We start from the raw sequence: 144,179 nt of genomic DNA, 5'->3' as shown, positions 1-144,179 counted from the left end.
AAGACACCAGTTGGGAGAAAGAAGAAGAGCTGGCGAAAGATTATCCCCACTTTGCGAGATGAGGACATCTCACGTTTTTCAAGTGAGAGAGAGGATGTAAGATTCCTCCTCAACCTGAATAATAAATAAGCTTTACTTCAATCACCTGTAATCATTGCCTATTTTTGAATACAAGAAAATATTATTTTTTCTTGTTTTTGCCTAGAGAGATAAAAAATTCTAGAGAGAGGTAATTCAATATTGAGATATTTTTGGATAAACAAATTCTCGTATTATCAAAAATATGTTTCCCTAAAACACAAGTTCAAAATAAATTCTCCAAGGTGCATTAGGAATCAATCAATTAAAAAAGATTTAAAAGACCTTAGCCTAAGGGTCAAGATTTTTTGAAAATTTTGGATTATGGTCCAATTAAGGTTCCTATGGGCCAATAAGATTAATCCAAGTGTTGAGATGAGATACATCCAATGAATAAAAGAAAATACCCAAAAAGCGGTGATACCCAAAAACCTGGGCAACCCTAATTCAGTAAAAAACAATGCGAATTGCATTAAAATGGAAAAAGTTAAATTCTTGTCATATACTTGCGCATAGAACCTCTGTTTTGCATTTAAAGGACTATTTTACGCCAGAATGTTGGAGGAAGCATTTGGCATGTGTTTTACTAAGAGGAGGTTCATTGCAACAGCAGCTGGCGGGGAGTCATCGAAGGGACGTCGCTCGAGCGACAAAGCCTACCCCTAGGTCTTGAGACCAGCCTCCGTACGGTTAAAATGGTGCGCTTTCGGTACGATGGGTGAGGACCGACAAAGCAATCCTCCCTGAGTGAAGTGCCAGGACACCTAAGTAGGATCCTAGAGGGTTCTGACCAGGTGATGCACGGGCTCGCGGTTGCTAGGACACCCATGCGTGCATTGAGGAAGATTCGGATGGACTAAGAAGAATAATTTTTGTGAATCAAATTTTGATATTGGATCTCATTGGTTGGCCAGCTGGTCTTCAACGGAGAGTCTAGATGACATATTTTGTAATAAAATGGGCTCGAATGTATGTGATAAGATGTGTATGGGATGTGATAATATGTAAATGGGATGCGATAAGATGTGTATGGGATGTGATAGGATGAGAACAGAGGCGATAAGATGAGTATGGGATGTGATTGGATGTGAATGCGGATGTATATGTGAAAGAAAGGTATGCATGTGTATGAGAATGAATAAATGTGAGTATGGATGTAGATGTGTATGTGAATGTATGGATGTGGATATGGATGTGGATGGATATGGATGTAGATGTATGGATGTGGATATGGATATAGATGTATGGATGTAGATGTATGGATGTGGATATGGATATAGATGTATGGATGTAGATGTATGGATGTGGATGTGTATGTGGATATGGATGTAGATGTGTGGATGTGGATGTATAGATGTGGATGTGGATGTGGATGTGGATGTATGGATGTGGATGTGGATGTGGATGTGGATGTGGATATGGATGTAGATGTGTGGATGTGGATGTATGGATGTAGATGTGTGGATGTGTATGTGGATATGGATGTAGATGTATAGATGTGGATGTGTAGGTGGATATGGATGTAGATGTATGGATGTGGATGTATGGATGTATGGATGTGGATGTATGGATGTGGATGTGTAGGTGGATATGGATGTAGATGTATGGATGTGGATGTATGGATGTAGATATATGGATGTGGATGTATGGATGTATGGATATGGATGTATGGATGTATAGATGTGGATGTAGGTGGATATGGATGTAGATGTATGGATGTGGATGTATGGAATAGGGTATCAACCTTACATGCACAAAATTAGAAATAGTTCACGTCGTGAAATGCCTTAGTCCTTCACGCCATGAAATGATTAGAAATGGTTCACATCGTGAGACCCTTAGCACTTCACATCATGAACTGGTCCGAAATGGTTCACGTCATGAACCGCCGCCTTACTCCTTCATGGCGTGAAACGGTCACATTCCCTTTGCCAATCATAGAATGCCACATGGCATACTTCATTAAGATAGCCGCCAAGGCCGATGGCCACTTAATAAAATCGAATTTTCCCTCTTTTGTACATTCCTCTTGTGCAATTTCTTCAATGAGTGCATTGCTCGTCGCGAATTTCAGCTCATCATTCTGGGATTTCCAAGTGCTCTTCTACCCCACATTGACTGCAACTTTGGTTTGAGATGTCGACATCCGAAACCCCTGAACCAGAAGTTGCAAAAACTCTGGCGGTCACATAGGCAAGTGCCTCAGGGTCACCAATGGACAGAAAAAAGAGACCATCACGTGGTCCAAAGCTTAGCTACTTGGGACAGTATGCGTAGATGCTTCATGGATCCATAATTACCAAGGATTTCCAAACTGTATATAGGAAGATAGCCATGCAATACCATAGTCCATGTAAGATTCCTCCCTACAACTTTTGATGATGTAAAGATGTAAGAACCTCCCCTTCAGTCTCTTGTAATCATCCCCCCTTTCAAAATGGAAAAAGATCTTGTTTGACCCTATTTTGGTCTAGAGAGAGATAATACAATTTTGAAATATTTTTGGATAAGTATTTTCTTCGAGCCAATAGGAAGTGATCCCCTGAAACAGAATTTTAATTAGAAATTCCTAAGTTGCATTAGATTTGGACGGTGGGTGAACCAAGGAGTCTCCTAGCAAAGTTCTAAGCCTTATTAAATTCTTTTGCATTTAAAAATGTGATATCCTTATCCATTAAGGTTGGAAAATAATAATTAAAGAAAAATGAAAATTTTTAGAATTATCCATAAAAAAATAATAAAGAAAGGCTCACATAAGGTGAATGTTACATAATCATGAGTTTCAAATATTTAAAGGAGACTTTTGGGAGGCCTTGTGACACCTGAGGAGAGAGAAAACCCCTCATCAAGGAGGCACCTAGAAATCACATCAAAGGGGCATTTATTATTTTTAAAAAAAATCATAAAGTAGCTAGATATTTTATCTCTCATCTCTCCTCTTCCAAACTAGATCAAAAAGTGGACCTAACTAGTCTAAAACTTGTCCAAATTGGATATCCTCCAGATCCCAGTTGGGCTTGGTTGGTGGCCTCCCTCACCTATAAATAGAGCCCCATTCCTTTTTATTTTCATCTTAGATTAATTCCATGCTAGTGTAATTTCCATTTTAGTGTAATTCCATTACCCCTCTACCTTGCCTCTCCATTGTGAAGCTTTGGTATTTCTCTAAACCTCTTCTTCTCCTGGAGACTACACTCTTTTCTTGGTGGCCAAGCCTCTTCCTTGACAGCTACACATCTCTTTGCATGGTAAAGAATCAAGCACACCAAAGGTAAGCCTAACAATGATTTTTATTCTCTTTTTTTATATCAAACTTCTTCCCAACCTCTCTACATGCTTGGGAAGCATTTTATTTCATGGTTTCCTTTTAAAACCATGCCTTTCTTGATTTATATTGTTGTTTAAATGAAGTAATGTTTATGTTTATGCATAAACTAATTTTTATATTAAAAGTGGAATTTTAAGCATTCTCATTTTATAGAAAATGTGGGGAAGCTATGGCAAAATTTATATCATTAGAAAATGAATTTATGCATAATAAATTTTATGCTAAAAGTAGAATTTTAAGCATTCTCATTTCATAGTAAATGTGGGGAAGCTATGGCAAAAGTTTATCATTAAAAAATGAAGGTTTATTCATAAATTAAATTTTATGTTAAAAGAGGAATTTTGAGTATTCTCATTTTATAGAAAATATGGGAAAGCTATGGCAAAATTTATACCATTAGAAAATGAATTTATGCATAATCTAATTTTTAGATTAAAAGTGGAACTTTGAGCATTCTCATTTCATAGTAAATGTGGGGAAGCTATGGCAAAATTTTTATCATTAGAAAATGAATTTATGTATAATAAATTTTATACTAAAAGTGGAGTTTTGAGCATTATTCATTTGCCAAAAAAATAAAGGAGGTTATGCACAAATTTTCTAGATTCATTCAATAAGAATTATGAAAAGGGTTATGAATATAATTCATTTAGATAAAAATGAATTAGTATGTGTGCATAAATGTTTTATGCGTTGAAAGAGGAATTATGGGTATAATTAATTTTGTAAATCCTATAAGGATGTGTGCATAAATCTTTTATTCAAAAAGAGGCATATTGAGCATATTTTATTTTGGGTAAATTGAGAAAATAATGTTAAAATATTCATAGGAATGTGTTCAAAAAACATGGATAAATTTTTAATGAGAAAGAGGAATCACGAACATAATTAACTTTTGGAATTATGAAGTATACGTCTAGATTCTTGAAAAATAGAATCTTAAGTACACTCTGAACGAGAAAAGGATTTCCCAAAAAAAGACTAGAAACGTGCTTAGTTGGATGAATGCAAATACTTGTGTGACTGCCTTATTCCTAGATTCCCTGGGGAAAGGAATTTGGAATTCTTGAAAGGATCGAGGATCCAAAAGTGAACGAAAACTTAGACTTAATTGAATTGAGTCGAGAAAAAGTTACCTTTAACTAAGTCAAGTAATGGCCGAGACTTAGAAAGTTCTGTCAGTATGAAAAGTAGAGTAACTATATTCTTAAACTCGTTGATTGTGGAACAAAAATTTTGATAATTAGATCAAGGAAAGTTGATAATCAAACCTGATTCACGCTCAAGCGAAAAGAGACCTTCTTGTTTGTAGAAATCTGATTGATGTGGTTGATGTGGATCGCTGTATGGAAAGATGTGGAATGATGTGGAATGATGTAGATTGATGAGGATTGATGTGGATTGATGTGGTTGATGTGGATTGATGTGGTTGATGTGGATTGATATGGAGTGATGTGGATTGATGAGGATTGATGTGGATTGATGTGGTTGATGTGGGCTGATTAATGTGGTTGATGTGGATTGCTGTATGGAAAGATGTGGATTGATGTGGAATGATGTGGAATGATGTAGATTGATGAGGATTGATGTGGATTGATGTGGTTGATGTGGATTGATATGTGGATTGATGTGGAGTGATGTGGATTGATGAGGATTGATGTGGATTGATGTGATTGATGTGGATTGATGTGTGGATTGATGTGGAATGATCTGGATTGATGTGGAATGATGTGGATTGATGAGAATTGATGTGGATTGATGTGTGGATTGATGTGGATGACGTGAAATGATGTGGAAAATGGGATGATTCGCCCTGGCATATCGTTAAAAGAGCATCCAAGAGAAATGATGAGGAATGATATGGAAAGATAGGAATTTTGTTTGGAAACTGTAATTGCATGTGAAACTTGTTTTTTACATCAAGAATGCTAGGGAAGCATTTTGACTATCTTATGGAATGAGGTCGTGGGGACCTAAGTGGAAAATGTTGCAAACAGCTGACAAAGAGTTAAAGAAGGATGTCTCGCGTGGCAAGGTCGACCGAGGTCTTGTTGACCGACCTTGATTCGATTAAAATGGTGAGCTTTCGGTACGGTGGATGAGGGACCAAGGAAGCGGCCTATGAGTGAAGCGCTAGGTCACCTCCAAAGGATCCTAGAGGGTGCTGACCATACACCCAGTATACCCACGCGTGCATCGAGGAAGAAAATGAGATGGAGTTATTTTCTGAACACCACGGACATGGATCTGGTTGATTGGCCTTGCTGGTCTTGAACGGATGAGTTCATGGCTCTTTTTGATAAATGGATCTTGTTGGTTGATCTAGCTGATCTTCAATGGAGAGTCCATATGGATTTTATGAAAAAATCTTGATTATACTTCTGGGTACTATGCGCTAGGGACTATTGAAAAGGCCCCTGAGTGAAGTACTAGGTGAGACTAGAGCGTTCTGGTTCCGATGATGCCATAGGTACACCAAGGAAGGGATGAATGGAATTGGATTTTATGGTTGGAAAGTGGAAAAGTTGGAAATTGGACCCTGGAAATGGAATACTAAGGATTATGATGGAAACACTGTGGTTTTATTGCAATGGTATTTTGGAAATAGTTGAATCTAAGAAAATGAAATTTCATATTGGGTGTGTAAGTGGTGTGTCTATTTAATTTTTGCATGAGTGTCGTCTAGGGGGCCTGGGAACTCTTTTTTCCCTGGTACCCGGGACAAAACATAACCAAATTTTTATAATGGATCCTATTAATATAGTGGTTGGCTAACCCATGGGATTGGATGGGGTTAGGTTGGATCGATGGATTCCCATAATAAAATTCAATTCTGTTCAAGTTACGATAGTTGAAGTAAGTCACGATATAATTCTTGTTCTATGGAAAAGAATCAACGGCTATGCCTCTTTGACGGGGAAAAAAGCATTGGTCTCTATGACTCTTTGACGGCGGGGAAAAAAGCATTGGTCTCTATGAACCAAGTGCAAGATCCTCCTTTGATCCGGCCATGTGACCCACGGGTTCGGTCGGGATACAAAGGATAGTTAAGGCTCTTGACTATGTTAGAAGATTTTTCTTGGAGGAATCGCCTAAGGAAAGTTTTTTTGGGTTCGATTTTGGAAGAGCCATCGAACTAGTCCCTTTCCCGGACATTCATGGTTGAGGCTCGAGTGGGAAGATCCGCCATACACAAGAGGTTGCTACTTCCGCTCCTAGCTCTCCAGAATTTGATGCGCAGAGAGGGCAGGGATCTCATAGCGTAGAGAGGGCAAGGATCTCATAGCGCAGAATGCTTGCAGATTCTAGAAGATGCAGAAGTCAAGGCAAAGCTAGAGAAGGTGGGGCTAGGACAAATGGCTGCATGCCTTCCCTGCACAATGAACACAGAGTTGTGTGTACTGAATATTTAAAGACTTATGAGCCAATAAGCGGGGACAGTTCACCAAGGCAGATGGTACAATTGAACAGGTCCTCATCTCTGAAGATTTGATCCGTCGTAAGGCCTTGCAGCTGCCACCGCCAATGAAGATCCATTCTCATCACTTCGAGAAAATGCCATTGGATGCCACCGCCAATGAAGATCCATTCTCATAACTTTGAGAAAATGCCCTTGGATGCCGTGCTCAAGAAAATCTCATACAATTCAAACGGGGCTGAATATGATAATATATAGGATGAGGTGATAGAGAAAGCCTGTCGTGCCATGTCTCTCATTATGTAGGTAAAACCCGTGGACAAATACAACATGATCTCTCTTAACAGGATTGCTAAGGTGCATGAGGAGAAAGAGGAATATTGGGCATGGTACATCCACAGGGAAATGAAGAACTACCTGAAGGCCCACCAGTCCAAAGTTTGCAGCCCCTACTTGCTTATAAAGGTGCTAAGTCACCCTGCAGAGCTTCTCATTCTAGAATTAGTGCCAGAGGAACAAGTACAACAAGAAACATAGGTAGAGCAGCCAATACTTAGCTCTGGTGAGCTACAAGAAGGGCAAGCACTGCTAAAGGACACAAAAGAGATAATGAAGGAACTAAAGAAGAGTAGAAGAAAGAAGACTGACAAGAAAATGAGGGGTATCATACCTGGAGTCACTGAGGAGTCAACACGCCTGGAGGCAGAACTGGCCAAGGAAATAACTTCTTATTAGGAGTGGTGGAGCAAAAGGAATCCATGGGAATACATTTATCAAAAATTCCAGTACACACAACATCTGAAATACCTCAACAAACACCTCCTCCTAGCCCAGCTCAGATCATTTTCAGAAACCTCTCATCACTTCGTAATTCCATTATATCAGATCAGAATACATCAGTAGAGATTAGTGCAGAGAAGGCCCAAGGAAAAGAGGTGTTGCAAGAGGAGGAGCACCAAAAACCTGAAGAGGCAACTTCAGCACCTATGGAGGTCCCTGACGAAAGATAGGAAGCAAACAAAAGCAAGAGAACTGAGGAAGCAACCAGCCCAAGCAAACAAAAGCAAGAGAACTGAGGAAGCAACCAGCCCAAGCAAACAACAAAGGTTTGATGATGCAGACAGAATCGTGGCCATTTCTTTCTTACATAATCTGGATTACGAGCACCTCCTTAAAGAGACTGTGGAGGGCTTGGACAGTTTGTTACAATTACCACACTATGAATTAGAAGGAGTAGCTGCAACAAGTGTCTCCATTTGGGAACAGGAATAGAGGGTGTGGTAATGCCACCTATTAACCACTCACATGCTTAGTGACAGAAATGTTGCATTGTGGAGGCAAGTCCATGAGGCAATTGACCAAGTGCAAATGCTCCAAGAACAAATGGCAGTAGCTGCATCTACACAGTGCAAATATGTCATCCTCAAAGGATTAAAGGCTGCATAAGAGCAAGAAGCAAGGTACAGAGCAACAATCAATTCCTCAGCCAAACAATTGTACAAACGATTAAGAAAAATACATAACCAAAAGGTGCAAGTGGAGCAAGCCAAAGAACAAATTCAAAAAGAAGTTGTACACACAAAGGAACAAGCACAACAACATGCCCAACATCTTCAAGAAGCTAACAAAAGGGCAGAGGATTTCACCAAGACCATAGCTACACTAAATGAAGTCCTCGCATCTACTGACCAAAAGATACCTCATCTTCAGGCTGAAAGGGAACAAGCAAACAAATCACATGCAGAAAAAGGAAGAACATTAAATGAGATGCTCAATGCTAAGTCCCTGGAAATGGAACAGATGTCCAAGAGCCATAAACAGGAAACGGACCAACTCACTTAGCAACTTAAGGATAGCCAAGCATTGGCAGGACAAAGGCTTAAGAGGATTGAAGAGGCTCAAGGGTTGGAAGCATCCACCAAGAAGAGCACAGGAGGCAGCCACACATAGGTTTGAGGACTTGGATGCAGCTGGAATGGTTCGAGAAACGACAATATCCGATCTTCTCTCAACCAAAGGAACAAGTATACAAGAATTGGAGCACTAGTAGTTAGAGAAAGAAGCGAAAGACAAGAGCTAACATATGAATTGCAACTACTTCTTGAGCGAGCCTCGTGTTGCTGGTCTCGGGCCCCTCCTCAAACTCTAACTTTGTTTTTATCTACACTAACCCTCTCATTACTTCAATATGAAATCAACTTGTCTGAAGACTTAAGCCTAGGAGATTTAACACTAATTAGGCAAAATACAGAAAGAGATGCTAACCCAACCATTATTACGGGTATTTTTCAGGGGGACATGGAACTAACTAACCCCAAAGATACCTTCTTCTACCCATTGCATCCCATTGTGCTCAATCTACGTAGTTGGTGTAGGGTGTTTCAAAATTCAGACATCTTGGACAACAGTGTTGATAAACTTGACCTGTATGATATCCCAAATACACCAACCAACTACGAGGTTGTAGCAAGAAGTTTCCAATGGATAACTAGTCATGGATGGCTAGAAGTTTATCACACACACGAACACTTAAGTATTAGTGAATCTACCCTTTATCATCCTATGGCATTCTCAAACTTTATCGTTATATACATAAACATCTAGAAGCCATGATGACTACAGTAACCTATAACTTTGATAAAGTGCACATCAAATATCCTGATATAACTAATGAAGATATCATAGAACTCCAAGAGTTCATGAAAGTTAACAAGCCCTCCCACCCACCCCCTAGCTCTGGAGAGGGTCAAGAGGAAACACCAAGTTCTTCAAATCTCACCACTTACCCTATGTTTTCCTCTGTAGCTAGTAAACTACTACATGCATACCCTAGTGTTACTCCTACTAACAAGCCTAAGGTAGATTGTATATTCTCTTGTCTTCCTTCTATCCCTTTAGAATTTCCTACTGACACTCTTGTCCCCAAGGAGTTGCCGGCACCCCACCGATCTCCACCACAACCAACTCAAGAGATACGTCACATTCAACCACAAGATAACATTCAACCTTTTACTAATGACACTGTGCTTGAGTCTTTGTCTGGTGCAGAATATGAAGGATTAATCAGAACAGTAAATCCCTTGTTAAAGCCAAAATTGATGCTCAAGGTGCTGATGAAAATCACACCATTTGAACCAACCAAATGAATACTGCCAGAAGCATACTCCAAATTCACGTCTACAAAGTAGCCATATTATGTACCGTATCCTCTTCGCGTACCAATGCCAGAAGAGGAATTATTACCACTAGAGCGGGAGAAGGAACTTTGTGGGCAAATGTGGCAACGCACACCAAACTGGCCAACCCTCGTTTGGTAGATCTACTTGAGATCCGAATTGTTACTTTTATGATCAGCTATTGTTTCTGCCGATGGAGAAAAGCTGATCATGTCCATACAAGAGGGGGCTACACCACAATAGTCATAGATGATGCAAGTCCCAAAATAGAATATTTTGGTATACAACCAGCATGGCGGAAGGAATACTTAACCATTCCAAAGTATAGTCAACAATACTAGTGTGCCCCGCCCACACAAAGAGTGGACCCACTGTACACGCCAGTAAAAAGAAGGATGATGCTCTTGGAATTCCATAATGCAAATCAACGTGACTCATATCTGTGCTACAACTTTCCATTGTTTGTCCCAGTAGCTTTTGCGACAATAGCATAATAACGACAGCAAATGCTAACATGGATACGCGCATGACACCATATTCTCGATCCAACAATTGTGGTGGGGCAAGCGTCCGATTCTTAAAGCTGATCGTGGTGCTTATTTATTGTAAGATTCCTCCTCATCCTGAATAATGAATAAGCCTTTACCTCAATACCCTGTAATCATTCTCTATTTCTGAATACAAGAAAATATTATTTTTCCTTGTTTTGTCTAATGAGATAAAATTTCTAGAGAGTGGTAAATCAATATTGAGATATTTTTGGATAAATAAATTCTCCTAATATCAAAAATATGTTTCCCTAAAACAAAAAATCAAAATAAATTTTTCAAGGTGCAATTGGAATTAATTAAAAATGATTCAAAAGACCTTAGCCTAAGGGTCAAGATTTTCTGAAAATTTTGGATTATGGTCCAATTAAGGTTCCTATGGACCAATAAGATTAATCCAAGTGTTGGGATGAGATAAATCCAATGAATAAAAGAAAATATCCAAAAATGAGTAAATGCCCACATAAGATGAAGAGTTGACTGAGTACAGGATTTATTAGTTAAAAATTATAAAATATTACTAAAAATGAGATATTTTAGAGTAATCATACCATTTCGACACCTTGGTAAGGAAAGGGGGAGCCTTCAAGGAGGTGCCTATTTCACATGTGTGGAGGAGTTTTAAACTAAAAAATAATAAGATATTTTTATCTCTCCTCTCTCCTAGATCAAACCAAATAAAAAAGGAAGCCAAACTGGTCCAAATCTTGTCTAAATTCAACCAAACTAAAGCTGGAAAATTCTAGAACTTAGTTGGACTCAGTTAGTGGCCTCCCTCACCTATAAATAGACCCTCATTCTTTTGTATTCTCATCTGTGAACTAGACCATGCTAGTATTACTCTAAAATAAGCATATTTTCTGTTATCCTCTAAAAATCCTCTACAAATTGGAGAGATTGGAGCTTCTCTCTCTCTTCAACCTTCCTTGGAGTCTTCATCAACATACTAAACCAATTGATTGGTTGGGGGCCTCTCCTTAGACTAAAGAATCAAGTAAAATAATAGGTAAAGTGTGACTTTATGGTCTTTTTCTTAATCTCTAAATATTTTTCACTTCTCAACCCCTCTCAAGCTTGAGAAGTATTCAATTGAATGATTCTTTAATGAAAATAAAGCTCTCTAATGAATTTTAGTGATAAATCACATAAAGTTTTTATTTATGCTTAAATTAAAATATTTTTTAAAGCATATCCCTCTCTCCCCCAAAGAATGGTCATTCCTATGACCAATTCTAAATTCAAATGATGCTTCTCATGGAGCAATTCTTAATTTTAAAAGTAAACTCTATGCTTGTCAAATTAGAGGCCAAAGAAGTGGCTTTTTAATGCTTTTATATTACTTAAATTATGATAAACTTAGGAATCAAGTCTATAATTAGATATTGATCCAAATGATAGTTATTCTATCATATTGTATTACTAAACCTTATGCTTGAATTATCAGTAATAGTAGCGAAGCTATGGTAAATTTTTTAGAAAATTAACACATAAATCATTTTTATACATAAAAAATATGAAAAGAGGACTTCCTACCATATTCTAGGATTAGTCATCCTAGGTTAATTGAATAATTCTCATCATAACCATGGAAAAATTGATTTTTAATGTTTATGCATAAATAGTTAATTAGGAAAAAGAGGAATTTCTATTAATTCATCAATAAAAGTGAAATTCCCATGACAATGGAAGTCCATGTATTCCAATGGAGAAAAATAAAAATTGGAATACCAAAATAATGGATATTTTATTAAAGAAGAATTTTAGTTAAATTTATTTTTATGCATAAATGAATTTAAATGATGAAAGAGGAATTCCCACCATATTTGGAATTCAATCATTTAAATGAGAAAAGTGGAATTTCTAGTATAATGAAATTAATGGAGATTTTTTATTTAATTTTTAAGAGAAAATTTAGTTAAATTTATTTTTTATGCATGTATAAATTTAAATGATGAAAGAGAAATTCCCACCATATTTGGAATTCAATCATTTAAATGAGAAAAGTGGAATTTCTAGCATAATGGAATTAATGGATATTTTTATGTAAGTGTTAAGAGAAATTTCATTTAAAATTATTTTATGCATGTATAAATTTAAATGATGAAAGAGGAATTCCCATCATATTTGGAATTCAATCATTTAAATGAAAAAAGAAGAATTCTTGGTATATTTGGAATAATGAATATTTTTATAGATTTATTTTATGATAAAAGAGGAATTCCCATGACATTGGAATGCAAATAATTAAATGCAAAAAGAGGAATTCCCATGATATTTGAGGTCCAAGAAATTAAATGGAAAAAAGAGAAATTTTTAGTGTAATTCAATTTATGATCAAAAGTGAAAATATGGGTAGAATTGATTTTTGTAAATCCCATGAATTCTTTTATTCAAAAGAGGAATATTGAATATAATTCATTTGAGAAATTGAGAAAGAATATGGAAATAGTCATCGAGAAAACGAACCTTTATCTAGGCCAAGCAATTGGCAGAAATTTAGAAAAAGTCCCATTATCAGTTATTATCGAAGTAGAAAAAGCTACTAAATGGGATGTGATAGGATGTGAATGGATGTGATAAGATGTAAATGGGATGCGATAGGATGTGAATGGATGTGATAAGATATAAATGGGATGCGATAGGATGTAAATAAGATGTAAATGGGATGCGATAGGATGTGAATGGATGTGATAAGATGTAAATGGGATGTGAAAGGAAGTGAATGGATGTGAGAATGTAAATGGGATGCGATAGGATGTGAATGGATGTAAATGGGATGTGATAAGATGTAAATGGGATGTGATAGGATGTGGTGTAATGAAAATGAATGTGAATGAGATGTGAAGTAAACAGATGTGGATGTGTATGTGAAATAATGGATGTGGATATGTATGTGAAAGAATAGATGTGGATGTGTATGTGAAAGAATGGATGTGGATATGTATGTGAAAGAATGGATGTGGATGTGTATGTGAAAGAATGGATGTGGATGTGTATGTGAATGAATGTGATGTGATGTAAAGGGATGTGGATGTGAATGTGATGTAGATGTGGATGAGATGTGGTATAATGTAAAGAGATGTGGATGTGAATGTGATGTAGATGTGGATGATCATTGACCAACCTAAAGAAAGATATGATGGCTTTGAGGTAGATCAGTTATTCTTCGACATAAACCACGGCCCCAATGAGCATGGCATGATATTGTACTACCACTGCCTTAAATGTCTACCAACTTACATGCATGTTACATTTCAAGACATGGTAGACACCAGGTTCTAGACTTCACATTCTGCATTCAGAAGAACCCTAAAAAAACTTCAGTCCCACCACAACTTTTATCATCATGAGTTCGATGACCAGGTCTTTCAACCTCAGTGAGACAGGTTCTGAGGATAGAACCTACATCAGGTAGGGAGGGGATGTTAATCCCATCTTGGATTAACAAGTATGCTCCTCCATTTGAGGACATTAATAAGTGTCATGCAAAGGCACTAAACATTATGAGACACTGGCCACCCAAGGCCTTAGTTAGTAAGTTTTGGGCACCCAAGTGTGAATAAGGGACAATTGTATATAAGTCACTTTCTCATAATGAATGGAAAATCCCCCTTTGTGCTGTGAGAGCTCTTGCCTTGTCTTGAGAGAGAGTGTGAGAGTGTACTCTAGTACATGCGCCTTCTCTATGCTTGTATGATTGTGTAGAGAAGTGAGAGAGAGAGAGAGAGAGAGAGATTGCCTTGTGTGGTGGTGTGAGCGACTCTACGGTGACAGCTCGGAGGATTGGAGTTTCTCAAAGTGAGCTTGAAGACCTCAAGGGACACGAGCTCGAAGCATTGGTAAATTCCCTATGATGGTTATTATCTATTGCTTCTTCTAATGATGAATGTTTAGAGTTCTTTCTTGGGAGGTGTGGTAGCCCATAACAAGGATTTTTGGCAGGCCTAATGGATTTTTAAGTGGTAAGGGATAGCAGTCACCAACTACATGCACAATGTCCGAGAGAGTCTTGGATGTCTATTTCAATATGGCTTCTTGCCTCAACCTCGACAACTCATCTTGAAGTAGTGTAAACAACTATGGTTGTGGACCCCCTTCATGGCCTTCATGGCTCCCTCATGATCCTATAAACTCACCTCATGCCCATTTGAATCAATCACAAGGCACACAAGTGGGTGTATGCTAGTGTAAGAAACAAGAAACATGTATGGCACGTGTAAGAAACAAGAAACACGTACTACACAAGGAAGGAAAACAAGAAAGAAATAATCTTAATTAAAATGATACAAATACACAAAAGAACAATCTCAATAAAAATCATTGGAGGCCCTTATTACATCTCTCCACAATAGTAGCCTTGAGAAGTTTAGGGATGTAGATGATGGCTAGAGACACTTTACTTATGTTATTTCTCATATAGCATGTTGTACCATGATGTATTATCAGATGTAGAGCACTAGAGGTTTTTGGATTTCTTGTAGGTGTTCAATCTTCATTCACTCACATTTGCATCAAAAAACATTGCACTCACCTATGCATGGCAACATGCATAATATATGATATGTTGCTACATATGGTCAGCTAACTTACCATAGAGATATCCCATTACACTTCACAAATGAAATTAACAAAAGAGTTTACTTATGGACAATGGTTAGATTACACCGATGCTCAACCTAGTTGTGGTGGTGGTAGTAGGGGCCATATGTAGGATCATGCTAAGAGACCTCCACCCATCGATACATGATTGAGGAGATGCTACCTTTGTCCCACTATGATTGTTGATGGACACTTGGTTAGGAGATTGTGGTGGACATGAGATCGGCACTGAGACCTTACAACAATTAGTGTCCCGTATCTCTTAGATTAGGACTCATCCTAGTGAGGTATCTCTTTTTCTTTTTGTCTCTTATCATTGTGTAATACGTCCATGCCCTCACTTCTTTATTTCCATTTGTATAGACCTATATCAATTCCTATGAGTGAGAGCCCCTTACACCTTGGGCTACAATGTATGCAGTAGTAGTAGTAGTAGTAGAGGAGTCTACTATAGAGATTGAGCACTTAAGAGTCGAGAGCTACAAGAATTGAGAGGAGTCGTGTATATACCATGCAAGCATAACTCGGCATAGCAGAGGAGGTGAGATCTTGCAATGCCATGGTAGGTCTATTATCTAGTATTTTGTTAGTCTTTACATTAGTACTTTTAGCACCATGGATATTGTTGCCTATTTGTTGAGAGGCCATAAATGAGGCATCTATCCTACCACTTGTCTTCTCAAGCAATGATTTTTCCTTTATTACCAATTAATGTAACTTAACATTCTTAAATATATGCATGGGATCTAGTAGATTATTTTTTAATAAATCTCCCCAATAAGGTAGACAATGAAAGATAGCCATTGCATCCCAAAACGAGGTCTCTCATCACTATCCACTATCCATATTTCTCTCTAATATGGGGCTTTCACTGATGCTGGCTTCATGTGAATGAGACCTTCATGTAGAGGATGATCATGGGGTCTCATCCTTGACACTCACACACACATTCTTGTGGGTAGCTTTGAGTATAGTGCCTTAAGATGAGGTCCACAAATGGTGCAATGATAAAATCCACTTGTAGACCTACATGGCATGATTAAACAAATAGAAATTGAGAGGGATTTATGAAAGTTTTGTTTCTGAAGAATGATCAATTTCTTCAAGCTCTAGTGTAACCCTCCGTTTTACTTTTTTTCTCCTCTACGATGCCTGTTCGATGTTATGGTTGACCATATCTTCATTGAACTCCGCTCCTTGATTGTACTCCATCCCCAAGTTGGTAGCACAAAAGGCACCACATCACGCCACGAGCTTGACGGGGTGATGTGGGCCACAACCAAATGGGTGCTGAGCTCTGTAGGCATCATCCAAAATGAAGAGCCAGGCTATAAACTTGACGAGGGGTTTCATGCAGCTACTCTTAGCATTGGCTCATGTGATGTAGGCTAGCAGTAGCCAGACATCTGACTTGAGCAAGATGTCGGCCGCATATACGACCATCTCCGATTTGGCAGACCACAAAAGTGGGACAAGAGCCAAGAGTCAATCATCACCTTCAAGAGTTGGCTGTTGGATGTGTATTCCAAGCTCCCATTTGGCAGGTCGCACAGAAGCGGCACAAGAGGCAGGAGACCATCATCACCTTCAATAGTTGGCTACTGTGGTGCATATTCCAAGTGCATGGGCACTCAATCATTTGACAAGCACTCAATCATTTGATAGGCACTCAATCATTTGATGATTGCCATGGCTTTATGAGCTATGTCATTGTATATGTGGCCTTACTCAAGGCTTGTAATAAGAACAAAGGCATACTCTAAGTGATGAACAAGCAATCATTTGGTGATTTCCATGGTTTATAAAGCCATGGCATTCAATCGTGGCTCAACGTGATTGAAAGCCATGGCTTTATAAGCCATGGATTTGTATTTGTGGGCCTTACTCAAGGCTTATAAAAATAAGAATAAAGGCATAATCCAAGTGAACGGGCACTTAATCATTTGGTGATGACATGGCTTTATAAGCCATGGCATTTGTTTCGTGGGCTTACTCAAGATTGTAATAAGAAACAAAGGATTCTTTAGAGGCACTAGAATACACATTGAAAAGTGCATTGCTCAATAAGTGCTCGAACGCTTTAAAGACCATGTATGTTGCTATGTGGTGGTTTTCATGGCTTATAAAGTCATGGTATGTAGTAGGTAGCATGCATGTGATTAATTCCATGGGTATGTAGCAGGTAATGAAAATATGCAGGGGAGAAGAGAGCTTGAGCTCTTGCAAGCACACACACACACACACACACTCACACAAACCCTAGAAGAGAACACACAAGGTGAGAGGCTGAAAATTCTTCTTCTTCTTCACACAAAAAAAGAGGTCTACAAAGAAGATAAAATGACTAACACACATAATAGAGTATATACAAGCGGTCTATAATGTGAACACGCTAAGTGGAGTGGGTAGGTGTGGACTAGTTGGTGTAGTCTAGTTGTAGAATCTCTGGCGATGATATATCGGTGCCAGCTACCAAACCCACCAGTGATGTAAATGTCGAACGGTCATGCAGGTGCCTCATGAGTGTCAGCTCATGTTGAGCTTGACATCTCAACACTCCCCCTCAAGTTCAACTCCAGCTCATGAACTCCAAGCATATCTCAAAATTTGCGGAGCTTCTCAGCTCCCAAGTCCTTCGTGATGAAGATGTTAGCGACCTGATCCTGTGTGCTGACATAGGCCAAGTTGATTTCGCCTGCCAAGAATCTCCCTGATGAAGTGGTAATGTACCTCAATGTGTTTCGTCCACGCATGGAAGACTAGGTTCCTATAGCCAACTATATTCTGCTAAGATTGTCACAATATGTGACAACCTTTCTCTCCAAATATAATCCCAAACCAACAAGTAGCTTGCGTAACCAAGCTACCTCACACGCTGCCACCGCAGCTCCTCTGTACTCTGCCTCTATACTTGACAAGGCAACTTTGGGCTGCTTCTTGCTACTCCACGTCACAACAGCACTCCCCAATGAAAACATAAATCCAATGGTAGATCTCATGTCTGAGGTGCTACCTACCCAATCTCCATCTGTGTACCCATATAGCTCCAATGGTACACCTGCTGCATAAAACAATGCATAATCAATAGTGGCCCTCAAATACCAAAGTGTGCGTCGCACACTTTCAAGATGTGGTTTGCGCGAAACCTACATAAACTGGCTCTCTAAGGCAATAGTGTGTAACTCAAATCTGGCCTACTGATCGTGACATATATCAAACTCGCCACAATCTTCCTGTACATATTGGGATCCTCCACCAACACATAACTTGCATCCTCACTAATCTTGCCATTTTGATCTAATGGTACTGAGATTGACTTACAATCAGCCATCCCATACTTGGACATGTCCAAGTATGGGATGGTACCGAGATTGACTTATAATCAGTCATCCCATACTTGGACATGTCCAATACATACTGTCTCTATAACAGTCAAATACCATCAGGTGTGCGAATGACCTCAATTTCCAAAAAGTAGTGTAGATCTCCCAAATCCTTCATCTTAAACTTCCTTTTGAGAAGACTTTTCACATGCTCAATCTCATCCAAGTTGTCACCCCCAACAATAAGATCATCTACATAGATGGTGATGACCACAATGCCCTTATCACTCTTGCGCACATACAAAGAGTGGTCTGCATCTACCATATGAAAACCAATAGTGACAAGATACTCAACAATCTTATCATGCCATGATTGTGGAGCTTGCTTCAGCCCATACAAGGCCTTACGAAGCTTACATACATACTTTGGGTGACCTGTATCCTCAAAAACTTGTTGTTGATCCATAAACACCTCTTCGTGCAAGTCGCCATGCAAGAACATATTTTTTACATCCATCTGATTTAAAAACCAACCTTTAGCTACAGCCATCGCAATCACAACTCTCACAATTGCCATCTTTGCAACCGGGGAAAATGTCTCCTCACAATCAATCCCATGTATCTGTGCATATCCTTTGGCTACCAATCTAGCCTTGTACCTACTTATGCTACCATCACTATTATGTTTCACCTTATACACCCACTTACAACCAATAGCTTTATTACCTTCAAAAGCAATGGCACCAAATCCCAAGTCTCATTTCCATACAATGCATCCATCTCCTCATCCATCTCCTCATCCATAGCTTTCTCCCAACATACATTTCCAATAGCCTCATCAAAACATGTGGGTTCGACAACCTGCACAACTTTTGCCATATAAGCATAGTGATGTGCCGCATAACCATCATAAGTCAACCTCTACATAGGGTTTTTGACTCTTCCAAATCTTTGTAACTTTGCATTCATGGCTTCCATAGCCTTCTTCACACCAGGTGTCCTCATTGTTGGAATCCCAAGCTCCTTCATCAAGGCTCATCTCTAAGTCACTAGACTCTCCATCAACAAGAGAATGCCCTATAAAAATATCAGACATACCAAGGGGCTCAACCACTTTCTCTTTGCCTTTATGTGATGTACCAACAACATTTCCAAGACTGGTATTATGACATAGCCTACTACTCCATGGTCTATCAATAGAACCGTTGGATGAGGGCTCTCCTGGTCTACTTAATGACTGTGATTTGCTGACTTGCGTTCTGTACAACCACGTTTCCACCAACAGCATCTTTTTCAGCAGCATACCAGCTACTCATCTCATCAAATACAACATCCCTCCTTACCCTCAATTCACGTGTAGTAGGATTATAGCATCTATATTTCTTTTGCTCAAGGGAATACCCAATAAACACACATTTTTCTACCTTTGGATCTAGCTTGGTACGCAACTCATCTGGCACATGCACATATGCAATACATCCAAAAACTTTCAAGTGAGACAAATTAGGTTTCCTGTCAGTAAACTTCTCCTCTAGCATTACATCATGTATGGTTGCAGTAGGAGTCATGTTCATGATATAAATTGTTGTAGGCACAGCCTCAGCCCAATAACTATGCGGTATATTCTTCTCTGTCATCAATGCTTGTGCTATCTGCAATGTACCTGTTTTTTCGCTCAGTAACTCCATTTTGTTGCGGAGTGTATCTACATGTAAATTGTCGCTGAATGCCATTCTTTCGTAAGAATTCAGAGAACTCATTAGAGAAGTATTCTCCCCCTCCATCTAACCTTAGGCACTTCACATGCTTTTTTTGTCTGTTTTTTAGCCATCACTCTGAAATTTTAAAAATGAGTGAAAACTTCACTCTTCTTCTTCATGAAATACACCCACACTTTTCTCATGTGGTCATCTCAAAATGAATGTTACATAGTACCTATAGCCACCCATAGACATAGTCTTCGCAGGACCCCATACATACATCTGAATGCATAACATCTGGTACATTTCTGATCACATTTCTATCATGTGGAAATGCATGCTTTGTTTGCTTTTCAAATTGACATGATTCACATACTTTCGGCATATCTTCAACCTTAAACTTAGGTAGCCCTGTCACAATTCCTTTGGTCTGCATATACTTCATTCTTTGTACATTTACATGCGCAATTCTCTTATGCCAAATATATGTATCTGCAACAACTCATGAACCATTTGCAAACATTACAGCACTCACTTCAAGCATATTTACATTCAATGTAAACATTCTGCCCACTCTGTTGCCTTTTGCAACCAACCTGCACTTATCTTTAAAGTCTTCTACATAACATCCATCAAACCTACAAACCCTACTCAATCATCTAGCCAACTCAAACCAAATTCTTTGTAATATTCGAAACATGAAGCACATCTGCAAGGTACTTCACCTTGCCATCCTGCATAGACAATGGCACATCTCCAACATGGGCAATTGGATGAGCAGTGTCATCCCCTATTTCAACAAAACCTGGTCTTTCAAGACTCTTCATTTCCTTGAATCACTCACCATGACTTGTCATGTGGTTCGAAGCACCTGAATCAACATACCATACATCATCCTTACATGCTGCTACTTTATTTCCAGACATAGCATTAACATGTTGCATAATAAACAACCTCTCAATATCCTCATTATTTATGCTAAAGGACGCATAGTTATTTTGCTGCAGTTTTCCATTTCACATGTCACTCTGCTTCTTATAGCAATCTGCCTGCACATGTCTAAGCTTACCACAGTAAAAACATCCTCGTGTATCATTATGTTACCTTTGCCAATTACCACAACCTCTTTGACTCCCCCTGCCTCTAAACTGGCCTCTTCCACCGTGTGTTGTTGTTGTGAATCCTGGGGAATGTTGTTGTTTTTGCTTACCATAATTTTGATTACCTATTCGGCCCCACCCCACCTTGGCCACGTCCATGACCTATACCTCTTCTTCTACCTGCACTTGTGTAGAAGGCCTACTACTCTAAATTGTTTTTGTTTTGTGTGACGACTGTTGATCTTCACCCAAATTCTTCTCTTCAATGATCAGCATTGACACCAAATCTGTGAAGTTGGGCGAGTCTAAATAGACATCTTGAACTCCTTGTATTATGGCTCGAGACCATGTAGACACACTTCCATCTTATCATCATCTCATACAGAAACACCATTTGATGCAAGCATTCCACATTGCCCTTGATCTTCAAGGCATAATCATTCACAGACATATTTTTCTTCTCCACAGTATGAAGCTCATTCTTTAACTGAATCTTTTGTGCCTTGGTGTTGGTTTCATACAGCTTCACCAAGGTGTCCCATGACTCCTTAAGTGATTTGGCATCCTATATATGCCCAATCATAGTGTCATGTATATTAATAGAAAGCTAATACATGACTTTCCTTGCTTCTTGATTACAATCCTTGAATTCTTTTACATCTGCAGCATTTGGATTAATTTCTGGTATTTATGGCGCCTCCTCATGTTCACCTTCAATGTAGTCCCAAACCTTTTCCCATCAAGAAATTTGTCAATCTAAACCTCCAAGCATGGAAGTTATTCTTGTCAAGCTTCTCTGCAACAATCTGATTTATTCCATCATTCGACATCTTGTCTGTAACACAAATTTACCAAAAACAGCACTCTTGTTTGACCTGTACAAACTTTTGTATTCTCTGCAAAAAGCGATACTATATTGAACCCAAACTGTCAGAACCAATGACCTCAATTTGCATACATATACCCAATGGAAACTTTAAGACCTCTTTGCAGTACACACAGTGTCTGCACAACCAATTGCCCTTCTTGCATTTCCAAAAACAGAGTTCTGCAGAGAATCAAAACTTACTCGCAGTGCCCGTGAACGCCTACGAACTGAAAAATGGAGGTCCAGACGCACCCGAAACACGTTTTTGGCCCAAGAAATATATTGTCCAATGGAGAGTATAGTTGCCCTATAGCTCTGATCCCGCGAAGAAACCTCCTCAATCATCGGAGTTTGTTTGCCGGTGCCTCTCGAAGAGCTCCCGATAAGGGTGTAGTAGCCAACAAAAAGGGGGAAGAGTAGATGAAGCTCTTACCCTTGTACCACTTCATGTGCTTCTCTTGCTTGTCGCTCAGCCCTTAGCATGAACCAGGCTTTGATACCATGACAAGGTGTAGGGGAGAAGAGAGCTTGAGCTTTTGCAATCACACACACACACTCACACAAACCCTAGAAAGAGAACACACAAGGTGAGAGGTTGAAAATTCTTCTTCTTCTTCACACAACAAAAGAGGTCTACAAAGAAGATAAAATGACTAACACGCATAATAGAGTATATACAAGCGGTCCATAATGTGAACATACTAAGTGGAGTGGGTAGATGTGGACTAGTCAGAGTAGTCCAGCTGTAGAATCTCTGTCAAAGATATGTCGGTGCCAGCTACAAAACCTGCCCAGTGATGTAAATGTCGAATGGTCATGCAGGCGCCTCTCGTGAGTGTCAGCTCATGTTGAGCTTGACATCTCAACAGGTAGCATGCATGTGAAAAACCCTACATGAGCTCATTTTTGCAATAAAAACAAAGTACATCTTACCATACCCAAAGCTACCAATTCAGTAACCTTAGACATGTAAGATTCCTCTCTCCAGCTTTTTAGGAGTAAAGGTATAAGAACCTCCCCTTCTGTTCTTATAATTATTTCCCTCTCTGAAATAGAAGAAAGATCTTGTTCTACCCTGTTTTGGCCTACAGAGAGAATATGTCTAGAGAGAGATAATCCAAAATTGAGATATCTTTAGATATAAAAATCCTCCTAGTGTCTAAAATGGATTCCCCTATTCAACAAAAGTTCAAAATGAACTTTCTAATGTGCATTAGGAATTAATTGAAAATGGTATAAGAAACCCTAGCCTAAGGGTCTACATTTTCAGAAATTTTTGGATTATGGTCCAATTAAGGTTCCAATGGGCCAATTGGATTAATCCAAGTGTTGGGATGAGATAAATCCAAAAGAATAAAAGAAAACACCCAAAAAAGAGTAAATGCTCACATAAGATGAAGAGTTGACTGAGTACAAGGTTTATTAGTTAAAAATTATGAGATATTACTAAAAAATGAGATATTTTAGAATAATGATGCATTTTTGACACCTTGGTAAGGAAAGGGGGACTCTTGAGGTAGGTACCTTTTTCACATGTGTGGAAGGGTTTTTAATTCAAAAAAATTGTGATATTTTTATCTCTCCTCTCTCCTGGATCAAACCAAATAAAAAAGGGAGCCAAACTGGTCCAAATCTTCTCCAAATTGAATCAAATTGAACTTTGAAAATTTTAGAGCCTAGTTGGACTTGGTTAGTGCCTCCCTCACCTATAAATAGACCCTCATTCCTTTGTATTTTCATATTGGAGCTATACCATGCCAGTATTATATTAAATTTTCTCTCTCTTGGGATCTTGGACCTTCTCTCTCTCTACAACAACTCTTTGAGTTGCCCTTCTCCTCTTGGTGGACCAATTGATTGGTCGAATCAAGCCAAACTTGGAGGTAAAATCGATTTTTTATGGTTTTTTCTAATTTTCTCAATAACTTTCTTCTTCTCAACCCTTCTCAAGCCTGAGAAGCTTTCAAAATGATTGTTTTAATTCAAATCAAGTTTTTTCTAAAAACCTTAATGTTTAAAGTTAATCTTTATGCTTAATTGTAATGCTTTCTTTTTAAGTAAATCTCTCTCTCTAAAAGAATAGCCATCTTTATCGGCTAAATCCCTTGGAAAAGGATGCTTCTCAATGATAGTCTCTTAATTCAAAGCTAAACTCTAGGCTTGATAAGCTAGAGATTAAGAAAATGATATTTTCATGATTTTGTGCTATTAAAATAATGGTAAATTCTTTTAGATTGTTTGAGTAGTTAAAAACTACTCTAATTCATTCTAAATGAGAAATGGATTATCCTAACAATTTGGGAAAAGAGGAATGTTGAAATTAGCTTAATCTAGTGGGATAATCATAGTTATGTTTATAATTATGATTTAAATTCATAGTTTGATTTTAAGTATAAAAGAGGAACTACTATCATATTTTCATTACAAGCTTTTACTCTTTTAGAAAAAATTGAGAATTATCAGTAATAGCAGAGCGAAGCTATGGTAAAAATTTTAGAAAATAATACATATCTTATTTTTATGCATAATGCTAAAAGAAGACTTCCTACCATATTTTAGGATTGGACATCTTATGCAAAAAGAATGATTTTCATCATATTCATGGGAAATAAATTTTTTGTAATTATGCATAATTAATTGATTATGAGAAAAGAGTAATTTTTGGTAAATTTATTTTTATACAAAAAGAGAAAATCCCATGATATTTGAGATCCAAGTAATTAAATGGTAAAAGAGAAATTTTTGGTAAATTTATTTTTATACAAAAAGAGAAAATCCCATGATATTTGAGATCCAAGTAATTAAATGGTAAAAGAGAAATTTTTGGTAAATTTATTTTTATACAAAAAGAGAAATTTTCATGATATTTAAGATCCAAGTAATTAAATGATAAAAGAGAAATTTTTGGTAAATTTATTTTTATGCAAAAAGAGGAATTTTCATGATATTTGAGATCCAAGTAATTAAATGATAAAAGATGAATTTTTGGCGTAAATTCAAATTATGAGTATTTATCAAAGTGAAATTTTGAGTATTATTATTTTATTAGAAAATATGGGTAGAATTGATTTTTGTAAATCCCATGAATCTTTTACTCCAAAAGAAGAATATTGAATATATCTTACTTGAGAAATTTGAGAAAGAATATGAAAATCTCCATCGAGAAAACTTTGATAATTCTTATTCATAAAAGAGAATTTGGAATCCCTGGGAGGATCGAGGATCTAATGAGTAAATGGAAGTTTAGATTTAGTTCTCATTAATGAAGCTTAAGGAATGAAAATACAATATGTAAATGCTCTTTCTGAGTTTTTACTATTCAATTCCGATAAGGTTTATTTTCCCTTTTTAAACCTTCAACAACACTCTGATACGTAGATTGAATGGGATCGAGAAAAAGTACCTTTAACTAGGCCAAGCAATTGGCAGAAACTTAGAAAAGTCCTATCGGTATCGAAAGTAAAAAACGGTACTAAAAGTGGATGTGATAAGATGTGATGTGGAGCTGAATGAATGTAAATGGATGCGATGTGATTAGATGCGATGTGAATGTGATAAGAGGAGATGTGAATGCGATGTGATAAGATGTGAATGCGATGTGATAAGATGTGAATGTGATGTGAGGAGATGTGAGTGGATGTGATGTGATGTGATGTAAATAGATGTCGATGTGAAAGTGATGAGATGTGAATGAGATGTGATGATATGTGAATGGGTGTAATGTGATGTAAATGGATGAGAATGAGTTGTGAAGTGATAGTTATGCATGTGAATGAATGGATGGATGTGGATGGAATGAATGTGATGTGATATGGATGGAATGAAGGTGATGTGATATGGATAGATGTGGATGGAATGTATGTGATGTGATGTGGATGCAATGAATGTGATGGATGTGAATGGGTGTGATGAGATGTGAGTGGATGTGATGAGATGTGAATGGATGCGATGAGATGTGAATGGATGTGAATGTGATGTGATGATATCTGAATGGATGTGGTGAGATGCGATGAGATGTGAATGTGACGTAATGAGATGGGAAAGGATGTGATGTGATGTGAATGGATGTCATGTGGATCTGGGTAGATGTGAATGGATGTGATGTGATGTGAATGTGATATGATGAGATGTAAATGGATGTGAATGTGATGTGATGAGATGTGAATGGATGAGATGTGATGTGGATGGATGTGATGTGATGTGGATGGATGTGATGTGATGAGATGTGGATTTGAATGAATATAAATGGATGTGATGTAATGTGAATGGATGGATGAGATGTAAGGTGGACGAATGTGAAGAGATGTGGACCTTGATAGATGTGAATTGATGAGATGTGATGTGGATAGATGTGATGTGATGTGATGTGGATCTAGGTAGATGTGAATGGATGAGATGTGATGTGAATGGATGTGATGTGATGTGATGTGATGTGGATCGGTGTAGATGTGAATGGATGAGATGTGATGTGAATGGATGTGATGTGGATATGGGTAGATGTGAATGGATGAGATGTGATGAGGATGGATGTGACGTGATGTGAGGAGGATCTGAATAGATGTAAATGGATGTGATTGGATGAGAATGGATGAAGGATCTGAATAGATGTAAATGGATGTGATTGGATGAGAATGGATGAAGGATGATGGGAATAGATATGATTGGATGTGGAATAAGCAAAGTGAATTGATTTAGAAGAATTTGGAATAACAAGAAATGATGTGGAATAATGTGGAAAGATGAGAGTTCGTTAGAAACTATATTTATGACCTATTTTTAAATGACTGTTTTATGTTAAGAATGCTGGGGAAGCATTTTGACCATCTTGTGAATGAGGTCGTGGTGGAGACCTAAGTGATAAAGTTGCAATACTGATGGAGAGTCAATGGAGGACGTCTCGTGTAGCAAGGTCGGCCGAGGTCTTCACTAGCCTCGGTTCGATTTAAATGGTGAGCTTCCGGTGTACGGTGGATGAGGGACCAAGGAAGCGGCCTATGAGTGAAGCGCTAGGTGACTTGTGAAGGAGCCTAGAGGGTGCTGGCCATACGGTGCTCGGGCTCTGGGTTGCCGAAGATACCGTCGGGGAAGAAAATAGAACAAGGAGTTAGAGTTGTTTTCTAAACTCGGGCATGGAGCCGGTTGATTGGCCTTGCTGGTCCTCAACGGATGAGTCCATGGCTCTTTTATATGGATCTGTTGGTTGATCTTGCTGATCTTCAATGGAGAGTCCATCTGGATTTTCTTATGTTATATTTTCGGGTACTATGAGCTAGGAACTATTGAAAAGGCCCCTCAGCGAACACGTGGTGAGCGTTCTGGTTGCCAATGATGCCATGGGTACATTGATGAAGGAATGATTGGAAATTAGAATTCAAGCTAGATATTTTGGAGGATTATGATCAGTGATACTATGGTTTCATTAGAAGATTGTTTTAAAGACAGCTGAATCTGTGAAACAGGTAATTTCATATTGGGTGTGTAAGTGGTGTGACTATCTTGAAGTTTGCTTGAAGCGCCAGCTAGGGAGCCTGGGAACTCTTTTCCCTGGTACTCCGGGCAAAACATAACCAAATTCCTAAATGGATCCTATCACTACAATGGTTGGGCAGTTGGCTAACCCATGGGATTGGATGGGGTTAGGCTGGACTGATGGATCCCTAAAATGAGACTCAATTCTGTTAAGTTACCATAGTTAAAGTAAATCCCGGACAACCCTTGTTCTATGGAAAAGAATTAACGGTTGTGCCTCTTGATGAGGATCCAAGTGCAAGTCTCTTCCTTGATCTAACCACCATGAGACTTACGGGTTTGGTCGGATCAGTGATGACCTTGACTATGTTAGAATAAAATATCATGGAGGAATCGCCTATGTCTACTGGGCGAGGGAAGTTTTTTGGGTTCGGTTTTGGAAGAACCGAGGGATTAGCCTCTTGTCCGGATATCTCTTGTTTGGATATCCATGGGCGAGGCCCCGAGTGAGAGGCTCTGCCCTGCGCAAAAAGTGCTACTTCCGCTGCTAGCACCCCATAATTCGTTGCGCGGAGGGGGCAGGGATCTTTCAGGACACTTTAGTGATGGATATGTGGTGAACTTTGCAGTAGTAAAAGCATTACTTGACATGCATAAGAGCAAGGATGAATCTCTTGGATTGCACGAATAATAGGATATGCCCAAGAGCAGAAAAGCCATGATGCTTTGAACTATTATGAGAATGCATATAGCGTGAGGGCATCCCTCTAACTATTATGAGAATGCATGTAACATGAGGGAATCCCTCTAATTGTGGTTACCTATGCCTACATCTTGGCACTATAGGAGCCGATCACAAGGGAACACAAATTCATGACAAAATTGTAAGGCAAGTTGGGAAGTGCTCTTGTGGACATGTATGCCAAGTGATGTGCTTTGGCAAAAGCACAGCATATAGCTGAGGAGCTCCCTTCTTGGAATGATGCCTCCTGGAATGCATTGATCGAGGATTAAGGAGTGAGAAGAGGGCACAACTACTAAAGAAAGAAGAGAGGAGATGAGGGGTAGGATTAGCAATGATCCACCCTAGCCCCCTTCATATACTCTAATGAGTTTGCACTCTCGTCGTTCTAAGGAGCTTGCATAGTAGAGTTCATAACCACCCTGCTCTACATCACCATAGCCAATTAAGATTAATCCAAAGGCTCACCTACTTAATGTATCCATTGCTAAACACGGTCAAAGGGTAGTAGATATTTTACATGGTCTTGTTGCTTTGAACCCGTATGTTCATGTGATAACATGGAGGTTGCTTCTCCTAGATCTAACCATAAGCACAAAAATATTGTGCAAGTAAGAGTGTTTGTGTAAAAGGTTCTTATCTAGTTGGTCAAGGTTTATTTGGACTTAAGGAAGAAAACATAGACATTGAAGAGTAGCTTCTTTTGTTGAAAGGGAAAAAGGGGAAGGATATTATGGAGCCAATAACTTGTATTTTTTAATTACAGATTACATTTATTATCTATTTGCTTTCATTCTAATTCTTGTCCACTATGTTTTCTATCAAGGGATGAAATGGAACAAAAAGTGGATGACAAAGGGCATGGATAATGCGGCTAGACAAAAGGTCATAAGAGAGGTAGAGTTGTTATATAGAGAAAAAACATGGAATTAGGCAAGGCTCACAGATCCTCAAAATGGTAAGTGTTATTGGCATGCTTTGCTCTCTCTACCATGGTATGAGCCAATCAACCACATGGCCACATAGGAGAAATGGATTATTATTGGTGTGCAACATGTATTAAATATGAATATAGGGCCTTTCGTGGTGGGGATGCTCAACAATTCTCAATCTCTTATACGTACCTTGTAGTACTTACCTAATAACAAAAGGAAGATACGAGATTGGCTACACATGTTTTTTTTGGCTTCAAATCTCTCAATTGGGAGTTAGATTATTGTATGACATGCGTCATGTATATAGAGTGATGCTTCCTAATGACAATGTGTACATGAAGGATGCCATTGACCAATAACAAAAGGAATATAAGATATTAGCTACACTTTTTTTATTAGCTTCAAATCTCTCAAATGGGGGGTCTAATTATTGTACGACATACGTAATGCAGATAGAGAGATGCTTCCTAATGACAATGTGTACATAGAGTATGTCATCGTGTAATCAAAGAAAGAATTTTTGAAATGCTTTCAAGACTCATCAAGGAAGCATAAGATTCAACAATGACATTAAGCATAAGCCCGGTCTTCACAAGTCTACACAACATGTTATATATAGGTTACCTTCTTTCTATTTGCTTCTTGACTTATTAAATTTATCATTATAGACTCATTTCAAAATCAACTTATGTAATAAGCAGGTGGCTTCTAAAGCTTATGAGCATGGGTTCACTTCAGAGTGTGCCTTCTCTTGTAACCATATGGACTTGTAGTGACACACCCTCATATATGTATAAAGACTTGGAGTTGGGAAGAGTAACTGTGTGACCTTCGAGTTCTTATTATACCAGAGTCTACTATTTATTTGTTAAGTCTATGTACATGCTATTTATTTCTAGTATTAAGAAGGATCATTGCCCATTGTCGTTGGACATGGAAAAAAAATAGCTCGAAAAAATGAAGAGATGGATCTTTATCAAAGACATAAGTCTGTATTAATTATACGAGCAAAATGTGAGATTGCAGATGAGGAAAGTGAGCGTCAATAATCTTTCATGAGTTTTATTATAATATGTTTGGTAATCATAAGCCTTTCAAGGCCTCATGTCCCTTTGCCATGTCTAGCCACCAAGGACAATTTTCCATTTCCCACTTTGTGAGATTTTCCATCTCTTGAAGGTACATACAAGTAGCCTCCTCTGCAGCATCTGTCCACTTCCTAACCATCATTGGGATTGATGGGATCAATGCAATATATCCTATCTCCTTCAAAGTGGAAAAATACCTAGAGGAAAGAGCACACATATAACATTCGCATGCACAATAGTTCAGTACATTGAAGGACTAGTGTCTAAATAGTCAAGAATTGAAGTTACCTAGATACCGATCTCTGAGCGGCCAACTACACTAATTTCTTGTTCTTCCTAGCCTTGTCGGTTACTCCCTTCTCCTTTTTCTCCATGCGTGTTCCTAGAGGAAACATGGCCTTTCTCCTCTCCAATTTGATTTACTCATAGCATTCCAACAAGGATAAATCTACAGGTAAGACCAAGCCCCCCAAGATGTCTCTTACCAAATGTAAGATATTCTCGAGCAAGACTTCCTTGCGCATCCAACTACATGAGAACGAAAAATTAGCACATTATCCACAATGATCGATTCATACAAGAAACAAGTTTAGGACAAAAGCACTCACTGTCTATACACATGATCACCACGGGCAAGGTGGTGCATGGCTTTAGTAGCCCTACTTGTGCCTCTAATAGAGTGACAACCATAACAACTTTGATTCCACAAGGGCTTCACATATTACGAGGAGATTTAATTTCTCCAATCATTGCAAAGCTCTTGCAATACCATTTTAATGATAATACTTTGTTGCGCCATGCATCCCCAAGTCAAGGATCAATGATATTGAGAATTTTTTGGATAGTTCCAACGAATATGAGGGTTAGTTTCGATAAACTGTACACAACAAAATACATCACTAGCCAAAGAATAGCCTTACCTTGCCTATCCGGTCACCATAACATGATGCAAGGGACTCTACCTTCTTCTTCTCCACCTTTTGCGACTCTTCTTTGCCATGGCTCCCTCTTCATGGCCAACCACAAAAATTTAAAAAAAGGCCATATGGGCATGCCGGCATCCACAGGCCCTTTTTTTTTTGAAAGCCCTCAAGCTTTCCATGGCCACAAAAATTTAAAAAACGCCCGGTGGGGACAGCGCACCGACGCGGCCTGCCCCACAAGGCATTTTTTTTAAGTTTTGTGAAATCCTTTAAAGCCCTCAAACTCTAAAGCTATCCATGGCCACAAAAATACATATAGAATGCCCTGTCGTGAAGCTTGCCCATGGGGCTTTTTTTGTGAAAGCCTTCAAAGCCCTCAAGCTCTCCACGGCTCTCTCCATGGCCACAAATTTTTTTTAAAATGCCATGTAGTCATGAAAAAAGGTGTTTTTTTTTTAATTTTTGCGGCCATGAAGAGATCCATGGAGAGCTTGAGAGCTTAAGAAAAATGTCTCCCCTCAGCCCCTCCACGGTGCTCACCATGGCCATCATCATCATTATTTCATCATTACCATCGTCATCACCATTTCAGCATCATTATCATTTTATTATCATTACCACCATCATCACCATTTCAGGAAGGTAGGACCATCCACCAGTGCAAGGATTTCAACCTTGTGATCACAAAGCATTGCCATGTTTTTAAAAAAACTACCAAGCCCCATCGACGTGGCCTCCTTTGAGGTAGTTTTTTTTTAACATGGCAGCACTAATTCATTGGTTACCTTGATTATCCGGCCAGTGCTCACTACTAAAGCAAGATGCCAAAGTTCTCTTTCTTTCAAAGCCATCCAAGGAGGGGAGGAGGGGCCACTGCTGCTGCTGCAGAGGGATGATCCACTAGTGCAGGCCATCATTCCTTGGTGTGGGGGCCTTCCTTTGGCCCTGTCTATGTATGGCTCCTACTTTCGGGATGGGAAGAGATGAAAATTGGGCACCTAGAGGATGGTGCTCAACCGGTTGGAATGAGTAGAAGACCTACCCTCTAGAGTTTATTTAGTGTTCCAAAAACTCAAGGGAAGTGTCTCCTTCCAATCCCATAGGCTTCAAGATGCATTTGTTGATGTCGCCATGTTCTCTGGTAGTGATTTCTTTGATTACCTCACTCACTATCTTGAGTTCATGATGGAGGAGAAGGATGACCTTGATGAGCCAGTGAACCTATCGCTCATCACTTGAAGGGGATATTGGTGACTAGAGATTCATGATCTATTGAAAGGTAATCTTTCCAATCGCTACTACCCTCAAGCATGTTGTCCAAAATTCACATGTAATAGGATTCGCCTTCACAGTAACAGCAAGGGTGGTTAGTAGTTGGTTGGCTGAAAGTCAGGGCTCAATCACCTACGTTGACTTGATGTGAGCAGATTGCGACAAGAGCAGATCTTGGTCATGCAGATGCATATGTTGATGGTGACACTAGAAGGGGATATTGGTGACTAGAGATTCATGATTGTTGTTTGTTGCAAAGAAGAAGAAAAAAATTATTTGTGATAGAGGAGACAAGCAAGGATGAAATAGCCAAGTTATACTTGTAGGTCTCTGTTTCTCTCATCTAGCTTTCGCAAAGCTAAACTGTGTTAATAATAATATCAACATATGTAATTGCTATCACTAAATCCACCTTTGAATTAACAATAACAAATTACTTTTCAGGTTTGTAGATGCTCTCTATAAGAGCTTTCGATGAGACAACAAGTCTTGAAGCACATGCCAGCCAGCTCCACCACAGATCTACGGAGCAAGAAGGAATGAGTAGGTAGCTCCCACGCGAAAGCCCATCTAGAAGAACCTCACAACAGCTCCTCCAGATGCCTTCTCTTGGTCTGTGGCATCATCATCATACTATGACTAATCATGGTAATCTTCCTCGAGGGTGTCAATGACATCTATTACAACCTCATAAGCATCCCCATCCTCAATGCCTTTCCCTACAACAAGGATATCATACTCCCAGGTGTTTAACCCCTTCGTGATGTCACACAACTCTATCCTTGTGGTCTCTCCCCCCTTGTGATGTCTCTCATGTATGAAGAAAGGCCCCTTGATACTTGAAAGGAACTAGTTCGGGGATTGGACTAAGCATGCAAGATTTGGTGGACAGATTTCAAAGTAAAAAAAGTTCAAGTAAGTCAATTGCTGCTGGTCTCACTCACTCTTCCATGCAAGAGAGTGGGGTGCATTCTCCAAAAATGCATACAGACTATGCGAGCAAAAGGAGTGTTCATAAAAAGCGACCTCCTTTGGCAGATCCAGGAGTGGAGTTAGAAGATGATAGCCATAGACCTGAGTATGTTACTGTCATTGATGAGACAGAAGTAGAGTTGGGTCAAAAGAGGAGAAAGGAGGACACAGACCAAACTGTTGTTGAAGCCAGAGTGGCAAATACAATGTGGGCAATTCGTCGAGATGGGCCAGGGAAAGAAATGACTTTCTTTGAGATTCCACCTGGACATAATGCAAGATGTGGAATATATATTAATGAGGGGGCTAAATAAGTAGGAGCTCTAGCACCTTGTTTTTGGGAGTGTCGACAATACCCTAGTGGAATGGTGGGAGGATTTCTTTGGTTTTATAACAGTACACCAAAGCATTCTTGCATTGTTGATGAGAATCAAGTTATTGGGACGTCGGGACCCGCCCCAAGAGTTTGGCCAGTGGAGGAGGGTACATATCTTTAACCCCAGGAGATAGAAATGCTCACTTTGAATGGGTTTGTGTTGCAGGGTGTTACTCCTCGTGTGTCTCCTTTGTAGGGTACCACCAACAATACATGGAAGGTTCCTTCATCCTTTCAATCCAAATTCAGGGATGAAAAGATTGTCAAGTGGAGAAACAAACTGGCCAAGGACTTTCATGACAATATTTAGAAAGGGAGAGCATTCGATGCGGGATTGAACTATTCAGTGACAATCGTTGAGTTCCCTAGGTTCTCATGCAAAGGATTCCAGAAAAGGGAGAGCAAAAGCTGACATATTTCCCATGCAAGCATCTTTACTATATTTACATCCAGGTGCTTGGCGGAGGCTATGCACATGAGTTCATGCACCAAGCTGCGCTCACTAAGGTGGAGTTGTTTCAAGAACTAGGTGGGAGACACCATACCATTGCTCCTTGATATTGATTGATATTGTTATCCCGATCCATCTTGGTATTTATGTGCCACATTTTGGGGCTCTACGTGATATTCATAATTGCAATTGCACCTACGTTATTTAGGTGGGCTATGCCTTCCTGTCCACATTATGTTTTTGTAATCCACTAGAGTTAATGCATTTTTGGAAAGTTTCCACTTGCGCTGTTATTAAGGAAGTTTGAAAAGTGTCGTATGCTTTGTAGGATTCTCTTTTGATGTCATATGTTTCAATCTCGATGCACATGTCTTGGTGTTGGTTTGGACTCCGAAGTGCTCATTGTGATGGTGTAACTGATTTTGAATCATAATAATTTTCATTGTGCGACTTTCCATTTACTGATGAAGTCTGAAGGTGTACTAGCTGTGAAGGAAACGTTCTATACAAAAACACATCCATTCCTAGATGTGTTGAATTTGTGTTGCACACCTATGGTGTTCTCATTACTGGCCTTAGCCTTCTTGTGTGCATGTTCCTTGAAATGTGTCGCCCGCTTGATTTTTCCCTTGCTCAAAAAGTTTTGCTCAGAGAACGGGAGGGATCATCTTAGTGCTTAGCTGGGCTCATAGAACCCACATGAAGTTTGAAACTTCAGTTACCACATAATGTCTCATTCCATTACATCAATGTATCAAGTACATCACTCCACATAATCTCTCATTCAATTACATCAATGTATCAACTTCATCTTACTGCTTAGGAGGGCTCATAGACACCACGTAAAGTTTGACACCTCACTTGCTACACACATGGCCAAAATTATGCCCAACGCATCTTGTATGTGTCCACATGTTGACCGCATCCACCTTTTGGATCATGCCTCTAGATCTTTCTACAATTTTTTCCCTTTTATAATTCAAAATCAACCTTTGCACACACATGAACCATACCAAATAATCATGATGCACACTCCCCCTTAAAGACACGATTATCCACCACTATAATTGTCAACACCATGGACTTGACACCCCCCCGCATCTCCATGGTTGTGAAGCCAATGTAGTTGTGTCCATGCCAATGCTCCTTGCCAACAACTAGAGGAACTCTTCATGCATCAGTGTCTGCGTGCCTCTTTAAACCTTATGATGACATACGAACATATTCCAAGAGTGTCGCACTGATTTGTAAGAGTGTCAACTTTGAGCTATTCGCATCCCATCAACCACCAAGTCATGAACAACGTCCTCTGAGTATACAGATATCATGCAGACTTCAACTAAGGACAAAGATCAATCTAGGGGGGCATCCTATACAACCAATATAAAGGCGTCACCACCTCACAACTTCCCAGCACTCCCAACATGCTAGTGAAAAAAACTTGCCCAAATACCAAAGGAGGCCCATCCCCTCTTTCCTCTCTAGCCCAAATACAAGTGGAAGGCACTATTTGGACTAGAAAAAGAGTCTCATTAACAACTACCATGCCAACAGTTTCCATTTGCAACAAAGAGCTCCTATCACTAATTGAAGAATCACTTGACTTTTTCTTCTTTTGCTCAATCTTCTTCTTCTTCTTTCCGATTCTTGGCCATGTGACCTTTCTTGTAAGGTCTCTATATTTACTACACATTTCTATGACTTGGTAGGGACCTTAGCCTCTGTACTTGAGTTTCCATTTGGTGTTCTTAACATTACCTAAGTATCATATGTCTCCTACCTACATGCACTTGTCCTTCAGTTGGTCATCAAACCATTGCTTACATTGTAGATTTTCAACCATCAATCCATATGTGGATTGCAATCTTTGCTCGCTTAGTTGCTCTAAGCCAACTAACTTCTTTGTCAGAGGGTTTGAGATTATGCCTTGTTGCAATTCGAAGGCTTGGAACCAGGTGTTCCATTGGCATGATTGTGTCAAGCCCGAATGCAAGCTGAAAAGGTGTGTTGTTGATAGCCATCTTGTATGCAATGTGATGGCCCATAGAGCAAAGAGCAACTTGTTCTCCTAATCGCTTCTCGACCGTCTTGGTGGTGAGAGTGGTGCACAACATCTTGTTTGTACTTTCAGCTTGGCCGTTCGCTAGTAAGGTGCCGACTTTCTGTGCACCACAAGTAATCTTAGTGAGAATGTGCACAAAGTCTTGTTTGTGCTTTCGGCTTGGTCGTTCCCTAGTAAGGAGTCGACTTCCTATGCACCACAAGGAACTCTTTAAGCAAGAACTCCACCACTTCGTTTATAAAATGTGTACCTCGAACACTCACTATTTCTAGCGGGCAACCAAAACGAGTAATCACATATCATAAAGGAACTTGATCGTAGATTTCACGTCAGCATTCTGTGTGGCGACTATGATGGAGCACGCCTGGTTTCTTTCAAGGGCTCGCTAATGGAACCCACAACATGTAAACCCCATTTTTCAAATTTTGAAATTATGTTTGATGTTCTTCTTCTTCTTCTTGTCTTCATCTTTTCCTATCTTTGAGGTATCATGTGCTTTGAAAGCCTTCTTATCACAGTTATACCCTCAAAATCGCTTCATTCTTGTCTTCTATTCTAGGAATAATGGAATGACCTAGAGGACCAATGCAGTGGCTTTACCTTCTTAACACCTTTGTTACCCTCAAATTGTGTCTTCTCTTCTAGGATTAATGCAATGACCTCCTCAATGCCTAGGAGTTGTAGGTGTGCGGAAGCACCGCAATGGAGGAGTGCAAAGAGGGAGAGTGAGAGAGACACACACACACAGTGTAGGTGGGATGCAGAAGAGCAGCACCCCCTTATTCTCTTATCCTCTAAAAAGATAATGAATGGTCACACGCTATACATCAAAGTATGTTAGTAGGGTTAGCATGATGGGTGGACATAAGGCACAAGGCCTTTACCCCAACAACCTCCCACTTAAAGGCCAATGTGCCTTTAAGGGAGAACAATCAGTTGTAGTGCTGATTATATACATGTTAGTGAAGTGTAAGAATAGCTTCACGTAATGCCCATCAGCTCTCTGCAATGTGCAAACTACTCGGAGGACAAACTCTTTGTGAGAAGATCTACAGGATTAATCTTCAAGTACTTCCCGAATGAAGTGATACTTCACATCAACGTGCTTTGTCTTTGCATGAAACACTAGATTCCGTGTGCCAACTAGATAGCACTCTGACTATCGCAATGCAAAATTGATATCTCTCCTGTAATGCCCAAGTCTCCCACTAGACGAGTAAGCCATATAGCTTCCTTGCAAGCTTCTGATGCTACAACATACTCAGCTTCTGTGGTAGATATGGTTGTACAATGCTGCAAACGAGAGACCCAAGATACTACACCTCTAGCAAATGTGAAGAAGTATCCTGTAGTAGACCTCATGTTGTCTATATTTAATGCAAAGTCTGCATGTGAGTAGCCAATGACTGATGCACTATTCCTCCCTAAGCAAATACACAAATCTTTTGTACCATTCAAATACCGCAAGATCCCTTTAACTGCCTCCCAATTCTTCTTGGCTAGATCAGCCATAAATCTACTGACAACTCCCACTCCAAATGCAATGTCTAGACGAGTAGCTATCATAGCATACATCAAACTGCCAACTGCGGACGCACAAGGTATCTTGGATATTTCAGTCCTTTCCTTATCCGATTTGGGAATGTCCTCTTTGCTAAGTTTCACATATGGAGGAAATGGAGTACTTATCGACTTCCCCCTCTCCATATTGAAACGCTTAAGCACTTTGCATATGTAATCTCTCTGAGATAGATAGATGAGTTACCGATGTCTATCTCGAGATATACGCATGCGAAGAATGTGATTAGGACGACCCAAATCCTTCATGTCAAAAGTTTCATGCAACTTTTGCTTCAAAGCATCCACATCATGAGTAGATTTCCTGGCAATTAGCATGTCATCCACATACAGAATCAAGATAAGAAGACTACCATCCGAAACCTTCTTAGTGTATAGGCAATGATCCATCTCACTACGTGTGTATCCTTGAGACTTCATGAATGCATCAAACTTATGATACCATTCTCTAGGCGCTTGTTCAATCGATAGAGACTTTTCTGAAGTTTACATACCAAAGTGTCCTTTGCCTGAAACTGCAAAACCCTTTGGTTGTTGCATATAAATGTTCTCATGAAGATCGCCATGCAAGAATGTAGTCTTTACATCCATTTGGACAAGCTTCATGTCCTCTTTGGCAACCAAAGCAAGAACTGTGCGAAGAGTAGCCATCTTCATGACTAGTGAAAAGATTTTATCAAAATCAATTCCCTTCTCTTGCTTGAATCCTTTTGCCACTAATCATGCCTTATACTTAGGCAATGCATCTCCTGGAGTGATTTTCATTTTGTAAACCCATTTACATGGAATTGCATTCTTCGCCTTAGGCAAATGAACCAACTCCCAAGTGGAATTTTTCATCAAAGAATCCATTTCTGACTTCATAGCCTTCTCCCACTTATGCTTATCATCCCGCATCATAGCTTCTTGATAGCATGAAGGCTCGTCACAATCAGTGAGCATGACATAATCCATAGCAAGAAAAAATCTATCTGGAGGAAGTGTGAGTCTCGTAGATCGTCTCAAATTTAGCTCCAGATTTTTAGCCATATCACCACCTAGTTGTGGCTATTCCTGCTCATGATTTTCAGACTAGTTTTGAGCTTCTTGTTCCGCATTTTGACCATTTCTTGTATCTCTATTTGGTTGATGCATGGGTTGTCCATCCTCCACCACCTGCCATGTCTTTCACATTAAAGGACACTGACATAGAAAGTGTAAGCATGATAGTAGTAGACGTGGCTAGTTCATCAAGCTCTTGCCAATCATCCGCATCCATCTCTTCGAGTTTGACACCTTTGCATTTGATAGGCTTCACTTGCTTCTTCTGCACCAAGACATTGTAAATCTGCTCTTTCCAATACGAGAAATTTGTGCCATCCAACTTCTCAATGTTAAAGAGCATATTCTCTGATGTTGAGGCCATAATACGGCAACAAATATGCGCATACAACACTCCGTGACAAAATTGTCACTAAAGTGATAACCTTGGCAAAATTTTGGGAGAATTTCAACAGTATACCAACAATACAGACCATAAACAGTCAATGCCAAACCAAAAATCACTGCCAAAGTGATCAACGCAATGTATCAAAGAATCACCCAATGCATAAGTGCATAACCAATCACTGTCAATGGGGAACCAACTCCAATCAGTGAACGCATCAACTTTATGATATCAATGCCACATGGCGAATCGACACAAGCATACCATACAATGTCCTGTCCACATGAAACATACATCCGTCATTCCATAGCCATAAAGGCATATGAGGTCTTTGGCGAGGCTCATCGGGGGATTGCTCCAGTACCTAATCCACCCAAAAGGGCTTCAAGAAAACCTCACTCGACCCTCACAAAAAGCTGCAATTCAAATGACCAAATACATGATCCACATTGAACGTACATAAACCACAATGGGAGACCTCCTTTGTGTTGACAAAATTACAATCAACCATACATAGGCGGTTGTCCTCGAGGGACCCACAATCTCTCGTACATAAACTGTCTGCCAATCAAATAATGCAATCCGAAAATGCTAGCCAGTGAGCAAAACGCGCTCACAACCTGTAAAAGCCTGGATCCCTACAAGCATTCGAGTCTCGCAAAGAGACTCCTCAGACAAGCACATGTATGCAAACACCTATCCCGCAACCGGTATAAGCACTTGTAGCTTACATATGCATCAGATTGGCATAAACATGATGCTTGCATACGCATCCACAAACACCTATAAATGCTCACATAAGCTCGAGCATACACCAACAGAAAGAAAAACAATGCCCACAAGGCCAATCCGTGGTCGATGCTCAAACAGCTGCTGCCATAGGCGCTCAAATCCGACAAGACCAAGTATGGCACTGACCAACGAGATAACGCTCATGTGCTCTCCATATCTCTAGCGCTCTACTTATTCTCTTCTCCTTGCTTGATGAAGAGAATGATGAATCACGAACGTCGTGCTTCCTTATCCTTGAGCAATAAGAAAAAACTGTTTTTTTTCCTTGCATACAGTCAGTCTACGTAAAATGGCTCAAAATCGGTGAGGAATCTGAAAAAAAAGTTTCTTCTACAAAGTTGTAGACCACGACAAACCGGTAGCTCACGCGGGCAAAATCCTCAAAATCACTTTTCCCAAGGAGATATCGCATCTGTAAAACAAACCTGCTCTGATACCAATTGTAGGTGTGCAAAAGCACGGCAATGGAGGAGTGCAGAGAGGGAGAGTGAGAAAGACACACACAAAGTGTAGGTGGGATGCAGAAGAGCAACACCCCCTTATTCTCTTATCGTCTAAAAAGATAATGAATGGTCACACGCTATACATCAAAGTATGTTAGTAGGGTTAGCATGATGGGCGGACGTAAGGCACGAGGCCTTTACCCCAACAAGAGTAAGTCAATGCCTTGATCCTCTCGCCCATAAAGAGAGAGAGAGAGAGAGAGAGAGAGAGAGAGAGATGTCACAAACACTTGAAAAGCAAGCTTTGGGTAACCAATTCAATAGTGTAATGACCATCTGTATAGACTCAATCTCGTAACGAACAGTTGCCAACTTGTCCTTGATATCCTTCACCTAAGCGATGTGCAAAATAGCCAACCCTTCTTTCTCTGGCCTCATTGCATATAGTTAGCTCTAAAGGTTGATGAACCTAGTGAATTTACCAATCTCAAACTAATTTGATAAGATTGTTCATGCCTCAACTACTCACTCTATTATTTGGATAAGTGGGAAAATGCCATCAATCAAGTCATAATAATCAATGCATAGGCTTCAGCATCGCGCTCCTCCCAATCTTCAGAAGGTTATCATCATTAACATCATAATTCTTAACCCTACAATGCCTATCACCTGTGACTCAAGCATGTTTGATCAAAAAAAGGATTGTTCTCATTATGGAAGTGATGAGCCTCCAAGGGGAAGTCGGTGGCCCATCACGTGGTTTAAATATGCAAGTAAATGCTACCAGGTGGCTTATATGTACCCTCTTCTCTTTTTTCTCAATAGATCAACCTAGGGTTGGTTGAATTTAATACTCAAGCATTCTAAGTTGCAATTTCAAGGTAGCCAAGCTACATAAGGGATGGGCTACATTACATAGGAGCAAGACATGCGCTCAACTAGCTACCACATTGCATAAAAATCATTTAATACGAGCCTCACCCCATAGACCTCTCCATCATCCATAGGAGTGAGACATGTGCTCAATTAACTATAAAAATCATTTGATAAGAGCCTCACCCTACATCCACATGTAGAGGTCACAACGCTAAGGCCCTTGTTTATTAGACGTGACACCATAAGCACGTTCTTTTCGGGTTGGATGCACCCGATTAGCCCCTCCAATTTTTTGGCCAAAAGAAAAAAATCAAATTCAAAGCTCGTGCTCCCCTTCAACCACGTGTCAAGACACAGGTGGTTGCATGGTTGGACCACACAACGGACAAAGAATTAAATCAGAGTTTTGGCAACAGCATGAAGACGAGGCGACTACATGTGTCTTTTAGCATGGATTACCCCCAAGTGTTTATTTTTTAAGGTTGCTAAGCCCTTCTAGTACGATTTTTGCCTGCCATAGAAGGGGCTAAAGAATGTAACCTTACTAAAGAAGCGCAAGCAAACAAAAAAATTCCCTTCACACTGAGGAGAGGTAACCGAAGCCAACCTTCATAGAAGCACACTTGCACAATTAATTAAAAAATGCTTTTTAATTATACACATTATATATATATAATGTGTGTAGTTAGAAAAAGGATTGTATTTAATAAATACAATCCTTTTTCTAACTATACATTTCAAAAGGATTGTATTTATGTTTGTTGGAAAAACTATAAAACATCATTGAAGAAGGGCAAATTAAAAACTTTACCCTTTTCCAAGGAGGCCAAATTTCCAATTACACCTTCCCACAGAAAAATGGTTGGAGGGAGGACCTCCACATGGCTGGCACAAATATTGAAGCCGCATTGTATGGGGCCGGGCTCTCATATCAGGACCTAATGAGAAAGGCTAGGCATTTACTGCTTACTTGCAGAAGAGCTAGGCTAGGCTAGGCTAGGCTAGGCTACTTGAACACTTGAACATGTACACAATAAAGCTGAGTTTGTGGATCAGTATATCAAGATCATCAATGGATATTCTTGTCTCTTATTTCAGCCTAGATTTTCGACTTCACCCAATTTCATAAATTAAAGGATGATTTGATAAGATTGACAGTGTAGGAGTCGGTTCCATAGAAGAGGTGTGAGCTCTTGCCTGGCATCCTTGCTCTAACACTGGTGTTCATTGAGGTTTGTAGTTAAAGGTGGCTAACAGAGTGCAGGACCTAGACTCTGTAAAGGGGAGTGCAAGGCAAGTCACATGTACTTAATATCCACAGATGTAAACGACAAAGTGAGAAGCAGGGAAACGGAGGCCGTCTTTTTGGGCAGTCACGAGTGAACTAATCCTTGCTACCTGGGCGACTGCAGAATAGGGAAAAGCGTTCTGGTAAGGAACACACGCTCTGCTGTTGGACGCTCCCCCCTATGCGGTAGCAGATGATGGGTGGACAAGTGCAAGCAGGCATTGGGCCAACAGACACGTTTCTGTGGCTTCCCTGATTACTTCATGGAGAATGCCCAGAAATTAATGGGGCCACGGAACAGTTTGTATAAAACCTTAACTTATGGACAACATACAAAAAAAATGGGAGTGAGGCATCTTGCCATTGCTGTCATGGAACAGTTGGGTTTTACACATTGGGCTTAATGGCCATTGTTCACTAATGCTGGTAGAGAGCATAAGAATGCATCTTGCCATTGTACTCCACCAAAATCCCCTAGTGGAAGTGGTGAGCACCTTCAAATATCTTGGGTGTGAAAATACCGATGCAGCAATTTGTGAGGTATATCATGCATTTGAGAACACAAAAGCTGGCCTCTCAAGAGATACCTTTCTAATGCGTTGGTCATACCTGTAGTACTTTATGAAGTGGAAGGCTGGAGGGGAAATCCTCTCAGCATCTATTTTGAAAAGATTTTAGAAGACCTCTTTAAAGACAAAACCCCCTATCAGTCCTGCCCATTGTTCCAGGAGACTATTCAGTCCTCCCCATTGAGCCGAGGAACCTAGCAACAAACCTCACCTCACCATCAAATTCAAGATGACATATCAGAATCTCAGTATTACATTCTCTAATCGATACCAGTAGTGTCCCCTGAACCAACACATGTCAAGGAGGATCTGACAACAAACCTGAAGAAAGCCAACCTGAGTAAAGAATTACAGATTCCTTTGTTGAAAAAATACAGCCTCTCCTGCCATACACGGCAAACCGTCTCGGCCAAAAAATAGCAGACCACATTTTTCTTGTTTCAGACACCAATAAGAATTTGTAGTCCAAGAGACAACTCCACTATGCCCACATCAGGGTAATCCTAATTATTGTCATCAGCTATGAGTGGATAGTTCTCTCCTCCACCTTGAGACTTCATGACCAGCCCATACTGACCAAAGCATTGGGGACAGTAAGTACTCGTCATCTGTGGCCAAAGATGAAGGGAGGCACATTTAGGAAGGGCACGGATGATGTCCCATGGTTCCCCTGGCTAGTCTCTTTGTGGAGCCGTCAACTGCCAAGTAGATCATCAACATAGAGCTTAAATTCCACTGTACCTTTAGAGGTCACTGCGTCAGTGTTGGGATGCTGCACGATTGCAGATGAAGAAAGAAGGCAATGTCTGGTTTGGCATCACTTTGTGACTCCATCATGGCTAGACAAACCATTGCTCAAAGAACCATTGCCGTTTTCTCTCCTGACTCTTCGGTAAAACAAGACATAAGCTGCAGCAGTCTTGATCTCATTCTCGCCCACAGGCGAAACGTGACTGTCATCGAAGTTGTACCAACCATTATCATCAAGCAGCTGCAGCATGACAACAAACTCATGAATGGCAGCTCAACCTTCATTTTTCCTCATCAACATGCAGAGAAGCAGTAGATTAATTGCATTAGCAGCACACACCTACTGCTAATACTTTCATGCACATAGTTGCAACAATGGGCATTGAGATTACTTTCACCACAGAAACTTGCAACAACGGGCATTGAGAATACCTTTACATAGGCAGTATAATGACCTCCACCCATACTTCCATAGTGGTTGCTTATAGCATAAAGCTCATAGAGGGCACCATCCTTCCGAGGAATGTACTTGGTCAAGTCCAGATCATGGATGGGAAAATTCACAAACGTCTCAAGCTTGTTCTTCAGGTATCTGCTGTAAGAGAATCTTTTCAAGTGTACGACAAGGATGTCTGGGAGTCTCCATAGATCTAGCTTCTTACTAGCCGGCCGATGTTCCTTGCAACGGGGACAATACCTGCAATCAATCCATTAAACATCATTCTTACGTGATATAAGAGGAAGATCTTGTCGTCCGGCCCTTGCATCAAGTGATATAAGAGGAAGATCTTGTCATCGGGCTGTTGCACCAAGTGGCTCAGAAGGGAGCATGGGTGCGAACCCCAACCCTCTCTCTCTCTCTCTCTCTCTCTCTCTCTCTCTCTCTCTGAGATGACCTGTGTGCCTCTGCTCTATGCGCACCGTTTTCCCACCTACCCTTGCTCAAGCCCCCAAGGCAGCAACTAGTAGGGGAAAACATGTCTCAACCCCTGGAGGGGGAACAAGATGGTGAGACAACCTTTCACACCCCCACGAAGGCACCAAATGCCTACCGCAGAAGACTGAGGGAAGGAATCATGTCCCCTGGCTCACGAAGGATTACAAAGATGGCCTGACGAGATGAGGCCCTTTATGAGGAGATATAGCTTCACATAAGGACAAAGATGAACACCATGCGACAGGAGCTTGAAAAGGAATGGACCGAGCAGATGCATGCCCAAAGGAAAGTGATATACGAAACGCTGAGGAAGAGATATATGTCCAATTGAAGGGAGAAATGCAAGCCCAAGTACGGGTTGAGATGGAATTAGCCCAAGCCTTGATGCACACGGAAATGAAAAAAGAGATGCAAAAATGGAAGGATGACATCCTCTGAGAGATTGGCACAACAGTTGCATCGTACGAAGGCACTTTGAAGACATGTATGGCTTACCGCGAAAAAGACATCACAGAAATGCAAAACACTTTGGAATCATGTAAGGCAAAAGTGGCTGCAGGTGAGAAGGAAATGCATTCATGGGCAAAGAAACAAATTGAGGAAGTCAACCCATGGATTGAAGTAGTAAAAAAACAGAAGGATACACCAGTCAATAAAGTAGAGGTGATGAATGCTACATTGGAAGAGGAAGCCAAGAGACGGGCACGTGCCTTACATGTACGTGTAGTTGGGTGGGAAGATAAGGGAAATCCCCAAGAGGATGCAAAAGCTCTTGTAACAAAAATTGGAGCCACTGATGTACCCATTACCGGAGCATGGCGAGTAGGCAGAGATGAAACCAAGGCGAAGATATTGATCATCAGGTTTGGTGACTTGGAGAAGAAGAAGGCCTTCCTCTCCAAAAGGATGGCCCTTAAGGGGGAAAAGATTTATTTGGATGAGGACCTTACACGAGCACAGATAGCACACCGGAACACATGCCGCGTGTGCTTGAGGCAAGGAAAGAGGGAAAATGGGCGGTATACAGAGATGGCCGAGTCATCATTACGGAGAGGAGGCCCGCTTGACAATGAGCGGCCTATGAGACCTTGCGATTCACGGTGTGGAATTGCAACGGAGCCCTTAGAACAGATGCAGGATACTTTGAGGATACTTTCAGACACAGTGATATTGCTATGTATACGGAGACCCATCAGTGCACAAAAAAGAGGCTTCCTGATGTGATGGGAATCAGTTTTCCGCCCTCAGCCACGCACAGTGGGAGGTACTAGAGGATTTGGAGGAGTGGCAATACTTTACAGGAAGGAGCTTCGTGACAAAATACATGTGGTACATAGAGATGCAGATGCAAGGTACATGTGGGTCCGAATATGCAGAGAGGGGCTCCGCGAGCTATATATGGCAGTATGCTACTTTCCCCCAGTCCACTCCAAGTTTGCACCATCAAGAGAGTCGCCCTATATACCACTATATGATGATATCATGAGGTTTGCCAGCATGGGAGACATATTACTATTGGGAGACTTATTTTGAAGACATTAATATAACTTTCTTTCTTTTCTTTCTCTAGATAGTTTGAGGCACATGGCCCACAGATGGATTGCTTGCCACCTTTTGAGTACTCCCTTGATTTTCCTTTCTTGGATCTCTCGAGACAAGAGATCAACAGCATTATCCACCTAGACCTTCCTACGGAACTGACCTTCTACAGATAGCACTTCCGAGGGGTCACATAAGATGGCCTCATTGAGAAGCCTGGGTATCTTCACAGACACAAGTCACATGCCATGAGGATTGCTATTAACCAGATGAGGGCATCTTCACACCGACTCAAGATAGAGACACAGTGAGCTGAGGCTATCCCATGGGAGGCTAGGAACTGCAGGCTATGATTTCCTTGCTTAGATGCCCAATGTATTATGAGAAACATGGGAGGTTTCATGCCTTTTTCAGAGATGGATTTGGCCCTCTTGCTCGAATTATGCACTACAATGATCAAAGATGCTTGGGGATGTACTTACAAGAAATGTGCAAACATCGATAAACACTAATGCAGCCATACACACGAGAGGACGGTAGAACTTCGCTCGGGTCTCCACCACAAATGTCTTCAGCCCCCAGCAACAACCGGAGCCGCTAGTACTTACCCAGGCACTGACTAGCCACACAGAGCATATGCCTATAGTCACAAGAAACATTTCATCCGTTTCGTTGTTTTGTCATTTCAGTGCCTTTCGTTTTGTTTCGTTTCATCTCTATGGACAAAACGGAGAAGGTTCGAAGTGACACTTGTCAAATCAAATTGGGAAAAGGTAGGAAATATAGAAAATTTTAACGATTGGGTGTGAAATTAGATGTCATTGAGGTTCAAAGTAAGAAATTGGGATTCATAAATTGGGGGAAAGTGAGAAATTGAAGAAATTGTAGGTAATTTCAATAATTGGGTGTGAAATTACGTGCAATTGAGGCTAAAGTATGAAATTAGAATTTATAAATCGAAAGAAAGTGATAAATTGAAGAGCTCGTAGAACACTCTTAAGAAATTTCAACAAATGGATGTGAAATTAGGTGAAAGTAACCAAGAAATCGATTTTAAGCAAAACAGTGTTTTGACCATTGAGATTGAAAGTATGCAATTGCGATTTGTAAATTGGAGGAAAGTGAGAAATAGAAGAGCTAGTGAAATACTTGTAAGAAATTTTAACAATTGGGTGTAAAATTAGGTAAAATTGACCTAAGGACTGTTACACGTAGTTACAAGAAAATTTCGTGTATTTCATCTTTACGAGTTTTTAAAGAAAATTGAGATGGAGAGGAGAAGAAAGTGAAAGGGAAGAGAAAGAAGAGGAGAAGAATAAGGTTTCTTTTTTAAATCAAATTCGGGCGAAATGGAATTTTGGTTAGGAGTGTTTCGTTTCATTTCAAAACGTTTCGTTTGTTTCGTGTTTCGTAGGAACAAAACAGGTTTTCATGTGACTATGAGCATATGAGTTACACTCAACAAATCAGTCCCTAGAGACCTAGGCTACTCACGCCCAGAGTCATCAAAAATCGCACAGCCTCCCTCTAGAGAGCTAGACACCCTTGCCCTTAGAGATTCAAACCTTCTACCCGTCAGCTCCACATTCGAGACATGCTACGACACCATAGGTAGGTACTGCCATGGGAGGTGGAAATCTCAGTGCTCTACTCCGCCATGGACATTTGAGCTCTCCGTGCCTATTATTGCATTGTACACAGAGGAACCTACTAGTATCTTTTTCTTTTTCTTTTTCTTTTTCTTTTTGTGTTCTAACATCCAATCTACACATGGATCATATGTTACATCTTTTTGGTCTCATAGACCCTTCGGGTCTTTAGTAGACGTTAACAAGACCTCTCTCTCTCTCTCTCTCTCTTGTTGGGCTTTATGCTGTGTATGCACCCACCAGAGGAGTGCTAGTGATCATCAGTACATTACTGGGGCACTTTTTACTTCAGTTAGTGGAGGTTTTTTCCCCCAGTTTTAGCTTGGTCTCACTTATAATAGTTTATAAGTGATTTGGTCCACCTGGCACACTTTATGGCCAGACCATGTGAACACATCTATTAGGTCACTTCTTTATGTGGCTATTGTACTTCACTTTTATCACTACTGAATACAAGAGCAGTCGTGTTCCTCTCTCTGCTTCTCACGTTTCTTGCTGAAGTACCCTCCAAACCCTAACCCTAACAACTGAGCTCCTTCATTTGGTATCAGAGCTTCCAGGTTGGCCTTCCCTGCCCGTACTGTTCCACGCCACCAGCTGCCCTTGCCGTCACAACTGCCCGTACAGTCCTGCGCAGCCAGCCGACTGCTTCCATACAGCAGGCGCCGACTGTTTCCGTACTGCTGTTCCGTACAGTCTACAGTCGACCAGCAACCGCTTCTGCTCCATACACTGCTCCGTACAGGCGCCTGATTTACTCCGTACAGTCGCCCGGTCCCGTACAGTACTGAAAAGATGCAGGGGGGAAGAGAGCTTGAGCTCTTGCAAGCACACACACACACTCACAAAACCCTAATAGAGAACACACAAGGTGAGAGGCTGAAAATCTTCTTCTTCTCTACTCAACACTCAACACACCATATACAAGATAAGAGTACACACAATATGAAAGGTACTCAACCAATACATACACGGGTTCTCTATAGTGTGAACCCGACTAAATGAGCTGGCGCTATAACTATGCCAGTCTCTAGAGTGGCTGTCACACAGCCTGTCATCCCACTGGCCGCATATCACCCAAGATCTCACCAACCATGCCAGTGGTGTAAGTGTGGGGCCTATCCCCCAGGCGGGTCATCAGTGGCCACCGCCTCACTAGACGAGACACTCCCCCTCGAGCTCAACTCCATCTCATGTACACCAAGCGAAGAATCTGCGGAGCTTCTCTGTACCCAATGCTTTGGTGAAGATGTCAGCTACCTGATCCTCTGTGCTGACATAAACAAGATCAAGGTCTCCTGCCAAGACCTTCTCTCTGACGAAGTGGTAGTGAACCTCTATGTGCTTCGTACGAGCATGAAAGACTAGGTTCCTGGCCAACTGTATACTGCTAATGTTGTCACAGAAAATGACAACTTATCTATCCACTGATAGACCCAAATCTGCAAGTAGCTTTCTCAACCAAGCTACCTCACATGCTGCCATAGCAGCTCCTCTGTACTCGGCCTTTGTACTCGATAGAGCAACCGTAGGCTGCTTCTTGCTGCTCCAAGTCACAGCAGCACTCCCCAAAGAAAACATGAATCCACTAGTAGATCTCCTATCTGAGATACTACCAGTCCAATCAGCATCTGTGTACCCATGTACACATATCTCTGTCCCAGTCTCATAGAACAGTCCACAATGCAAAGTAGACCTCACATACCTCAGTATGCGTCTCACTGCATCCAAATGCGGTTTCCGTGGAACCTGCATAAACTGACTCACCAACCCAACAGCATAGCTCAAATCTGGTCTGGTGATCGTCATGTAGATCAAACTTCCTACTATGCGCCTATACATAGTAGGATCCTCCAAGATCTCTCCTGAATCTGCACTCAACTTGCCATTCTGATCCAATGGCACAGAAATAGGCTTACAGCCTGTCATACCATACTTGGACAACATGTCCAAGCCATACTGTCTCTGCAGTAATCCAATACCATGTGGTGACCTAATCACCTCAATGCCCAAGAAATATCTGAGCTCCCCCAGATCCTTCATCTCAAACTTCTGTCTTAGCAAGATCTTTACATCAAAGATCTCTGCATCATGGTCCCCCGTAATGATCAAGTCATCTACATAGATGACAACAAGCACAACTCCTCTATCACCATGTCTCACATACAATGATAAATCTGCATTGGCTACATGAAAGCCAATAGTGACAAGATATTCAGAAATCTTGTCAGACTATGCTCTTGGTGCTTGCTTTAAGCCATACAAGGCTTTCTTCAACCTGCAAACATGCTCGGGGTGACTCACATCCTCATAACCAGGTGGCTGCAACATATACACCTCTTCTTGCAAATCCCCATGCAAGAATGCATTTTTTACATCCATCTGATGTAAAGACCATTGCTTTGACGCAGCCACTGCTATCACAACTCTCACCGTTGCCATCTTGGCAACTGGGCTGAAAGTTTCCTCATTATCAATCCCATATGTCTGTGCATATCCATCTAGCCTTGTACCTGTTTATGCTTCCATCACTGTTATGTTTAACTTTGTACACCCACTTGCATCCAATGGCTTTCTTGCCTTCAGGCAATTTCACTAAATCCCAGGTTTCATTTCCATATAGTGCATCCATCTCCTCATCCATAGCTTTCTCCCAACCAAGGTGGTAAGGTACGTAGTGTACGGTACGCTATCAGTACGTACGGAACGTACTTCTGTACGGAACAAATTTTAAGGTACGTAAACAGTACGTACCATTTGTAAACAGTCCTAGAAACCTGAATATTTTGTAGACATAGCAACCAAAATACTTAAAATAAAGAGACTGAACCTCATTACTTAAAGTTTAAATCAATTATCAGTTACCAAGCCCATTACACAATACCTCATGTTAACAGTCATAGTGATATAAGCAAGAACCATGAAAGTCATAGATAATAAAAGAGAGTACAAATATCATGTCTACAGCTGCCAGCACATGTCCTGGTCCACAAGTGCAAAAAGCAAAACAATGAAACACTACACTGTTGTCTAGACTCTAGAGTCTAGACGCAAGAGTCTCAAATCTCATCATCAGATGAAGATGATGAGTCTTCTAAAGAGAGCATGCCTCCATCATTGATACCATTGCCCTCTTCATCGAACTCTGGCTCAGCAGCAACAAGCTCCAGTGCATCCTCATCATGTGCCTCGGGAATCTGAGTGTGAATGAGTTCGACAACCTCATTTGCACGCCTCTGCTGGGTGCGACGAACTGGAAGCTTTCCCCTGCGAATGCTCTCTCGTCTCGCAAAGCCTGGATCTGGAGCTGCCGGGCGTAGAGGAATGCTGAGAGATCGTGCACGTGAGCGGGTCACACAACGATCCACGCTCTCAAGCTCTCTATGTAAAGCTCTCAAAATCTCCTCTTGCTCATCTCTAATCTGCCGATCCACAAGCTCCGGGCTGGGTTCATCTACCATTTGGAGTAGTGTTGGATTAACCTGTTTAAACCCATCAGGGTTAAACCGAACCTGCAAACCTTGCTCAATCATCTGGCCAACTGAAACCAGATTCTTTGTTATGTTCGGTACATGAAGTACATCTGCAAGGTACTTCACTTTGCCATCCTGCATAGACAATGGCACATCTCCAACATGGGCAATTGGATGAGCAGTGTCATCCCCTGTTTCCACAAAACCTGGTCTTTCCGGGTTTTTCATCTCCTTGAACCACTCCCCATGACCCGTCATGTGGTTCGAAGCGCCTGAATCCACATACCATACATTATCTTTTTGTGCTGCATCAACATTTTCAGACATGGCATTCACGACATGCTGCATAACAAACAACCTTTCATTATCCTCATTATTTCTGCTTGAGGATGCATAGTTGTTTTGCTGCACTTTCCCATTTTGCATGTCAGCCTGCTTCTTATAACATTCTGCCTGCACATGTCCAGGCTTACCACAATAATAGCATTCACGTGCATCGTTATATTGCCTTTGCCAATTTCCACGGCCTCTTTGACTCCCCCTGCCTCTGAATTTGCCTCTTCCACCTGTGTGTTGTTGTTGTTGTTGTTGATTCTGGGACTGTTGTTGTTGCTGCTGCTGCTGCTGGCCATAATTCTGATTACCTGTTCGGCCACCTCCTTGACCGCGTCCACGGCCTCCTCTACCTCGTCCTCTTCCTAAACTCGTGTAGAAGGCCTGTTGCTCTGAATTGTTTTTGCTTTGTGAAGACTGTTGGTCTTCACCCAAGTTCTTCTCTTCGATAATCAGCATAGACACCAAATCTGTAAAGTTGGGAATGTTTTCCCGAGTCTGAATAGACGTCTTAAACGCCTTGTATTGTGGCCCGAGACCACGTAGACAGACTTCCACCTTGTCATCATCATCTACTGACACACCAATAGATGCAAGGGATTCCACAATACCCTTTATCTTCAGCGCATAGTCATTCACAGACATGCTCTTTTTCTCCACAGTATGAAGTTCATTCTTCAACTGTATCTTGCGTGCCTTGGTATTTGTTTCATAAAGCTTTACCAAGGTGTCCCACGCCTCCTTGAGGGACTTGGCATCCTGAATGTGCCCAATCATGGTGTCCTGTATACTAATGGATAGCCAATACATAACCTTCCTGGCTCCTTGGTTCCAGTCTTTAAACTCTTTCACATCTGCAGCAGTCGGATTTATATCCGGTATCTCCGGTGCCTCTTCATGCTCACCTTCTATGTAGTCCCAATAGCCTTTTCCCATCAGGAAATTCGTCAACCTGAACCTCCAAGCATGGAAGTTATTCTTGTCAAGCTTCTCAGCCACAATCTGAGTTATCCCATCATTTGACATCTTGCCAAACACACAATTTTACCAGAAACTGCACTCTGGTTTTTCTGCACAAACTGTTGTATTTTCTGCACAACGGTACTGTAGTACTCTCAAATGTCACCAACAGTGACTTCAATGTGCATACATACACCCAATGGCAACTGTGGACCTCTTTGCAGCACCCACAGTGTCTGCACAGTCAATCTGTCTTCCTGCAGTTCTTAAAACAGAGTTCTGCAGAGAATCGATGACTTACCCGCAGTGCTCGAAAACGCCTGCTTTCTGAAAAACGGAGGTCCAGACGCGCCCGAAACGCGTTTTCGGCCCGATAGGACTGTATAGTTGCCCTATAGCTTTACTCCCGCGAAGAAAGCTTCTCAATCAGAGACCGTTTGCCGATGCCTCCCGTAGAGCTCCCGACAAGGGTGTAGTCACCAACACAATAGGGAAGAGTAGTTGAAGCTCTTACCCTCGTACCGCTTCCTATGGTTCTCTTGCTTGCAGCTCAGCCCTTAGCACGAACCAGGCTCTGATACCATCAAAAGATGCAAGAGGGAAGAGAGCTTGAGCTCTTGCAAGCACACACACACACTCACAAAACCCTAATAGAGAACACACAAGGTGAGAGGCTGAAAATCTTCTTCTTCTCTACTCAAAACTCAACACACCATATACAAGATAAGAGTACACACAATATGAAAGGTACTCAACCAATACATACACGGGTTCTCTATAGTGTGAACCCGACTAAATGAGCTGGCGCTATAACTATGCCAGTCTCTAGAGTGGCTGTCACACAGCCTGTCATCCCACTGGCCGCATATCACCTAAGATCTCACCAACCATGCCAGTGGTGTAAGTGTGGGGCCTATCCCCCAGGCGGGTCATCAGTGGCCACCGCCTCACTAGACGAGCTCGATATCTCAACAAGTACCTGCAGGCGACCTACACTCGCCATCAGCTTCTCGCCCAGCTCCGTAGAGTACTTGTCGACTGTTGTCTCCATACAGTACCTGCTACGTGCACCTGCAGCTCTGTACATCCACCGTACAGTCGACCGTACCTGCTCCGTACAGCAGTCCAGTTACTTGCTGCGCACACCTGCACAGCTGACCAGTTGACAGTTGTTTCCGTATTGCATCTGCTGCGTGTACCTGTTCCGTACAGTCGCCGTACAGTCGACCTGTACCTGTCTATTGTTCCGTACAGCAAACAGTCGACTTGTACCTGCAAAATCCCATTTGTGGTAAGCTTTACTAGTTCTGAAATTTGGGCATTTTCTCTGTGAAAATTTTCTGGCAGATACAGGCAGATTTTCTTGCAACAAAGAAATCTCTACAGGTTTTTTGCAAGGTTTTGGATGCAATAACTTTGGGCATTTTTGGGCATTTTGGCACTCTGTAAGCCATTTTGCTGCTCTACTCAGTAAGTGGTGCATTGTGTTGCACATTCAGAGGATTGAGAGTGCAGGCATATTTGGATTAGCTGTATTGAGTGGAGTACAGTTGCTTTCAAGGTTGTTGCTATTGGGTTTTTTGATACACAGGTACAACATTGTGCATTGGCATAATGGCAAATCAACAGCAGAGTGATGTGTTCACGTATTTGTCTAAGGAAGACAAGTTGGATGGCATGAACTACTCCTTGTGGAGTTTTATGCTGAGAAATGTGCTCGTGGCAAAAGGTCTTTGGGATTTTGTTAGTGGTGATGAACCACATCCAGGTCCATTGGCTCCAGAGACTCCTCCCCAAGGGGGTGCTCGTGGACGAGGACAACAGGTACAAGCACCAGGTCAGCCATTGCCTGTTCAAAGAACAAATGCTCAGAAGACATGGGATGCCAGAGATGCACAAGCCTTGTCACTTATTGCATTGTCAGTACAGAGGTCTATTATACCTCATATTCGTTCAACTGGCTCTTCACGGAATGCATGGGTGACTTTGGAGCATATGTATGCTGCTCGTAGTGAGGCTTGGATCTCGTTTTTGAAAAGAGAGCTGGAAAATCCGAAAATGCATGAAGGAGATGATATGTCTAGCCACTTGAACAAGCTGCAGGATTTGAGAGAGCAACTCATCAATGTGGATGAGATTATTCCTGAGACACAGCTTTTGTCCACCATCTTGAACTCTTTGCCAAGATCTTACTTGGCTTTTCATACCTCTTTGAACCTCAGCATGAGGAATGCTGTTGAACCCCTTAAGTATCAAGAACTTGTTGCTCTCTTGCTACAAGAAGAGCAAATCAGGAAGAACATGAATATGAACACAAGTGCTGAACAAGCATTTACTACAGGTCAAAAAGGGAAAGGCAAATCTCAGCCAAAGAGTTCAAATCAGAATTCAGGTGATGGTGGTTCATCTCAGGATACCAAGAAAGGTGATGGACAGCCCAAGAAGAAGGGCAAATGCCATTACTGTAAGAAGCCAGGTCACTACATCACAGAGTGTAGAAAGAGGATTGCCAAAGAGAAGGCAAAGGAATCTGGGATGTCTGTAAATGATGCCTCTAAAGCTCCTCCGGAGACTGCTTCTTTTGTTGAGGACAGGGATTACTGTTTCTACACATGCAGCTATGATGCCTCTTGGTCTTCACAGGCACTCAGTGTGACAGAGCATGCATGTACTTGGTATTTTGATAGTGGTGCTTCAAAGCATATCACATCTCGCAGGGATTTGTTTTGTCATGTAGGCCCTGCCCCTGTTGGCAAAACTGTTCAGTGTGCCAATAATGCTTCATATCCAGTTCGTGGCATTGGGGAGGTTCAGCTCACAGCCATTGATGGCTCTATTCTTCGCCTTACAGATGCCTTATATGTACCAGGGATAAAGAAGAATTTGTTGTCCATTTCTTCTTTAGCACACTGTGGTATGCAAGTCCACTTTGATGATGACAAATGCATGGTCAGAGACAAAGCTAATGCTTTGACCTTGATGCTTACTGGTACATTATGTCATGGACTTTATCAGTTGGATGCATTTCAGCCAGTGGATCAGTCTGCTTATAATGCATTCACTCTTACTCCAGCTATGGTTGATGCGGAGTTATGGCATGCTCGCATGGGGCCTGTAAATTTTGGTAGTCTTATGCTTAAGCAGCGACATAACATGTTCACAGACCTACCTCTTATGGAGAAGCCTCCAGATCACATATGTGAAGGATGTATTTTGGAAAACACTGTGATCTTTGTGGTCCCATGATGCAGACGAAGTCATTAGGAGATTGCTTCTATTTTGCTACATTTATTGATGACTTCTCTTGTATATGCTGGGTCTATCCGTTGACACAGAAATCACAGGTATATGATGCATTCTTGGCCTTTGTAGCACTTGCTGAAACAGAGTCAGGATGCAAGGTTAATACTCTCCGTTCTGACCGAGGGGAGAAATATATGTCACACGTGTTGAATTCCTTTCTTGAGAGTAGAGGTATCAAACATCAGTATACTACTCCTTATACTCCACAGCAGAATGGGGTTGCAGAAAGGAAGAATCGGTCACTCATGGAGATGGCCAGATGTATGTTAAAGACAAAGAAGCTACCACATATCTTTTGGGTGGAAGCTGTAATGTGTGCTTGTCATATTTTGAATCGATGTCCCACAAAGGCATTGGTTTCGATTACTCCTTTTGAGGCTTGGCATGGCCGCAAGCCTTCGGTATCACATTTTCGTACTTTTTGGTATCTTGCATATGCACACATACCCAAAGAGTTGAGGAGGAAGTTGGATGATAAAGCCACAAAATGCATTTTTATTGGGTATAGCCGTGAGAGCAAGGGCTACCGGTTATATGACCCACTATCCAAGAAGATATTCACTAGTCGGGATGTGATTTTTGATGAAAAATCAGAAATATCCATGGCTGGTTATGATGTAAATCAGGCTGAAAATGATGTGTTTGAAGGTCTACTACCTATGGAGTTTCATTCCATAGTTGGTGATCCAACCCATGAGGGTACAGGACAGCCAGCCAATCATGAAGGTGGTGCAGAAATTCAGCAGCAAACTGAGCCAGAAGTTGAGCCAAATATGGGGCAGCAGGCACCACAGGTCAGACACACACCTAGATGGTATTCGAGGACATTACAGGACAGCCATCTAGAGGGTCCTCTTGCTGGTCGTACTCGTAGTAGGGAGACACGGACCAATGAGCATGCACACATCATAGATTTGAATATGGTTATGGCAGCCAGTTTACAGGACGATGATGAGCCTGATTCATTTGTGGATGCACGAGACAATGTGCATTGGAATAAAGCCATGCAGGATGAGCTTGATTCTATTAAAAGGAATCAAACATGGGATCTGGTTGATCTGCCCAGAGGCAAGAAAGCCATTGGTACTAAGTGGGTCTATAAGTTGAAAAGACATGGAGATGAATCCATTGACAGGTACAAAACCCGTCTAGTTGCAAAGAGCTATGCACAAAAGAAGGGCATTGATTATGAGGAGACATTTGCTCCTACATCCCGTATGTCGACACTTAGGTGTGTCATTGCATTGGCTGCACATCGTGGTTGGGTTGTTCACCAGTTGGACATCAAGACTGCTTTCCTACTTGGGGACCTCGAGGAGGAAGTTTATGTATATCAGCCCATAGGTTTTGCAGAACATGGTCATGAAGGGAAAGTATGCACTCTGAAAAAGGCCTTGTATGGTTTGAAACAAGCTCCACGAGCTTGGTATGCAAAGATAGATGCTTTCCTGCTCACTCAAGGCTTTGTGAACAGTCCATCAGAAGCCACTTTGTATGTAAAGAAAGAAGAGAAAGATCTGCTGATCATCAGTCTTTATGTAGATGATCTTTTGCTCATGGGATCAAATGATGACAAAATTGCAGCTTTTAAAGAGATACTGCAACAGACATTTGCCATGTCTGATTTGGGACTCGTACACTACTATTTGGGCATACAGTTTGTGCAGGATAACAGAGGCATTGGGTTGTTGCAATCTCGGTATGTTGCCAAACTTCTGGAGAAGTTCAAATTTCAGGATTGCAAGCCTATCAGCACTCCTATGGAGCCTGGGATGAAACTGTCACTACAAGATGACAGTATTTTATTTGATGCCACTACATATGCTCAGGCTGTTGGGTGCCTTATTTACTTGTGTACTACACGGCCAGATATTCAGTATGCCGTATCTCAGTTGAGCAGATTCATGCACAGCCCACGATTGTCACATTGGCAAGCTGTGAAGCGTGTATTCCGATATTTGCAGGGTACCTTGTCTCTTGGATTGCTTTATCCTGAGGGGGGTGACATGCAGTTATATGCTTACAGTGATTCAGATTGGGCTGGTGATTTTGATACCAGACATTCCACTAGTGGAAATTGTTTCTTTCTTGGCTCTTCATGTATTTCTTGGCTAAGCAAGAAATAGACCACAGTGGCCACTTCGTCTTGTGAGGCAGAGTACAGAGCAGCCTACACTACTACCGTTGAGTGTGTCTGGCTGCGTCGTCTCATGACTGATATGGATATTTCAGTGGAGGAGCCCACACCTATCTATACAGATAGTCAGAGTGCCATTGCTGTGGCCAGGAATCCTATGTTTCATGTTCGCACGAAACACATTGAGATTCACTATCATTTTGTTCGGGAGAGACACTAGGTAGGTGATATCAGTCTGATCTACTGTCCTACAGATCACAATGTGGCAGACATCTTCACCAAGGCATTACCACGTCCAAAATTCGAAGCATTCCGCACTGCTTTGAATTTGTTTCCTTTTGGTGGATGATGTACAGTGATCACATATCACTCCAGGGGGGTTTGTTGGGTTTTATGCTATGTATGCACCCAGAGGAGTGCTAGTGATCATCAGTAGATTACTGGGGCACTTTTTACTTCAATTAGTGGAGGTTTTTTCCCCCAGTTTTAGCTTAGTTTCACTTATAATAGTTTATAAGTGATTTGGTCCACCTGGCACACTTTATGGCCGGACCATGTGAACACATCTATTAGGTCACTTCTTTATGTGGCTATTGTACTTCACTTTTATCACTACTGAATACAAGAGCAGTCGTGTTCCTCTCTCTGCTTCTCACGTTTCTTGCTGAAGTACCCTCCAAACCCTAACCCTAACAGCTGAGCTCCTCTCTCTCTCTCTCTCTCTCTCTCTCTCTCTCTCTCTCTCTCTCTCTATATATATATATATATATATATATATATATATATATATATATATATATATATATATATATATATATATATATATATATTGGATGGATGGGATTGATCCATCCATTGTATAGATCAATCCATCAGTCCATCAACGGATCGATCAATCAATCCACACACATACAATATATCTAGAAACCAAAAAGTGCATCACTTTGATAAAGTAGCTTACCACATATCTTCTGGCCCCAAAGGCTCTTCTTTTAGAAAGGCCTCTAAACAACTGTAGAGGGATACAGCCTCTTGCCGTGGTTTTTTTATTGAAAAACCTGCCCTAAACACTTCAGATACGACCTCTAATTGTTTTGCATCATACTGCTCCAGTGCATTCTCTGACCAGTCCACAGCAATGTGGATTCGAGTGTTCATCCTGGCAGAGCTAAAAACAGCAGGAAGAGGCTTATCCCATTCTAAGAGCACATCTTTCCCTGTGAACCTCTCTTCTGCAAGCCAAAACTGAAACAGCTGGTGGGGATCTTGTTTCAACCCACTGGATAAATCAGGGGTCCCATCAGGCAGGTTACTATCCATAGAAGCCCCCGTGTTGACAGCAGGCCGGTCATTCTCAAACATTTCCCTATCTTCATCCAAGTGCTTGGTGGTCCCATTTGCCTGCTGCCTGACTTTCTCTGCTTGCTCTAGTGGTAATGAAAGTGGAGCCTTGATCAACGGTCGTAAGAGGTTTTCCAATATACGCAGCAAATCTGCTCCCGAGCGAAGGCCTTCATCGGGAATGCATGCAATCAAAGGAGATCCGAAATTCTTGGCCTGCTTTTTAAGGATGGCATCTCTGCATACGAAGGAAAACTTATATCGGAAAAATGCTCAACTTCATGCCAAAATGGACGCTGGAAAATATGCAAAGAAGGCAAACCTTTGGACAAAAAGGCACCAAAAGAGGCTACTTACTCTTCCAAACGCCGGTTCATAAAGACCAGCAATGGTGCCTTCTCTGATGTCTTAGGAAGCCTGTGTGCTGTTATGTGGTCATCGTCACGGACAGGACTCAGCCAATCCACATGATCTTCAAGTATCCGAAACTGACGATAATTGTATGGCTGAAAAAAAAAACATCCGACCGGGTGTAAGAATACAGCTCCTAACTAAAATGGGGTAGCTCTCTCTTCATTTCTCTCTCTCATATGTCATTTTGGCCTTTTGAAGACGTTAATACAACTTTCTTTCTTACTTACTCTCTCTCTCTACAGAGCCACTGAGTTATGCAGAGCTCGACGCCCCAGACCCCATGGCCCTCGCCCACGGCCACACCACCACAGGAGGATCCGGGCCATCATCTCCGGACCTTCTCGCGCCAGCTCAGTTTTACCACATTGAGCACCATGTCACAGTGGCCCATGAGGGATGTATTAGGGTGATATGAGAGCTCTCTACTCATGTACCTAGATCAGATTTTATAGTTCTAGATTTTTGTTATCTTTCTTTATTACTATTTTGTACCCAAGATGATGTACCTCATGGATATGATGTAACCTTTTGTTCTCATAGGTCATTTTGGCCTTTTGAAGACATTAATACAACTCTCTCTCTCTCTCTCTCTCTCTCTCTCTCTCTCACACACACACACACACACACGCACACAAATCACATGCGCACACATGTGAAATCTACCTTAACATTTCAATTGATCTTTAAATTGATATACAATACTATAAAAAAGCCAAAAGATTATATGCTTTATTGATTAATTCATATGTTATAATTTATTGTAAATAGTCGATCCCTTTATTAATACAAAAATAAGATAGATAAAGAATTAGTTTCTATTTTATTTTTTCATTAAAAAATGAAAAATATACGCTTTTAATTAAATAAGTTGTTAATACTTTACCATTGTTATTGTTATTATTTATAGTTTTTTAAATGAAAGGCACTTATATACAAGAGTCAACAATAATAAATTATTTGATATTCTATAATTACTTTTGAAATATTTACATCTTTTGAATTGAAGGCAAGTTATTGAGAATCCTTATCTTGTTTGCTGCTGTTAACTCTTCAAAGAGAGAGAGAGAGAGAGAGAGAGAGAGAGAGAGAGAGAGAGAGATTATAACATTTACTAGAAACCCAAAGGGTATATGAGACCAAAAAGATGTTACATGCAATTCATCTGTAAACTAGATGTCAAGACAACATGAAAAGAAAAAGAGCAAAGTCTATGTACTACGTGCGTCCCTGTGTATACAATTTAGTGAGCAGAAACAATGTCTCTGTGAGAGAGAGAGAGAGAGAGAGGTCTTTTTTAAATGCAGTCTCTAAGCCCCCCCCCCCCTTCCCCCCCCCAAAAAAAAAAAGCATTACTTAGATCTTCTTTTTTTTCCAAGACATCACTTAGATCTACTTTTTACAAAGGCAGTCCAAAAACACACAAGCATGCGGCAAATGCTGCCTGAAAATGGGCACATACCTCAGTTAACAGAAGTCTCTCATCAGCTCGCAAATTGCAAGCCTTGCTAATAGCTATAATCAGATCTTTGCATCTTCCTTGCTTTGGAACCGTAACTGTATAAGGCGTGGGAGCTGCACTTCCATCAGTGCTGAACACCTTCACAGTCAATGTCCGAGTTGTGGTTGAGGGCAGTGGCAAAGAAAGATACATAAATGGGTCAAATGTTATCGACACCTTGCTACACACTGGGCATACAAGGGTAGATTTATACTGCCCCTGTTGGAGGATATCCCCAAAAAAAAAAAAAAAAAACAGGCACCATTAGTTTACTTCACTTCTCAAGCTTGATGAGCACATAACCCTTATGTACATTAAACTTGACTTAGATAGCAAAAAGCCGAAACATTAGAAATTTAATAGAAAGTTCAGCCAGCCTTTGCCCAAATGGCAATCGTACCACGCTGCCCAGGAGGCAAAGTGAATTTGGACCTCGATGTGTGCGTGCGGGGTGTGTGTGTGTGTGTGTGTGTGTGTGTGTGTGTGTGTGTGTGTGTGTGTGTACAAACACATGTATGTATGTATGTATATCTATGTATATGCGTACATATATGTGTGTATGTATGTATGTATATGGAGCACGCGCGCGCGCGCGTGTGTGTGTGTGTGTGCATGCATGTACAAACACATATGTATGGATGTATGTATGTATATGTATATGCATACATAGATGTACGTGTGTATGTATGTATGTATGCAGAGTGTGTGTGTGTGTGTAGATACACACAAACACACACACTTTTTTTTTTGTCTTGAAAGGTAGATTGATATCATAAGCTCAGTCATTGTTCATGCAAGTAGCCGTTAAAATTCTTGTACAACCACCCAGGTGCCTGAGAATCAAGGCACAGTGGTTTTAATATTCTCCTTGACAAAAAGGACAATTAAGACCTTGGTTTCTCTTTTTTCTCCTTGAATAGGGCAAGAAGTGACACTCCAGAAACCTTCACCACTTTAAACCTGACCCCAGGAATATCACCAACAGCATGACCCTTTCGTCCGAATCCTGCAATCAGGACTTCATCATTTGCTTCAATATAATTTAAGCAACCATCGTTTGGCACAAATGCAGCTATCTTCTTTCCATTCTTGAGCTGCACCCTTGCACATTTTCAGATAGCAGAGTTGGGCTGCTTGGCCGCAATACTGATTTTCTCCAAGACTATGCCTTTGGCATGAGAAGAGCCCGCAAACGGCTTCTTCCATTTCATTCCCAAGGTTTCTCTTCTTGTAGGCCTTATCAACCCACAGTTGTGCCCCCCTGTGGTTCATCAGCTTATGCCCAGCTCCCATACGTGTTTTCCCCATTGCTGCTGGCAGAGAGCGAGCTTGAGCCCTGACCACAGGTGAGGAAAACCCTAACTCTGGATGCAAAGACCTTCGGGAGCGAAAGAGATCTCTCTCTTTTTTTGTGAAACCGCTTCATTAAGGAGTGTATGGTACATTCATAGCTGTCCCAAGTTGGGACAGCTACTACTCATATATCAGAAACAGTGGAAAAACACTTCCATCTGTTGAGAGGAAAGATCTCCGAGATCAAAAGAATCTCGGAGTGAAAGGTAAAGAGACCTCCTAAAAAAAGGAAAGTATATGATCTCCTCATGACTAAAAATGAGCTGATTTCGTGCATGCTAGATCGTCCACAAAGCCCAGTATCTGATCTAAGAAAGGAAAAGACTGTAATCCAACAAAGGAGAAGAAAGGGGGCTGAACATCCAAAAGAATTTCCCAAAGATGATGTTGGGAAATTGCAATCTCAAGTGTCTTGACAGTCTGTCCAAGAGAGCATGAGAAGAGGGGCATCCCATACCAAATGAATAATTGTGTCTCGATGATGAGAACACCAGGTAGGTGCAATGTTTCTCTTGGCTAAGAAGGTGCCAACTAGGAATGCACCCACAATGCATCTCCATAAGAAAAGTCTATATATATATACCTAGATGAATCCAGGAACATGCCCAAATTCACCTTTTAGGAACGTGCATGTTATACACTCATGGTAGTCAACCCACAAGACTATATAACTATCAACTCCATTATGCATAGTATGGACTAGATACTACGACATCCCCACTAACGTCATCAGTGTAGTGGGTGTAGAACTCTGTATCAAGATAAGCTCTCACACACGCACTCCACACACACACACACACACACACACACACACACACACATAAGAGCATATATTCACACAAAGCCCTTCGTACTGAGTTTCTGTCAAACCTCCGGAGATGCAGGGCAGACTCAGCCATAATGAAGTCTAGTACTAAGGTAAGTAGCAAATAGAAAGAATTAGTTCAGCAAATAAGTAGTTGATAGGGCAAATGCACTACTAAAGATAGAAAGAATTAGCACAAAATTTGCTTTTCCAAACTACAGTCAAAGAGACCTTCCACCATCGAAGAGGTTTGTTTACATGCCACAACTAATTTGCATGCGATTGTATCCAAGGTAAAGGGAGCAAACTTTTATAGGCTCTAGCTACCGTGAGGTGATGAAAAGAAAAAGGAGAGTAACTTGGAAGTTGCCTGTCAAATTTCCAGTCTCTTAATCTTTCCTCATCCTCAAGTGGAGGCACCGGCTGAAAATCTTGCAATATAGAGCTTATTTCATGCCATACATGCTTGTGATGCATACCCAGATTATATCTTCTGATAGCCTGTGGAAAGGAGAATACATTGCCTTGATCATCAACAACATCATCAACTAAGCCTACACCAAAGTTGGAGAGGTAGTATGCTTTTATCGGTTGTAATGCAACCAAAGAATGTTGAAAGGCTCTATTCCAATGAATACTTTCTTTTCACAAGGAATTGCCTCTATCTAGAGGTCTGTCTGACCAAGAAAGATGACAAAGAAGCATTTGCCAGTCATGTATAAGCTTAGTGGAATAAGGGCAATTCACAATCCAACCTTTAAATTTTCCAAATATGACATCATGGTGAGAAACTATCCAATCCCCAAAAGCTTTTGTTTTCATAGTCACAATCAAATGTGCCAGCATTAAAGTCCAAGGTTGCTTTTGATAAAGGAATTCAAGAAGTAAAGTTGCCTTTCTTGCAATGACATGGTAGCGAATATTGAGAATCAGGCCTCTGTGCATTTTGGGAGTGCATACAAGTTCTTTTTTGAGCAATCCGATAGCCTTTCTATCTGTTTTTGTCTACCATAAACATTCTAAAGCTTTGGACATGAAACTCTCAGTATCCTTATTTGACCAAGGTATAAAAGGGAAGTGGAACTGAACATAAGCCATGATGATGGATTGGACAATATGCAGCCATACATGTAGCGGCCATGTCGATAGTTTCCAATACTCAATCTTATGATTCAAGTTTTCAACTTATCTATGACCCATTGTCTTTCTTGCTTGAGAGACACTTTCCATCCGATAGGATATCCAAGATGCCGTACAATTTGATGCGGAGGTAATATGAAACCTGGCCAAAGAACGAAATGCTAGTCAAATTCTTTAAGAGGCAATAGCTTGGACTTAACCTTCAATCCAACAACTAGTCCATATAGCTTCAAAGCATTCATGATTGCATTGACATCATGTTGTGTGTTTCTAGGAAAAAAGAAGAAATTATCTGCATAAGCTTGACTAACAAATTGGCTAGCTCCTATGATGTCAATACCATGTGGCTTCCCTTCTACAATCAAATTATCCATATACAAGAGCAATGGATGAGTGGCAATCGCATGAAGCAAGGCACTCAATGGACATCCCAACAACTGTGGTGTGCATGGTGAGCAAGAGAGAAGCTGTTTGCCACGCGACCTAGCCTGGGAGTTTTTCTGCCCGCGACAAAGCCTATTTGGAGGTTTCCAATTTCCTGACCCAGCGTGACCCTTGTAATTAGGGTTTCTGCACTTTCGCCCCCCCTGCAAATCTATTGTCCTCGTGACCTACCTTCACTCTACGCCTTCTCTAGCCCTGTGTGTGTGTGTGTGTGTGTGTGTGTGTGTGTGTACGAGTTAGCAGCCATCTACTACATGCATACATCCTATTCCCCTTCCTGCCTTACCCTCAATAAAAGCATACAGGCTTCTTCAGCCTCCCCCATGGATTCACCAACATGCTAATTCTCTGTGGCATATAAGGCAGCCCCTCTCATGGTGGCGGAAGAATCTCCGGATGTTGTGGAAGTGTAAAATGCCATTGAAACAAAGACTTTTTCTTTGGAGATGTTTGACAGGCACATTGTCAGTGGGGGTCACACTTGCTAAACGCCACATTGCACCTTCCACATGTCTAAGATGTCAGGCTCCCTCAGAAACTGTTCTTCATATGCTTTGGCACTGCCCTTGTTCCAAGATCCTCCTCAGGAGAATTTCAGATTTTCTTCGGCTCCGTTTCCCGAGTCACAGATTTGGGAAACATTTCTGGCTTTTTGGCAGATTTATGCGGTCCTTGTCCCAATACTCACTGTTTCTCTCTTGGGTGAGATATTGGGCTCTTTGGACAATTTGGAGTGAGCATAATTTGGCATACTTGGGTCGGCAGAATCATCAGTCATATGAATCCTTCCGAGCCTCATTGCGGCAATCCTTATATGATGCCTGCCATGAGGGTGATATGGATGCTTCTTGCTTAGAGCTTTTCTCTTTATGTTTCTGACATTTGGGATGCTCTCCATTTCGGAGACTTCCCATCTTGTAAATTTATGAGCATATAAATATACTGCACTGGATATTACTATAAAAAAAAAAGTGTGTGTACGAGTTGTGTTACAAACAAAAAAAAGTGTGTACAAGCAATTTTCAAAAGCTTGCATGCGGAAAGGCAGAAACATAAAATAGTGTGTGTTAAGAAATTTGATGGCACATGGACATCCAAAAAAATGGAGCTTGCAACTGAATGTGTCAATCATTATCAACACATATTTCACAATTCATCTCGGGTGGATTTTGATGTCCTTGATGCTCGAATTTTTTTCTTAAATTGTGTGTACTCCATTGTTAACAATGAATCTACTTTGAGGCATGATCTCCCCTTCATTGAAGAAGAGCTGACACGTGCATTATATGTTATGGGACGTTGGAAGTCACCTGGTTGGGATGGTCTGACAGTTGAATTCTTTGTTGCTTTTTGGGATGCGCTTAACCTTCCCATTTTGAAGATGATTAATGTTACATGGGAAATAGGATATCTACCTGATTCTTGGAAAGAAGACCTTGTCACTTTGGTTCCTAAAAAAGCATTAGGACAATCCTTTGATGATTGGAGACCAATCCTTTGATGATTGGAGACCAATCACATTGATGCCAATTACCAAAATGCTCACAAATCGTATTGGTGGTTTGCTTTTCCATGGTTTGCATCCACAACAATATGGTTTTGTTCCTAGAAGACAAATTATGGATAATATTGTCAATGTATATCTGCAGATGGAATATGCCAAATATACTTCTCGAGATGTTCTTGTTATGCAAGCGGATGTAACTGAATCTTTTGACACAATTCAATGGGATTACATAGCTGAGGTCATGGCTGCAATGGGCTTTGGTTGTAAAATGTTTTTTGGCTAATAGAGATAGTACTGCCCAGTGTGTTTTTGGTCATGATCTTTCATCGAAGTGGACTCTGGAAAAATTTGAGCGTCAAGGATGCCCTCTTAGTGCATTGCTCTATGCGATTGCTACGCATCCACTTTTGATGTATATGGATCTTTTAACTGCACATGAGTAATTACATGGTTTGCGATTACCCAATGGTTCACATTTTCTGGCTCAAGCCTATGCATATGATTCTTTGTTCATACCTGAAAATGATCCAAATGATCTCATGTGCATCATGAAAACTTTGGAATTGTTTGGTAAAGCAACTGGACTTCATATCAACTTTTCTAAGTCCAAACTGCTTCCGTTGACAACCTGTGACCGACATGCACTGCTATGGTCAGGGCAAATTATTCCAACAGACCACCTGGTTAGCTCTTTGGCCATGCGACGATAGCACTTGTCTTCGGTGTGGCCGAGCTTTTTGCAATAAGTACACTTGACAAGTTTGCCATTTTTGTCTTCACCCCTTGATGTCGTGTAGAATGCCTTGGTAGAGTTGAGGTCGAAGGTGTCGCGGTGAAGATCATCAACTAGAGCAAATGTCTATGTATTTTTCATGTTTTTCTAAGCTATTAAGTAACACGGCTTTCTTGTCATCATCATCAGGTGGAACACCAAGTTTCGTGATTTGTTGGACAAGCAGAGTGAGTGCTTCTAAATGCTCTTTAAGATTTTTAGAAGGAAATTTCAGACTATAGAACTTTTGCTTAAGAAAAAGCTTGGAATTTGTGGTTTTTGTACCAAAGACGCTTTGCAAATAGTCCCATACCTCCTTGGGTGTTTTATCGAGGTCGATGAGATGCATTAGAGATTTATCGATGCCGAGGCAATCATTGCCAGAGCTTGGTCGCCTCGATCCGTCCAAGTGATGACCTCCCAATAACCCCCGGAGCCTTCAGGTTTGAGATCATTCGCCTTGACCATCTTCCATAGCTTGTCTCACATAAGAGCAAGATGCATCCATTTCTGCCAGCCTGGAAAGTCACTTCCGGAGAATTTCTCAATTACAACAATGAGAGACGAATACTTGGATTCCATGTTTGTTGGCTGTATTCGCAACAAGAGGATAACTTTTCAGCTACTGTGATTACTGAAAATCAAGGTTTCAGCACATTAGGTTGCAGCTATAGAAGGCCATGGAGTATGGGACAGACGGGTCAAAAAGGCGAGTCAAGTCAAGGTAGTGGCTGGGTGAACAAGCACACAGTCATGAGATGAAGGCCTAGAGGTGCAAGCAGGTTTGGAGGTCGTGTGAAGAGGGGTGTAAAAGAGACAGGTCAGTGCACACAGAGACCCTAGGCAGTGCAACACGCAAGCAGAGTTGATCGTGCATAGGCAACAAATCTAGAGAAGAAACCAAGGTTGGTGGCACTAAAAACAGCTCACATATGCAGCAAGCTTGGGCAGCATTGGTGCCGCAAGTGGCTACTTAGGTCTGGACAACGAGCTGGCTACGCTCTGCACATAGGTATGGGTGGCATAGCAATAGGAAGCGATGCCCAAAGTGCTGGCGAAGAGGGGCAGTTGACGGAAGCCATGGTTGGGCGACAAAGGGCAATGAGCGCTGATGCTGCAAGCGGAAGAGAGTAGCAAGCCGTCACCACGTAGAGCTCGTAAGAGCAGGGTGCTGAACTGTTGATGCTCTAAGACCACTGTTGGCTATGGCGGGTGGAGAGCTTAGACTGCCATTGCCATGGCTACACACAGAGAGAGAAAGAGACAAAGAGAAACTCGAGCTAGACTCAAACAACGAGACTAGATGATTAACGATGTTGAATGAGTACAATGGAAGAGAGCACACCTCTATATAGGTGTGTAATGACACATCAGCATACAAAGGCTTGGATGGGAAGTGTGACACACCGTACCGGAAGCTCACCATTTTAATCGAACCGAGGCTGGTCAAGACCTCAACTGACCTTGCTACGCGAGACGTCCTCCGTTGACTCTCCGTCAGCTGTTGCAACTTTATCAGCTAGGTCTCCTCGACCTTAATCACATGACGGTCAAAACGCTTTCCCAGCATTCTTGACAGAAAACAGTCATTTAAAAACAAGCCATAAATACAGTTTCTATAACGAACTCTCGTCTTCCCACCACAATAATCAACATTACTTAATCCACATTCATTTCATATAAATTCCCATTCTCATTCAATCACATCATTTTCCATCTCATCACTTCTTTCCTCAATTATCCTCATCAGATCTCATCCACTCGCATTTACCCATATCAATCAGCAAGATCAACCAACAGATCCATATAAAAGAGCCATGGACTCATCTGTTGAGGACCAGCAAGGTCAATCAACCAGATCCATGCCCGGTTTCAGAAAACAACTCTTACTCCTTGTTCCAATATCTTCCACGACGCACGTGTGGGTATCTTCGGCGACCCAGAGCCCGAGCACCGTATGGTCAGCACCCTCTAAGATCCTTCGCACGTCACCTAGCACTTCACTCATAGGCCGCTTCCTTGGTCCCTCATCCATCGTACCGGAAGCTCACCATTTGAATCGAACCGAGGCTGGTCAAGACCTCAGTCGACCTTACTATGTGAAACGTCCTCCATCCACGACCTCATTCACAAGATGGTCAAAATGCTTTCCCAGCATTTTTTGTGCGCCTTCCCCTATCTCTACTTGACTATTGCCTGCTATCGGCTGTCTTCCCCTGCCTTGACTTTACTCTTCTCCCTTCATTCTGCTCCACCCCTCGTTTTCTTCTATTGTGTCTGTTTAACTTCTCATTGCCCTCTTTCTCCTTTCCCCTACTCTCTCTCTCTCTCTCTCTCTCTCTCTCTCTCTCTCTCTATATGTTTGGGATTTTTCCTCTTTTTTTGTACAAGTCTCTCTGATATGGATTCAATTGTGTCTAGGCGACAAATCATGGACAATATTGCAAATGCCTATTTAGGCATTGAATATGCTAAATATACGAATCAAGATGTACTCATGATGCAAATAGATATTGAAAAGGCTTTTGACAGTGTTCAATGGCAATTCATAGCTCCAGTGATGATGGACAAAATGGGTTTTGGTCCAAAAATGAGAAATATCATATACTGGTTGTATGAGCAAGACACAGCCCAAAGTGTTATTGAAAATGAACTCTGCTCCTTGCAAGCTTGAAATCTTTTTTTTTTTTTCGTGAAATGGTGTTTTATATTATATGTAAAAAATGTACATCAGCCACATGACTCACACAAAACCTATGGCCCCAAAAAAACCCCCACAAAAGATCCTCTAAAGGATCATGACCATGCAAACCTGTACACTAATAAGAAAGCCTCCTAGCCAAATAAGCATCCTAGATAAAAGCATCAAAGATGAGCCAGCCGAGCCGTCGTAGACCATAACGAAATAACATCTGCACCCAGTAGCTGAGCTGAGAGAAGAGAAGAAAACTGCCAAAGCAGCAAACCGCGGATACGTAGAATGTGCCCATGTATTCCAGACAAGGAATCAAAGATGAACCCATTCCGTGTAGTCCAAATATGCCAAAGTCCTGTCCATCTAAGGAAATGGAATATCACAAGGTGACTGTCCGAAGTAATGACCTGAGTATCCACTGATGAGCCGAAACAGTAGACCTCTCTACTGCCTCCCAAACACGAGAGACAAAAGACCAAATCTGACGGGCCACTGGACAACTCATGAACAAATGCATAACTGTTTCAGTGCATGTCGTGCAGAAGAAGCAAGAGGCCAACGTAATTTTACGACGGTTGAGCTGATCCCGTGTAGGTAACCCTCCCACCAACATCCTCCAAATGAAAACCTTACCTTGGTAAGGGAGTTTAGACTACCAACCACGCATAAGAGTTTTCTGCCACCATGATTTAGACTTGTGCAATCCCCACACCTTATTGGCCTTGGCTGAAACCCAATCTTTCTCTGATACGAGCTTATGATAGACCTGGTTAGCTGAAAGTGATATCCAGTCACTAGATTTACATAGTACCCAATCAAGCCAAGGCTAATCTGCAGATGGCCGAGACAATGGAGTAAAAGGCTCAACTGCATGCATGATGTCAACCCATAGTGGCTGAAATGTCCGAGGAACCCTAAAGTGCTGCCGAATACGACGAAACGAATATGGCCTGTCACGACCAGGTATCACAGCATCTCGGATTCTAACCAAGCCTAACCTGACCATGCGGTTGAGTCGTATGCGTGAAGCATCTTTGTCTGGCCAAACAATGACACGCGACTCCACAAATGTTTCGAACTGCAAAGAGTTCAAAAGTAGTCTTTCATGACCAGGATCCCACCGAGCCAATAGTAGAACTTCATGCCAAGAAAGTAGAATATGCGATAAAATGTGAGATGAGCGAATATGGACAGGATGAGCCGCATTCACAATGTCCCACCATGAAGCCTGCACACGTGTCCGTCCATGTGACAATCCCTCCAACTCAATCAAGTCACGAGCCATGAATACCCAAGGCTGCTCCTGCAAACACATATCCTGAAAAAGCGCCCACCTACGCGCCACCATATGCAAGCGGACATCCAGTAAAGTAGCCCCACCCATTCTTTTGGGCGTCGTAATGTGATTCCAAGCTATCCATGTTTGACCCATAATATTTCCTTGCCTCTTCCACAGCATAAACCGAATGGGAGCAACCAAACGGAGAAGAGATTTGTGCATCCAAGGTAGCAAAGGCAAAAAATAGGAAATCATGCTAAGCATAATAACCTGAGCTACCTTAACCCTCACGTGCATAGGCCACCCTTGAGCTTTCCAATACACAAATTTATCCGAGATCCGAGCAGAAATCCACACATAGGCGACTGACCTTTGGCACAAGATAATTACCGATTTTTCACTGCTCGTAAGCACCCGCCTGTTGCCGCTTATTTATCCACCCATAGGCGATGCCGCCGAGGAAGCACCAAGGGGGGCTTTGAACCCAAGACCTCTTGGTCCTAGGCAAACACCTTCACTAGCAAGAGAGCTATATGAATGTGTGAGTGTTTATGCATCGCAAACTTCAGCATCTAGAGCTGTGATGTGGCGCTCCTTACGCGCATACCCATGGATTTCAAATGCTTTTATCACAGGAGAATTTTTTTGGATTTTTTATATTTTGCCATCTTGCATGGCTGGATTTGAAAATTGACACTTTCATAATTTGGATGAGATACTAGGTAATTTGGACTATTTGGAAGGCTAGGAACCATATTATGTTTTGACAGCCTTCTCTAGATGTGTATGCTTTCTTTGGTGCCAATCTTCGTCAATTTCTACATGACTGTCGACAACTGGAGGCTATTGATACCCAACAGTTTGAAGTTTTTTCTACTGTTTCTAGCTCTCTTCCTTGGATGACTTCTCTCTAAAGTACATCCTCCCCATGTATATTGCTTCTTGGTAATAGAAGTCTGGTTTTTTACTGTAAAAAAATGTGTGTGTGTGTGTGTGTGTGTGTGTGTGTGTGTGTGTGAAATAGAGAGAGAGAGAGAGAGAAAGAGAGAGAGAGTGTGTGTGTGTGTGAGAGAGAGAGAGAGAGAGAGAGAGAGAGAGAGAGAGACATACATACATACATACATACATACATACATACATACATACATACATATATATATATATATATATATATATATATATATATATATATATATATATATATATATAGATGAAATACATACATACATATGTACATACATTTATTTATGTATGTATGTATTTATATATGTCAAAGAACGGTATAACTTAACCTGGCAGATATCCACAATTATCGATATATATATATATAGATGAAATACATACATACATTTATTTATTTATGTATGTATTTATATATGTCAAAGAACGGTATAAATTAACCTGGCAGATATCCACAATTATCGAGTCATTACGGGCTTTGTGGTTCTCCCAATTCTCGTGTGCCACCTCCTCATCAGGCCGTCCGTCTATGTCTTTTGACTCAATGTATGGTTTTAATTTCACCCGGTTCAAATCCTCATGTAAACCATCTAGAAGGAATGCTAAAAGCTCCTGAAACAACAGGGCAAGGAGAACCACAAGTTCACCAAAAAATCCACCCAAAATAATGTATAACTCAATTCCCTAATGTATAACTCAATTCCCCTCTTGATCTTTGCGAATAAAAGCAAACCTGCGAATCGTGTTGGTTGTAACCACTAAATTGAGGAGCAAAACGAGCCAACTTGGCCTTAAAAGCCCTCGGTGCAACTGGTTGTCTCCCAGGTGCCCATAACTTTCGAAAAAGATCACCAAATGCAATGGCTAGCTCCCCCTGCATCAAGAAGTTTGCAGGACACACTATAAATCACAGACAATACTGCAATCCAGTGCTCGTGCTAGATATGACTCTAGAAAGCATGAGAAATGCATAAAAGCTGCTTTTCAAATGCATCTCAATATACTCAATAAGAAAACACCATTGAGCCATACCTCCATACCCAGTGGATTCTGTCGGTTTATTTCCTGGAAGTATTCTTGCAGAAAAAAGTCTACCAACTGTGGTGTATGAACCAAGCATTGCAGGGCACTATTCATGAAACAAGTATTCCCAAGGTTCTGCAGGCCAGTTAATCCTCCTGGGCCTGATCTTGTGCCACCTCCACTAGAAAACCCAAACCCTCCCTCCATGTCATCATATGGACTGCTCATTGAATGCGAATAGAATTGGTCCGGACTTGAACTCCTTGTGATGTTCCTGCTTCCAGGAGGTCCACCTGCTATAGAGAAGCTTGACCTGGACGGTTCCACAGCTACCAGAGCTAGCTCATTCCCCATGGAACCGTTCTCAGAGGAATACTTCTGGCTATCATCTGGCCAACTGCCATCCACCTGGACTTCCAAGAGAACCTATAGCGACAGAAGGCCACATCCTAGATAAATCCAAAAGCAGCTGGTCTACTCATAAACAAAGCGACTTGAACATTTTGCAATAATTCATCATATTGTAACGCACAGAACACTAAGGCAAAAGCAAAATCTTAATCCTACCTCATGATCCATCTGGATATCTGCATCTTCAAGAGTTTGCTTGGGATCATTCATCAGGCCATGCTTTATCTTTCCAAAATAATCCCAGATGCGTATCTGCCATAGAAACTTTTTGTGTGAATTGTTTGTTCCTCCACATACTTTATACCACAGCTGAAACCCCCTCTTGTAAAACTCAAACTCATGTAACTGACTCATGGGGTATGATGCTCTACAACAACTATGCATCATTTTAGGATTAGGCCATTAATGAAGAAATACAAGGCCACAAACACAGCACGCCCTGATCATATATGAAATCTTTCAAAAACCAACAAGCCAGTCGAACTTGCCTGTTCAGATCCCAGATTCAAGAGTTCACGAGCTCTTTGGTACAGTTCTCCCACAGTGTCCTGCAATATTGCAATTAAAGCTGTAAAAAGTATAGCCAGGTTCTACAAATTGACATGTGTCCTGCTGCATGTAATAAACGACTCCATTTAACAAATAGACCCACCATTCTCTTTGTACTTCAAAAATATACACAACCAAAAAACATGTAACAATGTGGTGTGGGTGAAGAATGAATTGTGTAACACTCTTTAGACAACAGCCCATAAGATCCAAACAGGCAGGCTATGAATGGGGGTGTCCATGAACAGCCAACCCGCCCAATGTAAGATCCTTTGACAGCAGAGAATATGTGTATGGTGGTAAGTGGCTTACTATGCTATTCAATGTCAAAAGCAAGCTGCAGGAATATAGATACACTGAAACATAAAGTGACAGAACAAGTACCCCTAAGGCCGGTGTGAGACTGTAGAACACTTGTGCCTATGTGCTAAGGTTTTGAGAGAGAAAAGAGTGCGGCAGAATCACACATTCAGTACACATGAGTCCTAAACTACTAATCTGTATTATGTACAAGAAAGAAGTGTTACAACTGTACTCCAAGTACAAAAGATGACTAAGAATGAAGACGTCAATTCTCTGTCCACACACAGCCTGAGATCTCCTTGACCAGCCTGTACTGCAGAGAGACGCTCTGTAGGCTCTGATCGCTGAAGAATGCGAATGATTATGACGATTTTCAGTGTATATAGGTACCACCTATGCTGGTCAGCCACGTTTGCTAAGGTCGGCTTGTTTTAATTGCTCACAACTGGCAATAACGTTTTCACACATGTGGCCCAGCTGCCCATGACCTATCACCCACTGCCCAGCTGCCCATACTGCTGCCCCTCTTGCCTGCGCACACATCTCTACTGGCTGATCTCACAGGCTGTCTTGCACACTTCCTAATGACCAGCTTGCTCCAAGGCTGCCGTGTCTCACTGCTATTGGTGAGGTGTGTGACATTCTCCCCCACTTGCATTGCAGTTGCACAGTGTCCATATAAAGTGCCCTTTCATATAGGAAAAGATCCCAATGCAAAGAAACCTGTGGATGACAAACTCTTGTTTGATTGTCACCATTTCCACAGTTTATGGGACTTACAGGCATATATCTGTATTTATCATATTTACATGATTTATGGACTTTTGGACAGGCTTTGGGAGCGGGAGGTTATCTAGATCTAGATTCTGGGCACCCTCAACATCCTGGTGGGTGCCCAAGAAGAGGACACATGCGTTGGATTACACAAGGCCTGTGCTTGACATGTCGTGGGTTTGACACGAACACCCGTTGTGTCGAAAACAAAGTCAAAACATGTTATTTGTGCATGTTCACAATGGGTGAACAAGCTTATAACAAAAGGCTGGACTTTTTATTGTTTTGGGCTTCCAATGAGTGAAGGCATTCACACCATTTATTACTTTTGGGCACCCACAGCTCTTGGACTTTACACATGCATTAAGGCTTGAACCTTAACTTGATAATTTGGGGAAAAGAAAGCGGAGATAACAGCATGGAAGGAAAATCGTGGAGAAGGAAAAAATGCAAAAGCTTCAAACGTATGTATGCATGTATGTATAAATATGTATATATGGATATATATATATTTGTGATATGCGAGGGGTGAGCCTGGAAGGAAACACCTACACTCGCCTATTCTCCATGATGAAGTGATACGCCAGCCGCCGAACCCATACTGCACATGTCGTACTGCTTCCGTACATGGCCATACTGTATGGAATCTGATGTATTGTACAACTCCATAAAGACTTAACTATTGTATCGGCCAGAACCTGTTGTTGACATCATCTATTGGTCGTAGCATAGATGTACCAGTTGTTGAAGCAGCTGTATTAAGTGTTGTACCATATGTACCGACAGTACCAGCTAATGATTGACCTGCTTGATGTACTTTCATGGTACCAGATGCATCGGGCGAAGCATGTCTTGGCATCAATTAGCCATAAACAAGATTAAGATCACTAAAAGCAACAAAGCACACACACTCATCAACAAATGAAATATATGCATGGTACATCACACTAAGGGCCAAAGATGGGCGGACCCACCCCCCTCCCCCTCTTTAGATTATAATACCAAAAGGAGTCTGCTCCAAATACGATTGGACATTTAGCAGCCACATGATTCTTGATGTCGCATCTGAAACTTTCCATCATGTATGTACTCATCATTCTGATGTCTAGACAGCCCAAGTCCTTGAAGTTTGCCACCCAACGTAGTATCCGAGCTGTCCTCCGCATCTTCTACATTTAGGTTGTTGTCCACCCTTTTTTGTAATTAAAATCAGCCTTGAAATTTACACTGCAGAAGACCTATCCCAAGGTCACATTATGTGTAAACTCTCGGCTATCAATCCTGGGTACATAAGCAATTGAACAGTTTGGTTAGGGTATACCTGTACACTATGTTGAATAATAGTGCAATCTAAAGGAGTGCACAGAGCGGAAGCAGAGTGGCACTAGAATGTGCTGAACAGAGAGTGCAAGAAAGAGAGAGATATGGAGCAAACTATGCTGAATATACTGAACCAAAACAGTCCCAAGCAAGAGACACTGTTAGTCTCATAAGTGGGAGCAAAATATGTACAAGACTGAATGAGAAATGAGAGGCCAGCACCCACTATTTATAGCGGGGAAGTGCTGGCCGACTGGAGCTCATAAACAGGCCGACTGGAGCTGTTGGACATGGCCGACTGGAAAAATGCCAAAATGGCTGGGAAAAATCCCAGAAAAATAGTAAAAAGGGGTGGCCAGCCCACAAGCAAGGGCCATACAAAAGGGGACCAAATGGACACCAAAAATGGGCAGAAACTGGGGATGAATGTGTTAACACCCCCTCTCAACACCAGATGTTGAACATAACTCCGAGAAGCCGAAGAAGTCATCCTCTATCAAAGACAAAAGAAAGCAGCAACAACAGGTACCAGGAAAGCTCCACAAGCAATCTCCACAGTAACTCAGCTACAAAAGTAACAGAACAAGCTACCAGGTACACTGTTCTTCTAGAAGAAATCAACCATGAAGATTGCATCGTGCTGCTCCAAATATCGGTGCCAAACCCAAATATAAACACAGTGTCACAGGAATCCCTAGAAGCCTGTAGCTCCAAGAAGATAATACCCTCAAAAGAAATAGAGTCCATCTGCTCCAACTCTGTACCAAGAGTAGCCAAATGCTGTATAATAGCACCCTTCTCAAAGGTCGGCATTGCCAGATGTAAGAACTCAACTGCCCCCTCTGAAAACTGATGTCGGGACTCCATAGGCCCAACCAATCCAAATCCCAATCCTTCAATCCCTGGAAGTACCACTGTGCCCCAGGCATGGTCACGGACACACCTGACCGCAATCCAAAATCCTCACACAGAGTAAGGGAAGTAGGAACATTCTCTGTAGTGGTAACTGAAGTAGTAGTAGCCTCCTCAATAGCATAACACAACGTAGAAGTGGGCTCCTCCATAGAAGGCAAAGGGACCAGCAACACATCCTGGTCACTGGCTAACGAAGAAAGAATCGGAGACAAAGCAATAGGAGAAAAATCCCCCTCAGAAATTGTGAGCAAAGATAGCCCACTCTCTTCCTCAAAAACATTACCAGAGATATCATCCTGGCAAGGAGAAGTATACACAGAAACTGAAGGCAGGGCAACAGGAGAAACAAACTCCTCAGATGCAATGAGCAAAACTGGCCCAATATCCTTCGCTACAGGAACATCTCCAAAAGAAGTATCCTGAGTGCACAACACCCAGAAGCAGAAAGCATCTGCCGATCACTGGCATCACCATACAGGTCACAAAGCAACTACCACACATAGAAGGTAGAAGCATCATCAGGAGCATAGATGAAGTGTCGAAGAACCGAATCCTGACAATTCAGGAGGAGAAAGCCATAGATCTGTCCGTCAGTCTTCCTCCACCGACACACATCCTCCGCAGAGGCAAGGTCCGGCAAGCACTGATTCTTGTACGAGAGAAACTCCATCAAACCATACTCCCTGAGAATAGAAGTAACCTGCAACTTCCATGACTGAAAGGTACCACCATCCAACTTGTCTACCTCATCAAGGAAATAACAAGAGAGTGGTACGGGAGCCAAATCTGAAGTTGTCATCATTGATCCAATCAAGAGAACCAACCCTCATAAGATAAAACTGTCCAAATCAGAAAATGCTGATATAGGGTCTTTCCTCCCACCAAAACGCAGCCCAAAGAGGCTGGACAGCACCCGAGAATCCTCCTGTAGCAAAAAACGCAGAAGCACCCGAGAATCCTTCTGTCGACTATACCTCCAACCTTGAGGTCACTAGAACAGGGAAGCAAAAAATGCGGATTTGATATAGAGAGAAAAGGTAGCCACACAGGGCCAGGGAATATGCTGTAAGAGGGTGCACGAGGGAAAGGCAACAACAAAGGCAGTAGCTTGGGCTCTCCTCAAGAAAACGCACAATCTCTGAAGAAGAAGTGTCCTTCACAGGTACCAAGAGTGCCACCAAAGCCTGCAACACCACAAGCCCCCTCTATAAAGGGAAAGGGCCACTGGAGAGGAAAACGCAGCAGTGAACAAGTGCTGTCCTGCAGAAAACAGGCCGCCTACAGTCCAATCTCCAAGTGGGCAATGAAACGCTGATCAACAAGAGCCAGATGGCTGAATTGGTGAAGCCAATCTGAAGGAAAAGCAACCAGCAGGGTGCTGTCCGGGTGGAGTATGCATCTCAGTCAGCGAGCAGCTTCTATCCGAGGTTGTGGACTCTGGCATTCTGGTCCAGGGTCGTGCGCAGTGGATCATCCTTCGGGTTGGGGAAGACCGCATTGGCTTCCTCAACTTCTACGCCCCTAATGGGGCGACCGGGAGAGCCGAGTTCTGGAGCACCATTAGGCAGTCCCTCCCCTTGGCAGACCACTGGTGCCTCGGAGGGGATTGCAACATGCTGGAGGATGCAGAGGACAGGATGGGGGGCAGCCAGGAGACCATTCATGGGCCGGAGCTCGCTGCCTGGGAGGAACTAGTGCTACAGGTGAGAGGCCAGGATCCGTGGACTCTCCCGGAGTTTGGCAGGTTGCAGGGGAGTCTATCTTTCTCGCGCTCGGATAGACGGGCCACAGGAGTTAACCTATCCCGCATCGACAGGTTTTACATTGATGAGTGGGCCTGTGATAGAGGTGGCACAGTGGGCATACTTGCAGGCTCCTCGTTTTCAGACCACTATCCAGTGCTTCTCCAGATCGAGGACCCCACGAGAGGAGAGCAGGGCCAGAGCGTCCGGATTCCAGATTGTCTCATAGAGGAGCCCGAGATTGCGATCAGAGTTGAGCAGGTCTGGCAGGAGCTACAGTTCAGGAGAGGATCGGCAGCCAGCGATCTTGCCAGTGGCTTGCAGGAGATCAGCCAGATGCTCAGACAGGCTGCCTTGGACCGGCTGGAGGCCTTCAGAGAGCAGGAGAGGAGCCTACGGAGGAGTCTAGCGTCCCTCCAGAGACTCCAGGAGAGGGATCCTACGAGCCCTTGGATCTCAAAGCAGATGGAGTCAGCTCGCACGGAGATCAGATCCATCGAGGAGAGGAGGGTGGAGTTCCGATTCCATGCTCGGGCTTCTTTTTGGACACAGGCTGGAGACTGAGTGACTCGAGATTTCTTTGAGGCGACAGGGCCTCGCTTCAGACGAGAGGGTCTCAGGCGTCTTCGGCAGGCTGATGGCCAGGTTGTGGTGGATCCCCCCAGGGTTCGGGCTATAGCCACAGATTTTTACAGGGACCTTCTCTCTGCTAAGCCAGCAGATGACAGGGTGAGAGAGGCTCGGGAGGCAGTCTGGAGCTTCACGAGACCGGTTGTGCCGGCCCATTTGCAGCACTCCCTTCTCCCCCCCTTCTCGGATACGGAACTGGAGGAGGCTCTTCAGGCATTACCTCGGGGCAAATGCCCAGGAGAGGACGGTCTTTCGGTGGCTTTCTTCCAGAGGTACTGGGGCCTCTTACACAGGGGCTTCAGATTGGCATTCCAGGAGATTATGGAGTCAGGAGTCATGCCGGACAGCATGGCAGAGGGGTTGATCCACTTGATCCCCAAAGAGGGAGGAGACAGACTGGAGATTAGACAGTGGAGACCGATCACCTTGCTAGGCACGGCCTACAAGGTCCTAGCTAAGGCGATCAGCAGGCGGCTTCAGCCTCACCTTCCGGACATCATCCACTCCACGCAGACTGGCTTCATCCAGGATAGGAGCATTCTGGATAACATTTTCTCTTTCTGGGAGGCTACGGCTCTGGCTAGATTTCGACAGGAGGATCTGGCAGTGCTCCTTCTCGACTTCGAGAAGGCATATGATCGGGTGGACTGGGCCTTCTTGGAAGGCACTATGGAGAGGATGGGCTTCCCCCCTCAGTGGATCCGTGGGGTCTCTGCACTCTACACATCGGCTCATAGCCAGGTGCTGATACAGGGCGTGCGCGGAGAGGTTCCAGCTCTCGCGCTCGGTGCGGCAGGGGTGCCCCTTGGCGCCCTTTCTTTTTCTTTTTGTGGCGGAGGCCATGAGCACTTTTTTGACGGCACAGGATACAGGTTTGCGGGGCCTCCAGCTTCCCATCCGCACCTCGGAGGAGCTCCTAGACTCGGAGTTTGCGGATGACACTGCTGTCTATCTTCAGGGAGGTGAGGAGAACCTCCGCCGCTTCGCCTTAGCCATGGACAGGTTTTGCAGAGCTTCGGGCGCTTTGATCAACTGGCACAAGTCGTGTGGGCTGTGGGTCAGCTCTATGCCCCCCCCGACTTGGAGGCCAGTTGACGGTTTTCAGTGGCTGCCCCCCGGCACTACAGTGCGTTATTTGGGATGCTATGTGGGCATTGACATATCTCCGGAGCAGCAGATAGCCCCCCTTCTTCTGAGCATTCGGAAGAAGCTTCTGTATTGGAGTACCGCTCGTTTATCTCTGGCTGGCCGAGTAGTTGTGGCCAACCAGGTTCTGCTTGCTACTATGTGGTACATCACTTCTTGCTGGGCCTTCTCTCGGGCATGCATTGGCCAGGTGCAAAGGCTCATCAGGAACTTTCTTTGGTCCGGTGGCGACGGGCGGCCCGCCAGGGCCAAGGTGGCATGGGCGGTGATCACTCAGCCAAGGGAGAGAGGCGGCCTGGGCATTGTTGATCCTATTTGCCAAAGCCGAGCATTGCTTGGCAAGTTGGTAGTTCGTGGCCTCCTGCCAGGCGCTGAGCCGTGGAAGGAGTTTCTTGTTTCCAGGATGCTCAGCCGCACCCCTTCTCTTAGCGGCCCCTGGACCCCCAGCATCAGGTGGATCTTTACAGAGCAGCGATCCAGAGGAGTGGGCCTTGGCTTCGAGGAGCGTTTTGCAGCTAGCCTTCTGAGGGCCTGGTCGCATCTGAGGCCGTCACTCTTCCAGACTCCCCCGGGCACCGATGAGGAGCGCCTGAGGCAGTCTTTGATCTGGAACCCCTTGATTCGTCTCCCCAGTGGCCATATGGTTGGATCGCGGTCTCACGTGTCGTGGGGCCCGCTGAGCTCAGGCCCAGCCCAGTCCCTAGACGACTGGATAGGTTTTCAGCAGCTGCCTCTAGAGGCTCAGGAGAGGAGACTCAGTGGGATGAGGGGCAGAGAGTTGATGAGACAGGACATTGAGGCGGCCATCCCTAGGGAGTGGCGGACCCCAGTACAAGACCCTCCACCTCCACAGTGGATGGGTGTCTTTACTCGGCATGAGATCCTTCTAGCGGTCTGCGGCACTGCGGAGAGAGTCGCCCCACTCACTTTCGAGGTGGGAGAGGGTGGCCAGCTTCAGAGGACACGACTAGATTTGGATGGGCTCCAGGGATGTATTCTTCAGAGGGTGCGGGTGGTCGGCTTTCATCAGAGACAGTGGCATGTAGACCCCTCACCGGCCTCGATAGGGGAGGACTGTTCTTGGAGATTATGGGCTTGGGACAGCAGGCCTCTTATTCACCTTCAGTGGGATCCAGGTGAGTGGTTTTGGCGAGATCCCTACTTGGCCCATACCAGCCCAGGCATCCCCTTTTTTCAGTACACAGCGAGGCTGGGGCGGCGGATTCAGAGACACAGGATAGCGAGCACCCCGGCGGCGGCCGAGCATTGGCGGCGACAGGGGCTCTCCCCTGCCTTTCTTCGGGACTTCTGGCAGCGCCTTTGGGCCAGCTTCCAGCCCCGGAAGGTGACGTTGTTTCTCTGGCTCACAGCGCATAGAGGACTGGCTGTGGGGGCTTGGCTAGCTTTCGGCAATCACCCAGCGTCTTGCCCTCGGTGCGGCCATGCACAGGAGTCGCAGCGGCACTGCTTATGGGATTGCCCACAGGCACAGCAGGTCTGGCAGCGCGCTCTCAGGATGGTTTTTGCAGGCTCACCAGGTGAGATGCTGGTGACGTGGGGTGCGGTGGCTTGGGCCATGGACAGCGGCCCGGCCCTTGGATATGAGGACGTCCCTGGCAGTGCGACCATCCAGGTCTCTGACAGGGTGATGGCGGTGGTTCCGACGCCAGACTTCTCTTTGGCAGCCCCTCAGAAGGGGGTCGGGCACAGATGGGAGTTGATCAGCAGCATGACGGTGTTGGGGTAAAGGCGTTATGCCCACCCTTATAGTGTGTACAAGCCCATAAGTTATAGTACATAGTACACTTAGTACTTTTAATGTACTAAGTGCACTATGTGTACTAGTGCAATATACATGTGTGATAGGGGAGTCACACACTCATGCTTTTCATGAGTTGACTTATCCCCACAACTCTCTCTCTCTCTCCCTTGCTTCTCTGTGTATGTCTCCCATGAATGAACTCTAAACCCTAATTGACAGGTTTCTCCCCATCAACTGGTATCAGAGCAAGGTCTTCCCTCCCTCTTCCCTCTTCCTGCCTCTGTGTGAGCTGCTGGTCGTTTTTTCTTCTGTGTGAGCCTATCAGATTCGCAGCAAGGCCTGGCTGAGGCAGCACACGACCATACTCAGGCCTGGCTGTAGCGTGGCTGGGGCAGCCACTTCTGCATACGAGCACGTGGCACAAGGCTTGGCGAAGACTAGCGCTGCTGGTGGAGATAGCGCTGGGCGTACTGGCGCTAGGCGTATTAACCACTTCAGCGTGGAGCGAAGAAGGCGCCAGGGCGAGCGTTGAGTGTTCGCAGCCAACGAAGGCTTTCATGCGTCAACGTGGAGCGAACACAAGGTGGCGCTCATAAGCGTGCGAATCAGTAAGCATGGTGGCGCCGGCCATAAGCGTGCGAATCAGTAAGCATGGTGCGGTGAGCGTGGAGCGTGGAGCACTGGCAGCAAGGCTAGTAGGCCCCGGCGCCAGTCAACTCGCGTAGCCAACCCGTAGCGTCGTCAACAGTACAGACGAGCGCCTGTAATCAGCAACGAGCACTCGTCATCTGGCAGAGAAGGGTCCTTCAAGACCGCTGGGCTGGAGTCTCAGAGCTAAATGAAAGCCTTCTGCACAAGGCTTGGCAAGACTCCCTTGTGTCCACCTGCACAGAAGCTTGCAAGCAGCAGCATCAACAGCAAAATCGACGCTCTCCTTTCCTGCAAGAAAAATCAGTAATTTCAGAGGTATTTTTGCTTCAATTTTGCGAATTTCTTATCAATTCAAGCAATTGAGCAGGTACAGGTGCCCAAATTGCTCAATTTTGAGCAAAATTGGCAAAATTGGGTGACATTGGTCACAATCAGGAAAAATTTGCAGGAAATTGGTCAAATCAGGATCAATTTGCAGGAAATTGGATGTCGAAATTTGGGGCTTTTGATGTAATTGTGCAATTAAACACTCATACATGCTGTATGATGTGAAAAATCGCACATTTGGGCAAAATCGCAGCAAATTGCAGCAAATTGCAGTGCAAATCAAGGGGCTTTTGTGCCGATTGAGTTGATTTGCATGCAGGCAATCGCATTTGATGCTGTGGATAATGTGCTGATGCCTTACAAGCACTCAATGTGCCTGTAAATCAAGGGGCTTTCATGTATTTGATGTATATGTGGCCAGGGGGAAGCATCGTGAACACTCTGGATGCCTTCATGTGCGCCAATGTACCATGCATGATCAGAAATTGATCTCAAATCAAGGGGCTTTTCAAGTTTGTATGCTTGTTGAGCTTGGCAAAGCAGCAGGCGAGACTTTTATGCCTTGAATCCTCAAAAATCAGCTTGCAGTCAAGGGGCTTTTGCCCAATTTCTGTTCGGGACTGTTTTATGCAGTGTACAGGACTGTAAAAGTCTGATTTTCACTCATTTGGACAGCCAGGAGAGCATTTATTGCTATTGTACCTGCTGGTACAGATTTGGCACAGCTTTGTGCATGTTTTGACATGGCTGTACACTGTTTTGAGTGATCAAAAGGTTCAAATTCAGCTGCTGAAATTGCCGGTACAGGTTTGGTACATCATTTGTAAGCACTTAGTACTGCTGTACAGTACTTTGGAAGGGCAAAAGAGCACATTCAAGGTGCTGTCCAAAATCTGCAGCAACCAGATTTTGGTGTTTTCATCACAAAAAGTGGGAGAAAAGTTGCATTCTTGCTTCCGCAGTGGGAGATAAAGCTTGGGAGAACATTTGTGAGCACTTTGTGTGCTTTGGGTGCAGTGTTTGCACATCTTTTGGGTGCAGTGTTTGCACATTTGCAGGGAGTCAGGCATTACAGGTTGCATTTTGCTATGGCAACCACAGGTGAGAGCTCTTCATTGCTTCACATCAAGAAGCTTGAAGGCTCGCATAACTATGATATTTGGCAAACCCAGTGCTACAATGTGTTGCTTCAGAAAAGCAGCACAAACCTATCAAAGAAAGGGGTGTGATGCCCGCTTCTCTTACAGCTGAAGAGTGGGAAGATATGGATGAGCTGGCAAGATCTACTATCATGTTGTCTGTGTCAGACTCATTACTTTTCAGCATTCGTGAAGAGAAGACAGCTTGGGGAATGTGGCAGAGATTGCAGGACTTGTATGCCCAACAAAGTGCCTCAAGCAAAGTGTATTGGTTGAAGAAACTCATAGGTCTTCAGATGAAGGAAGGGGCTTCTATGACAGCCCATCTCAATGAGTTTAATGGTATTGTCAGCCAGGTCATCAATCAAAAGTTGGCGATGGACGATGAGTTCAAAGCCACCTTTTTGTTATGCACTTTGCCAGAGAGTTGGGACACATTTAGGACAGCCACTAGCAATTCGAATGCTATGCTGTCATATGCAGATGTTGAGGGTGCTCTTCTTCAAGAAGAGATGAACAGGAAAAACAACTCTGTTGGCAAGTCTAATGCAATGAATGCACGTGGGAGATCCCAGCAAAGGGGGAAAAGCCAAGAAAGGGGAAGGAGCAAGTCTCGCTCCAAAAAGGATTTGGAATGCCATTATTGTGGCAAAAAGGGACACATCAAAAAGCAATGCTACAAATGGAAAAATGATCAAAAAGAAAAGGGAAAAGGCAAAGACAAAGAGAAGGATGAAGCCAAAGATGTAAAGCCAAAGGGCAAAAGTGGAGTCAAGATCGAAGAAATCAATGTGTCACATGCAGGTGGCAGTGAGGATGAGGTCCTATTTACGTCTTCACTTGATGCCCATTCACTTCTTACAGGTGGTCATGGTATGCACTCATGGATCATTGATTCAGGTGCCTCCTTTCATGTCACAGGTTGCAGAGACTTGTTTGTCAGGTACACTGCTGGCAATGAAGGAGTGGTTTATTTGGGTGATAACCATGCATGCAAAATTCTTGGCAGAGGTGATGTGAGGCTTGTATTTTCAGATGGCTCACAGCTTATGCTCCATGATGTCAGGCATGTGCCTGAGATCAAGAAGAATCTGCTTTCTACTGGACAGCTTGATGATGCTGATTATGTTACCACATTTGGTAGTGGAAAGTGGAAGATTAGTAAGGGCTCACTGGTTGTTGCCAGAGGCTCTAAGGTGGACACTCTTTATTTCATGCATGCAGGTGTTTGTCACCATGCTAATGTAAATGCAACCGAGCTGCCGGAAATTTCTATGTGGCATAGCCGGTTGGGACACATGAGTGTCAAAGGAATGGAGCAATTGTCTCGTTTGGGTTACTTGCCTTCTCTAAAGTTTTCAAGTTTTCAATTTTGTGAGCATTGTATATATGGTAGGCAACTACAGTGCCCCCACAAGAAAGCTCTTGGACAGAAAGATGCTCAGTTAGAGCTTGTGCATACAGATGTATGTGAGATGCCTCAGCTTTCTTTGGGAGGGGCAAAATATTTTGTGTCTTTTATTGATGATGCCACACGCAAGGTGTGGGTCTATCCTCTTCGTTTGAAGAGTGATACATTCTCAGTGTTTGAGAAGTTTGTTGCTCTTGTTGAGAATCAAACTGGCAAAACACTGAAGGCTTTGCGTTCCGACAATGGTGGAGAGTATACGTCCAAACAGTTTCAGGACTTTTGTGATGCTAAAGGCATCAAGAGGGAGCTCTCTACTCCTTATGATCCTCCACAAAACGGGACAGCAGAGAGGATGAACAGGACCATTCAGGAGAAGGTCCGTTCTATGTTGTCACATGCTGCATTACCTCATGGTTTTTGGGCTGAAGCTGTTATGACAGCCGTTCACCTTATAAACAGGTCACCTAACACGAGGCTTGGTGGGAAAGCGCCAGAAGAAGTATGGACAGGGAAGCCTCCGTCATACAAGCACTTGAGAGTGTTTGGTTGCGTTGCGTACGTGCACATACGCAGGGAAATGCGCACCAAACTTGATCCTAAGTCTCATAAATGCATATTCCTAGGATATGGTGACAGAGGTGAAATGGGGTATAGACTTTGGGATCCCATGAATAAAAAGATCATACGCAGCAATGATGTCATTTTTGATGAAACATGCATGTATAAGGAGCCTGCAAGGCAACAGGAGCCTGGCAGAGTCATCTTTGATGATGATGGACATCATGGACAACAACAAAGGGCTGTAAATCAGCCATTACAGCAGGAAAACCAGCCCTTAAATGGTGCTGAAAATGGTCCAAATGGACAGCCAGATATGGCAGAAGATATCCCTATGGATATACCACAGTTGGAGGAGATACCGGGCATGATTTTTCAGCCTTATGGCATGGAACAGGAGCCACCAATGGGTGATATGCAGGCTGGACAGCAACCTGCAAATGATGGTCATTGGGTACGGAGGTCCACTAGACCCTCCAGAGCCCCTGACAGGTTTGTTCCAGGGGTTGACTACTTGATGCTAACTGACTGTGGGGAGCCCTCATGTTACAAAGAGGCTTTACAGAGGGCAGACAAGGCTCTTTGGGAGCGTGCCATGAAATCAGAGATGGATTCTCTGCATAAAAATGGAACTTGGAAGTTGGTGCCTTTGCCTGCAGGCAAGAAGGTTTTGCCATGCAAGTGGGTATACAGGCTCAAAGTTGCATCAGATGCTAAGCCAAGATACAAAGCCAGGTTAGTGGCTAAGGGCTTCAAGCAGGAATATGGTGTGGACTTTGATGAGATCTTCTCTCCAGTGGTCAAAATGACCACACTTAGAGCTGTGTTAGCTTTGGTTGCACATGATGATCTGGACTTGATTCAGATGGATGTGAAGACTGCTTTTCTTCACGGTGATCTCCATGAGGAGATATATATGCAGCAGCCAGAGGGTTATGCAGTAAATGGAAAGGAGAAGCTTGTATGCAAGCTGAAAAAGAGTCTTTATGGGCTCAAACAGGCACCAAGGGAATGGTATCACAAATTTGATACATTCATGAAATCTCAGAAATTCAGGAGAAGTGACATAGATCACTGCTTGTACACCAAGAAAGCTTTGGATGGCAGTCTATTGATTCTCATTTTGTATGTTGATGATATGTTGATTGCCGGGAAATCTCGTAAAGAGATGGATGCTTTGAAAAAGAGGCTGCATGAAACCTTTGATATGAAGGATTTGGGTGATGCAAATCACATTTTGGGTATGCGGATACTTCGGGACAGAAATCAGCATGTGTTGTATTTGTCTCAGAAGGAATACATTGGCAAAGTCTTGCAGAGGTTCAATATGGACGGGGGGAAGAAAGCTAGTACTCCTTTGCCTCCATATGTGAAACTCAGTGCTATGGACAGCCCACAGTCAGATAGAGACAGGGCTGATATGGCCAAGATTCCGTATGCTTCAGCTTGTGGCAGTCTCATGTATGCCATGGTTGCTACTAGGCCGGACATTGCATTTGCAGTGGGAGTGGTTTCTAGATACATGGCCAACCCTGGCAAGAAGCATTGGGAAGCAGTGAAAGGTGTCATGAGATACCTGAAGGGCACACAGGATTTGTGCATTTGCTTTGGCAAACAGGATGCATTAGTGCATGGTTACACGGATTCGGATTATGCCGGTCATCCAGATAACCGGAAGTCTACTACCGGTTATGTATTTACATTCACAGGAGGTGCTGTGTCATGGATATCCAGGATGCAGAAGTGCACTGCCTTATCTACTACAGAGGCCGAGTATATTGCAGCCACAGAGGCTTGCAAGGAGGCATTATGGCTATCTCGGTTAGTGATTGATTTGGGTTATACAGGGGATATTCCATTGTTGCATTGTGACAGTCAGAGTGCCATCCAGTTGGCAAAGAACCCTGTCTTTCATGCAATCCGTCTTTCATGCAAAGACGAAGCATGTGGATGTGAAGTATCACTTCATCAGAGAGGTGATAGAGAACAAGCAAATTCAGCTTGTTAAGATTCATACGGATGACAACCCGGCTGATCTGTTGACGAAGAGTTTGCCTCCGGAGCGGTTTGCTCATTGCAGACACTTGATGGGCATTGGATGAGGCCATTTTCAGCCTTGATATGGCCTTGTATATTATCATGTACATGCTGATTTTTTCTTTTCCTTTCCTTAAGGGCACTTTGCCTTTAAGTGGGAGGTTGTTGGGGTAAAGGCGTTATGCCCACCCTTATAGTGTGTACAAGCCCATAAGTTATAGTACATAGTACACTTAGTACTTTTAATGTACTAAGTGCACTATGTGTACTAGTGCAATATACATGTGTGATAGGGGAGTCACACACTCATGCTTTTCATGAGTTGACTTATCCCCACAACTCTCTCTCTCTCTCCCTTGCTTCTCTGTGTATGTCTCCCATGAATGAACTCTAAACCCTAATTGACAGGTTTCTCCCCATCAGACGGCTTGGCACATTTGGAGAGCTCGATGCAGGGAGGCCATTGACCGCCAGGCGACTCCACCGGGAGGTCATACAGGCCCTCTGGGTGCACATCATTCACACCTTGAGAGGACACTGGGGGAAACTCCAGGGCGACTCGGATCGCATGAGAGGGCGCCGCAAGGCTTTCCTCCGCACTTGGCAGCCTGGCCCTTTCCTCACCGCGAGGGGCGAGGATGTCACTTGGCACTACAGGCCTCCAGTTTGGCTTTTCTCACCTCCCACATGTACTACTAGGTAGCCCCCCCCAGAGAGCGGCCAGCCACGGGGGTGGAGCTCAGGAGTTCACTGTGTTTTTATCCCTCCTTGCAAGGAGAGCTTTGTAGCCTTATGGCGTTTTCTCATTAACTAATAGAAGGATCTTTTTTCCGGAAAAAAAAAAAAAGCAAGGTGCTGTCCAGAAAACGCAGCAGCACAAGCTATGAATCTGGAAGAAAACTCAGAGGAGTAGGTGCTGAAAACAGGGCTGAATCTGGGGCAACAGAAAGGTTGCTAAACCGGGAGCGATGATACCATGAAAGAGTGCACAAAGCGGAAGCAGAGTGGCACTAGAATGTGCTGAATAGAGAGTGCAAGAGAGAGAGAGAGAGATGGAGCAAACTATGCTGAATATTCTGAACCAAAACAGTCCCAAGCAAGAGACATTGTTAGTCTCATAAGTGAGGGAGCAAAATATGTACAAGACTGAATGAGAAATGAGAGGCCAGCACCCACTATTTATAGTGGGGAAGTGCTGGCCGACTGGAGCTCATAAACAGGCCGACTGGAGCTGTTGGACATGGCCGATTGGAAAAATGCCAAAATGGCTGGGAAAAATCCCAGAAAAATAGTAAAAAGGGGTGGCCAGCCCACAAGCAAGGGCCATACGAAAGGGGATCAAATGGACACCAGAAATGGGCAAAAACTGGGGATGAATGTATTAACACAATCCTGACTCAAACTTCCTCTTCTTATTCTCCTCAAATATATGCATAAGAGGGGTTACCTTGAGAAGAATTTGGCTAGAGACTGATTCTCCATCAATCTGGGACAGCCAATCCCATTACTTCCGTACATCCTTCTCGAAGTTGGGAGGAAGAAACTGTGCATGAAGTTGCTCCTTGAAAACTTCCAAGAACAGGCTGCACTCCCATCCATGATCTTGGATAACCACCAATCACTAGCCATGTATTTCAAATGCATACCAACATGACAAAGCATAGACTTCTCAGAGAAGTGCTCGGAGCAAAAGGCAATCTCAAACTATCGGATGAAAGCCAGATCTTTTGTCGTGTCCATTCTACCATTGACGTTCTCAAACTTCACATCGTTGTCCTCTGACTTGAACTCTTTAAGTCTCTTCCCATGATGTGAATCATCCTTGGTATCTATATCTCTATCATGGTGATGTCATCATCGCGGTAATGTGTCACAAAGCCTCTTTTCTTGATCTCGCCTCACACACTTTGAACGAGTGGGATGCTCCACACATGAACAAATGTGTTGGCTCCGTCACCCATGTGTCATTGCCCCCCTTTTATGTGATGTGTCAAAGATAAGGCTATTAGCCTATAAAAGCATGTACTTGATACAAGATTTATCGATCAATTAAGATGAACATTGAGTCGTGCAACATATTCTCTCTCTAGAGCTTTAATCTCTCTTTTGATCTCTCTCCTCTCTCTCTCTCTATCTTTTTACACACACACACAAATCATGGAGATCTTTGAGTCACCATAACTTAGCACCGTTCTTGCTAACCCTAACCCTAAAATCTATCAGACTGAGATCAATGTGGTGGTCCTTGGGTCGTGGAGGAAACTCCTCGAGCAAATCGACAATGAACAAGTGTCCATGCTTGTCCAAAATGCATTGTCTATTTGCCGCCAAATCTTCCAAGTTATCTGGCTAAATAGCCCGGACATATACCATACATGTATGACCACCCTTGGGTACCACCCATTTCATCTGAAGGGCAAATATAACTGTAATAGGGCCTCTGTGAGACGGTAAGGACTCCCCAATTACCTCAAAGGAGCGGCCGAGTATATCCTAGAAAGTCAACTTGTGCTCCTTGTGGTAGACCACGCCCACAGAATCATACAACCATGGGTGGCCTAGAATAATATCCAACGTTAAGAAAACTCCCTAAAAGCCAACGGGGCATCCTCCAAGGTCTCCGCAACCTGAAACTAGTTCGATTTCTTCCGCTTGCCTCTCATGGTGGTGTCTAGGACTATCCACCATCGTAGGCAACTTCAATCACTCAACCACACGGTCTCTAATAGTCTTGTGAGGCTCCTCCATCAAAGAGTATCGAGACCGGATGTACATGAAGCATCCCTCGACATATCACCACATCATGTCGGCCAAGGAAAGTTGAGCACTTGAGTTCGAACACTATTTTTCATGACCCTCAACCATGCTTTTACGGCATGCTCTTCCTTTCTTCCCGAACTTCTTTGAATGTATTCCCATCCCCAAGCTACTTTAGCCTCTGCAAGAGACAGTCCACGGATCTTCCTTCGAGTACAAGTGCAGTGCAATATTTTCATGAAGGTGTGACTCTTGGTTGGGGAAATGAAACCTGTTGATGATGATCTCTTGGCCGTGTCAAGTGAAGAGTAGTTGTGGTATTGGTGTGAGTGGAAGGGGCAGTAGATGGTGCCGGTGTCGTAGATACTACTGCAGTAGACGATGCCTTTTCCTTGAACTTCTGCTTGCCCTTAACATTACACTTCCTCATGTTCTTCATGACAATCCTTTCCAATATGCTCAATGGAATCGCCATAAAAGCATTGTCCAGTAACCATCTTGGCGTAACGCTCTTCGGGGGTGAGGCGAGTCACCGAGACTTGATAAAATATAGCAATAGAACACCTTGTTGTTCCAAGCAACACTACAGTAAGCACCCCAAAAGAAGTCATTGTTGATTTTACAATAGAAGATTATCCCACAGGTACACCACTTCAGAAGAGTGGTGAAATACGTATTGTCTGAGGAATCTCATGCTGGTGTTCTTCATAGAATGTTATTAGCAAGCACACATATTGAGAAATTAGAAGAGGTTCCTCAAATCTATAATGGAAATGTGGCTTTTGAGTTGCCGAATGTATGTGATCCTTTAGCCTCCCCCACTTGCCTTGTCCTTACCTTGGCCTTGGACTGACTACCCTTGTCTTTACCTTTCTGTTGCCTCTGTTGTTGAGTCCCATACTTGAACTCTCCCGTGTGTCGAGGTTGTTGCAAGACGAACAGCATCTAAAAGATCACGGGGCCGATGTGCACGAAAGTCTACGTGCAAAGATGGTTTCAAACCATCCACAAATCGCTCAACCTACTCCACCCGCTAGACAGTCCTTGGAAGCATGAGCAAAAGCTTCGAGAAACGAGTGAGATAGTCAGTTATCGATTTGCCATGCGTCTGCATAAAACGCTCCCATTGTTTCTTCAATTCATGCTTGAAAACTACAAGAATAAACTACTTCAAGACCACTTTGCAGCAATCATCCCAACAAGTCACAAAGTGTTACCTAAGGTGGTCTTCCCACCACAAGAAAGCAGAACCCATCAAATCCATTTACACCAAATGGAGCTAAAAAATATTTGAACCACCTGTACTGCCAATATGGCAGCAATAGGCGGGTAAAATATTTTTCAACGTGGCAGCCATCTTGCGGGGCTATGACACCTAGACACACATACCGCTTCAGCCTCTATGTTAGGGTTGCTTTGATACCAACTGTGAAGTCCTCCCCGAAATCTATCCTAAACACACCTAAAAACCAAGGTTAGTCCTAAACCAAGTCGTGAGGTAGTAGGCTAGCTCACCTCCCAACAACGACCGCACCCACCGATCTCCCCCGAGCCAAGGCTAGGGCTTCCTACACAATCCCATAGGCCCATGTCTAAATCCAGCGTCAAATACCACCAAAGCCTGTCGTCTGATACCAACCGTGAAGTCCTTCCCAAAATCTACCCTAAATACAATTGAAAATGTAAACGGAACAAGCAACTGAACACGGAAAATCTAATCGATCATGAAATCTAAAAATACACATATGCATGCCAGATAAAACAAGATGACAAATCTGCACAGTACACCACACTAGGGGCCAGAAGATGGGCTGACCCTCCCCCTTTATGGTTAGATTACCAAAAGGAGTCTGCTTCCAATACAACTTTGCAGGTGCCCAAGGTTCACCACTGGCTGCACCTGTTTCTTCCAATACAATATGAAAACAAGAAAACATCACATAATCCGAATTTGCTGACAATTCTCAGCAAAAGTGAGCATTCCCAGCATCAAGCACATGCATGACAACTATGGACAGCCCATAGCACTCCCACATCAGCCCGGGACAACTCAACATTATCATCTTCCTCCAGTCTGGCTCATAGAGCAAGTCGACCAGCCCTCAAAGGCTGCTTTCAGCAGTTGACCAGCCCTGAGTAGCCACAGAAGAAAGCGACCAGCAGTTGTGCACGAGCCTACAAACCTCCAGTCGGAAGAAAAAATGTCTAGAAGCCCACGACAAGCTCTTCCTCCCTGTTTTTAACCTCTGTCCAGCCTCTATTCAAGCTGTAAATCCGTCGGCCAGCTGACATCTTAATCTATTCCAAATCAATGGAAGAGCATGAGGAGCATGTGTGTAGAGTTCTGCAATTATTGCGCATACACAAACAATTATTAACACGTGAACTCATAAAGCTGTAAATTGAGTTTTTGGGAATACTTACCACCTGTCAGTCCCAAACAGGTGTGCACATACACATCCACAGGGTGCCTAGGCATCTCCAACCCCATGGACAACACAGGCAGAAATCTCAGGCATTGTCCAGGCAAAAAAGACAACTCATCCAAAGATAAAATAAAAGTCATGCACACACGAGTGCAATTATATTGGAAGAAACACCCATCTGCTCACTTGTATCCGATAAAATGTCCAGGGCTCATGATCCTTCCGGAACCTTCCCAGAACATAAACACACAAGATCTCCAAGATAGCTAGTCCCATAGACTTTCATCATGTCAAGCTCCATGGCCATACATGTACACCATGTCACGCCCCACAAGCCACACATGTACTATCATGTCAGGCTACACCAGCCATACATGTACTATCATGTCAGGCTCCATATGCCACACAGACACACCATGTCAGGCTACACCAGCCATACATGTATGTCATGTCAGGCTCCACATGCCAGAAAAGCTTCCAAGTAGGCCTTCAGAAGTCCAGGGTAATCCACAAAATAATCCTTGTCCATCCATTTTGCATCCATAGCCGAATAGTTTTTAAACTTCACAAGATACCTACGCACTAGCTTGCCACTTGCATGCTTGCGCTCTTTAGGAAAAACTATCTGCTCAGGTTGCAATACCTCCTCAAATTCATCCACTCTAGTGGATCTTCCAAAACTGGTTCCATAGGAGGTGGTCCCACATAAGGCCTCAGCAAACTGATATGAAAGGAATTGTGTATTTTCCAGTGATCGAACAATACCAATCTATATGCCACTTCATTTATTTTCTGCAAAATTTGGAATGGCCCGTAATACCTGTTTGAAAGCTTAGGAAACAGGCCTTCCTTACCTGGCCGCTTCCGAAGACGTGCTTTTTTCAAACTTTAGTAATACCCAATCACCTTCCTTGAAAACCACCTCTCACCTGTGTTTGTCAACTGCCTTTTTCTGCTTAGCTTGAGATCTTTCTATGGCTATCCAAACCTACACAAACGCAGTATCCAAATCACGGATATACTCATCTGCTACAAAGATTTCATCTTTTGTTCGTAAAATAAGTGGAAGTACCACCTTGCCATAGACTACCTCAAATGGAGCCTTATTAGTTGAAGAATGCACTGTGTTATTGTATGCAAACTCAACCAATGGCAAATACTTTTCCCAATCTGACTTCTGCTCATATACATAACACTTGAGCAAGTCAAGCACACCTGAATTTGCTATTTCACTCTGACCATCCGTCTGAGGATGATAGGCTGATGAAAAACTAAACTTTGTGCCCATATTATCAAACAATGCCCGCCAAAATAAACTGGTAGTCCGAGGATCTCTATCCCCCACAATAGACTTGGGCATGCCATGATGTTTGAAAATCTATGCTAAGAACAACTTTGCCATGTGCTCTGGGTTTATTTGTCATGTGCATCACAGATGCCATGGACATTCTCAGGGCTAGATCCAGAAAAGGCAACCAGATAAAGAGTATGAACCCAGTAGAAGAACCAGGATGACAAAGCACAGAGCACAGAGCACTGATGGCAGTGTAAACTGGAGCAAGACTTGGAGCAAGGATTTGAGAAGGACCAAAAGGATGCTCACAGAACCAGGCGGCTGAAACGCATCATAAGATGGTAAAAGCATCAGTCGGCTGCAGGCGCTAGAGTGTGTGGACTGGAGTCCAGTCGGGCAGCAGCATGCGCATCATGAGCCAGGAGTAGATCTGGTCGGAGTTGCTAAAAAAAGCATTAAAGGAATTCTGAACTGGCCGACCAGCAGTCGGCCAGCTCCTACATTGTCCAAGACCCATATAAAAGGGCTCAAGTGCTCATCATTTATCTCATTCAAACCCACTAGGGGTTGGGATCACTAGAGGTCCCATAGGGGACAGGTTTTGGTGTTTTACCACCTTTTCAAGAAGGCAGCCAAGGGCTGCAAGATATGTACCCTTTTTGTACCATAGTATATACTGAAATTCCAGCACTTCTCTCTCTCTCTACTCTCTCTCTACCTGCGTTTTTGCATCAGATGGTGCGTTTTTGCATCAGAAGGTTTCCAAGAGTGTTTAGGGCTGAAAGAAGACTCCCCAGAGCTTCCGCGTGTTACATTGGTATCAGAGCATCAGGCTCAGCAAAGCTAAACACTGATTCAGTCTCATATGATGGTGTACAGGTCCAAGGTACAGGAAAGTACACGGATTCGAAGCCCAAGGCAAGAACACAGATCGGGAAGAACTCCCAGGAGGTTAGTTGGTGGTGTTCCACAGTGCCAGATGGGGATGGCAGTTCCGTGAGCCAGATGGGTTCTCAGGTAACGGTCCCAAGGGAGGTTGATCCTCCAAGGGTGATGTGAGAGTGCCAGACTCAGTTCCAGGAATGAAGACCAAGACGGTGTTCAGAGTCAGGGCCGGAATGGATTGTGGACTAGAGGAAGACCAGATGCATAGATCTTCATCAGAGACAGAGTGGTTTGGAGAACAGACCGGATTTTCAGAGAAAAGGGTTTGCCAGGCATGGATGATGACAGAGGGACTTCGGGACAGGATTGGGATGATGACAGTCATCCAAGAGCAGGTTGGATTCCCGTCATCAAGTTTAGCAGAGGGGGATGTCATGTGCATCACAAATGCCATGGACATTCTCAGGGCTAGATCCAGAAAAGGCAACCAGATAAAGAGTATGAACCCAGTAGAAGAACCAGGATGACAGAGCACAGAGCACAGAGCACTGATGGCAGTGTAAACTGGAGCAGGACTTGGAGCAAGGATTTGAGAAGGACCAAAAGGATGCTCACAGAACCAGGCGGCTGAAACGCATCATAAGATGGTAAAAGCATCAGTCGACTGCAGGCGCTAGAGTGTGTGGACTGGAGTCCAGTCGGGCAGCAGCATGCGCATCATGAGCCAAGAGTAGATCTGGTCGGAGTTGCTAAAAAAAGCATTAAAGGAATTCTGAACTGGCCGACCAGCAGTCGGCCAGCTCCTACATTGTCCAAGACCCATATAAAAGGGCTCAAGTGCTCATCATTTATCTCATTCAAACCCACTAGGGGTTGGGATCACTAGAGGTCCCATAGGGGACAGGTTTTGGTGTTTTACCACCTTTTCAAGAAGGCAGCCAAGGGCTGCAAGATATGTACCCTTTTTGTACCATAGTATATACTGAAATTCCAGCACTTCTCTCTCTCTCTACTCTCTCTCTACCTGCGTTTTTGCATCAGATGGTGCGTTTTTGCATCAGAAGGTTTCCAAGAGTGTTTAGGGCTGAAAGAAGACTCCCCAGAGCTTCCGCGTGTTACATTATTGTTTTCCTCACAGAAATAAAGTGTGTCTGTTTGCTAAAACGATCTATAATAGTCCATATAGCATCATTTCCATGTGTCGATTTCGGCAGATCCAGAATGAAATCCATAGCAACGCTTTCCCATGGTTCCTGTGGAATGGGTAAGGGCTGAAGCAAACCAGGTGTCTTGTATCTGTCAAACTTGACTTTCTGACACACTATGCACTCTCGCACATAAGCTTCAATATCCCTGCGTAGAGCTGGCCAAAAGAAATATCTTTCCAAAGCCTGTGTAGTAGCCAGAATACCACGATGACCAACATATGGCGGAGCATGACACTCTTCCATAAACTTTTGGCGTAATTCACGCACTACACAAATACGATTCTGCATCATCAGAAACCCATCTCTAATCGAATAAGATGGGACAGCAGTACCATGATTCAAATCAACCCAAATAAGCTGAAAATCTGTGTCCAAAGCATACATATCTGGCATCCCTGATAAGTCTTGATGGTAGGCGGTAGTTACGGCATGCACTTGTGACCTGCGTGACAAGGCATCCGCCACCAAATTCTTCTTGCCCGGGATATGCAAAATCTGAAAATGGAACATGGAAAAGAAGTTTGCCCACCTTAGATGCTTTTCCAAGAGTTTAGGCTTTGTAAGAAAGTGCCGTAAACTCTGGTGGTCTGTTTTTACCATAAATTCAGCCCCCAAAAGATAATGCTTCCATGTTTGAAGGACATGAATAACGGGGCTAACAACTCTTTCTCATAAACCTACATATACAATTCTGCATGTTACAGGCGGCGACTTTCAAAAGCCACTGCATGTCCCTCTTGGTTCAAAACAGCCCCCAAACAATCTCCACATGCATCACACTCGACCACAAAAGGCCTATGCAAATCTGGAATAATAAGAACTCGCCCTGATACGATGGCATCCTTCAATTTCTGAAAAGCTGTCTTTTCGGGGTACCAACGAAATGCTACTTTCTTCTTCGTTAGATCATGTAACGGTGAAGCTAAGAAAGCAAAGTGTCGAATAAATCGACGATAGTACGAGCATAAACCAATAAAGCTCCAAATTTGATGCACATTCTGCAATTCTGGCCAATCCTTGATTGCTTGAATCTTTGCGGGATCCATGCGTACTCTATCCTTGGAAACTATATTTCCTAAATAGTGAATTTCTGACAAGAAGAATTCACTCTTCTTCCCATTGATGAAAAGCTTATGTTTCCTTAGCTCTTCAAAAACAATGGCAAGATGCTCTTTATGTTCAGCCTCACTCTTTAAGAAAATGATAATATCGTCGAAGAAAGTTCCTGTGAACTTACGGTGAGGTCTAAAAATTCTGTCCAATAATTCTATTGAAAGTAGCGGGAGCATTTATAAGTCCAAATGGCACAACCAAATACTCATATAATCCAAATGATGTTCGAAAAGCCGTTTTGCGCACATCTTGAGGTACCACTCGAATCTGATGGTAACCACTCTTAAGATCAATGCGACTGAAACAAGCAGCTCCCTCAAGTTTATCAAGAATATCATCGATTCGAGGAATCGGAAACCTGTTCGTGATAGTAATCTTGTTAAGGACCCTATAATCAACACACATTCTGTATATCCCATCCTTTTTCTATACAAATAAAACTGGTGAACAATAAGGCGAAGAACTTGGCCTTATTAACCCCTTCTCAAGCAAACCATTTACTTGAGTCATGATTTCCTCCTGTTGGGCAGCACTCACCCTATAAGGAGGCCGGTTAGGAGGAGAGCTCCCAAGGATTATATCAATACAATGATCCTTTGGCCTCTCTGAGGGTAACTATCCTGGAAGTGAATCAGCAAAACAATCAGCATATTCACTCAAGAAATCAATCTTATCTTGATCTACGGGAGCTACAGCATCATACTCAACATTATCACGTACAAAGACCAAGTAAGAACAAGCTGATTTCTTTATTGCCTTTGAAATAGATATATGGCTTACAACGGGTATGGTACTCCCATTAGTACCCACATCAATACAAACTTCCCAACCCCTATGAGTAAACATAACTTTCTTTTCTTTGTGCAAAATCTTGGGATCCAAACGATAATGCAAAGGCATCCCAAGTATCACATCACATCCCGTAAGTGGTGCCACGAGGAAGTCTTCATAATCCAAATATCCCTGAATCTGTATGCGAAGCTTCCCAATGATGGGAGTGACCTTAACTTCCTTGCCCTCAAAGGCAGCATCTGCATGAAAGTCCATGCCTAATTCCTCAGGCTTTAACCCAAGAGCAGCAATCATCTGTATGGATATGAAGTTATCTGTTGAGACACTATCAAAAAGAAATAAAGCTGTTTGGTTCTTTAACTTGCCCCAAGCTTTGCATAAAATCCTGCTCTTTGCATATCCAGCATCATTTTAGGCACAACTGTGTAGAAAGCCACGCTCTGATACCAATGTAAACGGAAGGGGCAACTGAACACGGAAAATCTAATCAATCATGAAATCTGAAAATACACATATGCATGCTAGATAAAACAAGATGGCAAATCTACACAGTACACCACACTAGGGGCCAGAAGATGGGCTGACCCGCCCCCCTTTATGGTTAGATTACCAAAAGGAGTCTGCTTCCAATACAACTTTGCAGGTGCCCAGGGTTCACCACTGGCTGCACCTGTTTCTTCCAATACAATATGAAAACAAGAAAACATCACATAATCTAAATTTGCTAACAATTCTCAGCAAAAGTGAGCATTCCCGGCATCAAGCACATGCAGGACAACTCTGGGCAGCCCATAGCACTCCCACATCAGCCCGGGACAACTCAACATCATCATCTTCCTCCTATCTGGCTCATAGAGCAAGTCGACCAGCCCTCAAAGGCTGTTTTTAGCAGTCAACCAGCCCTCAGTAGCCACAGAAGAAAGCGACCAGCAGTTGTGCACGAGCCTACAAACCTCCGGTCGGAAGGAAAACTGTCTAGAAGCCCACGACCAGCTCTTCCTCCCTGTTTTTAACCTCTGTCCAGCCTCTATTCAAGCTGTAAATCCGCCGGCCAGCAGTGGAGAACATGTAGATGGAGTCGGCCAGCTTCTCCCATGCATCCGGTGAACTTCAGTCACGATGGATGGCTGTAGAAACTTGCCAACAGGCTGAAACCCAGCCAACCAGCCCTCATGCACCCTGAAAAGCATGCGCCCCCCTCAATCTAGAGTTTTTTGTCAATAATAGAGGCTTCCCTGCTCAAAATAGCCCACATGCGTGCTTTTCTGGTCCAGAAAGGGACGCTACATGAAAGGGGGTCCAAATAATGTCCAGTGCCCGATCTTTGGCCGCCACGTGTATTAAATAAGTCCTGCTCGATGTGTACTCACTTATAAGTTGGCCGGTCACTTATAAGTGAGTGTGAACCTACATCCATAATTATTAACACGTGAACTCATAAAGCTGTAAATTGAGTTTTTGGGAATACTTACCACCTGCACAGACCACCTGTCAGTCCCAAACAGGTGTGCACATACACGTCCACAGGGTGCCTAGGCATCTCCAACCCCATGGACAACACAGGCAGAAATCTCAAGCATTGTCCAGGCAAACAAGACAAGTCATCCAAAGATAAAATAAAAGTCATGCACACATGAGTGCAATTATATTGGAAGAAACACCCATCTGCTCACTTGTATCCGATAAAATGTCCAGGGCTCATGATCCTTCCGGAACCTTCCCAGAACATAAACACACAAGATCTCCAAGATAGCTAGTCCCATAGACTTTCATCATGTCAAGCTCCATGGCCATACATGTACACCATGTCACGCCCCACAAGCCACACATGTACTATCATGTCAGGCTACACCAGCCATACATGTACTATCATGTCAGGCTACACCAGCCATACATGTACTGTCATGTCAGGCTCCATATGCCACACAGACACACCATGTTAGGCTACACCAGCCATACATGTATGTCATGTCAGGCTCCACATGCCACACATGAACAGTAGAAAAATAGAAGCTGTAAGGAATTTTGTGACATGAAACCAAGGTTAGTCCTAAACCAAATCATGAGATAGTAGACTAGCTCACCACCCAAGCGTGATCGGCATCCACCGATCTCTCCCGAGCCAAGGCTAGGGCTTCCTCCACAATCCCATATGCCCATGTCTAACTCCAATGTCCCATAAGGCTCTGCAGATCCAAGAAACTCGTTTGCTATCCCCCTGGTAACTATGGTTCAATGAAGCCCTTTGTGAAGGATTTCTACCCTCTTGATCCGCTAAAACCATCACCCCATCCCCAAAGCCGAAGATCCACTTGATCCTAATAATTACAAGACGATCATGATTAGCCACACATTGGCCAAACTCAGTGGATCGGTGCTAGAGGCGAAGCTCACTTCATTCGTAGAGAGACAGGGATGCAATGCTTGAGAATAGGCAAGCTTTCGGAGGAGCTACTCTACAGTCTATCCTTGACTACATCTTCACCCTCCCTTCGTTCCATCATCAAAGAGGGTAAAGCATGACATCAGACAATTTACTATTGCTTTGTGAATTTCCGCAAAGCTTTTGATATTGTACCCTGAGCCAGCCTCTTATCGCATCTACAAGAGATGGGAGTTTCGAGCACCATCGCCCTCTGAGTCCGTCACCGATAACTGATAGCCGCAGGAGGTCCATCGTAGGAGATTTCCAACATTATTGGGGTGAAACAAGGTTGCCCTCTATCACCCACTCTTTTTGGTCTCTACATTGATCATATCTGAGCTTCATGACAGATTAGGCAAGGCTAGTCCCACACTAGCAGAGGCATACTGATCCCCCTACTAATTTATCCAACAAGGATTGGCAGTAAGTTGAGAGGCCCAAGCAATGATGTTCTCCCATATGATCCGCAGCAAATCATCAGTCCCACACCAAATTATCCAGCAGAGTTTCCTACAGCCCCAACGGTAGTGGATAAACTCTTCCAAAATACCTCTATCGCATCAGCCACATGGATCCCCGTAGATACCCAAGGCTTGCCCTAGAGTCCTTGAGACAACTAGCACTCAAGGGCCGCCCTGGGGTATGGTATGCCCAAGTTTCCAAACGGTTCTCAGGATATGGGCTCCGCATAGATTGCCTCCCACCTCTTCAGTCCAGTTTGGACTCCCCTCGTCTCCAGCTCTCTCATGAGGATACCAACCGGGTTATCCAATTAGATCTTCTCAATGTCTACACCCATTGCACATGGATCACACCTTCGGAGCTCCCACCGAAGATGCACTTCTTCAGAGATCACTTCCTCGGGTTCACTGAGGATGGATTCATCTAGCAACAACCAAGCTATTTGAGTGTCAAATGTCCCATGCCATGAAGATTGTGATTGGCCACATACACATACAGGTTTCATCCCACCCCCTCAAAGTGGAGACAAGAAGAGCTGAGAACGTCTTCAGAGCCGGGGAGCTCATACGAAGACTTGGGGAGGAGGATCTTCCGATTATGCCACACAGAGGTTGAGACGACAGAGGAGCATTACATGTCGCTACCTATTATACAATGAGATCCGTGAGAGGTTCCATTGTCTATTTCATGAGGGATTTGGCCCACTTTCCAGGATCATTGACTTCCTAGACCGGTGTTGCCTAGGACTCTTCCTGTTTGAGCTTCGCACACAGACACAAGGACACTTTCTTGAAAGAGCTTCAACTCCAGCCACCACGACCCCTTCACCAACTTCTTCCAAACCTAGGAGGACACCCATAGAGTGGATCCCGCATGCCCATCTCACCCAAGAGAAATTACCTTGGACCGGGCATGCCTAATGCCCCCGGCCTCCAGACATCGGCCATGATTCCCTCACCAACTCCACATCTAGGACATGCTCCATAGCCATCGAGCTACCTTTCCACATGACGTAGCTGAGGGAGACCTCTCAGCCATATTTATCAGTCCCATGCATGATATTTTGGAGAGTGGTATCTATTGGGGGCTGATGCTCCTCTCAAGTTTCATGTTCTTGATATTCCATGATGAGATTTCCATGGACAGCTTTGTATCATTCCAATGAGATAGTTTTGAGTTCTATTTTATTTTATGTTCCATGATGAGATTGCCATGGACATTATTGTATCACTTTGGTCCCATATGCCCATTGGGTCTTTAGTAGACTCTCTCTCTCTCTCTCTCTCTCTCTCTCTCTCTCTCATGGGGTACGGTGTGCTATTGGTCAGATGCGCACATCCTCACACCAGCTAGAGATTGAGACTGGCAGATTCAGAGGAGTACCAGCTGAGGCCAGGACTTGTCAGCTATGCCAGATGGAGCCAGAGACAGAGTTACATTACACATGTCACTATCCAGTATATTATGAGATACGAGGCCGTTTTCACTGCCTGTTTAGAGAGGGTTTCGGACCACTTTCTAGAGTCATGAGATACCAGGATCAGAGATGCCTCGGATTATACTTGCTGGAGCTTCGTAGACATAGAGAGGGTCTCTTGAGAGGGAGGGGATCAAAGAGGGAGAGACACCTACAGAGGCAGATTACAGACTTCTTTCGACCAAAGATTGAGCAGTCAGGCCAGCAAGCATTGCAGATAGCCCCAGAGTATAGCCGCACCAGAGGTACACTGATTGATCGGGCTATAGAGCTGGGGTGGTCCAGGCGCCCCAAGATGAGAGGCCCATCTCGACATCGGCGGAGACTACAACAGAGGATCAAGACCATACTAGCACGGCATGGGAGACGTCCAGTCAGAGTACTCACCATGGAGGACATTGAGGATATCCGCCATCGACCGATGAGAGACATCTTTGGATAGTGATGTGTATGATGCTTACCTTTGTTGTTGGAGTTTTCCTCCCAGATGTTATCCATTAGGAGCTCCTAGTACCGTACTTTTCCTCATAGTTGTTTCACTTTCAGTTAGTTGTTTAGTTGTTTTTAGCTTTTCTTACACAGACATTGTATCAGATCCACCAATTGTTGTAACCTTTTTGGTCTCATAGGTCATTTTGGCCTTCTGAAGACGTTAATATATTTCTCCGCCATACTTATTAGCCCCATGCTTGATATTTTGGAGAGTGGTATACCATCTACTCGGAGCTGATGTTGCTCTCATGTTTCTATGTTCTTAGTATTCCATGATGAGTTTCCATGGACAGTTTTGTATCACCCCAATGAGATAGCTATGTTTATGTTTTCTTTCTGTTTTATTTTCCATTCCATGATGAGATATGCCATGGACATTATTGTATCACTTTGGTCTCATAGGCCCATTGGGTCTTTAGTAGACGCTTAATCTCTCTCTCTCTCTCTCTCTCTCTCTCTCTCTCTCTCTCTCTCTCTCATGTCGAGGACCCACTTTGATCCCCTCACATTGCATCATTGTAGCAATGTACAAGTTGGCACTTGCAAGGTGGTTGTTTCTTCTCTCAGCTCTAGTTGGGTCTTTTAAAATCATGTTTTTTCCATGATTATGTCACTTCATGGACACAATGTAACACTTTTGATCTCATAGACCCTTTGTTCTTTTGTAGAAGTTAATATAACTTTGTTTCTCACTCTCTCTCTCTCTCTCTCTCTCTCTCTCTCTCTCTCTCTCAAGTTGCATGTGTTGTGTTTTCTTCTTGCCGATGCATCACATCCCACTTGATTCATATTCACAAACACCGAATAATTTGACTGCTCCGAACTAAAAGGATTATTTACTAGGTATATTAAATGTAAGCAGAGCCAAATCAAGCATTGCAATCCATTTCTAGGGACTTTAAAACTGGCACCTGTTTGCTAACCCTCACTGTCAACTGGCTTCCATTTGGTGTAACCGTGAGTCGGATGCGAAGGGGATAAACTTCTACTGCTAAACGGTCATCCTGCACTGAACCAGTATTTATAACTTTCCTTGCCACAGGAGGTCCTCCACCATACCTAAAAAAAGACATGAATGATGGCAACATGGTCAATATTTCAAAGTAACTAATGATTCAACAATCAAATTCTTTGATGCAGCTCACCCTCAATAGATGAAGATACATACAACTTTACAAGCACGCATATATGTCTATTCCACCACACATACACACACTTCTAAACTCCTTGATCTTCTCTTGCTGCAGCTAAAGAAACTTTTTGCAAAGGAAACAGCATGTCAAGTTTGAAGTTCACCATTTCTGAAAGGCTATCCAGACTTGCTCTGGCAAAAGTACATAGTTGTGGTTTTCAAGCAGCGTTTCCCGCAGCTCAATAGCATCTTCTCGCTTTAATTCTATGACTAAATCAGTGTTATCTATACTCGATGGTCGCTTTGGGGCCATCAAGGCTTCTTCTGATGCATTGGAGCGGTAAACTGGTCCTGGTTCAGAACCATCATTACTCGGCCCTTCTTGCCCTACGTAATCTGACCATTGTTTCCACCACCTTGGAGAAACAAGAACCATTCTAAGGTGAGACAATGTCACTAACCCAAACCACCAATGTATCGGTCACAACGGTATCAGACGATGTCGCTAACCCAAACCACAGGTGAAAACAGTACCTGAATGTTACGAGGAAGAACTTGTCACCTTCCTTTACTTGTGCTGCAGACGCCTCAAGAATACCCAGAATAGCAACCTTCTCTTCAGCTGGTGTAGCCGGGTACTTGACATCCCCAGTCACAACAGACAAATCTCCTTCTGGAACAGTCATTTTCTAACCACAATGCAATAGATCCCTGTCGAAAACTTCCTCACTGTACCTCTCTTTTGTTTTTTGCACCAGAAAATCCTCCTCCTCCTGCAGATTGCTGATAACTGTCCAATTCAAAGATATCCCTGCAGTTCTTTTAGTAGGCCTTCAAAAGATGCCACAATATTGCCTTGTTCATAGCACGGTATCATAATCTGCACGTTATACACAAGAAATAGGCAAATTAATTGCATGGCGTCTACAAGTTTTTGTAGCCTGGCAGACCAAAACACATCCCGCTTTACATTCAATTCAAAACACTGTGTTAGAAAATCCATGCATCTTTGTTTTTACAGATTTGAAGCGTCTTAACTTGTGAAACATGGTACTGCATCATAGATGTCCCATCCATCCAGACACACCACTTCGTCCGGCGGCATCCCCCCGCCGGGCGGCTAGGTCATGTTCTTGTCAGGTTGTCAGGATAGGGGGCAGCCGGGAGTATGTCTTAAGCGCACATGGACCCATCACTTCGTTGGCCAACCCTCCCCCAGTCACACTCTTGTCACATTTTCAGGGAAGGGAGTGACCAGGCAGTATGTCTGAAGCCAGCCTTACAAAACCAGGCCAATCACAATCATGCTCTGAAGCTCTTACCCAGTACCCAATTCTCGCAACCTGTTGACCTTAAAAAACCTTTCCTCTTGATGGTTAAGCAACCGCATTCCTATAACAGATCTATCAGTTGAAACAGATGGACAACACAAAAGCTTTGTGACGTTGTTTTAGCCATTGGAAAAATGCCTTGCCCCAAACTAATCGACATGTATCTCTCCACGTGGATGCCTGAGGAATGCACATGATTTTCAAGGAAGGTGCATCGGCCATGAGGTCTGCAAACTTAAACTTGGCAGATTTCAAGGCTCCACAGATGTGCATGGCATCACATCAAAAAAGCATATCTTCCCTGATCTGAATGATGCCCCATACCAAGCCTGATGTATATGACGACTGACTTTGCGGCTTTTCAAAAGCCTGTAGATGCGGAAAACGCCTGCAGAAATGCACACACAAGAAAAATTGCCGAGAAACAAGCGATACCTGGGAGTATGGCTATGGTTATAGGCATGGCGATGAATAATTCAGGGTTTATGCTTCAGAGTTCCTGCAATTGATGAGCTTCGCAAAGCTGTGGCGATAAGATTCCCGGGGGTTGTGAACTTTGCACCGCTGCGGCGGTATTTTGAAAACCTCCCCAAAATGCGAGCTGAGCTTCGCAAAACTGTGGCGATGGCGAGCTAGGGTTTCTACGCGAGCTTCGCAGCGATGGCGATGGCGATGGCGGGTTTCTGCAAATTAACGAGCCTTTTCGTGACTTTGACCGAGAGAAAGCATAAGGTTTTGATCAGTAATGGTCATACCTTGACTCGCGGAACCGAGAGAGAAAAAAGCTTCCAATCAAAAATCAACTCATTACGTCTAAAGACCGTCTCTCTCTCTCTCTCTCTCTCTCTCTCTCTCTTCAAGAATGAGCTCATTCACACATGGATCTCTTTCAACTACACACAAGACTCCTCTTTGACCTTCGCTCGAAGCTCTTCACTTCTACAATGAGCACTTCCTTAGGGTTTTTGACAATTAATTCACTGAGCAACCCAAATATCTTAGCCATCCAAATAGGTTTTGATCGGATAATGGTCACACCTTGACTCGTAAAACCGAGAGAGAAATAAGCTTCCAATCAAAAATCAACTTATTACATCTAAATGATTGTTTTAGACCATAGACTACTCTCACTCTCTCTCTCTCTCTCTCTCTCTCTCTCTCTCTCGTGTGCAAGTGCAAGGGATTCCCCAAAGGCAGATGCCATGATGCTTTGCCAAATGATAGGAGTAGACAGGACTGCCTCCTCCCTTTCCAGATACATGGAGGGCAAGGAAGGATATGGAACGAGAGCGGCCCCTCATCATCAGATTCCCTAATGCCACTATAGCAAACAGCCCTTCTTAGACAGATAGGTTACCCTCAAGGGCACACAGGTGTACATGGGGGATGGTCTCACCCCAGCACAAGTGGCACACGATGTGAGGCGATGGTGACAATTCATGAGACCCATATGGGTTGTCTATAGAGATGGCAAGGTCATTATCACTAAGCACCATCCCAAATAGGGACACGGGGTCTATGAGACCAAACACTTGAGGCTAGTAGTATGGAATTGCAATGGCACCCTATCGAATCAAAGAGGTTTGAGCAAGATTCTCACACGCAGAGAATAAGACTATCCATGAAATAAGACTCGTCTCAGCCTTGAGAGGGGTTTACCATACATAACTAGGTATAAGTGGGAGTCAACTTTCTGAGGCAAGACCCACACATCAGGAGGAGTATCAGGAGGAGTATGTGGCTCAAGAGGGGTAGCTATCCTTTTTAGACCCCACCTTTGATAGATCCTCAGCATCGTCTGAAAGGACGAGGATGCATAGTATCTTTGGGTCCATCCACATTGTTGTGTGTTATGTTGCACCGAGCCACTCCCCTTACGCTGCATAGCATGGCCACTCACCCCAATTACCGTTATATGGGGATATTATGGAGTTCTCATTGCTCGGTGAAGTCCTCTTGCTCACTAAGATGGGGAGTCAATAGGTCCCACTACTTGATCTAGATGACCCTATCAGATTACAGGAGATCAGACTACAGGAGCTAGACATCACTGACACAAGATTACTGGGATCATCATAGGACCATGAGGAGGTCATAGTGTATTGGATACATTTCTTAGAGCTGGGAGCTACACATGGCCTTGGTATCTATAATGGGATGTCCGAATGGGCCTCCTCTGATGCCCTTACCTCCTTCCCTTCCTCAAGAGGTACCAGCACCTTGGATTACTTGATGGGATCTCCGGCTTTGGCACACCTTCTTCTTGACTTCTACATCCTTCCACCCCTCTTTGAAGCTGACCATACCTACCTCTCTTTCACTCTTAATTGCACACCATCCGTCCCCTTGCCACACCACAACCCCCATTTCAAATTACATGCCCAGGTCCATTTTGATCATAATCTTGACCCAGTTTACTCCGACCACATCTACGCCAACTTTAGCATGTGGATCCTATTGTCCCCCTACTCGCCCTCACATCACAGTTCACCACCATACTCCACATGCCACCACTTCTTTCATCTGCACATGGTGGTCTACCACCAAGCCACCTTGCGATTCCATGCCCCATAAGTGTTGGTATGATTATGAATGCCGAGCTACATGCTCCCATCTTAATCTCATGAGGCACAAATTGATCAAATCATGAAGCGCCAAACGCAAAGGATTTCTCAATGCCTCACCCAACATAAGAAATGGGATTTCTATGCTCGGAAAGAGGATGAGCTATACCGACTCTTCTTAGGAACAAATTTCAAAGAGGCTTGGAGGAAACTCCGAGAACATAGCCCCCCATACCTATCACCTGCTCTCATAAACATGGCACTCCTATACACGCTTCCTCTATCATATCCCCCATAAGCTAGCTCTACCCCCACCATTTCTAGCTTCTTCACAAAGGATATGTTCCTCAAGGCTATCCATATACTACGTAAATGAGTGGGCCCAAGATCATGAGGGACTCACTGTCAAGTACATCTTATACCGATGATACCCTGGTGCCCCTACTAGACTACATGTTCAATAGAGCCCTTGTGAGGGACTCACTGTCAAGTACATCTTATACCGATGATACCCTGGTGCCCCTACTAGACTACATGTTCAATAGAGCCCTTGTGAGGGACTCACTGTCAAGTACATCTTATACCGATGATACCCTGGTGCCCCTACTAGACTACATGTTCAATAGAGCCCTTGTGAAGGATTTTCACCCTCTTGGTCCGCTAACACCATCATCCCCATCCTTTAATTATAAGTTGATCATGATTGACCAAGACATGAGCTCCACCTCTAGCACCGATCATCACCAGAGGATTTACTGCTACTTTGTGGAGTTCCTCAAAGCTTTTGATCCTACACCTTGTGTCCACCTCTTACAATGTCTACAAGCGATCAGATTCCCATCTCTCATGGTTTGGAGCATCATCACCCTTTATGAATCCGTCATATCACCCTTTATGAATCCGTCATCATCACTAGATGAATGAGAGCCAAGGGAGGTACATCGCATGAGATTTCCAACACTATGGGTGTGAAATAGGGTTGCTCTCTATCACCCACTCTTTTTGGCCTCTACGTTAATGAGATCTTGAGCTTCATTGATAGATTAGGCATGGCTAGTCCTACACTGGCAAGCATATTGATCCGCCTACTAAGTTATGCAGATAACATCGTCCTCTTTTCAACTTTAGCTAAGGGGCTTTAGAGACATTTGCACTCAGTGGACTATGTTAACCTTGGTAAAACCAAGGTAATGGTCTTTAATAGCTCCAACCCCTTCACATCTAAATTAAGCTTCACATACAAAGGGGATCCTGTAAAGATTATCTCATCTTATGTCTACCTTGGTGTCACTTTCAGTGGCCCCACACTTCACCGTGCTTCCTGTAGCCCATGCTAGAGTGACACGAAGATATGCAGCCTTGAGCTTACTTGAGCGGAATGGTTAGCTTTTTGACACCCTCGTCACACCAGCTTTGGTGTATGGACCAGCTTTGGTGTATGGAGCAGCTTTTGAGGGCCAAATTTATCCAATAAGGATTGGCAGTGAGGTGAGAGGCCCCAAAACATGATGCTATCCCACATGATCTGTAACAAACCATAAGTCCATATTATCTAGACAGAGTTCATTGGCATCCTCAATGGTAGTGGATGCACTCTTCTGGATAGTCAGATACATCCATCTCATCAGCCACATGGATCCCCATAGGTATTGTGACATGAAAAATTGATATCTTTCATTTTCAATTTTGTACATATTTTGATGGTTTCTCAATGGTAATAAGGTGGAAGCTTGTCCAAGAAGATTGCAGTGCCCACAATGGAATAACGGCGTGGTGATGCGGCAGCTTGGCGACTACCTTGATAACAGCATTCTATCTTCAAATATAATGGTTTTACTTGATTTACGGTATACACATTGTAAATGCCACAAGTATGCTTGATAAATACTTTAGTATGGTAGATAGGCTAGTGATGGTTGATAAATACTTTAGTATGGTTGATAAATACTTTAGTATGGTAGATAGGCTAGTGATGTGGAAAATAAAAGTGGGCCTTCATGCTCACATGGATTTTAGTTGTATTATTAATATAGTATTCACCATAAGGCTACAAGTTGGGGAGTGTGGAAGGTATGGGAAGGAGTGTGTGTAGGTGCATAATTGGGAAAGATTCTTCTAGAATGCCTACATGGAAGAGGATGATTCCACCATGTGTAAGTGGGATCTCCACCTACATGCCACTTAGACTTGGCTATTATCTCATCACACTTTTAAAGTCAAAAAGTCTTCCATTTAATAATCAATAGAAGACTTAGCCTAAGAGGACAATTGATGGTGACATCTACCCTTATGTCACTGAAGGGTTGAAGATTTTTATGTTGTAATTTGTAACAATGGAAGAGAGGGTGATTCTCCACCTATAAAAGGAGCCCTCCTCTCCCTTTCAAATCAATGAATGAAGCCTCCTCAATTGAGCATTTTGTGTCATTGCCATTCTCTTATCTTCAAACCCTTATTCAAACACTCTCTTTACATGTGAATGTCTCATTTAGCATTAGCTCCTCATGCTTAACCCAATTTTGGACCTCTTTGATTCATGATAAGTGGGATAAGGAGTTATTATCTTGGTGGGCCTGTGACTTCTCAAGGTAGCCCTTGCCTTATTGCCGCCCTCCTTTGGAGGTACCAATGGTTTTAGCGATAATGAGCATGTGGAAGGACTTTGGGGACCATAGGTAAATCTTTACGATTGTCCGCTGAGCAATGTTAACCCTTACCCTCTAGCTTGAATCGTGAAGGAGATGAAAGGCAATAGGCTATGTGAAAATTGAGGTTTCATGCATCTCCGAGTGTGCCGACCCCACCACGAGTAGAGATAACCTCAACATCTCAGGTACAAGCTCCATCCTTGGATCATAACATTGCACAACTTATAGTAGAATTTACTGATTTGAAGTTACACGTAGTCAACGCAAGGCCACCTAGGGTTCCACGAGTTGAGGATAAACCTAGGGATAGAAGTAGTGTCACATGCTATGAATGTCAAGAGAAGGGGCACTATCGCAATGAGTGTCTAAAATTGAGGAAAAGAGAGGATAAAAGTTTAGCACTTAGAGGAAACATGCTCAGAAGAAGAAGAGGAAACATTGATGCCATTAATGGCAAAAAGGGGGGTCGTAAAACTAGGAGCCAAGAAGAAGAAGAACAAGAAGATAAATCTGAAGAAGAGGAGAAAAATAATAAGAAGAAGAAGTCATCTTAGGAGAAAAATTGGACAATCTAACTTTCCTCTTGGACAAGGATTTCTTAGTTATGACCTCAACAGATCTTAGGGAGAAAACAACACAAATTACATTTGGGCAGCCTTTGGCGCTCTCTCCAAAGCTCAGAAAGGAATGGGGTAATCTGGCTAGCACAAGGGAATCTAAGAAAAAGAAGAAGATGGATAATGGGACTCCTATGGCTCAAAAGGTGGATATTGATGTAGGAGATGATGTGCCTATATTGATGTCATCATTGAGGGGCAAACAATTTCTAATGCATACATTGATGGAGGTGCATCAATCAATGTCATGAGTGAAAAAACAATGAAAGATGCCGATTTAAAGTTGTCTTCTACTAACTCTCCCTATCACATCAAACTTGCTGATAATACTAGGGTGAAAACCTTAGGAATTGTCAAAAATTTGGGAGTGGATGTATGTGGTATTTTTGTGCCTATAACTTTCCAGGTCATTCCTACAAAGCCTAATGCTAGGGCTTACCCATTGATATTGGGTAGGCCATGGCTTCGCCAAGGCAATTCAAAAGTGGGAGATAGGTGATCTTATTCTACAAAGTGAGAATAAGAAGGTCCACTACAACATCAAGAGTCATCGCAAGAAAGTGGTAAGAGGTGAACCTTCAACTTCCAAAAGTTCAGAGTCAGAGTCATCCGATAAAGAGGAGACAAGTGGTAGCTCCGAGGATTCCATCTCAGAAGGGGAGGTAGAGGGAGTTGCATTTGGTCTTTCCCTGGGAGGAAGGGATCGAGGGGATGCCGAAGACAATGGAGCCTTGGAAGGGGAAGCTTCTTCAACCATGTTCAAGAAAGGAGATGTGGACCCCACTAGTCTTCACCAATAGAATGAACTTCTTCTTGATGAGTCCATAGCAGGTACTGAAAGGGAGAATTACTTAAAAATGTTGGATGGATTTCCTAACCTTTTTGCAAACAGCTACTCACACAAGTACACCAAGTTACCCTAGTAGAGCACAAGATTGATCTCAAACCCCAAAGTAAGCTAGTGGTACAGTGGCTAAGGCGTTTGGGAGTAGTGCAAACGGAGGTGCTTAAGAATGAGGTAACTAATTTGCTTGAAGCTGGATTTATTTTTCCAGTAGAGAATTCAGAGTGGATTTCCCCAGTCATAGTCACTCCCAAAAAGGGTGGAAAATGGCGTGTGTGTGTGGACTTTCGCTCTCCTCTGAATGCATGCACAAAGAGGGATTATTATCCTCTATCTTTTCAGGATGAGATTTTGGATCAAGTTGCAGGTCATGAGTTATATTCAGTGTGTGATGGATACTCTGGATACTTTCAATTCCGGATTTGTGAAGAAGATCAAAGGAAAACCTCATTTATCACCCCTTGGGGAGTGTATGCCTATAGGGTGATGCCATTTTGCTTGACCAATGCACCAGTAACTTTTCAACGCTTCATGAGTCAGGAATTTTCACCTTACTTGGGAAAGTTTAGAAGGGTCTTTTTGGATGATTTTTGCATTTATTCAAGCCGCATGGATCACTTGGAAAAGTTGAGGTTGGCCTTGCAAAGTATTGATGATGCAAAAGGGTGTCTTAATTTTGGAAAATGTCGCTTGGCACGAAGGAAGGTGGTTCTCTTGGGACATGTTATCTCAGAAGAAGGCATAGACATGGATCTTGAGAAGGTGCAGGCAATTGTGGCTCTCCCACCACCTACCAATGTAAGGGAGGTAAGGAGGATTTTGGGTAAAACAAAGTATTATCAACGCTTTGTTGACATGTTCTTTGAGAAGATGTATCCTATAAATCTGTTGACAAAGAAGAATTTTCTTTCCAATGGGGGGCCAATCAAATTCAATCTTTTTGTTTGCTCAAGGAATGCATGAGTCAAAGTCCAATTGTGTAGCCTCCTAGGTGGGTAGAGGATTTTTATGTGAACCCAAGTGTCTCATCACATTCAATGGGTGATATACTCTTGCAAAAGGGAGAGCAAGGGCGTATGCAACCAGTGTATTATGCAAGCCGACAACTCACTGATGTCGAGGAGAGGTATGGTGAAATGGAGAAAGGTGGTTTGTCTCTTGTTTTTGCAGTAAAGAAGTTTAGGTCATACTTATTATCTCGCCCTTTTTTCTTTCTCACATCTCAACCTTCTTTACAATTCTTGGTCCGCAAACCCAATCCTGCAGGAGGGAAGTTTGCAAAGTGGATTTGTGAGCTTCAAGAGTTCTCTTTCACTTTTATTACAGAAAACACCACTAGGGCCTCTCTTGTAGATTTGCTTACAAAAGGAAGGAAGAGGAAGAAGGAACAGGAACAAAGGAAGAAGTATATGAAGATTTGCTTACAACAAGGAAGGAAGAGGAAGAAGGAACATGAACAAAGGAAGAAGTATATGAAGATTTGGAGACACCACCAACTGCTTTCACTATGTATTTTGATGGAGCCTTTAGCCCTTCCAGGCAATGTGGGGCTTGGGGGATAGTTTTATTTGATCCAGAAGGAAAAGAGGTATGGGCCAAGGGTAGGGAATTTCCAAAGGCTATATCAAATAATGTGGCTGAGTACAATGCATTAATTTGGGGATTAGAAGATTGCATAAAAGATGGAATTAAAGAGGTAGAGGTTAAAGGGGATTCTCAATTGGTCATCTGACAAATGAAAGGATAATATAAGTCAAAGAGTCCTAATCTCCAAGAATTGTATAAAAGGGCAATGGAGTTAAAAGAAGCTTTTGAGTTTTGTAAATTTGTGCATGTTAACAGGAAGGATAATCAAAAGGCTGATGAATTGGCTACTAAAACTTTGGCTTCTTTCAAAGTAGCTATTCTTGTATTGATGGATACAGGTTGGCCTGAGCTCCAAGATGTTCAACATTATTTAGATACAGGATACTTCCCTCCTAGATTGAATCCTCTACAGAAGCAAAGGCTTACAAGGGAAGCTCATCCTTACACAATTCTAGGGAATGTTCTTTACAAGCAAGGTAAGGAGGGTAGTGAGCCTGGAAGAATCTAAAAGGAGGATAGTGAGCTTGGAAGAATATAAAAGGAGGGTAGTGAGCAAAGGCTTACAAGGAAAGCTCATCCTTACACAATTCTAGGGAATGTTCTTTACAAGCAAGGTAAGATTGTTAGGAGGGTAGTGAGCCTGGAAGAATCTAAAAGGATTATGGAATTATGTCATGAATGTTTAGGTCACTTTGCCTCAGCCAGCACAACTCGGAGGATCCTTAGCACGGGTTATTATTGGCCTCGACTCAGCAAAGATGTCTATGAGTGGTGCAAAAGCTGTGAAGTATGCCAGGCATATGGGCATAAGCAATTGGTTCCCGGACCCTTAAACCCTATCCCAGCATATGGTCCATTTGAAAGGTGGGGATTAGATTTTGTGGGCCCACTTCCTCGTTCCTCACATGGGAAGTATTGCATATTGGTGGGCCACAAATTATGCAACAAGGTGGGCAGAAGCAAAGGCCATGGTCAATAATAAAGCAGTGTGGCTGTGGCATCGTTTCTCAGGGAATACATATGTGCCCGATTTGGGTGCCCATTAGAAATCCTTACGGATGGGGGGAGGTCTTTCAGGAATAACTTGATTGAAGCTTTGGTGCAGAAATTAAAAATAAAGCATGCTATGTCAACTCCCTATTATCCCCAATGTAATGGTTTAGTAGAAAAAACTAATGGACTGCTTTGTGGATCTTTGTCTAAGCTAGTGGATACTATGAAGAGAAAGTGGAATGTGCATTTGCCAGAGGTCCTATGGGCCTATAGGAAAACTCACAAACTCTCTCTTGGTTTCACACCTTTTCAGTTAGTTTATGGAATGGAGGCTATTTTGCCAATAGAATTGGAAATCACAAGCCTTCCCACATCTTTTGCACGCTTGAATAATGAAGAAGAAACACATCTTTTGTATGCTTGAATAATGAAGAAGAAACACATGCCCAACACCTAGTACAACTGGAGACCTTGGATGAGAGGCGACTTCAGGCACTTCAAAATTTGGAGGCTGCACAACAACGGCGCAAGGCAAGGCATGACCCTCTCACGAAGAAGAAGAAGAATCCATAACTCAAGCAAGGAAGCTTGTGGAGAAACGGCTAGATAAGAAGCTTCTTCGATGCTGGGAAGGCCCCTTCAGGAGGATAAAGCAAAAGTTCAAAAATAACACATATCTTCTAGAGGATGCAAGTGGCTAGGAGCTTCCCGGACGTGCCAATGAGTACCAGCTAAAGATATTTTACCCTTGAGCACCATGGCCACCAGACCCCCAAGACAACCATGGAATCTGCTGGGGGGAAAGATGTGACATGAAAAATTGATATCTTTCATTCTCAATTTTGTACATATTTTGATGGTTTCTCAATGGTAATAAGGTGGAAGCTTGTCTGAGAAGATTGCGGTGCCCACACATTAGAATAATGGTGTGGTGATGTGGCGGCTTGGCGGCTACCCTGATAACAGCATTCTATCTTCAAATATAATGGTTTTACTTGATTTAGGGTATACACATTGTAAATGCCACAAGTATGCTTGATAAATACTTTGGTATGGTAGACAGGCTAGTGATGTGGAAAATAAAAGTGTGCCTTCATGCTCACGTGGATTTTAATTGTATTATTAATATAGTATTCACCATAAGGCTACAAGTTGGGGAGTGTGGAAAGCATGTGGAGGAGTGTGTGTAGGTGCATAATTGGGAAAGATTCTTCTAGAATGCCTACATGGAAGAGGATAATTCCACCATGTGTAAGTGGGATCTCCACCTACATGCCACTTAGACTTGGCTATTATCTCATCACACTTTCAAAGTCAAAAAGTCTTCCATTTAATAATCAATAGAAGACTTAGCCTAAGAGGATAATTGATGGTGACATATACCCTTATGTCACTAAAGGGTTGAAGATTTTTATGTTGTAATTTGTAACAATGGAAGAGAGGGTGATTCTCCACCTATAAAAGGAGCCCTCCTCTCCCTTTCAAATCAATGAATGAAGCCTCCTCAATTGCATTTTGTGTCATTGCCATTCTTATCTTCAAACCCTTATTCAAACCCTTATTCAAACACTCTCTTTACATGTGAATGTCTCATTTAGCATTAGCTCCTCATGCTTAACCCAATTTTGGACCTCTTTGATGATTCATGATAAGTGGGATAAGGAGTTATTATCTTGGTGGGCCTGTGACTTCTCAATGTAGCCCTTGCCTAATTGCCGGCCTCCTTTGGAGATACCAATGGTTTTAGCGGTAATGAGCATGTGGAAAGACTTTGGGGACCATAGGTAAATCTTTACGATTGTCCGCTGAGCAATGTTAACCCTTACCCTCTAGCTTGAATCATGAAGGAGATGAAAGGCAAGAGGCTATGTGAAAATTGAGGTTTCATGCAAAGAGAGGGAACTGCAGTTTTTGTGGTCTAATACCCAAATTTCAACCGGTAATTACTCATCACTCGATTATTGGTTTCTGAAATTGATCATATGGCTAGGAAGCTCTTTATATGCTCTTTTCACTCATTAACTAATTTCTTAATCCTTTACTTCATTGATGATTAGAATTTCTCCCAAAGTTGCTAACTTTTAGGCGAATTTTGACAGTTTTATAGTCTTGTAGTAAAATGCTCATAACTTTTTGCTTGGTTGCTCGTTTTCAAAAGTTTTTATATAAGCGCGAAGCTCTCTTCAAGCTCTACGTACCTATGTAATCCTCTTTTGTACAGTCTATATGGATTTAAAACTGCAATTCTCTGTGTATCTATGTTTTATAGACTTTTGGCCATTATTTTTTCTTAATAATGATTAATTTTTGTTAATCTCTTATCAAAAAAAGCAAATCCCATGTATCTTATCCTCTTGTAAGTGATTGCTATATTCTTTTACTTTAAGATGTTCCGTCCAAATTGACCAATTCGAATGGATGAACGAGTCCAACCTAACAAGAGTTCAATTTCCTTGGGGAAGTATAAGAAATTATCACCAAAATATTGTGGACCATATGTAATAACAAGGAAGGTTGCGGACCAAGAATACGAACTCCTACTACCCCCATACTTATGTGTTCATAATGTACAGGTAAGCTTACTTAAGAAGTATGTACATGAACCTGAACAAGTGGTTCTTTCAACTCAAGGTCCACTAGAAATTGGAACACCCAAAGCCATCTTGGATGTCAAAGAGAAACCACCTCGCAATGGAACCCTTTGGAAATGTCAACCAAATGGAAGTTCTATCATCCAGAAGATGTGACTTGGGAAAAAGAGGAAGAGCTATTGAAGGACTATGCATAATTTACATGAGATAAGGGCATCTCAAAACTTTAAGTAGGGGAGAATGTAAAATTCCTCTTTAATGCGTAATTTGCAGGAGATAAGGGCATCTCAAAACTTTAACTTTAAGTAGGGGAGAATGTAAAATTCCTCTTTACTACTCCCAATATATAAATGCAAAAGTCATGAGTATAATTTTTGTAGAATGTGGGTAGAGAGAGAATTTGGTTAAAGATGTGTATTCTTGAGAGATAAAGTTTTCTATATGGCCACGAAATATTAGGAAAAGTGAAAAAAAAATTGTATAGACCCATAGATGTAAAGAGAACTTGTAATATGGAACCTTGGAAAATTTATTTGGAACTTCATAGGGGAGCATCCTTAAATCATAAAAGTAAGTTAGTGAGATAAAGTTAAATTTATGGCCTTAGGGAAATTATTTGGACCCCCCACCACCACAAGGAGCATCCTTAAATCATAAAAGTAAGTTAGTGAGAGAAAGTTAAATTTATGGCCTTAAAGAAAAAGGAAAATATAAATAAAAATAAAATATTAAAATTGGAGTGAAAAATAATAAGAGTTTGTGTAAAATAATAGCACATGTGTACATACATGCACAAATCAATTTAATTGTGAAACCTGACATTTAAGGGTCACACATTGAGAATTGTAAGGTTGAGTTTAAATGCTTTAGACTAAGGGTTAAAAGGTTAAAATGGTATATATATATAAGTAGTTAATATGAAAAGATGTAAAAATATGTGGAGTCATGCACATCCAAGCTTATTTTATGTGAAAGGGATAAAAGCATGGTCAAAAGAGTGCTATGCTTGTTTATTTGCCAAAACTTAAGGAGAAAAAATCATGGATGTGGATTAATATGGCTAAGGGCTTTTGTAAGCCCTCCAACCGTCATATTTCAAGAAAAAAAGGAGGGAGGGAAAATAATTTTTCCACACCTACTTCTACAAACTTTTAGAGGTTAGAGTTACATTGTTTTCAGAGTCATACTTAAGAATTGGACACATCTAACTTACCTAGTACTTGAGTAAGTTCAATTTTGTCATAGAGCAAGGACTGTTAATACTTTTGGAGCCTTAGGAAGAGCTTCTAGTAGGCATTTATGTTTTTAAAACAAGAAGGAGACCCTAGAGTACTTTGTTTCACCATTTACTCACCCCCAAATTAAATTGATCAAAGGTATTTATGCCTTCTTGCAACTTTATCGATTCTTAACATTTAAATGCTTTGAAAATTGATTTTTTATATGGTGTTTCAAACCTTAGTGGATCAGTAGTTAAGCTTTAATTTTCTACAATGTTTCCCAAAACAAAGTGTAACCTTAGTCTTTAGCTTAATTTTTGATAAATCATTTATATATGGATCATACCTAGTCTTTTAAAATGAAGCCCTTGATGAAGTAGGATAAATAAGAATCTAGGATAAGAAAATAGTTTTGAATAAATTAATGATTTTCGATTTCCTTCATGAAGTAGGATGAATTCAAATCTAGGATAAGAAAATAATTAATGTTTTGAATAAATTAATGATTTTGGAGTTAGAAGTATATTAATTAATCAGAGTTCTAGAGAGATAATGTATGGAATTATACGATTTAAATTAGAATTTGGTCTTAGATGAGCCTAGAGTAACTTAGATTTATGAGATTAAGTTGTGAAATAGGGTAGATAAGATTTTAGAGAGAAAATTTAGCTTAGGCCCATAGTTGTAGAGAGTGAATCTAGCTAAACAATCAACTTGTGGGCTTAAATGATGAATGGTTTCCCTAAACTAGTCTAGCCAACGTAGCAATAAAGCTGTTTAAATTTTTTAGAAATGGGAGATTATTAAGTGAACTAGTGGAAATTTAGAGAGAGAAGGAAACTTAAGGAAATTTACATACCCAAATGCTCAAGAATCCATAAATGTAGAGTCATGTGGGATTAAAATGTGTGTTATATATAAGAGACTTATGATAAGACATATTAGACCTTACATACCCTAGAGATGGGTAAGGATATTCGATTGAGTATTGAGTATTGAGGTTAAGGGTGGTTTTCTTGCCTGAGGTCACCAGGTAAGGCTTGGTGAACTGCCTCTTCCTTTTAGTGGGCTTGTCAATATCAGACTCATCTAAGGAGTTTTGGTTATTCTTCATACCCAATTTTAACTTTTCGTCCATCCAATCCTTTAAGTCTTTCCATAGGCTTGGGCTTGGGCTTCCTTGTAGTAAGAAGCCAACATAAATCTAGGCTTGTAATTTTTTGTCCATCCAATCCTTGAAGTCCTTCCATAGGCTTGTGCTTCCTTGTAGTAGTAAAGGAAGACGAACTTGGGAGGAAAGGAAGTCCTTCCATAGGCTTGTGCTTCCTTGTAGTAGGCTTGTGCTTCCTTGTAGTAGTAAAGGAACACGAACTTGGGAGGAAAGGAAGATAGTGAGTCTTGTTATGTCTTCATGTGTTTTTCCATTATCACTTACATAGCTTTTAGGGCTAGTAATGGTGTATGGAATGTGTATATTTTATGGCCTTAGAGAAATAGGAAAATATAAATAAAAAAATAAAATATTGAAATTGGAGTGAAAAATAATTAGAGGTTCTGTGTACAATAATAGCACATGTGTGTATACGTGCATACATCAATTTAATTGTGAAACCTTACATTTAAGGGTCATACATTGAGAATTGTAAGGTTGAATGGTTTAAATGCTTTAGACTAAGGGTTGAAAGGTTACATATGGTATATATATATGTGTGTGTGTGTGTGTGTGTGTGTGTGTGTGTGTGTGTGTATGTATGTATATATATGTATGGGCTTACTTATAATAAGAAGCCAATAGAAATTTGGGCTTTTAACTTTCCATCCATCCAATGCCTTAAGTCCTTTAATAGGCTTAGGCTTCCTTGTAGTAAGAAGGAGCCAACAAAAATCTAGACTTGGAGGAGGAAAGGAAGCTAGTGAGTCTTGCTATGTCTTTAGGTGTTTGTCCATTATCCCTTACATAGCTTTTAGGGTTGGTAATGGTGTATAAAATGTGTACAGGCCCCCTCGAGTGTGTGGCACTCTTCTATATTCACCCCCAAGAGTTGGAGGCCATCTTGAGGCCATGGCCTCAAAGCTATTACCCTCATCTTGTAATGCATGTTCCGAGTTTTCTTGAATTGTGGAATGGACTGATTCTTTTCCTATCCTCAATATGTGATAGAGGAGATGGGTGTAAACAAAATAGGAGTTTGATTTTGAAATTTAATATAGAGCAAGATAATGGAGCAAGTGCACTCAGTAGAAAGGCTTCAATGCTTACAGTCTCTCAATGATTTTTTGGTCCTTTATCGAGGAGATTAAAGAAAAAATCACTTAAGAAAGATTTTTTATACCCATTATTGCTTTGCTTACTACAAAGAAGGATAGGACTATCCATGAAATAAAGAGGGTCGAAGGGTATAAAATCGAGGATGGGAATTTGAAGTTAAATAACTGCTTAGGCATACATGAAGATGGGGACTTAAAAAGGAAGATTGTGATGAAGGCTCATGTGATAGCACTATTGTAGGACACCTAACCCAGATTAAGCAAAAACTTATATGTCTATAAAGAAAACCTATCTGTTCCAACATGTTCACCAATGCCTAGTTTACCAGAGGATTAAAGCTAAGAGGGTAAAGAGGTGTGGGAAGTTACACCCATTAGTAGATATCCCCTAGATGAAGTGAAAACTTATTAGGATGGACTTTATCATGGGACTACTGTCAACTGAGGGTATGATTCTACCTTAGTAGTGATGGATAAATTAACTAAAGTAATCCATCTGATACTAGTGAAGAAGACCTATACTATAGTGAATGTTGCATAAGTCTTCTTGAGAGAGGTATTCAGGTGTTTCTCACCGATTTCTTTCTTGGTGGAATGGCAAGACAATGGTCTGAGGTAACAGACTAGTCAAGCAATGTTGTGGGAGGTGTGTAGCCACCCACTTGAGCTTGTGGATTCAAACACCAACTCTAGATTGGTCATGGGGACACTCAGAACACCGCTCCACTTTAGAACTCTACACACTCTCACGCTGCTCGCACTCTGCTACATGTTTCTCTCACTCTCTCTCTAGTGCACAACATGTTTATTAAAACAAGGATACAACACTCTTATTCAACACATTACAGAGAGCAACATAGAGACATAATGAATGGCAACATTTCTCTTTGTTTATTGGTTTACTTGTGGAATCATTGCAGGATCATTACAAAGCAACTACTCGACACAAAGGCTACTACTTCATAAGGACTATGACCATGTTAGACTTCACATTACTGGCTCTCAACTACTAATTGTGAGCTATTTGTAGCATGCAACCTCTTGCAACCTTGTGAACTCCTTGCAGTAGTGATCAACCATCCTTTTAAGTTTTATCTTCTTGATCTTGGCAACGGTTATCGTGGTGGTTACAACCTGCCACCTTCACATGTGTAGTACCAAGGTGGTGCTCACAACATAGGAAGTGGTCCGACTATGTGCTCTATTGCCACTGAGCTGCTGGGCACAACACCTGGCACGCCCAATGCTAGAGCTTTTGCTTCGGAACCCGTTCCCTTGACAAATTTATCTTTAAACTTTATGAACATTTCCAGAGGACTACAATATGGAATTTATACATTGTCTGAGCAAGTAGCATGCTTCTGCATCCTCTTCAACCTTGTTGCCTGCTCTTCTGAGCACTCAAAACCTCTATTGTCGGTTTGCGGAGTCTGCAAGAAAAAAACTCTCACCACAGGTTAGAGTTGAGTCGGCCTTAGAATTTCCTTTTCTGCCATGGGGATAGGCCTCCACTCAACTTGTGCAGCTTCTTTGTATTCTGATAGATGTTTTGGAAGTGGGCTTTTTGTCTTTTCTGCATCTAGATCTTCGATGCCCCACTTCCAGACATCCGTGTTGATTGGTGGTTGCATCCTTGGTGGGAGCATCTTCCTTCCCTCCGGGAGTCTGAGAGAACAAGTATTGAGAACCTGGATGCTTTGGAGGAAGGGGTTTCCTGGTCAATATGGACCTTATTTTGTCTCCGTTTTGACAGTATGTTGGCAGTTCTTTGTTAGCCTTCAACAGTTCTGAGAACATTACATGTGAAGCTTCAAAGAAGGGATTATCCGTGTTGGCCCACGGGCTGCTAAACTGTCTAGTTTGTTTTCAGGTACACATTCTCTTTGTTTAGAGCTTTTTGGCTATTACCCTGCAGCTTCCGAACCTCAACCAATAGTCTCCATGCTCTTTCCTTGGCACACCAGTCGGTAGCATCTTCAGGTTGTCTGTGGCTAAATTCAGCATCAGCCTTCACTACTGCAAGTTTTGCTTGTAGCCTGGGAGCCTCTTCCTTTGCTTCATGCAACTCTAGCTTCCACTGCAGTCTGGTCTTCCAGGTCTATTGTACCCTTTCTGCCACTGGACGTGCCTCCTCTATTTGCTTCTGGAGTGCTACCTTGCACTCTGCCCAGTCTCCGAGCTTTTCTCTTTTGAGTTGAGCTTCATTTTCTAGACAGTGATGTATCTTTCATTTTAGTGCATTTAGTTCATTGATTGTGTCAATTTCAAACTTTGTGCTCCTCTCGAGCTTTTCTTTGTATTCCTCTGCCTGTGTCTTGGCCTTGTCTCTATCCTCCATGGCTTCTCTCAAGATTTCTACGTACTCCTGGGAGGGTGTGGTGTCCTGTAATTCTTGGTGTAATTCTCGATTTCTTTCTGCTAGCTTTTTACCCTCCTCCCAGTGAGTTGCCTTCCAAGAAGTAGCCTTCAGAGCTAGTACTAGGTTATGGTCCTCGTCTTCTGCTTGCTTGTCCTTTTTGAAAGTGCTTGGTTTGGGGGATCCCTGGCTTACAAGCTGCTGTTTTGCTACTGTTGTTGTTGTTGCTATTGTTGCAACTCTTTATGTGTGTCATCATCTTCATCTTTACCTTTTGAGCCTTGGAAGTTATTTGTTCCTAAATTTCTAGTAGAGCTTTTAGGGCTTGGTCCCAGACCTTCATGAGTCGCTATTTTTATGATTGCCCCTTTAGTATCAAGTAGAAGGCACAAGATCTCCTCTTCTCCCTGGGTCTTCAGGGCTTGGACCTCTTTCTTGGTGATCGCCAATGCTGTTGTGCTCTCCACCACGTCTTCTTTTAGCCCTTGGATGGTGTCGCCCCATACCTTAGCTGGCTTTTGTGCTTCAGCTAAGTCTACTCTAAGCCTATCCACCTAAGCTTTGAGCATTTTTTTCTCACTGGTGAGGCTTCTGATTTTCCCTTTTCTCAGCTCTTTCTATTGACTAAGGCCTTCTCTGCCAAAGAGCGAGCTTATTTTGCATTTTTGTGTTATGCTAAGCCATTAGATTCACTTTGCTCTCCAGGTCCCTAGCTTTTGCCTATAGCATTTTTGAGCAGTCCATGTTGCTGTTGATTCAGGGCACACATCTGATTGATAGTGTTTCGGGCCTTTGACTCATATTCCTCTATGGACGCAAGGACATGAGATAGGATGCTCTAGGCCATAGTCATCAGTCCTTTGTTCATGTGTAGTTTGGGGCTGTGGCTTGGTCCTTCCTGCATCTTTTGTGCTAAGGTTGCAGTTTCAGTGCTATGGTCAGGTCAACCCCTGTGGATAGCTTCCCCTTTTGAGCTTCTTCTTCTCTCTTTTTATGTTATTCCTCTTCTTTCCTCTTTCTCTCTTCCTCCTTCTTCCTTCTCTTTTCTTCTTCTAGCCTTTTCTTCTTTTTGCTTCTGCGGCGGCTTCCTGTTTCTGTCTCTCTTCTAGTTGTCTTTTTCTTTCTTCTTCTGCTTTTCTGCTTCTTTACTTTGTCCGGGTGAGGCAAAAGCTCTTCCTCTATAAGTTTTTTTTTCTTGCTAGCCTTCTGGGCGATTTTCTACCACTCTTCTTCATCATCCACATCATCTTCAAAAGAGGTAAAGGTCACTTTGGTGGGTTTTGAGGATCCTCTAGCTTTGGAGTGCGATTGTTTTGCATAGGATTCTTTGGACTTGAGATCCACAGACCTGGCAACCTATGCGATGGCCCTTAGGTGTGTATGCACCACCGTTGGATATTTTTCCTTGGCCCATGTGGCCACTCTTTTTGCCAAATTATCCTTGTAGATGGCGGCCTAGTTGATCTTTTCTCCTGCTTTTGCTGCCATGAGCAATGTGTAGTTTTTGTTTGACATATCTTCTGGCTTCCCCATGAACATTACATTATGTAGAAAGAAGACAAACTGCTCTCGCCTGGTCTCATCTGCCACATCCTTGACTTGATACATTTTGCTTGTTTTGGGAATCTCCTCCTCCACTATGGGCTTCATGCTTGTGTCCCCAATGCTCCGTCCATCGGCAACCGTAGTGCATGGTGCACTGCAAGCTCCGAGATCTTTATTGGTTCCCTTCCTTCCACATGTACAATGTTTGTTTTGAGAAATTGGGTGATGAGCTTGCTCCCATCCTCCGGGTCCTGAAGATCCTCCCAGTGTGAATCAAGTAGCTTTTCAAAGCCGCACTTCCTCACCCACTCGTGGAGTTCTTTTTTCCTCATGTTGAGAATCATCATAGGCATGCAAAGGATTTTCTCTGGCCTCTTGTATAGCCTTAGAGTCTTGTTGATCTTCGGCATGGCTTTGTCTTCTGAGAGAACATTACGAATTGGTGAGAGAGTTGTGAGCAAGAAAGCGGGTTGAGAGTGTGTGTGTTTTAGGTCCTTGCGCTCTTTTTGCGATGCTTTTTCCTTTTTCCTTCCTTTCTTGGGGCATTGTCATTTTTAACCTCCCACTTCCTGATGTGATTTGGCTCATGATTCATATCATCCCCGTCATCCTGGCATGAAGGCATTAAAGCTTGCTTGTCGTCTCCTTGTCTTACTATTGCATGTGGAATTTTAATAATGTTGTGACAGTTGTCCTTCATGCGATTACTTATGCCGATGTTGTGGCAATTAGCATTATTGATGTGGATTTTACTGGCATACACTTGGTTGCTTCTTTGCTATCCTGGCCTTGATTTGTTGTGCAATTGTGTTCTTTTGCGGATTGGCCACCCCTGTAGCTCTGTTGCTTTTTTGGATTTTTCGCGTCATTGTCCGCTATGAGATCATGCCATAGCGAATTCTCTGGATCGGCTCCTTGTCCTCTGCTTGTTCATCTTCTAGTTTAAATTCCACTTGTTGGCCCTATATTTCCTCATCTTGAAGCCGTTCAATGTTTTGGGAAAAGGCATACCATCTAGATTTTCTAATGTGAAGGCATTCTAATGACCGAGTTTTACACCATGAACGGTTCGATCCATCAGATTTTGAATTTTCTGGGGTGCGATCCCAACTTAGAGTTGTAGACCAATACCAGGTCTCCTTGCTTGAAAATTTTATGCTTGAGATGCCTATCAATCCAAGCTTTTCTTCTTCAGTGCACTATTTTTGCGCCCTGTTGAGAGCTAAATTGTCTTTCTTCTTCTAAGCCTAGGAGCTCCTGTATTATGTGCTCCCAGGATTATTCCATTGGTAGCTTTTCTTAGATTTCCACTCTCAAACTGGGCACCACAAATTCCATGGGCATTATTGCCTCAGTCCATAGACTAGTTTGATGGTGTTTGCCTCGTTTGAGACTTTGTAAGATGTGCGGAATGCCCATAGGGCTGCATCTAGCTTCTGGTCGCAATCTTCTTTGTTGGCATTTATAATCTTCTTCAGAATTTTGGTCAAAAACTTGGTAGATTTCGCCTGGCCATTGCACTCTGGGTAATAGGTTGAGGACTTCTTGTGATTGATTAGGTACTTTTCCATCAATCCTTTCATCACCTTGTTCATGAAATGGGTGCCCTAGTCACTAGCTTTTTTCACAAGCAATCCATGCCTAGCAATAATGTTATTGAAGAGGAACTTCACCACATCTTTTGCAAAATTGCGTTTAGCTTCTAGCCATTTGTGAAATAATCGGTTGCCACAATGATGTATTCACACTTACTACCTTTTGTTTGAAGCTTGATTGGTCCAACAAAATCCAATCCCCACTTCATGAATTTAGTATGGGCAAGATGGGAAATCTATCAGAATCACCGGGTTGACCCATCCGCCTGATAGACGTTGCATTGCTTTGCTTTGTTGTTGGCATCCCTTATGACCATTGGCCACCATAGGCATGCTTGCAAAATTTTTCGGGCTATGATTTCTACGCCCATGAACATGAACAACACCACACAATGCCACTTCATTAACCAAATGCACCACAATGGCTAGTGAGAATTGTTCTAGGAAAGTTATCCTCGATCATAAACACTGCCTCAATAGCATTGATGTGAGCCATCTCCTTTAAGGTTATGTACCTACATACATAGCAATCATGTGTACTATTTACCAATGCATAACTTGTGAGCGCATGAGAATAGCAAATATACAATATAACTTAGCTAGTGAATTGAAGAGAAGATTCATACCTCACCAAGCTTCCATTTTGTAAATAGTCTCTCTCACCTTCTTCTCTCCACAACCAACTATAGCAATTGGAAGAATAAACTATGCATAGAAAAAAATGAAAGTTAGTATATGAGTCTACAAATTATGTACCATAAAGAGAAAATGAATAAGCAAATATTTATATACCTGTAATATTTTGTGCCAATCATGTGTCTTGAGGATATATAATTGTACCTCTCTTTTCTTTTTGGTCTTTGTGAAGGCATCCTTCAATAAATTTGTTGATGTACAAAATGAGGCAATCACACTTTTCACCTTATTATGCTCCTTCTTGGTTAACACCCGTTTTGGCCTGGAGAGAGAAAATGTCTAGAGGGAGGTAATTCAAAATTGAGATATTTTTGGATATAAAAATCCTCCTAGTGTCTAAAATGGAACAGAAATTCAAAAAAAAACTTTCCAATGTGCAATTGGAATTAATTGAAAATAGGTATAAAGGACCTTAGCCTAAGGGTCCAGATTTTAAAAAATTTTGGATTATGTTTCAATTAAAGTTTCTATGGGAGCCAATAGGATTAATCCAAGTGTTGGGATGAGATAAATCCAAAGAATAAAAGAAAATATCCAAAAATGAGTAAATGCTTTGAAGAGTTGACTGAGTACAAGGTTTATTAGTTAAACATTAAGAGATATTAGTTTAAAAATGAGATATTTAGAGGAAATGATGCATTTTTGACACCTCAGTGTGGGGATCTCCTCTCATGAAGTAGGCGCCTTTTTCTCATCATTACCCCTAAAATGATACCACTAGATCTGGTATAGGGGAGGGTGTTTTCTCTTCTTCCCCAAACCCAGAGTATCACAACCCTTCTTCCATGGATTCTGCCTACTAGTCTCGACGGTGGTTAGATTCTTTAAGACACTCAATTGAGTGCTCATTGAGTGGCATGAACCAACACTCTTTTGATAGGAAGATCCTGGGTGGTGATTTGATGCACTCTCGAGTGAGGTCGTCTCTGAGCTTTCCAGACCTCAAGTGCATGTGAATATGATTTGATAAGCTATTTTGCTACCCCAATAAATTCTGGTAAGATATAGTCAATTTTTTTTCTGAAGCCATGAGAATGTAGAGAACAGTTCAGGGCGTGAAAAGTTAGAGAACCGTTCACTTCATGAACAATTTTCTGTACTTTCATGTGCTCAAAATTTTTGCTTTAGACTCAGGAATCCACATTACCTTGTTATAATTTTTATTGGTCTTAAGCACTTCATTAACCTTAATCTGACAATAACAGGTTTGTGAGCTAGATCTGGTTAAGGTGTGAAACTATAGAAATAGTTCACGTCATGAAGTTTAAACAATTCATGTCGTGAGTTCCTAACTAGTTCACATCGTGAATTGGAATTAGTTCATGCCGTGAAAGAAAATTGGTTCATGTCATGAAATGCTTTGAATCAATTCACGTCGTGAAGTATTTAATGTTTCCCATGTCATGAAGCATTTTTTACTAGTTCACGGATTATAATTTTCTCAGACCCGTGGTGCCAGAGGTGTCAGGATAAGGCTATCTATTTTTAGCAAGGTAATCCCAACGATGATTTCGTTGCAGGGAGTAGTTCACGTCGTGAACTGGTCTCTTACAGTTTTATGTAGAGAATTTCCACATCGACAAAGATGAGTTTGGGTGTAAAATACTTATCCAGATGCTACCAAAATGATTGTGCCACGCATAAAGAATGTAATACAAGTTCAAGACACAACCGATGGCTCCTTTTTTTGTGATTTTTTTAGATTTTTGCAAGGAAAGAAAAATAGAATATCACCCTGCTCGTTCACGTTCACTATTCTAGTGATACAAACATCAAAATTGACAAGAAAAAATAGTGGATATTTCTTCCAAGGCCACTCCACTACACAACCACACAACAAAAACAACCAATTTCTATCAACTTTTCACTTTCACTCAAATCTTATCCATTCATTCCATACACAATGCACTACTAGAATGCAAAGGCAATGATGAAACTTATGTAATGGGAGCTAAAACTCAAAGAGGATGGAAAAAACAAAGGTGTTTCCCCAACAGCAGCAGTGCCAAAATTGTTACCACACCTCCAAGAAGGAAGTCAATGCATTCACCTTTGGGAAGAGCAATAGAACACAACTGTCATAAGGCACTTATTACTAATGATTCGAGCTTGTGTCCCTTGAGGTCTCCAAGTTCACTTGAGAAGCTCCAATCCTCCAAGCTCCACCTCCACGCTGTCACTGTAGAGTCGCTCACACCACACAAGGCAATCACTCTCTCTCACTCCTCTATATAAGCATACAACATACAAGTATAGAGAAGGCACATGTGCTAGAATGCTCTCTATCAATCTCTCTCTCAACACAAAAGCAAGAACTCTTATAGCACAAAGGGGGATTGTATCCATTCATTATGAGAAAATGCCTTATATACCCTTATTCACACTTGGGAGCCTAAAACTTACTTGACTAAGGCCTTGGGTGGCCAATATCTCATAATGTATAACTTTTATAGTGCCTTTGCATGACACTTATTAATTTACTCAAATGGAGGAGCATATTTGTTAATCCAAAATGGAATTAACATAGATAAATTAAACTCTTAATTTTAGTCTCTTCTCTTTCTTTATGTAAAATTAAGCAGAAGAGAGAAAAATTCTTCCAATTAATATTAGGTGTTTTAATGCATCTAGATGCTCTCAAAACACTTAAGAACACTAATTTCGACCTCTTACATGATCAAAATGAACTCCAAACAACATATTTATGAATTTGTTTACTCTTAGAATATGGATTAATCACTCCTAAACAGTAAAAACCAGTCCATTAGCCAATTCCAAGAGTTTTTTATGATTTTTGAATTATTTTTGAGAGATTAGGCTACCTTGATTGATTGCTAACACACTTATGTAATTAAGTCTAACAAAAACACGAAAATTAAGCAAAAATTGAGCGATTTTCACTCTGTTAAACTAAAAGAGAGAGCAAAAAATCATTATAAAACTATTCTATTGCATTTTTTGATGCAATGGAAGCAAACAAAGCCTAATACACTCTATGTACAAGTGCTAGGAACATTAAAAACCAAATTAACAATAACAAACACAATGATTTTTGTTAAAAATTAAGTAAAAAAGCATTCTTTACAAAAAAAGAGAACTATTCTTGATCAAATCACACAAATCACCATTAAAACCACATCTTTTTCATGGTAAACCATTACTAAAGACAATGGGAAATGGGTAATGCGTAGATTAGAGAAATACAAAGGAAAAATCTAAGGGATGATTCCTCGGCAGAAGCAACAACGATGCCAAAAATGTTATGGCTCACCTAAACCCTCATCTCGAAACATATCCAACAAGAAGATTACTTACCAATTGACTGTCGTAGGGATATTTCCATTGGCCGAGCTCGTAACCCTTGAGGTCTCCATGCTCCACAACTCCTTGAGAAGAAATTCAACCGCGCCTCCTGCGAGCCTTGTCACATCACCGCGTTGCACTACATGTACTCATCCCTCCTCTCACCTCACTTCACTCATGACGAATATTGAGACGTACTACTTTTTACGTCATGTAATTAATTTAAGTATTCTGAGTCATGGGCCGGGCTTGTCGGCACCACATGTAAAGGATAAAGGGATTGGGTGATCGCCGATGAGAGGCGTACCTCGAATGTCATTAGGATAAGGGTTAGGATCGGCCGGCCATGTGTGGACACCCATGTGTGAACGATTAGGTCACCTATAAGAGTCAAATGTAACCCTAAAAGCTCTCATTCTCAATGTGTTGTGAGAATACAAGGAGTGCTCTTGTCTTATCTTCTCCATCCCATTCTCTTACGTGTGTGTGTGTGTGTGTGTGTGTGTGTGTGTGTGTGTGAGAGAGAGAGAGATAGCGATCGAGCACTGCGTGGTGGCATGGCAGCGGCGGTGGCTCCTTCTTCACTGTGGCGCAAGAATCCTTCATGATGGCGGTCTGAGCGGTGAGTGACACACCTCTGTATAAAAAAAACGAAAAATGAAACCCGCGTGGAGAGGAAAGAAATTTTTTATTTGGAGAAAAAAATTTTGAAAAGAAAAAACCCCCAATTGACCCCAGCCTCGGTCTCGGTCTTTTGATATATATATAGGAGAGTGAGCCTCAAAGTGAAAGCCTAAGGGGACTGGAGCTCTATATGTAGTCTACCCCCCAAGGAGTGGAGTGGGCATGTGGGATAAAGCCTTCACCTTTCCCCCCACAAGCAAATAGAGTGTTCGGAGGACCACGGGAGCTCCGGATAGGCGAACACTGTGCTATAAAGCTTGCTAGGACCCCTCCTTGAGTGATACGATTGTTTTGAGCTATCACACGTCCTAGTCTAGGTTTGACCATAAGTAAGGGGATAAAAAACGAGTTGAAAACAATACAAAATAAGTAAAAACGGGGTGCGAAACACCTAAGAAACCACTTGTGTGGGCTATTCAAAGCTTTTTGGTTATGCCTACTGCTGGTACCATGGAGGGGACCGTAAACTTAGGGCGCAAATGGATGTTAGCCACCAAGTGCAATATTGATTGGGCAACCAGGTGAGTTACAACGCAAGAACCAGCTCTCAGTCTGACCGCTCAAAATCCCACACCTAAACCATCAACTCTGGACAAAATACTAAATAATGAGAAATCACAAAGTCAAGTGGTCAAACCATCTTTGATTGTTTTCCACCCCTCAAACGTTTCAATGCCAAGAATGGAAACAGATAGTGTGGTCTCCAAGGCTCCGCTTACTATACCAAAGAGTACATACAAATGGGTCCCAAAAGCTTCGCTAACGGCTACCTCCACTGCTCAATCTCGTTCAGACAAGAAGCCTCGTAGTAGGAAAGCAGCTACCCGCCCGAGAAAAGGTAATGTGACATCACGTTGGATTCCTAAAAAATTATTAGCAGCCCAACGATAATACGAAGGGAATGACCAGATTTGGGTCCCTAAACATAAGCTGAATCCCTCTACATCGCCTGTAAAACCTTGCAAACCAAATGTTGCCACCCCAACAACAATTCAAGACCGTGGTAAGGGAAAGATAACGGAGTGCTCCACACTTCTTCCAGAGCTAGTTTAGATTCCCAAATGATATCGATCGATACCACCTAGCTCAGGAAGGGGGGAGCCACATGAAGCTTCTAGCTCCTCATGCCAGGTACCCATTGATATGGAAGTTTCTGTATAGTCTACACCTACCCTTGTCAATACCCACCAAGTAACCAATGAGTCTACGTCTCCCCTTGTAACAGTATCGTCGAAAACCATTTCCTCCGTTCATTCATGGGAGCATACACTACCATCTCTGCAATTTGATGTAGCCATAAGGGTCATAAAAAGCTATTTGACCACATCACCACCTATGACCCGCTGGACAAATTGGTTCCAAGAGGCTGCAACATCATTGCAAAAAATATGATCTACCCGAGGAAGGGGGGAGCATGTACTCATGCTTGACATTCTATTGCTTCCTCCCTAACCTTTTCCCCTGACCATATAATTCCTAAATTCGAGGGGATGTATATATATAGCTTCATACACAAAAAAGAAAAGAAAAATAAAAAATAGTAAAAAGAGCAAGAGCACATTAAGAGGAGAAATATCCGCATACAATTAGGAACTAGATTGACCTGTCACATAAACCTACTGATGCTATATCTGTGTTTGTAGATATGGCAAATGCACGAGCATCAATCACTTCATCCACTCTCACTTTTGGTGAGAGGTATCATCTATACCTTTCTCAGATATTTCACATGTGCTATCCTATAATTAAAACCGAATTGGATCATATAGATGTACTAGCCAGAGAGGAAAATGTTGAGGAATTAGAATGGCTAATTCGCCTATTGACCATGACTGACCCCTACTCCATGTAGAGGACATATCCCCGATAGCCCAAGACTTTCCTTTTCCACAAGATGACTATCCTCGCATGGTTACATTCTTGGTGAGTTTATGTGGATGGGAATACGAAGAAGATATATCTGAAGATGAATGGATGGATGAAACTCATGGCGCACTACTGAGGCGAACTTTATTTATTTGGATGATGCAGATAGAGGCTTAGCCTTAGGGCTAGAGCCAGGACTCTACAATATCCTCTTACCTTGATTCTCAGTATTAGTGTGGTGATTGGTAGGTTAATGTTTTCAAGTTGTGTTTAGTTTTGTGTGCTTAACAAGTCCTTATTTTTTCCACTGATGTGCCTCTCGAGGTATAGTGCGTGTTAGTTGGTTGTACAGGTTGAAAAGTTTGAGGTGGGTTCGCTTTCAAGTCCTGAGACTGCCGCAACGTTCATACATAAATATCTCATCAAATTGCGGGCATTTCTCATCGAATCAAGGAGATCTCCAAAATACAGGTATAATTCTTCCATGCCCACTCTCTTTTGTTTTTACTGTTCAACTAATTGCATGAACTATAATGCATGACCACATGGAATTTGTCAAGGCACTACTTAGTTTTCGAAGTTGCCTAACGTGTTAGTGTACATCATTAATGAGTTTAACGTTATTTGAGTTATTCTTGGGAATGCATGAAGTCTTTAGTTAACCTTGGGAATGCATGAAGCCTTTAGTTAACCTTGGAATATAGTTGTCTTATGTCTAGGTTTAAAACCATCTTAATGTTTGAACGACCTGGCCTTGTGTTTGTTGACCTCTAAGACATAGCTTTTACCCTTGTCAAAAGGATGTAAGAACACATTATAGTTCAGGAGCGAAAATAAAAAGAAAAAGCACCCAAAAAAAAAGCCTACAAAAAAATGACAATGTAAGTCTATTATGTGCTTTAATGTCGGCCTATCGCCCTATTGACACTTGGTATAGGCGAGGAGTATTCTACTCCAGACCGATGCCCTGGTTGGTAGGGGGTAGCCTTGCCTAAGGTGAACTAATAGATTCCTGAAGATAGCTTGTGTTAAACATGGCACCAGGATCGATGTTAGTTTTGCCTTAGGGAGGTCACCATTGTGTGTAAAAATTGTCACGTGCATAAAGAAATAAAAGGCAAAAGGCTCCTGTAACTCTGATGTTTCTTGTGTCCCTAGGCACGTGGTATTAGCTTGTTCTTAGAGTAGACACATTGTGGTCATCTGTTTATTTATTAAGCTTGTTAATTTTCCTTGACTTAGGCCAGTTATAGACCTTGATTAACATTGGACACCTTGCTAACGCTTGAATTACTTCCAATAACTTTAAACTCCTGTTAATTTGCTACGCTAGCTCATTCATGTGACCCCTTAAACTAAGTTCTCATGGCCACATCCATTGTGGTCTAACATGTTTGATTTTATTACAGTCTATATCTTTTGAATTCCAGCATACTTTCACTCTACTTCCCTGTTTTGCAGATGGTCTCCCACAACAAACCCTATCGAGCTTACCATACCATAGCTTCTGAGGACGGAATCTACATCAGGAAAGGGGCATGTTAACCTACGACGGACATTGAGATGTACTACTTTTTATGTCATGTAATTAATTTAAGTATTCTGAGTCATGGGCCGGGCTTGTCGGCACCACATGTAAAGGATAAGGGATTGGGTGATCGCGCGGATGAGAGGCACACCTCGAATGTCATAAGGATAAGGGTTAGGATTGGCCGACCATGTGTGGATGCCCATGTGTGAACGGTTAGGTCACTTATAAGAGTCAAATGTAACCCTAAAACCTCTCATTCTCAATGTGTGGATGCCCATGTGTGAATGGTTAGGTCACTTATAAGAGTCAAATGTAACCCTAAAACCTCTCATTCTCAATGTGTGGATGCCCATGTGTGAACGGTTAGGTCACTTATAAGAGTCAAATGTAACCCTAAAACCTCTCATTCTCAATGTGTTGAATACAAGGAGTGCTCTTGCCTCCATCCCATTCTCCTGCGTGTGTGTGTGTGTGTGAGAGAGAGAGAGAGAGAGAGAGAGAGAGAGAGAGAGAGATAGCAGTCGAGCACTGCATGGCAGCACGACGATCGGCGAGGCGGTAGAGCGGCGGTGGCGGCTCCTTCTTCACTGTGGCGAGAATCCTTCACGACGACGGTCTGAGCGGTGAGTGACACACCTCTGCTCCCTGTTAAGCTTGCTAGTTTCTGGTTGTATGCTTGCAGCCATTCGTGGCTCGCTTACGATGCCCGACAAGTCCCCAGCTCCTACTCGTGCAGCACAAGCGCACACTCACACACACTCACTAGCATGGATTAGAGAGATATTAGCAAGAGGATTATCAAGAGCAACACTCTATTGCACAATGGGAGAGTTCTTTTTATTATGAGAGATTTTCACTTATATACATGGCCATAGGTGTTCACACTCACTTATATACATCGCCATAGGTGTTCACACTCACTTAAACTGTGGTCGGTTGGGCACTTTAGGCTCATAGGAGGCCTAATGCTATTACAATGACTACTCTCATAATATATCCATGAAGTACATCAGTTGGGACTTCATCCTAACTTGCTACCACACGCACTTGAAGTGAAAATCGCCATAAGTATTCTGTCAGACCATTATGGGTGCCCATTCCAAGTTGTATATTTGGACACCGTTGCTTCATATCTTGAATGTATGACCTTTTGGTGTGTCTACCTCGACTCCTTAATGTAAGATAATGGTAGTAGCTCTTGTTAACACTAGAAATGGGTTAACAACTGGCGACCAATGCTTTTTAAGGATTGAGCATTATGAGTGCGAACGTTGTGCCAAGCCACAGAAGGACATGATGCCATTGCATCTTGTCAGAGTCGACCAACCTTTGTAAAAATGGGGCTTAGATTTTATTGGCCCTATTAGCCCTGCTACACGTATGCTTTATCATTGTTACCAATTATGTAACCAAATGGGTTGAAGTAAGAGCTTCACAAAAAGAGAATGCCATGGTGATTATTAAGTTTCTCTATTAGAACACCCCCTGCTTTGGATGTCCATTTAAGCTAGTGAAGAGTGATCAAAGGTAAACATTTCATCAACGATGTTATCAAAAATCTCACTAACACATTCATGATCATACATCGTAAGTCAACGCCATATTATCCACAAGCAAATGGCCAAGCAGAGGGAACCAACAAGATTCTTATTTCGATATTGATAGATACTGTTGAGGCTTGATGCATTGACTTTGGGAGTCTAAGCTCACAGGTAGCTTTATGGGCCTATCGCACATTATACAAAGTTACAATTGGTTGCGTACCATTTAAGATGGTTTATGGACTTGAGGAAGTAATGCCTTGGGAGTTCACGATTCCTAGCTTAAGGGTAGTTATAAGTGAAAAGCTTGATGGCAATGAATTGGCTGACTGGTTGTTTGTTTTTTAGAATAACTTATAGTGGAAAGATAAATTGCAGTGCAAAACATGCTGACAGAAAAGGATTGAAGAAAGAAGTGGTTTGACCAATATCTCAAGGAAAAGGAGATTGAGGTAGGAGATCTTGTACTTATGTATGGGGTTTGTAGTGAAAAGAAAAAGCTCAAATATACTAAAAAGGGACCATTTAGGGTTTGTGAAGTTACTCCACAAGGTACTATACATGTTGAGACTTGACAGAGTTGAAATTGTCAGTTTTCTTAATGGTAGTAAGTTTAAAAATGGACCCCTTACCGAAGAATCCTTATGTGCTTCTCATAACAAGAAAGCCACCATGGAAAGCTACTCAAAAGAAGATCCAAGCCCAATTGGAGGCAAGGGAAATATGAAAAAAACTTCAACAACATCGAGAAGCAAACCTTGAACCTACTTTATAAGCTTATGCTGGAGAGGTAATCGACAACATAGAGGATCACATCGTAGCTCTCAGAACACCTATTGAGTTGCCTAGTCCCTATGGCAAAGTGTTCTATAATGCTATGCTTGACACAGGTGCTAGTCACAATCTACTCTCCTTTGCTACATGGAATCAATTAGGTAAACCTCAATTTAAAAAGTCTAACATGAGAATCAATTAGGTAAACCTCAAATTAAAAAGTCTAACATGAGAATAAAGGGTTTAAGTGCTAAAAACACTAGAGTACTTGGTTCGCTTAGAACTATCCTCGTTGGTGATAATGGGCACTTGGTTGGTAGCTTTTGTAACGTCCCTCCCAAGCCATGTATGTATGTGTCTCTTTTAATATAGATTTCAATAAGAAAAGAGGGTGTAATTAGAAAGAGTGAGACAATAAGGCTAGAAACATTAGAAAAGTGTTAGAATAAAAATATTAGCTCCAAAAATCCTAAAAGAAATAAGAACATAAGAATAGTTCTATTAAGAGATAAGTATCCCCAAAAATAGAATTTCGAGTTTAGGTGATAAGAGGTCATATTTAGAGTACTTTTACACATTTAGAGTCCATGCATACTAAAAATGTGGAAAAACAACATGTTTCCAAAGACGGCGCATTTGTGGCTATATACAGACGTTTTTGCCTATTCTGCCCGCGTAAGCTTGTAGACCAGATGCCTTCCCGTTCTTTTGACTGGTTACATGACCATATTCTGAGTTTTTATCAGAGAGTTATGGCGAAACAGTTTGCTGTTTCTGTCAGGGTCTCTACATAGAGAAAACTGTGAGAAGACAGCAAGTAGCCTCAAGGTAATCCTAGAGTTGAAGATGCTTATATCCCTTCATTCTTATCTAATATCTTAGAAAAGAAGCTTAGATTTCTATAGTCTTTCGGAGGAAGAGACCAAAACTCCATAGCTTTTCTTTTAGAGAAAGAATACTATGCTGTAGACTTGTAGGAGAAGGCTATTTTGCCATAGATCTTAGAAAGAGATAAGAATCACAGTATGAGTAAGAGGAGATAAAGCTTGGAGATTATTGGATGATTTCAATCAAAGGACAAGGTATTAGAAGACTCTATTCTCATATGTCAAGTTCTAAAGCTCTTGTTGACAAGCAAGGACAACGAGATAAACGATAAATTTCTATAAGGTATATATATATTTTGTTTTTTATTTACATATCATTCTTAGGGGTTGAGGTATGGCCCCGGCTTCTCTATTGATTGTTACAGTGATCTATTTGATTGATTTACCATTTAAAGTTTGTATTCTTTTAAGCAATAGCATATGCCTTAATAAAGAATGTCTTATCGCAATCTCAAGTTGAAATGCTAAAATCTTTGTGAAAAAGATTGTTTTCTTAAAGAAGGTGACATGGATCCTAGTCATATGGTTTAGTGAGTAAATGGATTGTTATCTTGGTTAAATTAAGGTACAGGTATAACTTCTCCCTGCCTTGACGCTGCCCCGTTCTTGTGCTTGTATAGCCAGACGGCGGAGACGTTAGTAAGGCCCGGAGTTGGCCCATGGTATCCCTCATACCATTGGGAGAATGAGGTTTGCCGATTGAGGCAAGTGATTGTGATGATGCTGCCTAGTTCTGAGGGCCCAGGCTAGTGCGGTGAATTAGCCCACCCTAGTGCGCAGACATCCCTTTGAGGGGCGGGAGGATCGAGCGATGGAGCCTGAGAGGGCGACAGGCCGGCTTGAGTCCTCGCCAGCGGCCGACGATGAGGTGTATGGTCCCGTAGGGTTTTGCCCAGCATGTGGAGGCTGGAAGGCCGAATTCTAGATCATCGGCGGTATAAAGGAAAAAGAATAAGAGAGCCAGTTTGGCTTGTATGAAATTGATTCATGTTTAAACTTTGTTTTTATAAATCTTATCTTTGGTATTATTGTATTGTGGAAAAAGGCAAAGGCTGTTTTAATAAACCTTGTGAAAGGGCCTTAATTAAGGAACATGTTTGTTTATGTCAAACAGTGTGGTAGGATTAATTAGAAAACAAATTGACGCGTGAGTAGGGTGGAAAGTGGGAGGATGGAATGCCCTGACGGCACCATCCTACGGATGGGTGGACCCGATTAGTCGGGTAGCTTTCCAATAGATTAAGTAAAAGCCCTACGTTAGATAGTTAGGTTCTTGGGCAACTCTATTCTAGAAAACTAGGTCAGCGGCTGTGCCTTGCATAAGATGAGGAAAAAAGCGTTGTCTCTAGACATCAAGTCTAGTAGTTGCCCAATTTATGATCATTTTACCTATGGGTAATTTGATTTTTAGAAGACTACGCTCCCCCTGCGGGATAGAACTAGGTCTTACCTATGAATCGTATCCTTGAATCTCTGCATGGTCAAGGTGTCGATGAGTAGGAAATTTTCTCCAAGTTAAGACTTAGTGGACTATCTTAAGTGTTTCCTCCATTTTTTGGAAGGGGGAACCTTACAAGTGGTATCAGAGCCGATCTTAGTTCCTAGGATTTATTTTTCAAAGGTTAACTATCAAGGGATTAAAACAAGTGATTGTTTATCATATGAGGACGAATCAATCATCTCTACTGGCCATAGAAGTGATTTGAATATCCTCACATGTTAAGACAATCATCCTATGAAATTGTGCTTATATCTTGGGGGTGCACACGCAAGATATTTGTACAATAAATTTGAGAAATAAGATTGGGGAGAAAACCTTTTGTGAGAAAAAAACATAGGGTGATCAAATTAAGAAACTAGTGAGAGACTGAATGACTAGAAGGATAGACCGAAACTTGTTTAGAGAAAATTTTAGGATATATCTCATTAACTTACGTATTATAAATTATTAAGATTGTAACTCCATTAATATTTGAATAGTTGATGTGTGAATGCCATCCATTCAATACTGTACACTAGGACGATCATCCAAGATCTTTAATCCATCTCAGACAAACATGGGTCTCGGATGTGTAATTCCTAAAGGATCATGCTCTTAGATGTGTTAATCCCAAGATACTAGATGTGTAATTTTCAGAAAACTAATCATCTTAGATATGTCAATCTTGATAATCTTTGGATGTGTCAATCCCAAGATACTAGATGTGTAATTTTTAGAAAACTAATCATCTCAGACGTGTTAATCCTGACAATCTTTGGATGTGTCAATCCATGACACCAGATATGTAATTCTCAAAAAAATGAAGATCTTAGATGTACTAATCTTGACTGTCTTTAGATGTGGCGCTATGATAAGTATTTGATAGTTTTGAGCTTTTCATGGATAAAATGAAAAAAAGCAAGTTCACCCTTGCTCGTCTAAAAATCGTAAGAAATGCGGAATTAGTTGGAAGCACTGTTGTCAACCTAACCCACTAGAACTAGAATCAATTATGAGATGCCATGAAAGTACACCTTCGAGAAAGGTTTTGTCCTCCAGGATTTCGAGAGGATAAAATGAACGAATTTTTAGAGCTAACCCAAGAAGAGAAGACCCTAAAAGAATACCACCAAGACTTCTCCGATTTGTTGTAGAGATAGATGAGGTAACTCTTCTCCATCGATTCATTTGGAAGCTTAATCTACCTTTGAATAACCTCATCAAGAATGTAAAACTATCCTCTATTTCAGAAGCCATAGTTATAGCCAGAGACTATGATAAAGTTTTTATATAGAAAGTGTCGAGAAGGACATGAGTCCTTCCATGTTAATCAAGAAGAGGCCCCCTAATTCAAGAGGAACGTCAAGTCCACTCTTGGCTACAAGGAATCATGAGCTAGAGCAAAAATTAGGTCAAGAAATAGGGATAGCAGGGTTAAAGATAACCGAATTCAACAAGTATTTCTATGAGTAAATAGAAGAGGATTGGTGCAAGATTTATGTGAAGTAATGTGCATGATGAATAGAGGTATTCTACAAGATGATACTAAGATTATGAAATTGCTATCATAGGTTAGATTGCGTAAAGGATTGATTCCCTTATATTTTTCCATGAAAATTTGTTAAGTACCATATTATATGGGGGTATAGAATAAGGAATTCGAAAGTTCATACCATATGAGAGGTATATGGATACATGAAATTAGGATAATAAGGCCAATCAACTTTAGAATAATAAAGACCTTTTGGAGGTAAAATAAAACAAGCCAAACACATGAAATAAGGGACTCGGAACAATGTTTAGATAAAAGAAGATTTTTAACTAGTGGGGACACCGCTTTGAAAGAGACAGGAGGATTTACTTAGATACTACCCTAGCTCGCGAGATGAGGACATCTCGAATCTTTTAAGTGGGGAAGATTGTAACGTCCCTCCCAAGCCATGTATGTATGTGTCTCTTTTAATATAGATTTCAATAAGAAAAGAGGGTGTAATTAGAAAGAGTGAGACAATAAGGCTAGAAACATTAGAAAAGTGTTAGAATAAAAATATTAGCTCCAAAAATCCTAAAAGAAATAAGAACATAAGAATAGTTCTATTAAGAGATAAGTATCCCCAAAAATAGAATTTCGAGTTTAGGTGATAAGAGGTCATATTTAGAGTACTTTTACACATTTAGAGTCCATGCATACTAAAAATGTGGAAAAACAACATGTTTCCAAAGACGGCGCATTTGTGGCTATATACAGACGTTTTTGCCTATTCTGCCCGCGTAAGCTTGTAGACTAGATGCCTTCCCGTTCTTTTGACTGGTTACATGACCATATTCTGAGTTTTTATCAGAGAGTTATGGCGAAACAGTTTGCTGTTTCTGTCAGGGTCTCTACATAGAGAAAACTGTGAGAAGACAGCAAGTAGCCTCAAGGTAATCCTAGAGTTGAAGATGCTTATATCCCTTCATTCTTATCTAATATCTTAGAAAAGAAGCTTAGATTTCTATAGTCTTTCGGAGGAAGAGACCAAAACTCCATAGCTTTTCTTTTAGAGAAAGAATACTATGCTGTAGACCTGTAGGAGAAGGCTATTTTGCCATAGATCTTAGAAAGAGATAAGAATCACAGTATGAGTAAGAGGAGATAAAGCTTGGAGATTATTGGATGATTTCAATCAAAGGACAAGGTATTAGAAGACTCTATTCTCATATGTCAAGTTCTAAAGCTCTTGTTGACAAGCAAGGACAACGAGATAAACGATAAATTTCTATAAGGTATATATATATTTTGTTTTTTATTTACATATCATTCTTAGGGGTTGAGGTATGGCCCCGGCTTCTCTATTGATTGTTACAGTGATCTATTTGATTGATTTACCATTTAAAGTTTGTATTCTTTTAAGCAATAGCATATGCCTTAATAAAGAATGTCTTATCGCAATCTCAAGTTGAAATGCTAAAATCTTTGTGAAAAAGATTGTTTTCTTAAAGAAGGTGACATGGATCCTAGTCATATGGTTTAGTGAGTAAATGGATTGTTATCTTGGTTAAATTAAGGTACAGGTATAACTTCTCCCTGCCTTGACGCTGCCCCGTTCTTGTGCTTGTATAGCCAGACGGCGGAGACGTTAGTAAGGCCCGGAGTTGGCCCATGGTATCCCTCATACCATTGGGAGAATGAGGTTTGCCGATTGAGGCAAGTGATTGTGATGATGCTGCCTAGTTCTGAGGGCCCAGGCTAGTGCGGTGAATTAGCCCACCCTAGTGCGCAGACATCCCTTTGAGGGGCGGGAGGATCGAGCGATGGAGCCTGAGAGGGCGACAGGCCGGCTTGAGTCCTCGCCAGCGGCCGACGATGAGGTGTATGGTCCCGTAGGGTTTTGCCCAGCATGTGGAGGCTGGAAGGCCGAATTCTAG

The 144,179-nt window shown here is 42.2% G+C and overlaps 1 protein-coding gene and 1 pseudogene across 4 annotated transcripts; both read right to left on the bottom strand.

Annotated features, from left to right (window-relative positions):
- Window positions 1-43,614: 43,614 nt before the first annotated feature.
- LOC147608014 (ubiquitin carboxyl-terminal hydrolase 5-like) lies at window positions 43,615-107,957 on the bottom strand. 3 transcript variants are annotated; one of them, XM_086789842.1, is made up of 14 exons: window positions 107,617-107,957; window positions 106,385-106,730; window positions 106,015-106,266; window positions 105,630-105,777; window positions 74,612-74,671; window positions 74,280-74,375; window positions 73,722-74,138; window positions 73,423-73,563; window positions 73,131-73,301; window positions 61,696-61,953; window positions 60,180-60,328; window positions 59,443-60,060; window positions 44,583-44,847; window positions 43,615-44,391 (listed from the first exon to the last, which is right to left on the bottom strand). In XM_086789842.1, the coding sequence occupies exons 2-14, from the start codon at window positions 106,534-106,536 to the stop codon at window positions 44,218-44,220; spliced, it is 2,901 nt and encodes a 966-aa protein (XP_086645968.1). In that variant the 5' UTR covers window positions 106,537-106,730; window positions 107,617-107,957; the 3' UTR covers window positions 43,615-44,217. The 3 variants fall into 3 exon arrangements, with proteins under 3 accessions (XP_086645968.1, XP_086645969.1, XP_086645970.1); XM_086789843.1 differs by having other exon boundaries at window positions 106,889-107,888; XM_086789844.1 differs by lacking the exon at window positions 106,015-106,266 and having other exon boundaries at window positions 107,617-107,908.
- Window positions 62,479-63,155, bottom strand: LOC147608015 (small ribosomal subunit protein uS12 pseudogene; annotated as a pseudogene). Its single transcript, XR_015264588.1, has one exon. The product of XR_015264588.1 is annotated as a small ribosomal subunit protein uS12 pseudogene (transcript).
- Window positions 107,958-144,179: the final 36,222 nt, after the last annotated feature.

The sequence above is a fragment of the Cibotium barometz genome, chromosome 54, assembly GCF_041138505.1.
Source record: "Cibotium barometz isolate CiBa-2024 chromosome 54, ASM4113850v1, whole genome shotgun sequence".
In the NCBI taxonomy this organism is placed as follows: domain Eukaryota; kingdom Viridiplantae; phylum Streptophyta; class Polypodiopsida; order Cyatheales; family Cibotiaceae; genus Cibotium; species Cibotium barometz.
This window is presented reverse-complemented; position numbering and strand designations above follow the sequence as displayed.

What these genes read in the sequence shown, in the direction of transcription:
- LOC147608014 (XM_086789842.1), bottom strand. Translation starts at nt 106,536, where the DNA reads ATGACTGTTCCAGAAGGAGATTTGTCTGTTGTGACTGGGGATGTCAAG. An exon ending in TGAATCTGGGATCTGAACAG is followed by an intron (nt 74,376 to 74,611) that starts GCAAGTTCGACT and finishes TTTCTATGGCAG; the next exon opens with ATACGCATCTGGGATTATTT. An exon ending in ATTATACTGCCTATGTAAAG is followed by an intron (nt 44,392 to 44,582) that starts GTATTCTCAATG and finishes GTCATGCTGCAG; the next exon opens with CTGCTTGATGATAATGGTTG.